Source organism: Scardinius erythrophthalmus (genome assembly GCF_964197995.2).
Source record: "Scardinius erythrophthalmus genome assembly, chromosome: 20".
Lineage (NCBI taxonomy): Eukaryota > Metazoa > Chordata > Actinopteri > Cypriniformes > Leuciscidae > Scardinius > Scardinius erythrophthalmus.
In genome coordinates, this window is record NC_138240.1 from 6,134,642 (window position 1) to 6,245,841 (window position 111,200).

A 111,200-nucleotide genomic window follows, 5' to 3' on the forward strand; every position below is an offset into this window, starting at 1 on the left:
GGTTTGTTGAAAAATTATAGAAATGTACAGAGCTACCACAAAAACGAAAGTGCAAAGACAAAATTGTAACTGCGTGCTTGTCTGTAAAAAGAGCAGCAGAGTCAACATCACAACTACAATGATAACGGCACAGAGAGACCATATCATTGGAATCACTTTCAGGACCATTTTTCCAGTTAATGAATAATAAAAACAATGACAGCAAATCAGAATCCACTAGACTTTAAAGACCATAGCATTGCAAAAACAATGTTTACATGGGCAGGCTGTGTAAACATTTTCTATATTACAGTGGAAAAACCCATTACAGTCTATTTTAAAAGGCTTTTGTATTTTTAATTGTGGTGATAAATATTGTAGATCACATTAGCATGCAAATGAGCCTCTAAAAAAGTAAGTGTGTGTTTTAAGAACTGTGGGAGCGAGTGTTTGCTTCCTGTGTTTCCAGGACTCTCCGGAGCTGCTCGGATAGGAATGCGCCTCTGAGAACGACCCGGACTCTTTTTCTCATCAGAGTCTGTTTCTACCTGTTAAAGTTCTTTCTCCCAAGCCTTTGCGAGCGGGTTCCTTTGGCTTCCCAGCATTCCTTTCTCTGTGACTCACTCAACTCTCATGTCTTTTGAGCTAAAGGTCATCAGCCGAGAACAAACCTCGGCAACATTCCTGTCCATCTACACTGGGAGGACACAGGAATCGATTTCCCGACCTGCAACGGCAAACACACGGTTGTTGACAAACCCCTTGTGATTCATCCTTTGGTAAATAGCTGTGTGGCGGCAGTCAAGTTAGGACAAATATGAGGGCCGGGACGAGCTTGTGCAGTTATGAGGACGGTTCCGTGTGTGTCCTCCTCCCCGACAGAAATTACTCACTGGAGTTTGAGTGACTTGAGAACTCCACTGGAGTCAGTTCCCATGCTGGAGAATGATTTGTGGTGGGTGGGATATGTGCATTCTGGAGAAATGCATTGGAATGAATGGGAATTTGAGAATTGGGACTATCACTTTTTTACGCTTTTGTCTATTTATGACAATTAGTGCCGTTTCTCGTACGGTTAGAAATGAGAAGAAACCCTGCATAACTCGTCCTGCAACATTTGTGCCACAGATTTGAATGATACCTCACAGTCATAAAGGGCAACTTGTGTTATTTCTATTTTATTTCATTTTCTTTCACAAATCAAACACCAGTGACGTATTCTCAGAATTGTTTCATTCACAGAATCATTTTGAAAAATAAATCTTCTATGAACATTAAACAATATAATACCAAAAATGTGTTAAAGTGTAAAAAGAGCTAAATTATTAACATTATTAAATCAAATATTTTTTTCAGGAAGGTGGGAAAATGAAAATGTGCACATTCAAACAGACTCTTCTTACTCTGAACTTTGACCTCTGGAGTAATTTCCCACAACTATATGTTTACAACGATCATTTATTATATAATGCTGTAATAATAATAATAATAATAATAATAATACATTTTTAACAATGATAGCAGCAATGGCAAAAATAAAAGGACAAACATCCTTGCACTAATGCTTAACCCTGGAAACCTAAATAAAAATGTATATATTTTCATGGGCCAGTGAGCAACCACTAGGTGTTTATTTCTTGAAAATAACTCCTATTATCCAGCAACGACACAAATATTGCGAAGTGTTTTAGAATTTCAAACACGTCAGAAATGTTCTAGAGGTTTCATAATGCAACTGAAAAAAAAAAAAAAACACACAACTAGAGTTTACAAACACAAACAGTTTCCCTTTGCTGTCGCAAGACCTCCTACATACCAAGCCTTCCCATCAGCCCCTCCTAGCAAGGTTTCCCGTAAAGCCTAGCATCACTTCCTCATTCCTCGGCCTATGATCAGTCAGATATGGACAAGTGAACACTTGCACTTTCTTCCTCTTTTCTCAGCTCAGTCTCACGTCTCCCTCCCACATCATAGGTGGCTTCTCTATACAAATGATACACTAATTACTTTAATGCAATAGGATTCGATGCTGCACTTTCATTTTCCCAAAAGAAAGGATTAATAGCAGGATTAACCTGTGACACATCAGCAGTTCTACGCTGTTGTGGGTACATGATGATAAAAATGTTTGGCTCTTTGTTTTTGTGTTAAACATTCATGCGTATTGATGCGTGAATATACCGCAGATAGATAGATAGATAGATAGATAGATAGATAGATAGATAGATAGATAGATAGATAGATAGATAGATAGATAGATAGATAGATAGATAGATAGATAGATAGATAGATAGATAGATAGATAGATAGATAGATAGATAGATAGATAGATAGATAGAACATACTCCAATATACTTTATTTACAACATTGATTTTACAGTGTATATAATGTACAGTGTATATAATGCAGTGACATTTAGTATCCAAATAGTGTTCTGAGTCCATGTAGGCCATGCGGGTTTGTGGTTAACAAAGTGCTTATGTAAACACTCAGGTCTGAGGCACGTGATGAGATGTCATGAACTTCTGGCACTGAAGCCTTTGTAACAGAGATGCTCTCAAGAGGCCATAATGAGGCCGTACTTCCCTTACTGGCATTATGAGGCAAAGGGCACTGGGGCACAATTTATACTTCCTGTCACATTGTATTACAACACTACTAGAATATCTGAATCTGCACGAGGAGGATGTGTGGTACTGAATCTTGGTCACTCTTTAACCAGAACATCATAATATTTTTAGGGCTCTTGCGATAAAATCAACAGAACAGTGTCAAAAGGCAGTGGTTGTGATCATGCAGTTGCAATAAATGGCATGATAAAATCACATCCTAAAAAAAAAAAAAAAGTTTGATGTTTGGCAACACTGACAGGCCGCTTCCACATGACTCCAGGACTTTAGACCGCACAGATCTTTGAGGAGACATGACTAAACCATGCACACTATTAAGCCATCAGATCAGCATGTTCTTTTTGTGTGATGGGTGGGTGTGTTTCCACATGGCGCATGAAGGATTTATACACTTGCACAAACTTACATCTGATGAATATTACACCATAATCTACGACAGAAATCGCTCTGCCGAGAATCATTTTAGTTAACACATTTAGAACACTGCAATGTGTGAGGTAACTGTACTCTTCTGACCTACCTCTGTAGCAACACAATGGGATTTTTACATTGGAATGCCCAGAGGGCAATGTATTCATGCACACCACACACACACATATATGAATGTATGTATGTACTGTGCGTGTATGTGTGCTTCAGGTATACCCTACGTTATGAGGACAAAATGGCCCCACAAAGATAGCAATATCTGAAATCCTTTTTTTTTTTTTTTGGTCCCCAATGAGAACAGCTTATAAATCATTCAAAGTTATTATTTTTTTTCAATGTAGCTTTAGTGTTAGACGAGAGAGTATACAGTTTGTACAGTATCAAAATCAGTCTATGGAATGTCCCCATTAAACATGGAAACCCAACTTTTTCCATGTTTTCCGTGTGTGTGTGTGTGTGCGCGCGCGCGTGCGTTTGCGTCGGAATAGGCTACTTTCTCATCAACAGAGAAAGATGCTTTTTGGTTTATTTACTGCATCTATCAGCAGGGTCAAACTGAACCATGTTAACATTTTGTGAGGGGACAAATCTGAGAGGTAAGATAGCCTGCGTCTGAAATCAATAATTCCTAGTATGCGAAATAGCCTACTCTTGTACGACACAAGAGTAGGCTATGTCGGAATACATCGTCCGAAATTGCAGACTCTCTTGAGTAGTTACTTATTTTGAATAGGTAACAACTCCATGACCGATAAAAAGTGTGTCCTATATAGGCTATAAGTGTGTGTGGTATGAATTTGAAGTAGGTCATCCGGGCACTTTTTGTCTTCTCTGTAATGAATACTTTGAATTCAGACACACTTCTTTTGTCACAAACTGATTTTTACCTACTAGGGAAGTATTCGATTTCGGATGCATCCATTGTATTCGAAACAAGTAATAAAAACTCAGTGAGTGTTTTAGCGCAATTTTCTCACCTCATGGGATCAAAACACTAAGAGATAGTAAATCTTTTCCTGGATTTTTTTTGTGCGTTCCCGAGATTAGCCCTTCTTTAACATAATGCCGAAAACCCGAAGTCTCTAGGTGGTCTGGTTGAGGAGTAGATAGAAGTGCAAGATTGGTGCGCACAGACGCACAGAACAGAAATCATGAGTTTACAAGCGCAATTTTGTCCGGTGGAAAATTGCGCTAAAAAGTTATTGAAAAGTCCCTGTTTGAACTATTTCTTCTGACAAGATTCTGAAGTGAGCATTTGATGGACATTTTACTATCCAAGGAGGCGAGGATTTGTGAATGGCAATGAAGTGACACAACTGACACTGGTAGGTCATCAATATAGTGAATATAGCCTAGGCCTACGTCCGAATTTTAAGGTCACAAAGTAAATTCAAATGTACCTCAGACGGTAGCCTATCTGATTTCGGACGCAGCGATAGTCCATTTGCTTTGCATTTAATCACATTGCTGCTTAGAGACAACTGATATACCATATGTTAGTTTTCAGAAAACAGGACGGGTGCGTGGTTGATGGGTGGGGGCTTGGTTGGGTGGTGAATGCATCAAAAAATAGGCCTAGGCCTACTTGACAAATGCATTCACAACCTTGCAACTATGTTATAGTACTTTAATACATAAAGTAATACATCCTTTCCATTCAATGTTTGGCCCGCAACAATAGAATAGCCTACTATTAAAAAAAAAAGTTTGCTTTTAACACCTTTTACATGACACTATTTCTTTTCATGACCATGGCATAGGTTAAAAATGTACTACTAAAATAAAAAATCTACTACACTATTTCAGTAAAAAACAAAAAAACAATTTCAATCCTCCTGATGTTCTCTTGTAGCCTATACTTTCTTTATGTGGGCTTCTAGGTCGCTAGCACCTTTATTTGACACTGACACGTGCGTGCCAGCTTTGCAGTTCATGAATCCCGACCGAAACGAAAACGGGAATTTTCTCTGTAAATCATCTGTGAATTTACATTTGGGCTTTTTTTTTTTTTACGCTGTTAGCTACTTACATCTTATCTCCCATTTGACCATAAACTAAAGCGTCGAGTCACGCTGCTAAAATTCTGTGAACGTAAAGTCCGCCTACTTTGATTTGATTGGTCATTTCAAATATTCTGACATTGACGAGCAGTGACAGACCAATGAGGCTGAGATGAACACACACACACACACACACACACACACACACACACACACACACACACATGTCTGGTTTACTATCTTTGTGGGGACTCTCCATAGACGTAATGGTTTTTATACTGTACACACTGTATATTCTGTCCCCTTACTCTAACCCTACCCCTAAACCTACCCATCACAGAAAACTTTCTGCATTTTTACATTTCCAAAAAAACTAATTCTGCATGATTTATAAGCTTGTTTACCCATGGGGACCTCAATTTAGGTCCCCACTGTGACACGAGTCCCCATGAGTCTGTGTGCATTCAGGTTGAAGTCCCCACCGGGATAGAAAAACAGGTACACACACACACACACAGGCCTCTGTACGTGCTCTCTGCTTGACGCTGCGGATTGAGGAACGCGCTGATTATAACAAGACGGTGGCGAAGCCGAAGCCGGTTTCATATGTTTAGTGTGCAAAGGCAAGCGTGTATTTAAAGTACACGCTTAATGGCCCAATGAAAAATAATGAAAACCAGGACATTTTCATCACTTTATAAAAAACAGCCAGGACGGACAGGACAGAACGTGAAGACATGTCCTGGGAAAACAGGGCGTTTGGTCACCCTATATTAAAGAGATCTCAGTTGTGTTTTTGCTTCCGATGGGATGCAACGAGCCCAGTTTTCTGCTCTAGTGAAGTCCATTCACACATGTATGATCACTTTAAATATAGAACATCTCAGAAGAGGAGGTGGAGTGTGCTTCGGTTTTTCCTCAGTTCCTCTACTCTTCCAGTCAGTGCTCTTGCGACCTACTTCCCCTCTTCCATGACCCACTTCCTGCACTTCCACTCCGACCAACCGCTTGCTTCCGCCGCCGGTGCCAGTCTCAACCAGGCCTCTTGTATAATGAGCTGAGACACACACACACACACACACACACACACACTTACACACTTTGAGCCGGATGGAGTCAGAGACTAACTGTCTCTCTTCAGTCTGTGGGTGGCACAGACGGAGACTACATGTCCTTGGCAGGGAGCTATTGTGTTCACACTCCTTATGGAAGGCGATATTAATGTGTCAGGCCTTGGGGTGGAACAACATGGTACTCATTGAGGAGAAAGAATCTGCTTTAGTTCAGATCCTTTCATTGAGCTGATGAAATGAGCACAATGAAGGTTTTTATTGATTCCAGGCTTGTTGTAGCTTGATTTACTTTGTACCTCAGTTCTGAATAAATTGCAAGGACTGCATAAAAGAAAACACCAAGATTAGTTTGTGTTTATTATATGCCCAGAAGTAATATCATAAATTAAATCTCTTTAAGAGTTGTCACGTTTACAAAAACATGATGTAGGCTATTTAACAGATGCATTTGTCCATATTTGTTTACATTTTATCAGTTTTTTGTTTGTTTGTTTTTTTTGGCAAAAAAAAAACAAAACATTGCAAATAAACCACCAGCATTTCCACTAACACCATGCTCTACTATTTGAGCTGAGGTGTTTATTTCTCCTATAGCGTTGAGATTAAAATGCAATTTTAAATGAGCAAGTACACTGTAAAAACTTATTTTCATGATTTGTTTTCACAACTTTTTATATTTTGTCAAATCAACTTATATAATTAATGTAGTTCAGATAGCATAATATTTTGAGTTTCTATTTATTAAACCAATCTCCTTTGTTGTATTAACTCAAATTTTTAATTTCAATAAACTCAACATTTTTAGGCAACCAGGTAACTTACTTTTTTAAGTTACAATATTGTATCCTGTCAAAAATATCCCAGTAATCACACATGTGGCTATTGTTGACTAACACTTGACAAAAAAATGAACTCTGAAATAAATAAATAAATAAACAAACAAACAAACAAACAAAAAGACAAATATTTTATATATATATATATAATTAAAAAAAAAGTATATTAATTAAAGCTATATAGATATAAATAACAAAAAAGCACATAAAAAAGGCTAAAACTTAAGTTAATATAAAAAACTGAAAAATCTCACAAATAAAAGCTAATTAAAAATATTAATAAATACTGAAGTAGATAACGTCTCAGATACGTCAAAAAAAGTTGGAAATGTAGTCAAACATTTCTCAACAAATGTCCATTGGCAAACGGAACATCAATACGATCTAAGGAAAATGGCTAGTTTTTGATTGACATCAGTTTTCACTATAAGCTTTTCTCCGAATCAGGGCAGAGTTTAGTCAAATTCATCTGTCATAGGCCAGAGTTTTGCATATTTGAGACCAAATTTATGAGTCACTCACAACTCATGTATATTTTACCTTTAAAGGACGGTGTGCTGTATTTATAGCTCAATAATCTCACTTATGTCAACAGTAGTTTAATTTGCATCTTATTTAATTTTTTATATCTCAGTTAAGTCTCGTGACTTATGAAAGAACTACATCAGAGCAATAGCCTTCTCCTCTGGGTGCTTTGAAGTGCTTATGTGGAGTTTTTCCCTGCAATTTCCCTCCGGAGAAGAGTGACACATGCTGCTGAAGCAGGATATTGTCTTTCAAGTCTTCCTGTCTCAGTCTGCTGACCAATGAGACAGAACCGACTGCATGCACTTGATAACCCGACTCTGGGAGTGTGTGGCGCTGAGGAACCAACTGCACACACACACACACACACACACACACACACACACACACACACACACACACACACACACACACACACACACATGCCTTTGAGCTCACTTGATGAAAAAACACAAACACAGGGGAATTAGGAGGAAAATAAGCAGCATTCCACAGATGCCATGGCTTCCTGAAGGACGCAGGCAGCGTGACCTTTCATCTGTTTGTTTCGTGTGTGTGTCACGAGTCTGAATGAACTCAAAGGAAGCACTTTAACGAGGGGGCAACTTTTCAGCAGGGAGGGTCTCAAACACAAACACATCAGGAGCAGAGTGAACTCATTCACAGCATTTAACGCTCATTTCCACATCCATTATGGACACAAACATAATACTTATCAGCGCTGTAAGACATTGTAAATGAACCCCAATGAACTCAGTGCGATGAGAGTACTGTATGAATGTTGAGGAAGTTCTTCTCTTTTAAAGGCCCTTGTTGAACAACAATAGCAAAAGCTATTTGAGTGCTCAGGTTCTAGGAATATAGTTCACAGGAAGCATCATTTCCAACTTTCCACTAAGGATGTTTGCATAATTGCTTTGTCCTGGGCATATTTGCTTTTTTGTGCACGCATCTGCAGCTGTTGTTATTTTTTAACCTTTTTTATTATTAATCATTCTAATAATAGAAACGTTAACCTTGCATGCGACTACTAATCTAATTATAATATAGTACAGTATCATCAATTCATGACATACATGTTTTAATGCACACACATGATTTAACTATTGTTCTTTGACTGAAAAGTAAAAAATACTTAATAGTAAAGTATCAAACTTTTTTATAATAAAGAGAACAAATTTGGCAACGCTTTACAATAAGGTTCCATTTATTAACATTAATTAAATACAATATTTAAAAAAAAAAACTGTGAAAATACTTATCTATTAGTCTTCATTAAAATGATTTGTAACATTTACTAATACGTTATCAAAATCAAGTTTTATCTTTTATTATTATTTAATGGATCTGAGCTGATATGACCTAACTCTATTTTTAGTAAATAACCTTAACAAAGATTAATAATACTGTTACAAGTTGTTGGCTCATTGTTAATGTAAGTTAATGCATTAAATAATGTGACTTTATTGTAAAGTGTTACCACACACACACACACACACACACACACACACACACACACACACACACACACACACACACACACACACAAAAAAAGTACTTTTAGTTTATTAACAATCACCTTTCTAGTAAATGCATGCCATTTTTGTGGTTTAACAGAGTGATAAAGCTTTAGTAATTTTAGTTTTTTCAACATAGTAAAATAATAAAAAGGGGGAAAAATCATGTGTTATTATAAAATTTAGATTTTTTACATGTGGGCTTATACCATAAAGCATAAAGAAAGTCATTGTTGAAAAAACATGATGATATAAAAAGTCTATTAATAGTTCTGCTAATAATAATGTAGTAACATGAATACAGCAATTATAGGCTTTAGTAGAGGAACTTGTAGCAAGTATTTCAGTCAGACTTGAGCAGAGCACCCTGATTTATATGTGACTGCTGCCACCTAGTGTTCAGATTGGGGAACTGCGAAATTACATTTTCATCAATACTTTGTAATGCATAATGGTTAACCTATTATTAATCACATTTATTTTATTATTTTATTTATTACAATTATATTAATTGTGAAGTATTTATACATCATGACAGTATTTGTTTTGGTGATTGAAACCAAATTCAAATAGGATCTAATGAAAATCTATCAGGATAATCATTTGGAATTGGAATTACAAACAAACATCAGGAGGGGCGATACAAAGTTCTGGAACTTTGGTAGCAGGAGATTATGGAACCTTTGGAATGCAGACACCAAGACCCTTCTTTTCCCTCCTGTATTTTCAGTATTGCACTATTGTCCATGTCCACTTTATGTTCTATAATATTGTATTGCTCTGTACATTCTATAGCGTGTAAATTTACAAACATCATTACAAGCAAACATTTGAGAATGTAGGCGTTGCAGAGATCAAAATATAACTAAATACGCGTCTCCATCTAATAAAACTCGAACCCCATTGGTCCGCTCCTCTGCACCTGTCCTTCAATTCAGCCAATCACAGCGCGACCTCACGCACCTCCAAGATGGCGACGTCCATCCAGAACCGCTGTGGGCACATTCTGTGTTGGCAAAATACTCGCGATAACTAATCAAAACAAAGTCAGGCACACGCGGCAATACAACTAATCATATCGTTTTCACCTTTGGATATCTGCACATGTCAGTTGACGGCGTGGTGTTCGGTTTCATGGCTGTTTCAGAGTGAAATTGGGCGTCCTCTCGCCATGGCCACCGACAACAGGATTCATTTCTGGAGGAGAAACCAAAAGGTTCCCGGGAGGTGAATTTAATCATTTATTTCTTTTTATAAAGTAGCTATAAAGTGTGTTATTTTATTAGCAGATGTCATTTTATATTAATATATCGGCTCAGTCCAGCTGGTTTGTTTACTGGACTCTATGGATGTGTGTCAAACCCTAGAGAGCTGTCTATTTTGACAGCATGCTTGGCATCCTAGACGTATTTTGCGTTTTTAGGTCATCAAAATGTTGTAAATATAAATTACTTGTTTAGATCATAATAGATTATTTGGACATGTTATGAAACCACTTATCGTAGCGAAGTCAATGTTGGTTAATGTCAACTATAACAAAAGTTCACCATGGTAAACATAGTTGCCACCAAAATACTATGGTAACTTTGTTTTATTATCCATTGTCATCAAAAACAAAAAGCTTACACTATATGATAGCCAAATAATTTGGTTGTGATGGTAATAATTGTAATAATTACTAAATGTACAATCTATCAATGTACTATACAATGGTTGCAATTGTAATTTATGTAAGGGAAACACAACTTCCTGCCAAGTTTTGGTTGTTTTCTAAACACTATTTAATTAAAAGCTCTTAAAGCTGGCATGTAGGTTTGTCTTTGTCTTTGCTGGGGCTTTTGTTTAGTCTGACTCTGGGCAGAGTTTGCTGAGTGTGCTTCGTTGCAGGTTGTTTGGATTTTCATGGTCACAGACAGAATCAGTTCATCTGACTCCGCGTGAATGTGAGCTTGTGATGACTGGACAGTTTCCTGTAGATCAGATTTTATACTGGGCCATTGCTTAATCTTGATAAAGAGGAACTCTCGTGCAGGAGATTCACTGCTGTTAGTGTACTGTTATAAATATATAAATATTTATATATACTTGGTAATATTTGCATATGGAATTAATTTTTTGAGGCATTTTTTTGCCTTTATGGGAGTTTATTTCTAGCCATGTCCAATAGCCTAATTTCAGTCTTGAAAACAAACATTTATATTCAGATATTTGTATTTGTCTTTAAGACCGCATGAGTTGTTTTCATTGAAATATACAGATAACTTGCTATTATCTCAATATTATGTCGGTATCTGGAAGTTATTGTCAGAAGGTTTTGATTAGGTTGTTAACTTGACATTGACTTTAGTCCTAGATCTTGTTCTTGTCCAGATTCCTGAGCACACACTCTTACAGGATTGAAGGGGGTCAAAATCTATACTACGATCATAGTGAATATTTTTTTATTAAAGTCACCATTAAAAGGAAGTTGCGATAATGTTTTCTTCCCTGTTGTGACGTATATCCGAGTGAAACGGCTTCTCGAACAAGAAACAATGTAGGGTGAGACTTTGTCCATCAGGAATCGATTGGATGGTTGTGGTTTGCTATTGGTGGATTTCATGATGTGAGTGACGGGTTGTCCCGCCCTCCCGCCAGGTTAAACATCAGAGAAGAGAAGAGACGTCGCTGCAAGAGGGAGGGGACAATATTTTGATTCAATATTACGAGGGCACATGAATAAAAAAAAAGATGTGCATGGACAAATAATTTATAATAAATACTGCAATATTCCATAAAAAATAAGAATGGTCCATTTTGATTTCACAGTGACTTTAAATGAAAAAAAAAAAACATTTTAGGGTAAAACCTTTTTTTTTCAGGGGCAAGTTACACAAGATATTAAAATAGCTTTAAAATAATGCCTCCAGATAATGTAACTGATATTTGAGTAATTTGTAGGCTATTATTTTTGTTTTAGTTCTTGCACTACTGTTCAAAAGTTTGGGCTTTTATTTTTGAAAAAGAAGATTCTTACTAAATACTAATCATTTATTTGATCAAAAATACAGTCATGAACAGTTAGCCTATATTGTTAAATATTAGTCATTTAAAATAACAGTTTTGTATTTTTATATATATATATATATATTTAAACTTTATTTAAAAATACAACAGTCATTACTCCAGTCTTCGGTGTCACATGATCCTTCAGAAATGATTCTAATATGCTGATTTGATGCATATTAGAATATGCTGATTATGCTAATATGCTGATTTGTTGCTCAAGAAACATTTCTTATTTTTATCAATGTTGAAAACGCTTGTGCTGCTTAATATTTTTGTCAAAACCCTGATGCATTTTTTTTCCAGGATTTTTTGATGAATAGAAAGTTCAGAAGAACAGTGTTTATTTGAAACAGAAATATTTTGTAACATTGTAATTGTCTTTATGGTCATTTTTGATCAGTTTAATGTGTCCTTGTTGAATAAAAGTACCAATTTCTTAAAAAAAAAAAAAAAAATCATACTGAGCCAAACTAAATGTTGCATATGAAGTTATATGTTATATGGTAATGGTAGTGATGCTCTCTCAATCAGTATGCATTACAGTATATTTTTTATTTTATTTAAAATTAAGTAAAAATTCCTAAACTTTAATTAACTGAGAATCGTTGAGCTGTTTTTCGAAACGGTTCTGTTAAATTTGGTATATAAAAGTTTTACTAAAGTGTTCATGACTTCATCACTTCAGAAAATATAAATTGCTGTATTATGAGCAGATCATAATGAAGATGATGTTAAAAAACAGATGGAGTTGCCCTCTGTGATGGGAAAGATGAAGCTGTTAGTGTTTGGGTGTGGTTGTTATCTAGACGGTTTGAGTTGCTTGTTCAGGGGAATCTGCAGCAGTTGGTGGACTCACAGTGGGTGTTCCTGCTGTAACATGAGTGGACGAGAGGTGTGGCCACTTTCCTCACCTTTTATCTCATTCAACAGAAGGGACAGAGCATGCAAAACTGATACTAGATGCCTCCAGACAAACTTGGTGTCTTCTCGGTCAAATAACATGAGCCACAGTAACAGACATACAGTAACAGCCTACATGTATGGTTACATTCACTATAATTGTTTTCATAGTTCAAAATATACCGACTTTGAGATATGTACCATATATTGCCATTTAGCCAAATAATACAGAGATATGATTTTTTATTTTTTTTTCCCCATATTGCCCAGCCCTACCGCTCGGTCTAAGATAGTCTGAATATAAACACTTATTGTAGGTATACCCTAGGGATTCAGGATAAGACAAAAGCTTGGTTTGGAAGAAAGATTCATGAGGAACTGTACTCACTTAAAGGATGTTCACTTTAAAAAAAAACTTTTGCTGATAATTTACTCACCCCCATGTCATCCAAGATGTCCATGTCTTTCTTTCTTCAGTCGAAAAGAAATTAAGGTTTTTGATGAAAACATTCCAGGATTTTTCCCCATATTATGGACTCCAATGGGACCCAAACGGTTCAAGGTCCAAATGACAGTTTCAGTGCAGCTTCGAAGGGCTTTAAACGATACCAGACGATGAATAAGGGTCTTATCTAGCGCAACGATCGGTCATTTAAAAAATAAATAAAGTTTAAGTTTTATAAGCACAAATGCTCACCTTGCTCTGTTCTGTGATGCGCATTCGTGACAAGGTCACGTTTGACGTGTTTAAAAATGTGCGGGAGGACCATATACACATATTCAAATTTATTTGTGTCAGTTTATTGTTTAAAATGCCCATTTTGTGTGCGTATCCTGGGTGCTTTAATATTAAAAAGCCTAAAAGAAAATTTTTTTCAGGACAGAAATTTTTCAAGCGTGACCTTTTCAACGTAATTGCGTATTACGTGACGTCACGAACGCGCATCACAGAACAGAGCAACTTAAACTTTCACTTAAACTTTTTAATTTATTTTTTAAATGACCGATCGTTTCGCTAGATAAGACCTTTATTCATCGTCTGGTATCGTTTAAAGCCCTTCGAAGCTGCACTGAAACTGTCATTTGGACCTTGAACCGTTTGGGTCCCATTGAAGTCAATAATATGGGGAAAAATCCTGGAATGTTTTCATCAAAAACCTTAATTTCTTTTCGACTGAAGAAAGAAAGACATGGTCATCTTGGATGACATGGGGGTGAGTAAATTATCAGCAAAAGTTTTTTTAAAAGTGAACTAATCCTTTAATTTTTAACAAAAAAGTTACATACTAACTGTACCTTTAAGTACTTAAAAAAAGAAAAGTGTCCGTTTCGTTGGTTATCACTGTCATTCATCGCAGTTTCCGATTCAGTCATGCATTTAAATATGGTTGTCAATCCAGAAACTTTGCAGTGTACCCAGCAGCATGAAAAACTAAACCTGTATTCAGATTGTGAATGGGTAATAAACATAAAGCAAGATATAGGCTAGCCTAAGGCTAAGGCTGTTCATCTCTAAAGAGCAAGCTCACTGCATTTTGCACTCTCCTGAAAACTCCTGTAGTAATAAAACTGTCTTAACTGTACAATGAATCTCTTATTTACATTGTGTTTACACAGTGTGCGGCTCATGTTGAACAAAGCAAAACCTCATTCGTTTTCAGCGGATTCTGACCAACTCACTGACTAGCACCTCTGATAGGCTATTGTGTTCACGCGCTCAACAGATATGATTGTGATTGACTGCAATGCTCAACGCTTTAACAAACACTGTAAATCGAAACGTCTATCAGCGGGCACCGAATATACCCGGTACTTACCGGTACAGCACAGCAGGACTGTCACAGAAAGACACAGAATGCTTCTGTCTGTTGATAGCTGATTTATGGACTTGTTTAATTCACTTTTAGTGAAATTCCCATTAAGGGAAATGAATAATTACATTGATAGCTCTCCCACTATGTTAGCTTTTGTATGTAGATTATAGTGTGGAATAGTTATCTGTGTGTGCATAGCAGAAGGAACACGAGTCTAAGATAACGCTGCCCTCCGGCAAGCTGCTCGTTTATTCAAACACACTCCTTGCTCAGCCTAATATTTAATGCAAATGCAAGCGGCTTGCTTACATATCTGGAAGTAACTTACTTTTTATTTAGTACTCATAAAAATTGATGAGCCATATTTCAGTTGCATTGTGTTTTTGCCAATTATTCTGTGGTCCCATTTGCACATAATGCATTTAGTATTGTGATGATTTCAACAGAAAAGGGCCTTGTAACAACCGTACCGTTAATTTTCCTTTCAACAATATGACCACACCTATTGCCCTGTGTTGCCCATAAAAATTCTGCGTAGCACTGCAGTCTTTGGACTCAGCATTGTGCAGGATATTGCTCAGTAACTCACGATAGCCTGTAATATGGTAGAGATTCATATTTATATGTTGTTGTAATGTGGAGGGCCCAGCAGTGTGCTTGGACTTGTAATTTGAGATGTATTTTTTGCTGTCTCCAAGGACTAGCAGGTCTATCCTCTTGCTCAGGAATTGTTTTAAACTACCTTTACTTCTCCAGATTTTGTTTTTTTGCGGTTTCTGACTAGCGCCGGGGGATGTATTGAATATTCAGAGTCAGGGCACCAGACTAACATTTGAGAGCAGTAGCACCAGTGCCACTGATGCTCAACAGATGGTGGCGGTAGCACTGGGGGAAAATGTATCATAAAAGTTAATTTAATCATAAAATTACTATGGTTTTGCATTAATAAGTGCAGTTACACTAATTGGATTAAATGTTTGTTAATTGGAAATTTTACAGTAATGCACTGAGCTTGAATTGATATGCAGATAAAATTGACTTTTAGTAACAACAGTCACGTGCAAAACCCAAAAACTCATTTTTATTGATGCTATACAATGGTACATTTAACAAGAGTACAATATTTACATTTTCCTCAATAAAAATGAGTAAAAAAGGAAGTCACAAAGTCTCATGAAGAAATGGTTTTGTTTTTCATGAGACTTTGTGACTTCCTTTTTTCCACATATTAGGGAGTGGAAATGTCTAATCTATTGGGTATAGTGGTAATTTCATGTCTTTTTTGTCTTTCATGTTACTTAGTTACTTATGTTACTTACTCTTTGAACTTAGGTTTACAAATCATCACATTAAAAATAACATTAAAATTGGATAATATTTAGAGCTTTGAAGCGCTGGACAAAGCTGTTAACCAAACTTACAATTAAATTTCATATTTGAAATCCAGTGTTGGGGGTAACGAGTTACAAAGTAACGAATTACAGTAACGATATTACTTTTTTGGGTAACGAAATAAAGTAACGCATTACACTAAAAATATCGGTAACTACACTACTTTACTAGACTATAGGAACGCGCTTTCCTGCGTTACCCAAGCCATTTTTGCCTGCGTGTAAAGCTCTGATCTGTTTGTGCTGCGTGCATGTCTGTCTGTGTATGTGTGTGTGCGCGCGCGTGCACCGTTGTCATAGAGATCGATTTGTATGAAGGTAAAACAGTAGCAAAACTCGAGAGCTTGCTAATTTGAATGTGAGAACTTGTAAAATTAATATTTGTATTTGTAAGTTGAAATTTATACTTGCAGCTCTGATGTGAAAAGCTGCATCTATCGATTTGCACACACAGACAATACTCAGAACACCTGTGTTTTGAATTCGAAGTTGCAGATTAATAGTTACAAAAGTGTCATTTACATAAACAAAATGACAGGCACAATTGTGTACTACACATTTATCTTTGTGCTTTAGTTCAGTTTCGTTGTACAACCACAAGTCGGCACTCACAACCTCTCATATCTGGCTGTACAACTTCAAATCCTAGCGCTTTGACTTTTGCTACTCTTTTTGCGATATGCCTGTAGCAAAACTCACTTGTGCACTTGTGAATGCAGACTTGAGAGAGCAGAGTCGGGGGCGGGGCTGGGGTCGGAATGAAGTCATTTTATTGGTCGATGCCTCACCAATGAACAACGCCAGCCACAATGAAAACATTTATGCTTATGTATCAGCTATTTTTTAAAACGCTTGGAAAATATTTTTATGAAATATCATTAGTTTTACTGGAATAGTTTTACAGAATATGAACGCAACGCGTTTAATTGAGACAGTGGTATTAAAAGACCATACAGGAAACACCATATAGCCTATACAGAAAAAAATTGAGCACAGAATATGAACGCAACGCGTTTAATTGTACGTTTTCCTCGAAACCCAAGAAAACGCTTAATGAGGCTTAATGGACCAACAGTTATAAAATAAAAATTAAAAACAATAAAAAAACACATAATTTGTTACTTTATTAATAAAACACTAGGCAGCAAGTTTATTTGCACTGAACACACATTTGCTTATATATATATATATATATATATATATATATATATATATACGAAGAGTTCAGATGCTCGTATATTTAAATTCAATAATTTCACTTAAATGGCAGTGAAGATTACCTATTAATTATCATTTAAGTGAAATTACTGAACTTAAATATACAAGCTTGATAAAAATGATCATTCTATAAGAAAATTTCAAATGGCATTTAGAGGCTTTTGCATCTGAACTCTTCATATAATATATATATATATATATATATATGTGCCAATTCCATTGCAATATGAAAATGCACCTAAATTATCTGATAAGAATGTAAAATGTATACCTTAATATGCAATGTAAGTCGCTTTGGAAAAATGTAAATGTTTTAAATATTCACCCTAGCCTAACTGTTGGACACACAAAAAAAAAAAAAAAACATAAATAAATTATATATATATATATATACGTACGTGTGTGTGTGTGTGTGTCTTTTACCATATATATTTAGGGCATATATATATATGGCATACGTCATATGTTTTACGTCATATTCTGTGCTCATCTGCTTTTCTGTAGTATGCATTAGCATTGTGTCTACTGAGTTTGATAATTTCGTTTATTTATTTTAATATCAGTCTAATGCATTAAGCCATGTTAGTGTTTCAGTGCACGCGGGTTTCGTGACATCATCGAACTCCCATTTCATTGGCTAGGTGCCAACCAATAAAACGGCTCCTTTGACCCCCCCTCCTCCCGCCCCCCTTTCCCTCTCACCGCCTCTGAGTTTCAAGTGCACAAGTTAGTTTTGCACCTGATATATCGCGAAAAGAGTAGCAAAAGTCAAGGCGCGAAATTTGAAATTGCAGTGACAGATTTGAGAAGCTGCAAGTGCTTAATTGAGGAAGTACCGCGAATGTGAACGTAAGATTAAACGCAAAATATATATTACAAGTTTGTGTCTGTCGTTGTATTTCTGTGAATGGCATTTTACACATTTGTGTCTACTTGTCTGCAGCTTCAGATTCAGAATACAGGTTTGTGACTATTGTTTGCGAGTGCAAATTTCAACATTCAACTTCAGATTTTTATTTTACAGGTTTTCACATTGGAGCTGTGAGTGTAAATGTTCATGTACAAGTACGAATATTTATTGTACAAGTTCTCAAATTCACATTTACATGCTCTCGAGTTTTGCTACTGTTTTACCTTCATAGATTTGAGTGACGTAGCTGCTGGTGCGAAGGGGAGCGGGAAATGGAGACGGAGACAGGGGGGTCCGGCCAGTGGCAATATTCACATCACTTTCAGTTTATTGCTCGAAAGGACAAAAATATTCGCGTGAAATGTACTTTGTATGCCCAGGCAGCAAGTTACTGGCCATCGGGACTACCGGGAGATTCCCAGTGGGCGGACGTGCCTTTTGGGTCGACATCTCTTATTTTTTTTTCTTCTTCTTAACGGACCATAAAACTCGTACATCGGCGGCCCATTCGTTTTGCTTAATTGGTGGCGCTGGGTTAAGTAAGTGCGTGCCGGTGTAATGCATTAGTTAAAAAAGTCTGTGTCAGCAGAGAATGTCTAATATGGCGAGAAGTTTCACTCTCAGTACACTTCCGGCTTCTGAACTGGTTGCAGTTCCTCTCTGATTCCATATGAGGGCGCTCACAGGACGAGTGCAGAATGAATGGAGGTCTATGGCGCTATACCAATAAAAATCCACTTTTCTCAGGATATAATTTTTTGTTTAGTAATTTGAATGTTGTATTCGAAAGGAAATGCAAATAAATTACACATTGCTGGGTGTTAGATTTTTTAGAGTCACTTATTTGCTTTAAAAAGTCTTTTAAAGTGTCAATGACGTCATACACATGTACGACCAGAGATACGGCTTTACGGCAATCCTTCAGTCACTTTGGTGCTTTCGCGCTCTGCACTTTCTTTTCACTCGAGGCATCGACAACACAGCTGACACAGGTAAACACACGTGCTAGAAGAGTTTTCGTTTTGTTTGTTTCTGGTCCCGCTTCGGATGACACGATGCCATCAAGCGGTATCTCTGGTCGTAATCAGTCCTTCACTGACCAATCAGCGTTCATTAGCAGAATGCTAGCGTGTTATGGACAACAACAACTCAGCCTGTAAGAAATCAAAAGGACATAAGTACTCGTTCATTCAACTTTCAACCCATAACCCATGTTGAACTTGCAAAATCTACAATCAGATCTGAGATTTCTCAACGGCAATCGGGTGAAAGAGACAAATTTAGCCGTCTAGCCCCATTGACTCCCATTCATTTTGCACTCATGGCGATCGCCCCCAGTGGAACTCTGGTGGTACTACAACCAAAATTCGGTACAACAGGGCTTAATAGGGAGTGAGCAGGCTCTCCGTAGACGGGCTCTGGTGTCAGTTTGTTTTTTTTCCTGATAGCTGACCGGTCCATGAAACACCGTGGCCCATTGGATCTTTTCTTGATTGACACTGGGCTGGTCCAATCACATCTTTAAACACCTCCCCCTTTGGGCTTTGATCGAGCGTGCACGTGTGTCAGTGTGTATCTGTCAAAATAGTCTGAGAGATGGAGAAGAAACGCAAGGAATGTGCAGAGAAATAGCGTGAAAAATAGACACAGGCCCTTCAAGCAGACGCTGTAAAATGTGTCAAAATGTTTTCTGCAGCAGCATGACCTTCATCAGCTCCTGTGGCTGATGATGAGGATAGTGAGGAGGATCAGGACAGAGATGAGAAAGTGTAGAGCCTGCGGTAAGCAGAACTAACAGTTACTTTCAAAACACTTAGGCTATCCCATACACAAAAGATAAATATATTTGAAATATATTTTCAGAGTATATTTTGGAATATATGCAAATATTTGAAATTGGCCCAATAAATATATTTCACACTTAACATCATATATTTTTGTTATATTTCAGAATATATTTCAATGTACTTTTTTTCTGTTTGGATCCCCAAAAGTGTCAAAATATATGTGGCATATATTCCAAATATATTGAAATATATTCTGAAATACAACTAAAATATATGATGTTAAGTGTGAAATATATTTATTGGGCCAATTTGAAATATTTGCATATATTCTAAAATATACTCTGAAAATATATTTCAAATATATTTATCTTTTGTGTATGGAATGTCATGAGTGTAGGAACCCATTACCCAGTAATACATTATTTCCACATCTGCATAGTTGACGATTACCGTAATTTACTATAAATTTAATGAGACGCGTTTGTAAACCATGTTTTCCGTCAAAATAAAAGATTATGTGCTTATATCTCTTTCAAGTATAGAAATTAGTACAAAACTAATTATGAAAGTTTCCTTTATTTTTCAGTGCTTTTGTTTTACAATATATGTATATTAGTGTGCTATTATTATTATTATGGCCAAAATGCCGATTTTTTTTTTTTTTGTCCCAGTCCAGCCCTGATTATGTGTCTACCACCGCAGACATTTGTCCTTTATCCTGTTGTTTGTGGATTTTACAGTGAGGCATATTTCTTTGTGCAGACATGTATATTATTCTTTCATATTTTACATGCCATTTTGTAGGCTACATTTATAAACACTATTTGGACAGGCTAAGTGATGATAGGGCTATGATGTTTGTCGGTATCTACAGGGTAAATTAAGAAATGGGAAAGTAAAGTAATAAGTAGTGAAGTTACTTTTCAAATGCAGTAACTAGTAAAGTAATCTCATTACAATTTACAGAAGTAACTAGTAACTAGTAACTAATTACTTTTTTTGAGTAACTACCCCAACACTGTTGAAATCACCAATAAAATCTGACTTGAACTTGAACAGTTGATCCGTGATCCTTACTGAACCAGGCCCCACGGTTTGGCGCGCATGTGATTCACAGATTAATTGCTTAGTTTAACTATCATAGGGTGAAAGTTTGTGAAAGTGAAAAATGATCCTATCCGTATCTGTGACTCAAAAAACGTAATATGATCTGAACTGTGAGTTTAGTGATCTGTTGCACCACTAATCATAAATCTTGTTTCTTATGCTCAAAAGGCATTAAAAAGTGTATATTTTAGGCACATAATCCGCCATATTGCATGTTGCAGTTTCCCCTCATTCATTCAATTTCACAGTAATAAGAGTGAACCATCTAAAGCCTTTGTTTCTACGCATAGTCTTTGAATATCTATGACATTATCTTCCAAAATGTCCAGAATACAACATAGCACTCACTGCATACTGTATCTCATAATGCAATGTACTTCTGTTACTTGACCTTCAATTTCATTGTAACTGTTGGGATTTGTGATCTGTTTCCTTATTGTCAGCTAGGAGATAAGATAGATAAATAAAAAAAGGGAAATTAAACGTGTTTTATTCTTTTTAGGATTAAACCTAACCCTAACTACCATTCAAAAGTAATATTGTGAAATATGATTGCAATTCAAAATAATTGTTTTGTATGTAAGATATTTTAAAATGTCATTTAATTCATGTGATGCAAAGTTGCATTTTCAGCACCATTACTCCAGTCTTCAGTGTCACATGATCCTTCAGAAATCATTCTGATATGATGATTTGCTGCTCAAGAAACATTTCTTATTGTAATCAATGTTGAAAATGGTTGTGGTGCTTAATGTTTGTGGGAACCATGATATTAGGCCTACTTTTTGAGGAATATTTGATGCAAAAGAACAGCATCTAAAAATTTTTTTTTTTTTTTTTGTAACAATTTTGTCACTTTTGATCAATTTTATGCATCCTTGTGTATAAAAGTATTAATTTCTTTAAAAACAAAACAAAAAAAACTTACTGACCCCAAACTTTTGAATGGTAGTATATATAATGAAGTCATGCGAAAGTAATGTAGCATGCTACTATTTGAAATCGTTGCATAATGCATTCTTTTTTTTTTACATGAAAATTAAAATATTATAATATGTATTCAGTTTATATTGTGTGATATGCAGTAAGCTAGTATTTCATTGACCTAGTTTCACTATCCTTCATTATCTTGTGACTCAGAAGAGGGCAAGTAGCATCACTGATATAAACTTTTATTATTCTTGTATGGTGTTTTGTCTTCTTGGAGCTTGACATTCCCAGTCCTCATTCTCTTTCATTACATAGAATAGTGGACTGGCCAGGATATTCCTCAGAAGTTTGCTTTTTTTCATTCCATGGAAGAAAGAATATCATATGGGTTTGGGACAACATGAGATTGTAAATGCATACATTTTGAGATGTATGTCAGATATTGTCATAAGGCTGAAAGTATTCAGGATCACCCAGACTCTTTATAGCAAATGTCAGCTTTTCTTTCTCTCAGCTTACAGCCAGTATATGGAGCACAACACCCTCCTCTGGACCCACGGAGACACCGTCCGTAAGTGCTGCTAGCTGGCGACTGTCTGCGTGCAAATCAGCCATATCTTTTTCAGTTATTTGTTCCTTTACTCTCCTCATTCATGTTTTTCTTTTTGCATTTCAGTTGTGGTTCAAATCCATCTAACATGTTTATTGAGTGCAAGATTTGCATAGACCTTTTGCAACATTTCATTTTTTATTTTTGTTGTTCATTTGTCATGCATTTTCCTTTCTTACTGTAACCTATCTATATAATATAGAGTGTGTGCAATATAGCCGAGTTAAAAAGCAATTTTTTGTTTTGCTATAGATTAAAAGACACTCCGAAGCCCAGCAGTGTGAACACCAAATCCAAAAAACCTGCAACTTTCCATGAATTTGCCCGGAGCACCAATGATGCGTGGGACCTTGATGATGAAGAGGATGACTGTATGTTCAGTCTCAAACAGTCCTCATTTTCCCCTGTCCAATCACGTTCTACGCCTCAGACGCCCCGCCTCAAACTCTTCAAAGCCCCAGAGGACACAGAGCCACTGCCCCGCCTACCAGACAGGCAGGAACCAATCAGCACAAACCCAGATCAAGATGGACTGGATATTGAAAATGGTCCAGCCAATGGCAGGGTGGTAAAGTCCTGTAGCGACGCCCAGCTGAATGTGAATGCAGGTATGCTCTGGTAGCTGTTGTTTTTAAGCTACACTATTATAAGAAGCTGTAAACTCATTAAGGTGTTTTAAATTCGTTTTTTTCCTGCCTGTATTCTGAAAAGTATCATCATTACCTAATTGCTGTTTGTTATACTGCTGGTACGGCTGTATAAATGACTTTTTGACTGTCCAGTCACAGACTGCTGTAGATACTTTTAACTAAACAGTTTGAGGGCTAAACTCGATAAGGGTTGGAAAAACGGGTAATATTTTGTCCATGCCTAACCTTAAAGAAGCTAGCTTAAGTTTATTAACCTCATCATAATTGAAAAATAACCCTACTTGTTTTTTTTTTTTGCGCTAATTGTGGCAGTTAAATTTGATTCTTTTGAATCGAATCATTTAAAATGATTCAAGTCAGTCTCGTCAACAAGTGTTTTTTTTATCTTTAATTTGACAAAAAAAAACATCATATTGTAAAAAAAATAGTATATATGTGTATATTCTCATGTGTGTATACAGTACATACATATACACATACATGCATGCATACATACACACACATATATATATATATATATATATATATACATATATACATACATACATACATACATATACACAATATACATACACATATATATATATGTATATATGTATGTATGTGTATATATATATATACATACATACATACATATACATACATATATATACACACATACACACACATATATATATATATATATATATACATATATACATACATACATACATACATATACACAATATACATACACATATATATATATGTATATATGTATGTATGTGTATATATATATATATACATACATACATACATACATATACATACATATATATACACACATACACACACATATATATATATATATATATATATATATATATATATATATATATATGTGTATATGTATATATACACATGGGGCATGTGATCCATATAAGCTGAGAATGCTCTGCATACACAAGCCATTCGTGGACTCACTGATTAGTATTAACACTATAAATTGCTATAAATTCCCATACATAAGGTGTACCATACATAACATTTTGGTTAGAGCCCGACCGATATGGATTTTTGGGCGCCGATGCCGATACCGATAAAAAAAAGCCAGATACCGATATATCGGCCGATATTATTTATGTGTATATTATAATACAGTAGCAATATTATTTATGTGTATTATATTACAGTAAGTTTGGACACACTTTACAATTGGTGTGTACAAACTTTTGATGGGTACTAGAGCCCGACTGATAAAGGATTTTGAAGGCTGATACCGGTACAAATATTTGTTGGTTTTAAAATCCGATATTCCGATATATAGGACGATATTTTTTATTTTCTTTTTCAGAAACGCGCATCAAAACATTAACAAATTTCCCTAACATTAGTTATTTGTAGTTATTTATGAGTTTTAACTAAAATAATATGATAATGCATTTTAAAAAGAAACTTGTTTCTTTTATTGTCACAACAGAACAGAGGAACATCAAAATATATTAAAGTTCTGATAAATAAAATGTATAAAAATACAAACTTAAGATTTTTTTTAAGACTAAACGTTTAGTCCTTTGAACAAAAACAACAATTTCACATTCAAATTGACAACAAATTCAAATTGTCATAATTTACTCTCTCAAGTTGTTTTTTTCTTCTGTTGAAAATAAGTTATTTGGATGAATGTGGGTAACCAAACAGTTGATGTACCCCAGTGACTTCTATAGTATATTTTTCTCCTTTGGAAGTCAATGGGGACCAGCTACTGTTTGGTTACCCACATTCTTCAAACTAGTAATATTAGAAAAATATTAGAAGGAAATTAATACAGTTGGAACAACATTAGAGTGCCTGTAAATAATGAGATAATTTTTATTATTGGGTGAACTATCCCTTTAAGGACAAGCGGCAATGTGTTTACAATTGCTACTGTCTGTTTAAGAGCTGAGCATGACACGTCTAATGTACACGCATTTGACAAGCGGACAACCGACATTGTTTATGTAAATCTTGTGTGTATTTAACAGTATTAGCACAATAATACTCGAAAGATAACTTAGTCCAGTATCCAGGCGCTGGTACTAGAAAGGCTTTTAGTGCATGTGAGCTTCACATGTACGCGCTGAGAAACGCACACGTTAGAACAGCGCATCAGCATTTAAAATTAAATGTTTAACCGACAAAGCATTAAAGCACATGCACATTATGAACTTTTGTGAACTGCAGTGTTAACATTTTATGTGAATATAGCCTACGTCGCGTTGTTCCGCTTCACTCTCGGCTTATTTAACCGCAGCAAAACTGGACATGAGTCACGAATTTTGTCATCCTTATTTGAGTTAAGAGAACTGATAGGGATGTTCTTTTAATTGTTATTCAAGCAATGTATGTCTCGTGAGTCATTACCAACTCACCATGAACACACTTCACCGATGATCTCACTCGCGGTTCTCTCTGCCCGACTCGGGCTGGATCAGCAGGTTGCAGAATGTGTGGCGCGTTATACACGAGTGTTGCCAACAGGGATGGTGTAGAGTGCCCTCTGGTGGACAAACTATACAACGGCAACACTCATAACATGGTTGAAGGGTGTTTCGTCCGTTTTTATTTTATTTTTGAAATATTAATTTATCGGCCGTTATAAATGCCGATACCGATAGTTTTGAAAATGCCTAATATCGGCCGATAATATCGGCCTGCCGATATATCGGTCGGGCTCTAATTTTGGTAATACATATGTGACTGTAATTTATTTATTTGCCAAACAATGGTCACTTTCTTCAAATATATGTTTGAAGAATATATATACATGCATACACACACACACACACACACACACACACATATTTTATGACTTTTACCATGCTTAATATTTGTATCTTTCTATCCTGTTTAGCTCGCAATACCCTGCAGAAACAACAGTCACTTCCTGTGCGTCCCATCATTCCATTAGTTGCCCGCATTTCAGACCAAAATGCCTCAGGAGCTCCTCCCATGACAGTGAGAGAGAAGACTCGACTGGATAAATTTAAGCAGCTACTTGCCAGCCCCAACACAGACCTGGGTAAGCTTTAAAACAAACAATTAGTGAATTTTGCTTGCAATAAAAGTAAACAAAAAAGAGAAAGATTAGGGACTGTTTTCAGTAGGATAAAAAAAAAAAACAGGTCACTTGAGGGTTGCTTGTTAACTTAATTTAATATAAGATATTAATGTCCGTCCATCAGGACCATCTCAAAACAGAAAGCCTCAAAACCCTCACGTGTGTTTGCACCTCGTTCTCCTGCATGTTTTTCAGCCTCTAGCTGAATCTCTTTGCCAGGTGAGACAGTGTGGGATGACAGAATGGATGAAAGCCGTCCACGATGTTATCCTACTCTTCCTGAGTTCACGCTGAGAGGCCCTTCTGTTCTCCCCACGTGCTCCAACCAATCGTCTCTTCGAGTGCACCTGCGAGCTGGCGGAACAAAAACAAGTTTTGCGTGCGCCTTCACTCGTTTGTGCTGCTGATGCTGTAATGATGCTTTCAAAGAGAGTCACTCTTCTTTGCTTTATAGTTTCAGCCTCCGCAGGCTCTGAGCTTTCTGAGCGACAGGCTGAAATCACGGGGGAATGAGAACCATCACTCATTGGAGGGAAAAATAATGCTTATGCACGTCTTTCATAGCGCCTTATGAAAAATGTGCTTGTGATATAGTTGGAGGGGGTTCCCTGCACAGTATTCTGGGTTCATAATGGCTTCTGAGATCTTTCATCATTCTGCTGTCATATGACGGTTGGCAGGTGTCCAATTCCATTAGTATTTTAGGAGCGCTTGAATATCGGTTTCATGTTTGTTCTAACTCAAAAACGACCCAGGAGCGACTCACCAGATGTTGCTCAGCAAGTCTTTTAAGTTTTCATAGACGTTATGAAAATCAGTTTTACATTCGCTGATCACGATGACCCAGAGGGCTTGGTGGGAGTTCACAAAAACAATCCTCAAAAAGTAGTGTAGGCTTCAGCGCCTGGACAGATCGATGGTATTTGGTGTAATGGCATCCACCTGCAATGTAATGTTGTCTTTATAACTGTGACAAAATAAGTAATTGAGAATAGTTGAGTTGAAAAGCTCCACTCAGTAAAAGAGAGAATGGCTATGATTCACTATGATTCATCTGGTTTTCATGACTACAGTTATCTTTGCGCTCTATTGTAAGATTTGAAAGTACAAAACCATTTTTCTTTCTTTGATAGTGGTGCTTGCAAAGGCAAGGATATACCAGTCACACTTTAGCATGTAACTACTTGTCCTGAATTGTTTATTGAGGTTTGTTTGTGTAAATTAATTTACGATAGAGCCTTGAGGCTATTTTGCAAACGTCTGAAGAAATTTTGTGACATTGATTATAAACTGGTTTTATTTACTGCATCTAGAGTATTTCTTCAGTAGCTCGGAGCTCCTGAATCTCTGTTTTTTGTTCATAGACATAGAAGAGAAGCAACAGGAAAAACACTAATTAAAACAAAGCAATTCACATGAGAAGCAAAATTTATATAAACCTAATTTAATATACATTATTAAACTACTTTAGTTTATTTTATTCATCCACTTGCTAATAATGTCTTATGAATCGATTATAATTTGAGATTTGTACTTTGACAAGAAACAGCTGATGTGATAAACTTATTTCAGGATATGTTCTCTGAACACTAATGTTAAAGGGTTAGTTTGCCTAAAAATTCAAATTCTTTCATTAATTATTCACCGTTCCAAACCCATAAGCCTTTCGTTCATCTTCAGAACATAAATGAAGATCTTTTTTATTAAATCTTGAGTTTTCTGTCCCTCCATAAAAACAAATTCATAAAGAGATCATAAAACTAATCCATATGATCGCTTTATATGATAAACAGATTGAATTTAGGCTTTTATCCACATATAAACATAGATCAACGAACATAAACAGAAGCTCAACCAAACATGTTGACGCATGAGAACAAACCTCAAATTTGCTGCGTAACACGAAAATGAACCTTACTGGTTCTCACACGTCAAGCGAACTTGCGTGAGCTTCCGTTTGCCTCAACTGATGTGTGAGTTGAATAAATGTTTAAATGTGAGTTGATGAATCTTTAAATGTGAATAAAAGCCTACATTAAAACTTATCATCATATAATCAGAAATCAGAACTGAACTGAGCTAGACGATGACATCATTTTCTGCAGAACTGCTTTATAGATGAAATGAACTAATTTAATAATTGATGATCTTTAAAAGAAAATAGTGGCCTTGTTGATTCAGTTCCGTTGTAGAGTTGCTTTACAGCCGAAATGAACTCTGTTTGCATCATTGAATCTTTTTCCTGTTATGGAATCACTGTAAAGCTGCTTTAAAACAATCTGTATTGAATAAAGCGCTATATAAATAAATAAAGGTGACTTGACTTAAATGTGCTCTTCAAACGTCATGCCAATATACCAAGCCATTGCTCGATCACCTGTGAATCGTGAACTTCCCAGCCATTTCTTTTAAAGTCAATGTGCAGTTAAGTCTTATTGGAGTTGCCATAGATCAAGGTGGCATGGCTGTGAAAACTGTGAATGTTTCACTAATTAAAAATAATTGTTTATTGATTTATGTTGATGGAACTGTAAGTTAAGTGTCACTGGACCTGTGAAGGCAGATTTAGAGTCTGTCAAGCATGATTTTCTATCACAGAATATTAACAAATTCTTGAAGTATGCTTTTAGATGTTGATTAAGGCTGTTCAATTTCTTGGTCCACTTAATCTGATTCCAGCCCCCTCCTCTTGCCCCTGCAGGTCTCTTTTTACATTGTACTTTCGGTTTCGTGTACAATCCGCAGTATGATTGTGTCATCCACTTGAGTATTAGCAGCAAACGTTTACCGCTTTAGCTACAAAACAACTCAGCAGTTTCATTGTGCAATTGAAGTGTTTGTCATTTTGGATTAACTTTACACTTTTTGTTCATACAGAGGAGTTACGGAAACATAGCTGGTCAGGAATCCCTCGTGAGGTTCGGCCAGTCACCTGGAGACTTTTATCGGTAAGTATTTACTTGTCTTGCACTTTTTCCTTTCCATTGCACAATTCTTATTTAAAAAAAAAACAGAGGTGAGAGGACAAGAAAAGTTGTGGAAAAGAATTGGACTGAAATATGTTGTGAGCCATCTTTGAATTCATTTTGCTCACATAATCACCACGACACATGCCCTAACCACTAGGCCACGACTCTGATGCCTTCCAATATTTTTTGTATTATAATTATTAATAATATATCTGACTCTTATCTGTTTTCTTCCTAGGGAAAATCATTTTTGTTAAACATGTTTAAAACGTACCTATCTGAAATGGATATTCAATTCAATGAATACTAGCAAATGATAAATTACTGTTTATTTAATTACAGCATTTAAAATCTTTTTTTTATCTACTGTTAGCCAGCATCCCAAACTTTGCTGTTAAATTGTGTGCGGAAAAGCGTAAAAAATGATTGCACACCCTGTGCAATCATTTTTTACGCTTTTCCGAGGGTATAAAACATCTGTGCCACTTTCAGTTTAATGTGTTATTGATTTGTTTTGCAATATTGGCCTTGCTGAGCACTTAATGTCAGCAGAAATGTGACTGTCATCATAGGAGGGGCAGAGTGGGCTGCTGTGTTCTGGCTGTATGTGCGCAGATGTTTGGAGAATGCTTTACAAGCCTCATTTGCGTTTCTGGTGCAAACTTACACCGTCAATAACACACACCTCTGGGCTAAGCTGTACAAGCAAATCCCCACCCCGGCCCAGCTCCTCCAAGCTTTTGCTGCTTCATGCAATGTTTGCTGGGGGATTAGACTGAATAATTCTAAATGTACAAAGATGCAGAGGTGGATGCGTGCTGAATGAATGGTAGGGTGCCAAATTGAAGCGTTAAGTCTCCGCTTGTAATATTCAAATTATGATTATAAAGAGCAGCGTTTACGTTTTATTTTTGTAAGCCCAAGTCACGTTTGTTATGTCAGAATCGCATTGAAAAGCCGTTTTAAGATGATTTCGATTTTTATCATGGAATTTGAATAGCTGTTACTACCGTTTTGAAGGGCCAATGATGGGGCGAATCCAAACGAGCTGAGTTTGTGCACTTATTATTCGCCTAAAGCTACAGGCGTGAGCTGAATTGAGAGTGCGATTCTGAATGTACGTTATCATTTGTGTTCAAGCGCTCGGCAACTCTGTGTGTGCTCATTAAAACAAGAGTTGAGAAACAATGGGAGGGGAAGACACTTTAAAAACATCATTTTCAGAAACATGATGGAGAGTCGTGACAAACGATCTAACTGACAGTTCCACGCCTCCACTTCTGCTCTACAAATAGCCTGCACTTGTTGTCTGCTCTTTAGGGACTCGTCTGTAGCTACCAAGTATATTCTAGCAAAATTGCATCCTGCCTGTGTGTTAGTTTAGTCACTACATGATTAGAAGTTTCTTCCTGAGTTCTGGATTTTTTTTTTCTTGACTTTTTGAGGTCTGAGGTCTGCTTTCTGTTTTCTCAAATGCGCTTCTTAGTTAGTAGTGTTTGCTAAGGCAAGCATCATTATTATTATTGCTCATACCTAGAGTTAGGGGTTTGATAAAATCCCTAACCCAAAATATTAAAATTAAGCAATTACTCTATGCAATGTGAATTACAAAGTTTACTCTGTGGACAGTATAACAGGCAAAGTTTTGCCCACACAGACAATATAATGGGGTGAACACATAAAAAACCCATAGACTTACATTGAAGGAGGGACCTGAGTCATCAAATGTTTTTTTTAAATAAATTAATACTTTTATTCTGCAAGGATGCATTAAATTGATCAAAAGTGACCCATTCTTTTTAATATTTCAAATAAATGCTATTCTTTAAAAATGTATCACAATTTCCACAAAAATATTTAGCAGCACACCTGTTTATAGCATTAATGACAATAATAAATAATTCTTGAGCACCAAATCAGAATATTAAAATGATTTCTGAAGGATCATGTGACACTAAAGACTGGAGTAATGATGTTGAAACTTCAGCTTTGCATCACAGGAATAATTGACATTTTAAAATATGTTCAAATCGAAGTTTAATTATTTTCTCGTAAACGATCTCGTAAAATCGTAAGTTTTAATTTTGTAATAATATTTTACAATATTACTGTTTTTACTGTGTTTTTGATCGAACATAAGAGCCTTCTTTCAAAAGCGTAAAAAAATGATCACTATAACTTTTGTATATTTTGACTTGTAATCGGTGTGCAATGACCTTGACCTTGCAACCACCCTAGCATCTTGTGGTTCATGCAATTTGTTTAGTAAGGCACTTTGGTAAGAAAGCATCTGAAAAGAACTTGAAAGAAATGAAATGTAACTTGCTTGATTTGCTTCTCTTGTTAGAAGGTGTTTGAAAAGTGTCATTTATATGAGCAGCAGTGCCATTAGCATCAAGTCAGTGAGATATTTTCTGAAAAGCATTTATTAATCATTTGACTTCAGCACAATAAAGCTCATCTCATTGAAATGATCCAATATGTAGATTTAAAAAAAGATGAAAAGCTTTTTTCAATCTAACTTTCTTTTTTTTCACATGGGACTGCAGTATTGCACTGAAGTTACATGTTGCTGGTTTTAATATCTTTAGTTTGCATTATTTATAGGTTAGAATTTGGTATAAGGCAAAATACACTTGGAAGACATGAGAAAGTATGTATACAGCAGTTGTTTTCTCAATACTATTAAATTAGCATTTCCTCTCTCCCTGTGATTCTTTCAGGGCTATCTTCCTGCCAATAGGGAACGCAGGGATCTGGTTCTCCAGAGGAAGAGGGAGGAGTATTTCGGCTTCATCGAGCAGTATTACCACTCCAGAACAGATGATAACCACAGAGACACATACAGACAGGTAAAACTCAATAGAGGGTATGCACGTGACATCACCGCCGGCCGAAGTGACTGCGGTTACGCCCACTGAGTGGCAAAAAGACTGAGTGGCAGCATTGGATTTCAGCGAGAATGCCACGAGAAACACACAAAACACATCTAAAACGGGAAAGAGCTTTGAGATTGACTGCACAAATAGATTTGACAAGAAATCTGAGGTTTATTTTTACAGACTGCCAAAAGCTACAGAAAAGGGAAGCAAATGGATCGCTGCATTTCCCAGAAACAACTAGACTGCGATATACTGTGAGAAATGTGGATTTGCAGATATCATTTTGTCAATATGTTGAATTTTTGGGTAAAATCATACCCTATATATGGTATTGAACTATTTAAACTGATAGTCATTTGTTTTACTCACGTTTTTGCAGTTTCCCCTATTAACTCCAGTCATGCAGCAGCTCTTTTGCCACTCAGTACGGCTGAATAGCATGTTCTAGCAGGAAAGTGATGTCAGTGCATACCCTCAATACACAAAAAATGGGAAGAGTTGGTTGAAATTGACCGTTCTGACTTGTGCACAATTTCCATGATTAATACCTTTATCAATCCACTGGAAAACAGTGTTGCTTACAAAGCAAGGCTTGAGTAACAGAATACTTGAAACAGTGTTACATAATTAAGAGACAATTAACGTAATTCTGTTATTATTCTGAAGAACATTTAAATATTCAAAGATTTAAATGTTTTTCGAGATCTTCACATTAGGTAATGTAGAGTGTTTTGGGGAAAGTTTTGCTGAAACCATTTTGGAGTTCATTGTGTACATTATTATGTTTAATGTCTCTGTACCAGATCATTGTGTCAATTACTACAGACAGTATTTTTACTCATCCCCTGGTGCATTTAAACAGGAAATGCATTGTCTGTGCTAATAGACAGCATGTCAGACATGCCGTCCTCAGACATTTTGTTGAAAGCAACCCAGAATATTTGTTTAAATCCAGATATCATAATACACGGTGTAAGCTGATTTCACCCTTTCCCAAGATGTCCATTTCAGTGGAAAAGGATCTTGTAAAATGAAAACATTTGTTAGATTACAGACATTATTGTATGTCTTTAAATTCCAAAGTTTATTTGTAAAATACAGGTTAATTTTGCTATTAAAGGGATACTCTTTGTGTCCATGCATCCCTCAAAAACACATCTTGTTTGTTTCTTGTGAACGTTGGAGTAAACAAGCTTCATTTTACAGGGCTTCCTTAAAGGGAAGTAAAGTTCACCCAGAAATGAAAATTCTGTCATCATGTACACACCCTCATGTCATTCCAAACCTGTATGACTTTCTGTCTTCTGAGGAACAAAAGAAGATATTTTGAAGAATGTTGGTAACCAAATGGTTTTGGTTCCCATTGACGTCCATTGCATGGACAAACATCCAGTTCAGTTCAATTCAGTTTGGTTACCAACATTCTTCAAAAAATCTTCTATGTTCCACAAAAGAAAGAAAGTCTTACAAGTTTGAAAGAGTAATTGATGACAGAATTTTCATTTTTGGGTGAACTATCCCTTTAAGACAGACTAGTTGATTTTGAAAAACCCTAAAAAACAATTAAAACAATTTAATATTTGTTTTTTTGTATGTTTTTGAAAAGTTTCTTATGCTCACCAACGATGCATTCATTTGATCAAAATGCAGTAAAACAGTAATATTGTGAAATATAACCATTTTCTATTATAATATATATTAATTTGTTGGCAAAGCTGAATTTTCAGCATCATTACTCCAGTCTTCAGTGTCACATGATCCTTCAGAAATCATTCTAATATGATGATTTGCTGCTCAAGAAACATTTCCTATTATCAATGTTGAAAACAGATGCGCTGCCTACTATTTTTTTGTGGAAACTGTGATTTGTTTTTTCTTTTTCAGGATTCTTTGATTAAATAGAAATTTCAAAAGAACAGCATTTATTTGAAATAGAAATCTTTTGTAACATTATAAAAGTATAATGTATACTTGCTGAATCAAAGTATTAATTTCTTTAAAGAAAAAATCTTGGTAACTTGATAATCTTCACTATGAACTAGTTGCTTATTAGCATGCCTATTACTAGGATATTGGCAGTTTATTAGTACTTATAAGCAATTATTAATGTCTTATTCTGCATGACCATATTCAACATCCCTCAATCCTACCCAATACCTAAACTTAACAACTACCTTACTAACTATTAATAAGCAGTAATTAGGAGTTTGAGGCAAAAGTCGTCGTTAATAATAAGTTAATGTAGTGAGAATTGGACCCTAAACTAAAGTGTGACCAAAATCTTTTAAATGGAAGTGTAGATTGACACGTCACGTCACTGCTAATTATTTATCTCTCTCCGTTGGCTTGCGAGCTGGAAAAACCAAACTCTAGTCAGGCCAATCATATCGTGTATTGAGTCGGTGGACGGGCTTAACATAATGACGGCAGAGTTTTGACGGTTCTGCGTGAATTCCCTGCTACTTGAAAACAAAGAAGAGCTGGCGAACAGCGGTCTTTCGAATCGGCTTTGGCCGCGACTCTGGAAGATTTGGAGTTAAGCTTTTCTTTGATGAGAAAAGAACAAAGAACGGCACTGAAGTCATTCTTAAAAAAGGAAGATGTGTTCGGAGTTTTGTCGACCGGATACGGCAAAAGTTTAATCTATCAACTAGCTCTGCTGGTGGGAAAATGCTCTGGGTGGTTGTAGCGCTATCCTATTGCATGCAGAGGGAATTTGAAAGACAACTGTTTATCCCGCCCCTCGGATTGAGCCCTGCCAATGGTGTGTTCCCAGACCCAACATCTTGATGTGGGTCTGGCTTGTCAGGCTAACAATGGTCTTAATTCTCTCATCAATCCTTGCTGAGTTTGAACAAACAACCTTTAAACCTGTAAGCCCAGAGGTTTTGTGTATAATACTTGCATACATTTCATCCTAGAGGCCTGGATGTTACATTAATGAATTGAACAGATCCCATTCTCTTCAAATAGCAGACTCATTTGCAGAGATTAAGATTATCAGTGAATAGTATTGTACATTTTAATCTGTTCCTCACACAAAGCTTTCACATGACTTCAGAAGACTCATAATGTAGTGCACAAGTCATATAAATAATATTTAGGAGACTTTTGCATCTTTTCTTTGAAACTTATACATATTATATTTGATTTTTGGGTGAACTATCCCTTCAACCACTAGGCTACACCAGACGCCACTCTGTTAAGGAACTCTGTCATCTCTTTAGTGAGTCAAGGTTACACTAGCTTACATGAAGTAATACACCCAGATTTTGTGCTGTGTGTTATTAATGGGGGAGGGGGGTTGAGATCAATATTCTTATGGGCTGTAAAACTCAGGTTAATGGTGCAGGACTGGTAGTCGATTGCTATGCGCTGCCTTCTCTCCTCTCTTGTCCGGTTCCTCAGGGCTTGCTGGCTCCCAGCCCCTCATTTCATCTACTGCAATACAAATCGGACACAGACCTTTAAAAGGATTTATGTGGTCGTACAGAACCGTTGGACTGGCCCCTGGCTGTCTGGGCAGAAACACTAAATGACCTTTTAGTGTGGTCACAGTCTGAGAGGGCGAGGAATGGCGGTGAATACGAGCAAACTGGACTTCGGTGGCCTTCGAGTGACCTGCATTACTACAAAGCCATTTCTTCAAACATATGATGGAAGTTGAAATGGAAAGAGGGAAGAAAATAAAAGGGAACCAGATGAAAGAAAAGGGTCGCCACCTGTATGTGCGACTGGACGCAGCGCTGTCCATTTTCAGAGTGAATTCCTGCAGGTTTTGTGTGTAGCTTGTTACAAAACCAGATCAATAGCGTGTGCAGTTTGGACCCTGATGGTTTTCCTCCATTTACTGGAAGGGAAAAAGCACATATAACTCAATTTAGTGCTCATGGGGCATATTGATTTAATCTCTTATTTTTTTCCCAGGTCACCTGTACTTCTGACACTCCAAGTCGGTAACCGGTTTGTGTGGGTGTGCATTGGAGTTTACCTGAATATACCTGTGTGTCTTTCCATAGATTCACATCGATATCCCGAGGACGAACCCTTTGATTCCTTTGTTCCAGCAGCCGCTGGTGCAGGAGGTATGTGATATTCTCTGGCACCAACACCTGAGTCTCGTTGCACACCGCACCTGCGTCAGACCCTCTGATGTCACACAGCAGGCACTACACACTTACTGTAATTGCATAGATAAGAGAGTGAGTCTCACAATCATGACTATGTCATATTTTACCTTGAAATCAAAAGAAAATAAATAAAAGTAAGCCTAATTTTGGGACTATTTACGTTTTTTTTTTTGCTTTGTGGCAATTGTTTGCAAGACAGTTAAGACACATTTCTCCCAATTTACCATTACCATAATGCTCAGTGTTTTGAGCTTTTTCTTTCCTAATTCCCATTTGTCTCTGGTGATTCTCAATACATTCTAATTACTGTAATTTGACAAGCTCTTCTTTAATTGGCATAAATGACAATACATCTTTGTTTAAATGCATTGCAGCAAGCACATTTTCTTCTCATTCTCATGTACAGTAAATAATATCTTGTCGCAGAATATAATTGGTCATATTTCACACCGTCAAAATTTAGACAAAGACATATTCTTGAAAAGCTTCAAGAGATTCACTAAAGAAAAAAGCTTATATTTTTACTTTTTTGGTTTGTTTATATTCAAAGTTTTTGGTTTAGTCCTTAAAATTTGTCTATATTTAATCATGATTTTGATAATTTACTTAAATATTTGAGTAAAAATATACTGTTTTTTTTGTTGTTGTGTTTTTTTTTTTTTTTTTGCAGTTCATTTATTTTGTGAAGCTGTTCAGTTTACCAGTGTTTGGCTCTTTCAGCTCAAACTTTTTGGCCATTATTTTTTTTTTTTTTTTCTGATGCATAATCTGTCTTGTTATAATTGATCAAAAAGACATCTTTAAAAAAACAACAACATTTTATCAGTAAATCCGCTGATGATATTAACTTGATGGGTTGCTTGCAGCCAGCTGAGCTTTGTGTCATTGAATGCTTACCAGCAGGGGGTGCTGTGGTGTTTTTAACTTGTTAGAGGAGTGTACAACACTTGTGTAACCCATAAACAAGGAACAGAGCACTTGAAATGCAGCTGCGTTTGGAAATGCAAGTTTCCAAATGAGTTTACCTGTTGGTCTGTCAAGAGTGAATTAAGCAGCATCAATTGGCAAAAGTCTACACAACAATCACAGTTCTTATGAGAAATTTGTGAGAATCATTGAAAGCAATTATCTTGTTTTTCAGGTGTTTGAGCGGATTCTGTTCATCTGGGCCATCCGTCACCCCGCTAGTGGATACGTGCAGGGCATTAACGACCTGGTCACACCTTTTTTTGTGGTCTTCCTCTCTGAATTCGTAGGTAAGCATTTAATAACCTTCCACATGGATCAGTTGGTCCGCTTGACTGATTCTTCACCTTTCTGAATGTGTCCTTTTGGTTGAGCACATCAGTTCAGTTTGCTCCGCTAATGGCGCGTTGACGTGTGTGATATGTCAGAGTTAGAGAGATGCAGACAGGACAGTATCTGACAGATGATGGTGGAAAATGGTTGTATAAATGTAAACAAACTGACAATATCCTGTTGAAAATGTCAAACACAAAAATACAGAATATCAATTATCTTTGAAAGAAACTCTGAAAGATAGACAGTGGGTGAGTGAGAGAAATGGTGAAAGAGGGAGACGGATGGAGAGAGTGACAGACAGAAAGAAATGGAAATGGGAAGAAGACAGAGAGAGAGAGAGACAGTTTGATAGACAAGTAATTAGACAGAGAGAAAAAACACAGGGACAGACAGATGGGGAGAGAGGAAGACAGGAGAGATGGATAAACAGATAGAACGATCATTCAATCTATCTGTCTGATATTCTTTCTATCGCTCTATGTATCGTTTGACTGTTCTATCTATCACTATCTATCGGTCTAGTTGTTGTCTTGTAGCAGTAGATGATACAGTAGATAGATATGCATTAGATTATATTAGATATAGATAGATAGACAGACACATAGACAAAGGGACAGATGGAGAAAGACAGATAAAGTCATGCAGGGAAATAGACTCTCCAGCTCTTGTCCTCATTGCTATTCTCCCTCCACCCGGCAGCTTTCCCCTCCCTTCCTTATTTATTTCCTGTCCTCTCATGTGAAGGTTAATTACTTATGGATAGTTAAGGATTACAGAAGAACAATAGGAGGCTCATTGATCTCTCTGGTGTGCCGCTGCTGCAATGTCACCAGTGCAAACACCAGGACATACCCACAGATTACCTGGATCACCAATCGATTTCTCTTTTTCTCCCCTGTCTGTCTCTCTCTCTCTGGCTGTCTACCTCGCCCAGCACTCTTTCTGTCTTTTCCTCATCCCTCTGTTTCTCCACAAAGCTCATTTAGCGAAAAGCAGATTTTTCATACGGGCGCTTTCGTGTCATTCTGCTGGGCCTTTCAATCTCTAATTTGTTTGCGGGCCATGTGAATGTGTGTGTGCGTTTGGGATTCACCGTGTGTATGAGCGAGCGACTCGATGCCGCAGGTTGAATGAGCCGCATTGATCGGCTGGATTTAAGTGTTTACAGAGGCTTGTGAGGGTGCCGAGCACACGGTGGGGGGCTCGACCCGCCGATCGATGCATCTGAACGAACTTCATGATCCCAACATGCTGGCAGCGGGAGATAAAAGAGCGGGGTTAGCGCCCTCCCTCTGCCCCAGGTTTCACCCCCGCCGTCGAGACCGGGGGGCAAACGCGTCTGGGTTCACGGGCGCTAACTGCTTCGCTTTCTCTCAAACGCAGCGTTTTGCCAACTTTCGCTGCGCTGTTTCTCTTGGCCGGCACGCCTCAGTGGCTTTCTAGGGCTCCTTTGCGAGCTTTTTAGCTTTCTGCTGAGACCGTCCTCTGAGAAGGCGAGAGAGAGAGAGATGGCATATGAGAATATTGGCGCTTCACATTTAACTCAATATCAGCGAATAGCGTTTTAAAGAGTAGCCGGCAGGAAGGAGAGTCACGGCGCCCTTCGGTTTAAAGTGTTGGTATTGATGCGCCGAAGAATTTGAAGTGGAGGGACGAGACACAAAGAGGAGGGAATATTCTCGAAGGGTAAATCATCACATTTACCCTGACAGACAAAGAGGACAGCGGGGAAATCTCCTCTGTAAACCATCAATGCCCTGACTCCGTCTCTCTCACTCTCCCTCACACACACATTCATTTTTTTATTACTGAAGAGGGTGTGTGATATTCTCACCTTGTTATTTATTGTCTTCCTGGTTGATATTCTCACCTTGTTATTTATTGTCTTCCTGGTTTTATGAACCGTTATTTGCTCCATCACTGTGCATATTTCGGATTAGATGGGTGGTCTGGGTGGGATTTGTGGTTTGGTGGTCGTGTTGCTGAATCTGAGCAACAAGCCACAAGAGGGTAAAGGCTTTTGTGGCTTGAAAATGTTCATCAAAACATTGATAAAATAATCGCAGTAATATAGTTTATAAAATGTAGGCTGTTTATAGTTGTCAAGCAACATGACTCTTCAAAGGTATTGTTCACCCAAAAATGAAAAGTCCAAACCTGTATGACTTGCTTTCTTCTGTTGAAAAAGAATGAATCAATCACTGAATGAATCAGTGAATACTGAATCAGTCGTTTCTTTCCATGCAATTGGCACCTGGAGCTTTTTAAGCTTGAAAAAAGCACCATTAAAGTAGTCCATGACTAATGCATTAAATTCCAAGTAATATGATAGCTTTGTGATTTAAGTTATTCGCAGAAAATCTTCTCCTCCAGTGGTTGTGACCGGATCATTAAATCAGTGAATTGAGATTGGTCTTGATTTGTGATTTTGTGAATGGATCATTCAGACTGAATCAGCTGATTCATCAATTGGTAACAAATCAGACATTGCTACTTCTCTCATTAACATGCCGATTAGAACTAGGGTGGATGTCAAGATTCAATTAAGTATTCAATGAACAATTTTATATGGCTTCAAAGGCTTTAAATATGGTGTCATATTAACCACTTTTATTAATAATAATAATAATAATAATAAATTACATTTATTTAGCGCTTTTCTCAACTCTCAAAGCACTTTACATAGAAGGGGGAATCTCCTCAACCACCACCAATGTGCATCATGATCCACCTGGATGATGCGACGGCAGCCATAGTGCGCCAGAATGCCCACCACACACCAGCTTACTGGTGGAGATGAGACAAAGTAATGACAAAGTCCCAAGTCAGGACCTCGGTTTAATGTCTCATCTGAAGGATGGTGCTCTTTGACAGTATAGTGTCCCCGTCACTTTACTTGGGCGTTAGGACCCACACAGATCACAGGGTGGCCTCACTAACACCTCTTCCAGCAGCAACCTGGTTTTCCCAGAAGGTCTCCCATCCAGGTACTAACCAGGCTCAGCCCTGCTTAGCTTCAGTGGGCAAACAGTCTTGGGCTACAGGGTGATATAGGCTTTGTTGATTAGACTTTTATGTTGATTTTGCATCTTTTTTTTTTTGTTCCAGTCCTGTTGTTTTCCACTGAAAAAAGAAATTCATTCAAGTTTGGAATAAGAAAATGATGGTTTTTGGGTGAACTATTCCTTTCATAAAGAATTCAATTGATGTGCAGTCACCAGGTGTGCGTCTGTCGGCATATTTCATAAGCCGCTTTGAACATGGCTCATCCAATCCGCTTTTAGAGTCTGAGCTACATAATATGGATCATTTAATGCTCAAACTGAGAAATGGAGGAATGACCTGAATGAGCTATGATTTGTTTCCCGAGTTGCAGACTTCACTTATGATTATTGAATGATCTCTCCAGTCTCTCATACTCACACACATTCATACACGGCACAATAACCCCCTTTTTCCCCACAGGGTCAGAGAACAAGGTGGCAAAGCCTCTCTTTGTGCCACAAACAGGATTTCTCCTGCATTCTGTAAAGCCGCTTTATGCAGCAGCACTATGTGTGTGTGTGTGTGTGTCCGAAGCTTTGGAGTGATGTTGAAATGTGGAGGGCTAAATGGATCAGGAATCTCTCCAGTGCTGTGGCCAGTGACATATGGCCAGGCCTATGACCGGCAGGGCACTCCATGCTTCATTTGTGGTCAAAGAGGGCTATTTACTTTGCTTTTCCAGCTTTTTCCCCCCCTGCCAGCTTTTTCCTGTCGTTCTCCATCCGTCTTTTTTTACTCGAATCCCATCCGGGCTCTCACTCGGCCCCCATCAGCTGTTCTTCCTGCTGCAATGCAGAGGTTTCCTGACAGTTTCCTCTCAGAGTTTGAGCAGAGAGGTTTTAGCCATTCCTCTACCTGCGTACCCCTCTGATTCACACATACAGTGGGGAAAATAATTATTTGATCCCCTGCTGATTTTGTAAGTTTGCCCACTTACAAAGAAATTAATCATTTTTATGGTAGGTTTATTTGAATAGATAGAGACAGAATATCAAAAATCCAAAGAAAACACATTGTATGAAGGTTATAAATAGATTTGCGTTTCAGAAAGTGAAATAAGTATTTGATCCCCAAGTAAAACATGACTTGGTGGAGAAACCCTTGTGGGCAAGCACAGAGGTAAGATGTTTTTTTTTGTAGTTGGTCACCAGGTTTGCACATAACTCAGGAGGGATTTTGGTCCACTCCTCTTTACAGATCCTCTCTAAATCCTTAAGTTTTCTTAGCTGTCATTAAGCAACTCAAAGTTTCCGGTCCCTCCACAGATTTTCTATAGGATTAAGGTCTGGAGACTGGCTAGACCACTCAAAGACCTTAATGTGCTTTTTTTTGAGCCACTCTTTTGTTGCCTTGGTGGTATGTTTTGGGTCATTGTCATGCTGGAAGACCCATCCACGACCCATCTTCAGTGTTCTGGCTGAGGGAAGGAGGTTCTCGTCCAAGGTTTTACGGTACATGGCCCCGTCCATCCGCCCCTCAATACGGTGAAGTCGTCCTGTACCCTTAGCAGAGAAACAACCCCAAAGCATAATGTTTCCAGCTCTGTGCTTGACTGTAGGGATGGTGTTCTTGGGGTCATCGTCAGCATTTCGCTCCCTCCAAACACGGCGGATTGAGTTGATGTCAAAGAGCTAAATTTTGGTCTCATCTGACCACAGTACTTTCTCCCAAGCCTTCTCTGAATCATTTAGATGTCCATTGAGCAGGGGCACCTTGTGGGCGCTGCAGGATTTCAATCCAGGGTGTTACCAAACAGCATTTGTTTAAAATCAAAATCTTTTGTAACATTATAAATATCTTCACTGTCCATTTTGATTCAATTTATAGCATCCTTGCTGAATAATTTGTTTTAAAAAAATCTTACCGACCCCAAACTTTTGAACAGTAGTGTACATACTTTTATTGTCTAGTAGATGGGGATGCACCAATATGAGAATAACCGATAACCAATAATTCTTTACATAAGCCGATAACTGATATATTGGCCGATAAATCTAAATCCAAATTTTTATATAATTTTTGAGAGCCTGATTACAAAAACAAAACTCTTACCATTTAAAAGCCTTGTCCCAAGCACACAATTATAATATTCTCATTATAATTTTATGGAGCCGATATGACAAACTTGCTTTGCACATGTTGCACTTAACTGTGTTTTTTCCTTTTTTGAAGTGATTCCAATCATATTTCAATCAATTCAAAATCATGATGGCGAACTGTGCATCTGAAGTGTCTCAGCTAAAGGAAATTATCCATTATTTATCGGCTTTAATGTATAGACCAAATTTGGGCCGATAACATTAAAAATGAACACATAACTACCGATATTGTGGCCGATATATCATGCATCCCTACTAGTAGCAGTATGCAAATAGGGGCTAAGCCTAATGCTGTTCACAGTCAGTTTGATTTTGTCTCTAACAACAGACCTCAGCAGCAGTTGTCCATATGGTCTTCAGCACGTGTTGATTTGCAGCTTCAGTTGAGTATCTACGGTCGTTGGAGAGCATGTATATTTCATTGTGTCTTCGACCTTGGATCTGACCTTCTTCTTATCTATATTTCAGCTCTCATGTACTGCAATAAGTCGCGTGATTGACTGAATTGCTTTGGCGATGCGCAAGCTGCATGCAAACATGCCTAGAGCGCTCTCTCTCTCTCTCTCTCTCTTTTTACTCAGTGCTTCATCAAAATAGATCCTTGTTCTTCCTTCCCCTCCCTTCCTTATTAAGAAAAGAGTAAGAGAGAGAGAGATCAAGAGATGGAGGACTACATTAGTTGGTCGGTGGGTGGGTGAGTGGAGTGGCACACAGAAGTCTTTTCCAGCCAGGTCTGGCTCTCTGGGGCATAATGTGTGTATCAGCATCATTTAGCACATACTGTTTAAAGAGTCGGGAAAGGTCATGGCTGCGAGGGGAAGCCTGCGGAGGGAGGGAGGGAGAGGGGCGAGTTGATGAATGTGTTGAATAAAGAATGCAGTTTGCCGGCTAATGATCTAATGGCTTCGTGGTGTCCGTGCATACGATGCACGACACACCAGAACTGCTTTCGCCCGCAAGAAAACAAAGACTGCTGAGAACACCTGCAGCATGTGTGCTGGTTTGATCTGCTAGTGACCCAACATTAATGTGAGTGTGTGTGTTTTGTGTGTATTCTTTTTCATAGAGGAAGATGTCGAAAATTTTGAAATGGCAAGTTTACCACTGGATACGCAACGAAACATCGAAGCTGACAGCTTTTGGTGCATGAGCAAATTGCTGGATGGGATACAGGTATTTGATCCACTCAAGGTTTATGGTAGATGTCATAACCATCTTTCTCCATCAATGTCTATTCAAAAGTAGCATTAATTCTGTTCACTTATTTGGACATTGGCATTTAAAAATGTTCTGCTTTGCGCAAGCAGTGTATAAATCCTAACCTTTCAAAAATTTCATTTTACCTAGTTTGTCATTTTCTTCTTCCTCCTCTTCTTCCTCTTCTTTTTCTTCCTGGTTTTCTTCATTGTCTTCTTCCTCGTCTTTCTCTTCTTCCTCGTCATCTTCCTCTTCCTTCTCTTCTTTGATTTTGTCTTCCTCATCCTCTTCTTCTTCCTCACCCTCTTCTTCTTCCTCATCCTCTTCTTCTTCCCTGTCCTCTTCTTCATCCTCTTCCTTGTCTTCTTCTTCCTCATCCTCTTCTTCTTCCTTGTCCTCTTCTTCGTCCTCTTCTTCTTCCTCTTCCTTGTCATCCTCTTCTTCCTCTTCTTCTTTTTCCTTCTCTTCTTCTTCTTCTTCTCTGCCCTATTCTTCTTCTTCTTAATAATAATAATAACAATAATAATAATACAACTACTATTAATATATATATATATATTTTTGTTAATGTTTATTTCCTTACATGTTAAAATGTGCAAATTATTTCATTCTTTCTGTCATCATCATCTTTCTTATTCTTTGTTCTTATTCCTCTTATTTCCTAATAATCATATTACTTTAAAATAATAATAATAATAATAATAACAGCCTTTTTACTGTTTTCATTTCACTTTATTCAAAGGAGGCAAACTTCATAATATATCAAATAATTTTATTGTTATTACTGTTAATATTTATTATTAAATTAAATATATAATACGGTTAATAATATATAATTACTGTTAATTTATATTTTTTAAATTAATTTTATATATAAATTTGTTCATTCATATAGCCATTGTCTGTCTTATTCTTATTCCTCTATATTTCTTAAAGTGCCCCTATTATGCTATTTTAAAGTTTCCAAATGTTGTTTGAGTCTCCTACAACAGGTTTACATGCATTAAAGGTAAAAAAACTGTTAATTTTCTCATAGTATATATTTGCACATCACCACATTTTCAATGATTCTCAAACGACTTGTCAGATGAATCAATATCTCTAAGTTCCTCCTTTCCGCGAGCTACTCTCCTGATTGGCCAGACAGCTCAGTCTGTTGTGATTGGTCTACCGTGTACAGAGCGCGTCGAAAACAAAAACGCCCATTGCCATAACGTCAGCTCTTCTTGTTCTGAGGCTTCCTACACCGTAAACTAAACACAGTAGCGAACAATGACATCGATTTTAGGCCATCCTTAAAAATATTCTTGTTTGCCGTAACCCGACCGACCCTGTCAATTTAGTACCGACCCAATTATTTATTTATTTTCCCTTTCAGTCCGACCGACTTGCCGGTTGTAAACTTGCGTTAAGACCGACCGATTTTTTTTAACTCTTCAAACAACTAATACAAATGCAATAAAATAATATTAGTTATTAAGTATTGTGAATATAAATTGCCTAGACCTACATACAAACATAAGCTACGTTCTTTCTTTTAAATAAAAACCCGTGGCGCGTCATCAATGATTATGTTTACACCATTGGTTAACCGTTAACGCATGTCACACTACTGCCTGCAAGCTAAGTTTGCTTCGTTTCATTCACTGTCAATGGTTCGCGCTTGGTAATGATGGCTGCGGCTTTACTCTAAAGATTATTTCATTTTTATATGTTGTTGAATATGGTTTATTAAAAAATAAACATGCGAGAGCGTGTTATAGGCTATATGTCATGTTTTAGTCAGATATGACGACGCTACTGCAACACGCATTGCCGCAGATGAGAAGCTGAGCATCAACGTGCAAACTATCGCAAATCAAAGTGAAAGTAAGTCGCTGACGCTTAACACACAATCATCATCATTAAATGTAAAGAAACGAAATGATCTTACCAGGGCTGTTTCCGCTTTCTCTTATTGCGGGCTTTGATTCAGAAATTTTAGCTGATCAATAAAATAATGTAGTCATAACTGTTGCTTTCGGTGACGTGCACTCCATTAAATCTACATATACTGTAGCAGTAATTGAAGATCGGATTTATATCCGCAAAAAAACAACACACATTTAGCCTATGTAACCAGGTGTAAATGGAATCGTTTTGATAAATCAGATTGCAATCCGATCTGAGAAAACCGAGAAAACGCATGAAGTGGCCTGGTGTAAACCATAGACTGTAAAAAATAGGTGTAAACAGCCCTTAGACATAGGTGAAAAATGTCATCCCCCCCCCCCCACCGACCCTGATTTTTTTTTTTTAAATGAAAAAATATATACTTTTTTATATTATTTTTTTTATATATAAAAAAATATAGACCGACCTACCGACCCTTTTTTCTTTTTTTTTTTGCTGTTACTGCAAACCAAAATATTTTTAAGGATGGCCTTACCATATCAATCTTAGCGCGAGTCTGATGATGAAACATTGAAAGAACTAGTTATTCAACCCGAACTTCCATCGCAAGGACGACTCGAGCAGGACGTTTCTCAGTGATACACTTCTCAGTTTGAGGTACATTATGAGATGTTGCAACTGTAATTCGTCACCATCGGTATTAACAAGTGCATGTCCATCATCAAAACAATTATTTTACTTGTACTAATTTATTTGCAGAGTATTTTTCTAATTTATTGAGGTGAACTTGGAAACTGTAGCAATAACAGTGCATACAATAGCCGAGCTCTAACTTAATCTTTACTCAAAGAAGTGAGAACGACAGACAATCTGCATTAATAGACACAGTTTTAGGCGATAGTGGCCCACAACTGATGAGCAGAAGTATTTCAGTAAGACATTGTCGAGCACAGCTTCTTCTCGACATGATGCTGTCCAGTATCCACAGGAATCAGCTGTTAGTTTGAGGGTTCAAGTTTTCCCTGGTCTCTGCGCGCGCAATAAGTGGGCGGACAATATGCTAATGTTTCGTCTTGACTTCACAACGAAACTGCTTATGACTCGTTTGAAAAACGATTCATTTCATTGACTCAGTCGACTCTTACTTTTGAAAGACAAAACTTTATATACGGTGCACTTTCAGATTTAAAACTTTGCAGGGCTAGACTATTTTATAGTATATTATATTCAAAAATTTACAGCAAAATTCAAATCACATACTTCCATCATGCATCAGCCAAGCTACTGCAATTAAGACAGTTATGGTAATTTCTCCAGGAATTCTTGGTCAATCTGCAGTTCTCTTAGGACAGTATCGCTTCTGTGTCTTTTTATTTAGACTAAACCCTGTAGTGGTCACCCTGTCCTTTTGCTCTTTTCCAAAAGCCAGAGACCAGTGGAATACAATGCAATACAAAAAGATTCTCTGACGGCGAAAAAAAAAGAGTAACAGTCTTTGTTGTGCTTAAGCCCCAGAGGATAAGACACTCACCCGCCTAGGGGAGAGAGACATGAAATACTTGGAGAGGAAGTTGAAGCTAGGACATTTAAGCTAGGGGGATTCAGATCCTTGGCTGGCATTCCCTTGAGAAAGGCCCTCTGTTAGAGAGAGACGAGCGTGTCAGGGCACTCATCTGCAGGCGGGAGCAAGGGTCAGATGCAGGCCACAGTCAGGTTGTCCCGTGGGCCGCTCTGTGTTGTGCTCATTGGCTGAGTGGAGCCGAGCTGAAGGGCAGAACACGCGCCGCAGCACAGCAGATGGCCACTGGCCCTTAATGACCCACAAGGGAAGAGGAACCGAGACTGAGAACTACATTAGTTATAAATAACAATAACTGCTGTAGCACCCTCGTTTCCCTCAGTTAATCAGCCGGTAACAAGCCACAGATCTCTGACAAGACCCTTTGTTATATTATATTATAATATATTATATTACGTTATATTATATTATTTTATATTGTTATATTATATTATCACAATCTGATGTTGACATTATCGCACAATTAGCCTGATTAATATTCTAAATGTTTTTTTCACAAGCCGTTTAAAAATCTTAAATATATCATTTATTATTGTAGATTTATTTTTCTTTTCTTTTTGCTATTTTATCATTTTATTTATTTCTATTAAATTGATAATTTTAAGGGCTTTTAAAAGCATAAAATTAATTTTATATTTAACAGGTTTTTATTAAAAAAGTTAGAATAAAAATTGCCTTTCCATAACACTATCCACACTGATTTTCATGTGTAGGTCAAAGTGGCTCATGATGCTTGCTTTAAGCGATTGAAGCGCTGAGACAAGTCATGTGAAAGAGCCTTAACGAGATAAGAAAATAATTATTCCATGTTCTAAATACTGCCTTTGTTTTTCTCCATCAGGACAACTACACGTTCGCCCAGCCTGGCATTCAGATTAAAGTGAAGGCGCTGGAAGAGCTTGTCAGCAGAATAGATGGTAAGATCATGTTCACAAACACATTATCTACCAATTCCTTTCACTCTGCGTAGAATTAAAGAAATAGTTCACGCAAAAAATCTTTTAAACTAAATCTCAGGAACTACAAAAAAAGCTAAATTATAATTAAATTAATTTAATTTGCCCCGATCACTATTCTTTCATTGTGTGAAAAGAGCTGCATGAACATTCTTTCATATTTCTCATTTTGCATTCCTATGGAAGAAGGAATTTTCAATGACATGAGAATGAGTAAATGATTACAAAATTGTAATGTTTGAGTTAAATGGTTCTTTAGCATTGTTTGAGGCAGTTGGTCCTGGTGTGGTTGTACCTAGGGTTACAAGCAGGTTACCTTTTGAAGCTGCTTGAAAGATAGAAATCACACTTTTTGTTAACTTGTGGCATTAAACTTGCAGTCATCTATTTCGCGCCCAATTGTGGGCTTTTTGAGACAAATGCCCTCACAAGCTTCAGCGCAAATAACATGTCATGACTGCCAGAACAAAATGGCAGTGTCTGGAGTCCCTTAAACGGTCCCATCTATTTTGCCCTTTGCCCTCCAGAACGAGGTGAACTATTTTTTTCCGAACCATAAATAGCAGTGCAAAATGCTCAAAACAACAAGGTGTTGTTTTTCTGCCAGGGTGCGATCTTGTTCATCGCCTTGGAAAAGACTTGTTTTCCCAAGGTGTTGGCCGTTTCTGTTTCTTGGAATCACACGTTTCCGTTATACCACTAGTCCGCCTCTGTTTTTTTTCTGTCAGAGTGTTTATACCATCTGGATGCCTACTCCCCTGTTCAGTGTGTTTGGTGTGATAAGCTGAACAGCCCACACTGAAACTCTTGGTGAGAGCCGCCGCATGCCTCTTTCCCATCAATCAGCTTCCACAAGCACCGTGAGCAATAGCAGACCCCACAGTCTCGCCGGGGAGCACAGGAGAGAAATCAATTCCCCATAAGCCCCTGCGATTAGGGTGTGAAGGCAAATGGAAGTGAGTTGAGATGAGAGACGAATGGAGTGGACTGAGCGAAGGGAAAACAAATAGCACTTTCACATGGCAAGATAGTCAGGGAAATACACTAGCAAGCACTTTGTAGATGTTCACAAGTTTTTTTCTTTACACTGAAATGAGGAAAATGACAAGTAAGCTTAGATTCTGCTCATGACTAGTCATGTGTGAATAATAACTTGCTGGTTCTGAATCAATGGTAACCGTTCGCCTTCCGTCTAACATGTCAAGCAACATATCATTTATCACGTTATTGAAAATATTTAAGGTTGGTATTAAATATGCTTGATAGCTATTAGTTATTTTAAGAAAGCAGAAATTAGTATAAAAATAACTGTCTAACAATTATTATTTTTTTAAATACTATATATATAGGGTACAACGGGGCTAAAGGTGGTAACAGGGTAAAAGGCTCACAAGCATGGGGCAAGAGGCACAAAGTAGTCATGTTTTGAATAATATCTGAATAATATTTGAATAATATAAGTTCATACTCATTCAAAACTTTTCCGTTCATTTTGATGAATAAAATAATTTATTTTTGTTCAATGAATATACTCATTAAAATGTTCATTTTAAAAATATAGAAACAAAAGTAAACATTCTGAAAGCATTGAATGAGATCCCATAATAATTTAATATAGCTTTACAGTATTAACTATGAAAATTAAATTTAATTATATGATATGATTATTATCATATTTTTATTTTTTGATGGTTTCATTTTAAATATGGTGATTATCTCTAAGGTGGACACCCAACATAATATATGATATTGACCTTGTGAATCTAACTATGTCATGTTAACAAATGGAAAAGTTGGATCAGCCAAGTTCCCACGTCCATAGTCAAATGCGGTTGTAAAAAAAAAAGTGCTGAGGTTAATTTTTGTGCAGTGCACTGGTTTAAAGGAGAGAAGTCAGATGCGCGCTACACACACATACAAACTGTGTATGTGTGTATATATATATATATACATACACACACACACACACACACACACACACACACACACACACACACACACACACACACACTCTACCAGTCAAAAGTTTTAGATCGGTAAGATTTTTAAAGTTTTTAAAAGAAGTCTCTTCTGCTCACCAAGGCTGCATTTATTTGATTAAAAATACAAAAACAGTCATATTGTGAAATATTAAAACAGCTTTTTTCTATGTTAATATATAGTAAAGTGTAATTTATTCCTGTGATCAAAGTTGAATTTTCAGCATCACTACTCCAGTCTTCAGTGTCACATGATCCTTCAGAAATCATTCTAATATGATGATTTGATGCTCAAGAAACATTTATGATTATTATCAGTGTTGAAAACAGTTTTTTACATTTTTATTTCATGATGCTATGATGAATAGAAAGTTCAAAAGAACAGCCTTTATTATCTGAAATGGAAAGCTTTTGTAACATTAAACACTACCCTTCAAAAGTTTCAGTAAGAATTTTAATTTTATTTTTGGGGGAAAGAAATGAAATAAATCAATACATCAAGGATGAGTTAAATTGATCAAAAGTTACAGTAAAGACATTTATAATGTTAGAAAATATTCTATTTGAAATAAATGCTGTTCTTTTGAACTTTCTGTTCATCAAAGAATTAAAAAAAGAATTGTACACAACTGTTTTCAACATTGAAAATAATAATGAATGTTTTTTGAGCATAAAATCAGCAAATTAAAATGATTTCTGAAGGATCATGTGACACTGAAGACTTCATCTGAGGAATAAATTACATTTCAGAATATATTAAAATAAAAGTCATTTTGAATTGTGATAATATTCACAATATTACTGTTTTTTTATTGTTTTTTTTTTATCAAATAAATGCAGCTTTGGTGAGCAGAAGAAATATATATATATATATATAAGACACATCAACGGATCAATCTGTGACGGCCCTTTTTTACAGTTGTCTGGAAAAGTATGACTTTGAGGCATAAAAACATTTTTAAAGAGTTTTTCAAAAATTACAAAATCAGTTGGTTTAAATTTTTGTATGCAAAAAATAGTTTGCAAAGGCTTTATACTTACATCTTGTTTACTGGAATCAGATTCATTATGAACAAACCTTTTGTTGGGATTGTAAGAGAAGAGAATTTGTGATAATGTTCAAACCTCACACCAATGACTCACTCCATTAGCTGAATCCATTATGATGCAACCATTATGTAACATTGCAAAAGATCATTCATTATTTAAACCTTTTTTTTTTAAATGATATTTTTTGCTTTTATTCGTGGCAGAAAGGGTTTTCATTTTTCTTCTGACAGGTCCGACTTCAGATCTCTGCACTTTCAGAGAGCTGTCACATTTTCTCCATCAATATCTATCAGGACTCAAGTCAATATGTCCGCTTTCGAAAACCATTCTTATTCTGTTCAAAGGCCGAACGAGAGCTTATCAGAAAAATCCCTCTCTCAATGAGCTAAGCACCCCTCTCTCTCTCTCTCTCTCTCTCTCTCTCTCTCTCTCTCTCTCTCTCTCTCTCTCTCTCTCTCTCTCTCTCTCTCTCTCTCTCTCTCTCTCTCTCTCTCTCTCTCTCTCTCCACATTCAATCGAATATAATTACACACACGTTAGGGGTCTATAATGTTAATTCAGTGAAACAGGTGTGGGGAGAATTCAACAATAGTGGTGATCTTAGTTCAGGGCCAGAGGGCTTCTTTAAACAGTGTGGGTCCATAGATGGGTTACAAAAGCTACTCCCAGTGCATCACTTTGCAGAAACTACCAGCAAATGTATCTAAATCCCCTGTGCTTTCTTTTCTACGCCCACAGAGGATGTCCACATCCACTTTCAGAAGTGTGAGGTTGAGTATCTGCAGTTTGCTTTCCGCTGGATGAATAATCTGCTGATGAGGGAGCTGCCGCTGCGCTGTACCATACGCCTGTGGGACACATACCAGGTACTGTTGCACCAAAACAGCCAGACAATTAGAATGAAAACATGTCAGAAAAGGCTTTACTTGAGCTTTATGTCTATGTGCCTTTTATCTGCTCATTTTATCCAAAGTGACTTGGAGTGGTCTGGGGTTAAGCGTCTTGATCAAAAAGAGTGGTCATAGTTCATGGATCACTTACATACACTGTTAGAAAAATCTGTAGAAATTACAGTATTACTGGCAGCTACTTGCCAGTAACTTACTGTAGATTTAAATTGATGTTATTTACTGGCAACAATTTGTTCAAAATTAAATGAACATTAAAAATTAACGAGTCTTTATCTTTACAGAATAAAACTAAAATAACATCCTCATGCAAAGCATTCTGGGAACCAAAATCTGAAGGAAAAAAAAAACAGAAAAAGGTTGATTTAAGATTTCTGGTTCCCAGAATGCTTTGCATTAGATTGTTATTTTATAATTTTATTCTTTAAAGACAAAGACTTGTTAATGTTTAATGTTCATTTAACTTTGAACAAACTGTTGCCAGTAAATAACATCAATTTAAATCTACAGTAAGTTACTGGCAAGTAGCTGCAAAACTACAGCAAATTTTTTACAGTGTATTTGAACCTACAAATCTTGAACCACTAGTAGGGGTGTACATATTTGTGTTGAGAATTAGTTTTTCAGTTTGGTTACTCTGCTATAGTACCATTTTTGCTTTAGTCTAGAAATGTATAATTTGCCTGAATTTTTTAGGAAAAAATCATTATACAACCTTATTAATATTTATTAAAATGAATTTTACAATACATACTTCAGTGTAGGAATAGAAATGTGAATTATTATAATTAGTAATATTATTTAATTTTAATGTTTCAATATTCATTCCTATTTGTTAAATAATATGAACTAAAATTTGAATTCAAGCCAATACATAATGTAAATTTAGGGCATAGAAATGTGTATTATTATTATTATTATTATTGTGATAAATATTAATGATAATAAATATTCAAGTTCCTACACCCCTAAACTGGAGGGACAGTAGTAGAATATTGACAAAAACAGTACACCATTTTTGTACAGTACTATTGTCAAGTTTGTGTTGTAGTTTTGGATAAAAAAAATAGCATGTCATTTTATTTAAAAAAATAATTTAATTTATTTTTGTAGGAATAAAGATGTGTAAAAAAAACTTTTTTGGCCATTTCAGAAGATGGTTTTATGAAGAAGTTTTATGAATTTTCTTTACACTTGTGTTTTGTTATAGTAATTATAGTCAGTTATTAAATTCCACAACTGATAAATTCAATATCTTTTTACTAGTGCTGTCAATTGATAAAAAAACAAACAAAAAAAACCAAATTAATCGCACATTTTTCTGTAATTTATAGCGATTAATCCCTCCTAACTAAAGATTTTAATGTATTTGTATATAGTAATCTCCAAATTAATGTAGAAACAGCATAAAGACAGTATATTTTAAATATTTGTTTAATGGCATCTTTTTGTGAAAGAAGGCCATTATCACCGAAACCAATTCTGATGTCTCTGAAATAGATTTTTTCTTCCTTCTAAATTTTAGCCATTAATTATAGCCATTCATTGTTACAGTATAATTGAAATCTATCAGTTTTAACATTTATTAGGCTTTAAAAAAATAAAAATAAAAATTATTTAAGTGAACTTAAAACAATCTTCAAATAAACCCATTGTAATAAATGTCACAATTAGCTGTGCCTTCAATATATCAGGGCTCAATTTTTCAATTGGCCCAGTCAGACCAATTTAGATTTTTACCTGCCCTGTCAAAATGCACAAAAAGTTATTGTTTTCATTGTTTTGACCCATGTAACCTTTGTAAACGGTGCTTTAAGATTTTCAGGTAGGTCTAACGCATTATTTAAAATTTAAATAAAGTTATCAAACACTTCAGTCTTCACTGCATAAATTATAAATTAAATGTAGATTAATCCCTATTAAAGCTACAAAAATGATTCAGTCAAGAGCAATGAGTGATTTCTCTTTTGTTCTTTAATTAACATTAATGAAAGACATCACAGCAGCAGGTTTATTAGGCTGCTGTCACTTTAAGACCAGGCCTGATCCTCTCTCATCCTTCACTGTCGTCGCTCCTCCTTTTATGCCCCTGAAGCCCCACATGAGACCTCGAAGCTGGTGCGGAAATTAATCGCATGCACTGACGTGTTCACTTTGACAGCCCTACTTTTTACATCCCTAGTAACCCCTATGTCACCTCCCGTAACAGGGTTTGCGGGAATAATGCAGACTCCCATGAATGATTACTGATCTTCAAGTAATTTTTTTAAACGCTTCAGAGGTTATGGGTGACATGTCCTTGAAGACCATATGCTGCTCATACATTTTTTTTTTTCTTGTTAAAATGTCACAAAGGTGTGAACTACTCATATTCCTGTCATTCATTAATATTCCTTTGAAGAGTTTCCTTCCACTGATTTCCTTTCGTGTCCTGTCTTCATGTCCTCTCTGAGACTTCCTTTTGATATATCTCCTTGCTCATTTCTTTGTCCTTTACGTCTGCCTCCGCCTATCTGCCGTTCCATCTCTCATGCGTGGCTTTTTGACGTAGATCCATTCCCACAAGGTGGGTTTTATTGGATAAAGGGGGAATAGTTGTCAGGTGACAAGTACAATCTAAGAGAGGGAATGGCGAGTGGTGAACCATTTGCATGTCATTTGCTTTTTTACGTTTTGAATCAGCGTTGTTACCAAACATTGTCGATAGCCATGTTTGATCATCAGCCCCTTTAAGCAACCTTAAAGACAACACATACCTTTAAAGAAGTATTATGCCCTTTTACAAAGTCTTGATTTTGTTTTTGGGGTCTAATAGAATAGCTTTTCGTGCTTAAGCTCCAGTCTATTTAACCGATCTTCTATCGCCCTATAATCCATCGCGCTCTTTAAGGTCACTAAATTCGAGGCTTTTGCTCATACCTAGGATATCTAGGTCCACCAAAGGAGGGAGAGCATTTTCACATTTAGCACCAAAACTCTGGAATAGTCTTCCGGATACTGTTCGTTGCTCAGACTCGCTCTCCCAGTTTAAAACTAGATTAAAGACGCATCTCTTCAGCCAGGCATTCATATAATACTTTTAATCCTACAGTTAAATCCGACCTCTAGTTCATAAACGCCAGAGGAGAACTGGCCCCCGACTGAGCCCGGGTTCTCCCAAGGTTTTTTTTTTTTCTCCATTAGGTCACCTGATGGAGTTTTTCGGTTCCTTGCCACTGTTGCCTTTGGCTTGCTCAGTTGGGGATATTTGGGGATATTTAATTAAATTAATCAATCAACGATACTATTGATCAGCATTACCGAACGTAGACGTTCCACTAGAAACAAACATTGATGTATTGTTCTAATTTATTACTGTGAAGCTGCTTTGATACAACCTGTGTTGTGAAAAGCGCTATATAAATAAACTTGACTTGACTTGACTTGACTTAAATGTTTAGAAAACATTTTGCATATATTTTACATTGTTGCAGCATCTCATTTCCCAGTCTGTCAGTAACGCTCTGTTTAGTTCCTCCTTCTGAAAAGATTGGTCGCCTGGACCAGTGTGTTGTGATTGGTCAACCACTTCAAGAATGTTCAGAAATGTAATCTTAACCACAACAGCGAGTTTCAACTCACTACTAACGCAACTCAACCAGGCTTTGCCCCCCTTTTTTGCATATGCCTTGGGTGGGAATTATTTAAATAAGGAATATTGTGACGTGTTCGTTCCTGGAAAAAACCTCAAGACTACAATGAAGGCATTTCAGGAAGTTCAGAAACTGTTTTGAGTGACTTTGTGCTTTGTAACCTTGCAGACATTTTTCATGCTCAAACAGTTGAAAGTTGAAAATGTAAAAAATCATAATAGGAACTCTTTAATATATTTTGACATTTTTCTTAACCGCATGTGTAAAGATTTACAGGGTACCTTTAAGCTCTGCTTGACAAGCAGTTTTCCTCCAGTTATTTTCCATCTGATCTTTCTCAATTCCTGCTTCTTTTTTTCTTTACTTATTTCCACAGGCGTTTTCACTGTGGGGTCAGGGTTGGGGCGAGCAGTAAAGGTGGCATTGACCCACCTCACTGAGGTAGAGAAGGGGAAATGTGTCAGTGAGGCAAGCTTAAAACGCAGAGAGAAACCTAGCCTTGATGCATGTGTTTACAAGGTTAAACTACGCTTAAACCATCACTTGTATCCTGCCCTGCTTCCTTCAAATGTAATGATAGATCAAAGAGAGACATGCAGATCATCTATTTCAAAAATAAATAAAACTGTTAATGTTATAAAAAAAACATAAAATGCTGTAAAAATAAATATTATTACCATCAAGATGTGCATCACTTTTTGGTCAAGATCTTGTATTGAGAATGCAAGAGTCCAGCACTCTGTAAAGTCTCCTCCAGCACAACCCAAAGACTTTTAATGAATTTAAGGTCAGGACTCAATCATGAGTGAAAATGATTCTTCATGCTCCCTCCCAACCATTCTTTCACAATTTGAGCCTGATGAATCTTGACATTGTAATCCTGGAATATGGCCATGATGTGTCTTCCTACATGGTTGTTTGAGAAATGAAAATATACACACAGGGTTTGAAGAACTGTTGCCAAACATATCACCTGCTAGAAACATAAAAATCACTGCTATAATGATCCAATCATACACTCTTAAGCATTTGCCTATTTAAATCCAAACAGTGATTTTTTTTTTTGGCCGGGCAGTGTGAGATCTCCATATCAATATATATTAGAAATTTGTGTTAAAATAGATCTCTAATGTTGAACAAGTGTTAAAAAATCTAATGTTAAAAATGTTGAACAAAATGAAAAAGGTAATGTAAAATATAAAGCAGCTCGATGCCACATTGACAAGGGTTGCCTGTAAAGCAAACTTAAGCGCAACTTTATAGAACTGGCTCATGAATGTTAATGAGATTACATGAGAGGGTAGTCCAGGTTATGTAGCAGCATCTACAAGATTCAATTAATATACATGAGCTCGGCCATCATCTATCGTGACATCACAATGCGTACAACCTGCTTCAACTTTTTTTGGATAACATGGCTTGATGAAAGTAGATTTGGGTACATTTTGATTTCTCTTTGCCATCTAGCATTAATTAGACCTTTCTTTTGTCATTTTGTAATAAACTTCCATTGTTAAAATGGCATTTTGGGCTTTTCCGATAACACTGAATAATATGTTCCTGGTTAATTGTTAATGAATGCTTTCATTGACATTATCCAGTGAGCACAGCAGACACATGTTGCATGTTTGGCGGACCAGAGTAAGTTAATTAGATGAAAGGGTTTTATCCACTCATTCGAGGTTAAAGGCAGAGAAGAGAGGCTCAACTTCTCCTGGGCTCCTTTATCAGGTCCCTCCTGTAATTGCACGTTTGGCACAAAGACTCACTCCTCAAGATCAATTAGAGGTGCACAAAGAGCTCAGGCCAGAAAGAAAGAGATGTGGGCGAACAAAATGAAGAAGGGCTGAGAGAGAAAGAGCTGTGAAGACAAAAAGGAAAGTCATGCTAATGTCTGACTGATGTTCTAAAGCATCTGCATCTCACGGGACCCGGCCCCTCCATTAGTGAGATGGGTTTTGTTGAGAGGTGGAGAGAACACGGATACGTTCCTAGGAAAGAGACTTAATCACGAACGCTGCTTTCTTTTGCTTTTGTTGCTTAGTCTTCACTCATCTTAAGGCTCCTTTTCTCTCCTGTCTCTTTTTGTCTCTTGAGCCATTCTTACTGTCTCTTTCTTTTTCCATACAAACAAACAAGTACAGCAACTGTGTCAATTGGTGATACTATGGTACTTGTAGTACACTTAGTTTTGGTCCACTAATCAGAGTGAAAAAGGAGAAACAATATACTAACTGGCAAATTACGGTTATAAAGTTTGGGGTCAATAGGTTTGGGATCAAAAGTTAAGACATTTATAATGTTACAAAAGATTTCGATATCCAATAAATGCTGTTCTTTTCAACTTTCTATTCATCAAAGAAACAAATATTAAGCAGCGTAACTGTTTTTGACATTGATAATAAGAAATGTTACTCGAGCAGCAAATCAGCATATTAAAATGATTTCTGAAAGATCATGTGACACTGACAAATAATTGTAAAAATATGTTTATATATCTATATCTCTTTTTATAAAAAAAAAAATTTAGATAAGATACACAATTAATCAGTTAATTTCTTGATATTTTCGGACATTTTTTCCCCCCTTTTAGAAACATATAGTGCTACTTTTATTATTTTATTATTATACATTTTATTTATTAAAAAAAAATGTCAACGTGCAAAAGTCCTCTTTATTTGTTGATGTAGTTAAATTTTAGAGAATTAATAATAAAGTGAGATTTGAACCCGGTGATAACTGATAAACTGAATTCCTAGAATCGCTTCTAGTTCTTGCAATTCCTTTGTCTTGATAAAAATCCAACTTTTTCCTCCTTCCTCATTCTCCTCCTCTTTTCCCCATTTCTTCTCACTTCAAGAGGGACCAACAGAAATGAAAGCAAACAAAGCTATTTATAACCGCTCGCTGCCTCTCAAGTAACTGAATGTGCCACACTGTACACAACACAAGTAGAGGGGGATGCTGGGGAGAGAAGAGGATGAATGTGGAGCGGAGAGCCGGAATGGGTGGTGTCTTTAGATATGTTGGGAATAACTAACATGACCTAATTCCCATTCCAATACATTAGATAGATGGTAAAACTACATTAGGAGCTCTGTGTGTAGGCGCTCGACTGTAGCTGAATAATTTTATGAATAATATTTTAAAACTCATATTACTCATTATGGAAGAAAACGGTTCTTTTTATTTCTTCGCTGGAGCAGTAGCTAAGCAGCAGCAAATCCGGTTCAAATGAAGACTGAAAAATCCTCACACAGATCTTGTCTATACATCAACCATTTATATTGACCATGTCTGTCAGTGTCAAAAAATGCAAAAACATCTTAAAAGTGGCTGTTCTTTTAGTGTTATTTATATACTATTATAATATACTATTATTTATTTACCATTTATTAATATTTTAAATTAGCTTTTATTTTTATATTGTCTCTTCATTTTAATTGTATTTATTTTTTTGGCATTTTTATTAGTTTAGCTTTAAAGGGGCATTTCACCCATTTGAACATTGTTTTTTATTTAAAGTGGGTCATATATGTAGTCGAAATGTAAATAATTTTTGAATTTGGTCCCTTTGTGACCGAGAAAAGACAAAAAATAACTTCAGGACGCATTTGTATGAAAGACAACAACTCCCACAATGCACCACATTGCACAGCTCCGCAAGCCATTCCCACTAATCCAGAAAGCGCATATCTGCCTATAAGAGAAATCACTATTCCGTCTACAAGGCTAGCTACCACCAGAGCTTGAAATTAATTTCACATTCACACAAAATGTCTAGTTAGTTGGCGAACTCATTAGTGCATTACTCCTCGTTTGTATTTCTTTCGAAAAGGTGAATTATTGCATGGTACCTGGATGTTCAGTCAGAACATATGCGGTGCGAAACTAGAAACTAGTTCACAACACAAACGTCCGTGTCCTCGTCTGATTCAGAGATTTCGTCCAGGAGAAATTGTCATCGTTGAAATTCTTTGCCGCAGACGGACTCTATCTTTGTGTTCGTAGCGGTTCGTGGTTGCATAGTGAGATCACCGGCGCCACCAGTCCGCCCTAACTCGAGCCAGTCCGGGCTCCTCGTCCGCGGCAGGCAGGGCTTCTGCCTCGGCTGCTCTTCGCTATAATGCGGCTTGTAAAGGTAGCCACAAACACCTGATTCAAGCATCTGACTTACGAAATCCTCTTCCTCTAGTCTATATCATATTGAGCACTCTCCTCCGCTATTGTCATAACTTTACATCTGTCTCCACAGCGCCTGTTAGCTTAGCTTCAAACAAGATGGAGGATATTGCTTTCAGTTTCAGAGAGTAAAGTCCCACCCACTGATCTGTAATAGGTCTGTAGCGTGAGCGGGTCCCGCCCCCTGGGAGAGATGAGGAACGAGTGCTTGTAGTCTCAACAGAAATCCCCCCCTCTTACACTTCCTCCTACAATGACGCAAAATGACGATTTTTGCGTCATTGTAGGAGGAAGTGTAAAAGGTAAATAACAGATTTCTCCCGTATCAGGGGAAAATGAAAGAGTGTTGCACGACCATTCAATAGTATGACTGGGTTTCTAACAATGCAAAGCTTAATGCAAATGGGTGAAGTGTCCCTTTAAAGGGGCCATATAATGGTACATGCACTTTTACAAGTTGATTGTACTGAAATGTGTGTTGGCAGTGCCTGTACACAACCATCATATAATGATAAAAATCCATCCAGTGTTTTTTTTTTTATCTCCTTATGTTTTCCCCTGTCTCAAATCGAGCCGTCTGACGTCACACGGTCGGACGCCCCTCCCACGATTGTTGATTGACAGCAGCGTTTCAACACAGACCCGCCCTCACTCCTGAGCGAGCTGTCATCATAGTCCGCCGTTGTTGATACGCTGGAGCACTGTCTATGAGCAGAATGGCGTCTAAGGCCCCGTCCACACTACTGCGTTTTAGTTTAAAAACGGAGACCTTTTGCAACGTTTGCACCTCCCGTCCACACTAAAACGGCAAAAACGGAGACCCAAAACGGAGAAGTTTAGAAACGCTGCCGACCCGTTTTTCGTTTTGAATCTCCGGAGGGCGTTTTAGTGTGGACGGGTCAAAACGGAGGACTTTAGAAACGATGACGCAGATGCTCACACTCGGCTCTATGATTGGGTGTCATCAGTCATGGAGTACACAGGTAATATTCAGTAAACTTCACCCGCTGGAACAGTTTCTTACAGTAATAAACTGCCGCGTCTCAGGCGCGGCTCGCGCGGTAAACGCGTGCATATGTTATAAATAGAACCGACGCCTATTTTTTATGCGACACGTGTTGGAAGCGTTTCCAGGCAAAATAGAATAGGAAAATATGTAATTTTGACACAAATACATATTAATAAATGACATCTTGATGTTTGAAAGCATTTTTTTACAGTCTATGTCTGAAAGTCTCTATGTTTACACCGGCACGCGCATGCCCAGTGTTGGTGAATAGTCACGTGATCCGCGTTTTCAGTCGTTTTAATGTGGACGGAGATCAATTCTAATACGCAGCTAAAACGCTGGTGTGGACGGAGATCGTATTCGTTTTAATTCTCCGTTTCTAAACGAAAACGCAGTAGTGTGGACGGGGCCTAAGCGATTGTGGTGTTCTGTTCTTGGGTGCAATAAGGAACACAGCAGTCATATTGATGTTCCTAAATCCAAACCGCTGAAGACGCAGTGGCTGAGTTTTGTTTTTCGAAGGGAATATTCCCCACAATCAACGTCAATGCTTTCATGTTTGCGCGAATCATTTCACACACCAGACTGCTTTACAAACGAGGATCAGTATAAAGCTGGTTTTGCTAAGAAGCTGCTCCTGAAAAAAGGATCGGTACCAACTATTCGTGTTCCTGCTGCACCTCCAGAAGAACTGAAGTGTGTGTAATGTTTTATTAACCTTTATATTAATCTTTATATTAATCTTTGCAAATCGCTTGCACGCTTCACGATGAATGCGGCTATTTTTACACTCAGGTACATTACGGCATGTTTTCTATGTACGACTTTCTCAATATAATTCATAATCCCACGTTTATAATGAACAACGCGTTATGGTTATTGTGTTTTTATTACAAACGGTGTAATCGCAGAACAGTGGGGCGGGGTGAGCAAAGCTCATTATCATTTAAAGATACAAAATGAGTGTTTTCTTACAATACTAATGAGAATTTTTAATTAAAGTATATTACAAACTTTTAATTTAGACCCTAAAGAATCATATTAGCTTGTACAAAAATGGCATTATATGACACCTTTAATTTATTCCATTTTAGTTTTAGTAATTTTAGTACTTACATTTATTTCTGTTTTTGTTTCCGTTTTTTTTTTTTTTCATCTAATATTTATATTTATAATAGTAGTAATAGTTCTAGCTAACAATAACGCTGGTGAGGTACAGACTAAATTCACGAATAATTTTTTGTTGAAAATCTTCCTCTTCATAGCTTTCAAATCTCTTTTACGTTCATGTTTAGAAATGGCCTGGTTTGATATCATTGGTTCTCAAACTATGGTGAAGAATTACTTAAATTTCAGTCTTAGAGGCACTGGTGCTGCATCAGTCTGGAGCCCTGTATAATATGACTTCAAAGGCTCTAAATATAGCACATACTTTTGTGGCACTTTCATGTTTTTTTGTTTGTTTGTTTGTTTGTTTTGTTTTTTTCCATAAACTGCTGTTGTAAGGGGGAAAAAAACTTGTAAAGATTTAATAAAGTCCATTTAGTTTTTCAAAGCAGCTTTGTGAAGTCATAAATCCCACAGCCAGCAAGCCAAAGACCTCGAGGAAAAACTCCTTAAGATGTTCAGGTATGAAGACAAAAAGCCTTAAAAGGAACCAACACAAGGGTGAATAAATGATGACAGAATTTTTAATTTTGGATGAACTATTGCTTTAAAGCTCAAGGCTGGTAACTGAAAGGTTGCTGGTTCAATCCCTGCAAGGAGCAAACCTCGAACAATCATTATTTTGCCCTTTGGGAAAGCCACTTAACCCCAGGGGTTGTCTCTCTAATAAGTGTGCTGTATGTCACTTTGGATAATCATCTGCTTAATGACTGCTTACTTATGCAAGCATGTGCATTCTGCTCTGTATCTGCTCTTGATCCTCAGGCGGAGTCAGAGGGATTCTCACATTTCCACCTCTACGTGTGCGCCGCCTTCCTCATCAAATGGCGTAAAGAGATCCTCTCCATGCTGGACTTTCAGGTACCGATATGTTTCCGTGTTTCGTGCATGTCACGGCCGCTGGGCTCCTTGAATAAGCTTAGGTCGTTTACATGTGACTGTCTGCATGTCTTCCCACACATGCATGCATCACTTGAAAGCGTCCCGTCCGTCACTTATCCCAAGACTATCGGAATAATTGGCCCTCCAGTGGAGAGGCCTCTGCTGAAACCGAATTTCACAGACCAGCGGATTCACCACACCTCAGCGCCCGCGAAAAGAGAACGTTCTGTTATTTGCCCTCATTCTCTCTCTTTCACGCTTTCTTTCGAAGGATCTCCACGCCTCGGCTCCGTCTCTGCTTCTCTCGTTTATTATTTGCCTCATTGTCAGGTCGGGTAGAGAAGGGTTTGATAAACATCTCTTTGAGCTGGCGTTTATACTCGGGCTGTCAGTGGTTTAAAATAATCACATTTAATCATCTATGGACTGATGATCGTGTTCACACGATCGCTTTCACAAATTTGCTTATTTGATTTTTAAAAACTTCTATAAATATTAATAATAATATTTATATTTATTGTTGTTGTTGAGAAAATCTGTGATGCGATCATATGAAAAATCTTAAAATATTTAAGACGAAAATTATTCATCTTAATTAAAATAAAATATAGTGATGACAATGGTAACAATAAATGATTCATATAGTTTATTAAGATACATAGTTTAGTCTATGATATTTTAAGAATTTCCCCATGATCGCTATCACAGATTTCCTTACTTGATTTTAAATAATGATATATAAATAACATAAATATTCACATTAATATTTTATTCTAAAATATTATTATTATTATTATCATTATAGTTATTATTAATAAGAATCTTTTATACCAATATTTTATTCAATATTTTAATGTTTATTATTAAATATTTACATTTTTATAGTAATTTTTTAAATAATACTTTTAGTTATTTTTTTTTAAATTAGATTCTGGATCCCAAATTTTCGTTTTAGTCTTAGATTTTTTCAAAAAACATTTTTCTTACCAAACATCAAAGACGTTGATGTTTGCTATAGTCTTTTGGTGCTTTAACCGTACATAAGATTGCACATTGAGGGCGACTTTCACTTGTAGGTGATATTTCAGACTTGTTGAGCTTTGATGGTTATTAGTTTACTCCTCAAAGACCGCAAATGTCCCATCTGGATTTGATTTATAAATAAATGACTCAAGTGTTTCTCCACTGATAAATGAGCTTCTGTTTACAGGATTGTTGTGCCTGAGAATTGAACTAAGACATCTGTGTTTTTGCAAATCGCAAAAAAAAAGAAAGAAAAAAAAAAAGAAACCATTGTTGGTTAATGCCGTAATGGTTTTAAGTCAATTTAACCATGTCAAACATCTTTGATCAATCTTTTAAGTTAACTTAGTTTATATTGATGCTGGACTATTTGGTATATATATATATATATAGGCTGTTATGATGAGCACCATTATTTTTTTATTTTTTTTATCCCAAAGCTCAAAGGCAGTTAGCAACTTTAAAATCAATGATTTTCAGCTTGTATGCTACTCCGCTAAAATTACCAGACCGAAGAACCCGAGATCTGATCTTACACAGAGTGAAGCTGATTATGATAGATCTGTTCTTGTGCACTTACAGCAGCTGTAGGTGGTGGAATACCCACACACACACACACACACACACACACACACACACGCTAAACACACAAGCAGTGACCTAAGAGCAGCACCAATCATGACTCACGTCATCCTAACATTGTAATCATGCCGTGATTACAAGTATTTCCAGTTGAGAACAGTAAAAATGCATTTCTAAGAATAGGTAATAGCCAGGAAACAGTATTTTTTTGAGGTGGAAGGCTGCTACCAGCAGATTGACGGAGCTCTTTAAATGATCCAGTTTTATAGAATGTGTTTTTATGTCTTTTCAGAGCCTGCTAATTCTCCTGCAGAACCTTCCCACAATACACTGGGGCAACGAAGAGGTGGGTTTACTACTGGCAGAGGCCTACAGACTCAAATACATGTTCGCTGACGCTCCGAGCCACTACAAGAGATGAGAACCCGTAACCGGACCACAACGAGTCTCCGCAAACCCAGACGATGATCTGACCTAACAACGAACAGTGAAGTTAGAGCTCACCAATTTTCGCCAATGACGTCAAATTTGTGTCATCGTCTGTTACAATTCACAATAAAGAATGAGACGGCGTAAACAACCACGAACAAAACAGATATTTTGGGAAAAAACTGCCATCTTGATGGCTGACAGTTCAATTTGCCTGCAGATGACTTCAGAAGATAACTGACAACGAGATGCCAAGCGCTGAGGAAAAGAAAGCGCTTATGTGAGCGTATCAGAGTAAAAACAGAAGGACATGACATACTAGCATTGTTTCTCCGAAGGCTTCCTCCATTTGTTACCTCAGATGTGAAGAAACCATCTCTCTCGGTTTTATTTTGTGGCAGATCTTTTTTTCCCCCTATGATGTTCTCTTGCTTTGTGTTATTAGAGCATAATGTGATCTCCTCTGACCTTTTGCTCATTGCGACATTGATTGTACCACACGCAGGTACACGGGTCGATTCCTGTTGAAATCACTCGGAGACGGCGTTATTGAAGCTCTGCAATACGTGAAACTATGGCAGCCGTAAAGGGTCATTTCTCAAGCATTACGGATTCGAAGAATCAATATGCAACCTCCAGAGGATGTGTTTGGGTTTTGTTTTGGGTTTTTATGTTTTATTAGAATCGTAAGACTGTGTATATTAACAATCAAACATGAGAATCTAATCTTTTAAAGTGGCTTTGTATTCGTATGAAGCTCTTGCACAATTATTTCTTAGAAAATTGGTACTTTTAGAGCTTTAGTATAAGCGTTCGAAGGCCACTACTGAGGTAACGTTTCACTGAAGACGGCTGAATCAAACTGCAGTGAAATATTAATGTGGCTTTATAAAGAATGAATCAGTGTGATGTGAGGTCAGCATATGAGACCACAGGACTGGAGTCGTGTTGAAAGAAACCTACTGACTTCGAGACGGACTGAAGGGTTTTGGTATTCTCTGTGTGATACTGAAGGGTGGCTGGGTAATACCTGGCAGACACGCTTCAAGCTGCACAAATCATAATCTTAAATACTGTTGGAGAACAGTAAATGAAGTCTCAAAGCACTGTGAAAAGGCATCTACCATTCGCACGTACATTTAATCTCCCCGGGCAACCAAATTATGCAGATGCTTATGCTAATCAGATGTAGATGATCTGATTATCTCCCTTTTCCCTTTGAACCCTTGTTTCACCTCTCGGTATATTTATTAACTCCAGCTGATTCGTTTTGATTGGTTATTAATTGTTCAAGTTCTGAATCTTTCCAAAGTAGATGTGTGATCTTTAAAAACCGGCGTGTAATGCGAAATGATTTTCTCTGACTTATCAAAAGCAAATATTTTCATTAAAAACCTCTAATCATTTCGTATAACTTGGACCAACACCCTGCATGGATAATCTGAATAATAAATTAAATGAGTGTCTTTCTGCTTTAATTATTGAAGCGAATGGATTGTATTGATTAGAGGAAGGTGTCAGAATCAGTTAAAAGTGATGCTGTTGAACTTCTGGCTCAGCGCTGTGGAGGATTTTGAGTTTGCTGATGTTAAACGCTTGAATAATGTACATTTTGTCGGCTCGCTGTCCTTGTTCATCCGTCAGTGACATTTGAAACCACCTGCGCCGTACGGTCTTGCTGTTACAATCTATTTTTGATGAAGCATTTGCAGTGCTGCACTCTTATTTTGAAGTGAACTGGAATGTATTTTTTTTTATTTCAGTGTATGTCTTTAGGTTTATGTCTTTGCATACTGTAATAAGCTGATACTCACTCCAGAGATAATTAGTTTGCTCGTCACCCCTTCAAAGTGCGCTAATGAAAGGGTGACTTATTGTCAAGGTTTGGTATTGCTGACCCTGGTGAGGAGATGAGGCGGTAATTAGAGTGAATTTACAGATTAGCTCCCATTTTTAGTCTTTTGAATGTTATGAAAGTCTGAAGATTTAAGTCAACATGAAATCAAAATGGACACCATTTACTTCCTAATCCATTTTATTACACATTTAATACACTTCCTTAATACATATTGCTGGTCGTATTGCCTGCGATTCATTAGTGCACGTTGTGATTTGGCCTTCATAATCTTCATCACTGCCTCTGAAACACGTTTTCTTTTCTGCTGATGTCACTTAGTCTGATGGAGAAAGTTAACCAATAACCGTATGACCATGTCTGGCTCTTGTACAGAGACTTGTCACCCTTTCTCAATGCCTTATCCAAAGTGTAACATGTTATGTCTTGTTCTAGCTAATCAAAAAAAAAAAGAAGCTTTTCTTAATCAGTTATTGCTGTGGTTTGTACTGTACACTGCAGTTCAAAGGTTTTGGGGTTGGTAAGATTTGTTTTTAATGTTTTTGAAAGAAGTCTTTTATGCTTAGCCAGGCTGCATTTATTTGATCAGAAACATAGTAAAAACTATATATATCACAATTTACAAACTGTTTGTTTGTCATTCCTGTGATGCAAAGCTGAGTCTTCAGTGTCACATGATCCTTTAGAAATCATTCTAATATGCTGATCGGGTGATCAAGAAACATTTATTATTATTATTATTATCTTTGTTGAAAACGGTTGTGCTGCTTAATTTTGTGAAAGCCATGATACATTTTTTTCAGGATTAGTCAATGAATAGAAAGTTCAATAGATTAGCATTTATTTGAAATAGAAGTCTTTGTAACTTTAAAAATGTCTTTACTGTCATTTCTGATTAATTTAATTAATCCTTGCTGCATAAAAGTATGAATGCCCTTTTGAACAGTAGTGTACACTGTAAAAGCAATTTTCTTTCATATCCATTAGAGAACCCATACAGCTGTCTCAGCCAATACAATGGCTTTATTTAAGGAGGAGGATATGATTCTGCAGCAGTTTAGGATCTCGTATGATGATGCAGATGATGTTTCACAGTACACTGCAAACTCGCTTTCAGCTTCATTCTGGTACAGTATGTAACGCTCACTTTCTATCATCCAATCAATTCCTGATGGATAAAATATTAATGTCCAGCCTGCATTTTGTTCTTGAATATTATGTTCCACTTAAATTGGTTGCCATTTTGGTTTTGAAATGCCATTTCATGTTGACTTTTACACTTCTGGCCATCTTTCATCATGAATGTTTTAAACGGTTTCTCAGACACATCTTGATTGTATTACATCTATTGCCTTTTCCTGCATGTGCATTCGTACCTTGTTTTTGCAAGTACACATTAAACCACTGTTTTTTGATGATTCCATCTGCTTATGGTACAAATGATGAGTATTATTTTATTGTGAATCTTAGGCCCTGTTTACACCTGGTATTAAGAAGTGTTTTCGTCAATCCGATCACAAGTGGACGAAGCTAAATACAATACAGGAGGAAACGGAGATTCGGAAACTTCCAGAGATAGTCGAGAACGCATTCGACAGGATTGCTTTCGTAGTGTAAATGCTCATGTGTTCGAACAGCCACAAAAGACTGTCCACTCTACGCCTACTGAACTTATGTTTAAACATTATTGGAAGCGCGCTAGCCGGATGGGATTTAAACTTTTGGCTGAAGACCCAAGTTTGGTTTGAAGATGAAAAATGTACCAAGCACAATGTTTTCTCACCATTCCTGATATCTAACACACGCAGTGTTTGACGTGGTCTTTCAGCTGTCAGAGCAGAAACGAAAGCTACTGCTCTCCATGTTTTTCCGTCATCTCCGGTCGCATTCATATGTAAATTTCTCAGCTTATTTCGTCCATTAGATCAAAAGATCTGAAAAAGCCCATACGTTTACGCACCCATAGACCCTCCCCTCAAAGAAATCAGGACAGAAGTGGTGGAAAGTGGACAAAAGAGACGAATTAAAACACCAGGTGTAAACGGGAATGTGTGTCCCTCGTTTAATTTTGATCCGATAGATCGATTTGATCTTAATACCAGGTGTAAACGGTCTTACTCGTGTTGGTCATGTATTCATATTTGTTGTTTTGTTTTTACTTATTTCTGGCCTTTTGATTTTGAGCGAGTCGACTGTGGTTAATAGAATTGATGTTTTTTCCTTTGTTTTCATAGCTTTCCCTTTCTTTTATAGAAGAAAAGAATAGAAAACGTGTGTGCCCTGCCGGTACGTCCACCATGTCTATTTATAGACATGTCCTCTACGTCTTAAGTTATTTGTCTCCTTCCAATGCTTTTCCCATCTCTCCATTTTGGGCTCTCCGCTTGGCATCATTCCTCCTTTCATTTATCCGTTCCATCCATCGGGGCTGTGTTTGAAAGATATGCTTTCGTTCTTTTTTGATTTATTCAAAATGTACTCTATAATTTTAGGATCAAATATTTGCCTTTGGTCTGCAAATAGAAATGGTGCTTCTCCTTGTATTAGTCATTCTACTTGTGGAGTGAGTGATTTTTGTTTTATTTATTTTTTTGCAGTTTTATGATAATGTAGATGTGGAAGAACAGTATACTGTGGTTTATGCAGCTCATAGCGTCATGATTGTTTTCACAATTTGCAATGCAAATGAGTCTCTGTAGCAGCTTCATGGTGCGTCCCGATGCCAGATCTCTGTTGTTCTTTTATTTGTGTTGTTTTCCCCTCCGCGTTTAATGCCAAAATCCTCGAGTCAATGGGTTCTTATTGCTTAATCAGTGCTTTTGTAGTCCACCACTCTGCTTTTAGCCTTAAAGAAAAGAGGAAATGTGGGAGTTTTCTGTTGTATGTTTGATTTTTGGATTCTATTAAACTGTTGGTACTCTGTTTTAATTTCGTTATTGTGTGTGTGTGTGTGTGTGTGTGTGTGTGTGTGTGCGCGTGTGTGTGTGTGAAGAATGACCGTGTCCTCTTGATGAGTCCAGGCAGCTGACGCTCGGAAGCGCCCTGTGGAAATGTCAGCTGTAATTAGCGCTTGTTAAGCAAATGGCAGGGTTAATGACCTCGTCGTCTCCCTGCCCACAGCCACAGTCTGTTGACTGTTGACTGACTGCGACCAAACCGCCATTAAACATTTATTATTCAATTTGACCGTTCCGTCCAAGGTGTTGATGGCCATTCCAGGATGCTGCGAATTTCGGGGGGAATTATGGGACATTAGAACAGCTAATTGTGCAGTTCGCCATTTATTTTTAGCCGTCCTGTCGAAAGGACAAAAGGTGATTTCACAGACATGCCGTAAGTAAGTCCATAGAGAGAGTGTACTGAGAGAGTGTGCTGACGGACTAGCAGGGAAAGTGTTTTGGGCCTCTGCGGTACGCTGTCCTTATGAGAAATGACGAGGGAAGATTTTTAAATTAGTCATTTTGAATTATGTAAAATGTTTGGCCTTTACATGTCAGCAGCTTTCTGCTTTAGGGGGATCTATGTTGGAGCAAACCGAAGGTAACGGCACGCAACCAACTGCACACACTTGACAGAACAACGCAAGATTTGGTTAAAGGGTTGGCTTTTTAGGCATTAAAGGGATAGTTCACCCAAAAATCTAAATTCTGTCATCATTTACTCACCCTCAAGTTGTTCCAAACTAGAATGAATTTCTGCACTGAACTTTTTCTTTTTCAGTAACTTTTGAAGATTAATAGTATTTATATAATGATAGTATTAATTAGTATCTAATTAATGGTATATAATAACAATAATATTTTAATAAAAATCTAATATTGTAATTTTATTGTCCCTAGTCCAATTGTTTTTCAAGACTGTTCTTGATCACCCTGTTTATTTTGTGATAATGACCAGCTGACTTTACATTACCCTATGGCACCGCTACTTACTAAGCAGAATAAAAAAATGGACATGAAATATTAATTTGAGTTGAAATTTTCTTTCTCTTGATAGTATGCTGGGATAGTAGCAGGGTAATATAAATGTTTAAAAAATGCGTAAAATTACCTAATAAAAAAAAAATCCATTTACGTAAAATTACATTCAAATGAATTCCCCTAAAAATAGCTTTAAAATTGAAATGTCCTTTTAATATTTTTAGTATATGCAATAACCTTAGTAAGTGGTAATTTATCTTCTGTTATAATGCACCCTGTTTTGCTTCCTTTATTCGTGACCATATTAACAATATAACAAAGCCTCTCGCTTCATTTTAGATTCCAGCTCCAATCCCCCCCCCCCCCCCCCCCGCGCGCACTTCCTGTCACTCTCCATCTTTTGGTCTTTCCGCTTGGTTTGCTCTCATGCACAACCCTATTTGCAGGTGGACCATTGTGATCTGTCTAAATATTACTTCTCCATCGTCCCCGGTGCTCCACGGCCCCCGGAGCTCCCATCCGTCAGGGCTGATGGAGGCGCGAGGCGGGAACCGCTCTCCCATGCAGAAGGCCTCCGTCGACGCCTGAAATATTGATCACAGCAACTCATGGAAGAGCTGCCACCCAAAGCCCGTGACAGCACTCGGGTCACTGTGACAAAGACAGAGGTGAGTGATTCCATGTGATTAGGTATAGCCAGAGGCACTTGTGGCATTTTCAGTCTCAAGTGTGCTGAAAGGGATGGAAACGAAGAGGGAGAAGAAAGAGAGTGAGAGACAGAGGAAGTGAACCTACTTCTAGGTCCTTTTTGCCGGAGTGCCATTATTCAGGGCAGCTGATTCAGGAATTCAATAATGGATGGAGTGAGCTCTCTCTTTCTCTGTGGAAGAGTAAAAGCTGCAGCTGAAAGGTCATTGATGCTTCTCTTCCAGTCTCACTTTATCCTCATTTCCTCCCAGTTCCCATCCAGTAGCTAATCAGTGACTGACAGCTCAACCCACTCATCTCTCTCTCTCTCTCTCTCTCTCTCTCTCTCTCTCTCTCTCTCTCTCTCTCTCTCTCTCTCTCTCTCTCTCTCTCTCTACACACCTGTGTTTGTCTCTTATCTGCAGATGGAGCGATAATGGTTTGATTGTTGCCTTTGAGTAGTCACTGAACATGTCTGAAGGAACAGAACATTAAGACGCTGTGCCATTAACGGAATAATGTCCTCTGTTCTTTACACAACCTGAACAGAAGGTCAAGAAGTCGGAGCCGTCATGTTCCACATGACCGTGTTCTAGCTTGTGCTTGGGAACATTCGGGAGGTTTAAAGAGAGCTGGTTTCTCATAAAAATGGCAAGTGCTGGCTGAAATCAGCAGTTGCAATCTGATTGGTTGACACCGGTTTCCTTCAGGAATTGGTACGGCTGCCTATCCTACTTCACAATAGGCCTATAGCATAAAACATTTGCTAATAAAGACATGTTTCCATTCCATGTGTTCAAGAGAACAACCAGTTCCTGGGAAACTGGCGCAAAATAAAAATGGAATTTTTTGTTTTGTTTTGAATAGCTGCATTTCCGTTACAGATTTGCACAAAACGTTTGCAATATTTTCTAAATGTCGATAAAAAACGATTGTGAAATTACGGCGTTTACATTAACCTATCTTATGCGACTAAAACTTATTTTTTTTACTCTCGCGATAAGTCATTCCTAAAACCATGAATAAATGATATGAGTTTTTGAGAAATTGATGTGTTTCCATTGGGCGTATTTTCAATTTACCCAATTTGAAGGGTAATGGGAACACGGCTTCAGAGCGAGCAGCCGAAACGCAAAAAAACGCTGTTATGTTGCATTTCGCGTTCAGAGGCGGATTCCTGGTGTTTAAGAACGCAATCATGTGAGACGCTTATGTGAGGTCATTATACCCAATCATTTTGATGACTGACTTTTGCTCAGGCATTTCAGAATGATCAAACCAACATTTGAGATGCTCTGCAATGAAAATTGTCTGCTGGTTAATCAAGTTATCCAGTCACATCAACTGAGGCAAAGTCACATGAGTTTTTTGTTGTTGTTGTTATGCATCGAGGGATTAGGTGTTTCTCAAAACCAAGAATGCAAAGAACGGACTTGTGTTCTTGGGGAGAACACTCTTGCTAGTTGTTCTTGGAAGAATGAACTCATAAGGTGACGAGCACACAGAACGCTGCTGACAGTTTGAGACGATATGTTCTTGCTGGTATTGCGCAATAGTACCTCCGCACAGACGCCGTCTGCAGTACCCAAACATATGAGAATTATTGACGATAACAGCCAGGCTTTATCTCCCAAGCCTACCCTCAGCTCAAGGGATTACTCTACAACTGTACACTACAATGTATATATATTCATCATAACAATAAAGCAACGCTTATGGAGATTCTCACTTCCGAAAACGTTTGAGCACATTTTCGATTCTCGTAAAAATACCAATATTTGAAAACTACACAGTTGATTTCTCGCATCAAATGTTCTCAGAAGTGAATTTAGTGATGAAATAGCGTACGAAATTCTAGAAAAACGACTTACTGTATTGACCCGGCCTGGGACTCATAAATTTTGGGGCATCTCGCCCGGGGGGCGGGGTTACGTTCTGCGTCACATCTCTAATGCGGGTTCTCGTCGACCAGGGTCAGCGCGCACACAGGCAGGCACAGAACTAGCTAGCGAACCTAGATCATAAATCTAATAAGTTATGTTTTTACAACACGTTTTTGATGGAAAAGTGATGTTTAATTTCCATAGTCTTTGTTTAGTGAACGAAAGCGAAATCAGGAATCGCGGTCTTTCAGTTTGTTTATCGTTGCCTAGCTACCAAGGGTTGTACAAGATGTTTTTTTTTTATTGCATTACAATATAAATCAATACAATGGAAATAACACAAAACAATGAACATGAACATGTGGGGATAGCCTACAGAGAAAATGAAAGTAAATAATAACAGTAAATAAAATACAATTACAATTTACATAAAACTTGTTCTATAATACATGATGTTTTCAAACCTTTTTTATTGGAGGGGATTTTTTGAAGTGAAGACAATAATAACTAAATCATAAGCAAAAATTTTGCAACTAGGTTTGAATTTAAGGTATCTTGCTTTGTGAATGTGGTATTTTCCCAAAAGTTTAATATATCATCTAGCTTTTTATTTTCAGAGACATCAGAGTGAAAAATAACCTTACTGACAGAAATATTACATAACTGATGAAATGCAAGAAATATGGAAGCTGAAATTTGAAGCCAAAATTGTTTAGTATAAGAACATAAGTAAAATAAGTGTAAAATAGATTCTTCTTCCTCTTGGCAAAAAGAGCATAGTGGGGAAATATTACTGTAAAATTTACTTAGATATTTATTACAAGGGTAATAACGGTGAATATTTTTAAAGTGGATTTCTTCTATTTTATTATGAAACAAAAATGTGTTTGGCACTGTCCATACCTTATGAAAAGTGATATTTGGGAAAAGCGCTAACCATTTCGGTTGCACAAGATGTGCTGTAGCCTTAATTACAATGGCCAAGTCGTGTTTCATATTAACAGATGAATAGGCTTCGCTCAGTTTATTAAATACATCCAACCTGAAATGTCTCTTACAAACTATGATGGGACAATGAATAAATACACTGACATGGCAATGCTAGACAGATAGTCTACTTTGTTTGCACAGTCCTACCGTGATTTTCAGGTTGGATGTATTTAATAAACTGAGCGAAGCCTATTCATCTGTTAACCCATTTAAGCCCACCGGCAACTATAGTTGCCGCAGTACATAGTTGTCATTTTCCTTTTGTAAATATTTTTCTAGATGTTGTCCATGTTTTATTTCTCAATGAAATGCAAGCAAACAACCAAATAAAGGATTTCAAGAGAAAAAAAAAGGTATTCACTTCCTCCCTGTCACATGAGGCTGTCAACTTCCTACCCCTATTTCCAGGAAGCAGGGCGAAGGCAAACGCTCCCAAAGAAAGGTCATTTTCATGTTACTAATAAGTATTTTTTGTTGACATATATATAATCATGAAGGTCTCTAGAATCAGCCAAACAAAACAAATCTTACAAGAGATATATAGTTTTTTGTATACTTAGTCAAAAGTCCAAGCGGCAACTATAGTTGCCGGTGGGCAAATGCCTTGTAAGTACATATATCATGGGAAAATGGGGTATACTGTGTTAATAGGTTAATAAATCAAGTTTATTGGTCTTGTTTAGTGCATAAACATAACTTAAGCCTTTAAATGACATCTCTATATGGATATATTTTTTTCTTCATTCTATTTATTTGTATTTATTTATTTTCATTTACCTTTTTGATACACAATGCCCTGTTATGGCTGCACTTTGTTCTGCACTATGTTCCACAACTTTAACCCTTGTGCGCTGTTCGTTTTAGGTTTACAGTCAGGCTGTTTGGGGTCTGAGAGACCCCAGGCAACAAAATGTTATTTTGTAATAATATATATATTTTAAACAAATGGAATTTTACTCAGTTTATTAATGTTTTTACTCTTCGTTTGGACATTTTTACTCCACAAAATGTTCAAAAAAAGAAAAGAAAAAAAAAAATTGCCTTATAAAATACCCACATTTCTAACTTTCATTCATGGGGATAACATGGATAATTTGACATGGTTTAGTGTAAGATGTTTGGCCAAATCTTGGAAAATGCAGTTTTAAAAGTAAAAAAAAAAAAAAAAAATCACTTTAACCAGTAGATGGCTGCAGAGCTCTAAAAGTACTAAAAGACATCTTTTCACAAGTTTTTCCAGTTAGATTCATATCTACATATAATGAAATCACAACTATAACAATAAAAGTTACTTTTTGTCAAAGTTTGGCAGTTTTTGTACTGAAAAAAATCTTGAAGGTTTTTCAATAATGTTCCATTATGATTAGAATCAAACCTGATCAGGATGTTACAAAGAGAAAAGTTGGAGTTTTTAGAGTTTATCATTTATTTCAAACATCTGTTTTTCATATAATTCTAAAAATTTAAAGTGTGCCACTTCATTTCTGTCTGTGTGTTCTGTGTTGTTTCTGATTTTGAGGATGAATTTTGTCCATTGATCAAATTCATTTGATTCTAATCATAATATAACATTTTTTTTTTCAGTACAAAAAGTGCCTAAACTTTGACAAAAAGTAACTTTTATTATTATAATTGTGATTTCATTATATGTAGATATGAGTACAACTAGAAAAACTTGTGAAAAGATGTCTTTCAGTTAGTCAAAAAGCAAATAGCAAATAGTGGTGCTCTGCAGCCATCTACTGGTTAAAGTGATAAATTGTTACTTTTAGAACAGCATTTTCCAAAAGATGGGCAAAAATCTTTTAAAAACACTTAACCATGTCAAATTATCCATGTTATCCCCATGAATGAAAGTCAGAAATGTGGGTCAAAAAGACCCTGAACAGCGCACAATGGTTAAGGCAAATGGATTTGTTGTTTGTTGTGTTTTCATATTCAAGAGATTATACGCTAGATGCAGTTTTTTTGGGGTCTGCATCAAATGTTCTTCGACTTTTATACATAATAAATTTGTTTATGAATAAAGATTGATCTGTTGAAAGCAGTTATTTTGAGATAAATGCCAAATGTTCTCCTCCTATTCATATTTTACATTGAAGGGGTGCATACAACATATTTGCCCACCGGCAACTATAGTTAAAAAAAAAACCTGGGGAAAATAAATGCAGAACATGTTCACATAGGGCACTATTAACAGGATTATATGCATGAAACCATTCAGAAAAAATTGGGCACAAATGGGTTAATATGAAACGCGACTTGGCCATTGTAATTAAGGCTACAGCACATCTTGTACAACCCTTGGTAGCTAGGCAACGATAAACAAACTGAAAGACCGCAATTCCTGATTTCGCTTTCGTTCACTAAACAAAGACTATGGAAATTAAACATCACTTTTCCATCAAAAAACGTGTTGTAAAAAACATAACTTATTAGATTTATGACCTAGGTTCGCTAGCTAGTTCTGTGCCTGCCTGTGTGCGCGCTGACCCTGGTGAGAACCCGCATTAGAGATGTGACGCAGAACGTAACCCCGCCCCCGAAATGAATGCTGGGATATTTTTGCCGTCAAGTTCACACAAGTTACCAACCGATGCATCCTCGGTAAAATGGGCGTGTCAAGAACACTTCCGGGATTTTTAACCGTTCTTGCCAAAATGCAAACTTGTGTATTGGGACAGTAGCCTACTTGGACAGCGACTGATGCCATTTCACAAGTCCACAAGAACACAAGTACAGACAAGAACGCATATTGAGAAACGGCCATTGATTCGGTAGGCCTAAATGTGTTTCCGTTGTAGTTTATCTGCAAGTTTTCTTATCGGATAAAACAATTATTTAATTCAATTGAGTAAATATGTTTTATGTGCATTTTTAGAATTGATCCACATCATGCCTTTTCCATCAAGCGTCTTTTTTATCCCAAAATTCGCATAAAATGGATGGAAACGTGACACGTTAGTAGAAAATCACGAGGACTAAAAGACATCAGTAAATACAGACTATAGTACCACAAGGTACACAGAGTAAAAACAGAATTGACAGTGGGTAACATATACCTCGTGTAACGTGGGATATGATTGATTTGTAAGTAATAAGTGAATATGTATTATATATCAGATATTACTATTGTTATGTGTACAGTAATTTGCACGGAAGTGATGTAATAGAAAATTATGTTTTTAAAAGAGGTAAAGCGATTTTATTATAAGAGCCAACAATATTTGCTGTGCACAATGGCAAGTTTATGATATCCCTATATAATAATAGCACAGTCCACTTTTTAATCCTGAAGAGTGAAAGAAAATTATCAGTTCCACTCAAAGGAACGTCTCTGAAATTGACTATGGGTTTTTACAGTGGCAGTTGATTTAGAAGTATAATTAGATCTTTAATTCATAGATAGATTGTCTTACAAAAAGTGTTCAGAAATTGTGAATGTGGAAGAAATGAGTTTGTGCTTTTCTGTTGATCTTAATATAGATCTTACATAATACATGCAGATAATGTCTCTAAATTGACTCGGACAACAAAGCAGAATTAGCTAAATCTCAATCATATATATTAGTCGTATATCGAGTTTGCTTTATCGAACGTGTGTCTTAAACTGGCAATTAGTCATTAGATCTTTGTCAAAAGTATTTGGTGTATCAACCTAATAAATTGTTAATGCAACTCATTGTGTCTCTTAAATGTGTCTGACAGTTGTATAAAGCCAGGCAGTCTTATTGAATTTGTCGATTTCAACCTGCTCTTGCCATTGTTGCGCTCAATCTGCATCAGACAGTCAGTAAATGGGTCCATGGCCAATTTTTTTTAACAAAAAAAATGCTATTCTTTTGAACTTTATTCATCAAAGAATCATGAAAAAAAATACTCAGCATCACAGTTTCCACCAAAATATTAAAATATTAAGCAACACAACTTTTTCCAAACATTGATGATAGAAAGAAATGTCTTGACGAGCAAATCAGCATATTTGAATGATTTCTGAAGGATCATGTGACACTGAAGACTGGAGTAATGATGCTTTGCCGTCACAGGAATAAATTACATTTTAAAATATATTCAAAAAGCAAACTCATTTTAAATTGTAATAATATTTCATAATATTACTGTTTTTACTGTATTCTTGATCAAATAAATGCAGCCTTGGTGAGCATATAAGAGACTTATTTCAAAAATATTAAATATCAGATTCCAATTTTCTTTGAACAGTATTCTGTATGTACAGTCAAAAGTCTGCTTATACATATCATGTAGAATGCCTCCACCCACACCCGTTTAATGACTCTGAGTCACCTTTGAGACTCATGTAAGTCCTGTGTTGATTAGAAGTGTTATGAATTAAAAATAAAATAATGTTTGCTTCTTTAACTCTGCAGATCTCATATCTCCTGAAGTCTCTGAGGCTGTGCCATTTGGAGGGTGTTATGCAATGCACAACTCAACCAACAAACATCAGACACACATTAGGCTTGAATAAATATCACGAACACAACTTCATATTCACGAGCTCTGTGACAGTCGGGACACGTGAAAGGTTAGTTGGGTGTTCGTGCAATATATAAATATACACTGAAACTGACAACTTTCTGCCAGGTTCTTATGGATTCAGGATCATTCTGGAAGCATTATATGGATATTTCTGTAAGCTTTTCTTTACTTTGTTCCCACAGATGGATTGAGATATTTCATGCTTATACCTCCTACACAATTCTCAGTTTATAATCAGCATATGTTGTGCACACCTTCAAAGAGGTGCTAGTTTGCACATAATAGTCAAACAACAAAAATTGGTGAATGTGTGCCAAACAATGTAGCAGACAAAGATGGAACGAAATGGTCTCATTTGCATTAGCATGTACGTGGTTCTTTTTATCAGGAGATTCAGTACTCTTTCAGAAGATATGTCATAGCACTTCCTACCATATAACAGTGAAAACACGGACAGCCGGAAAGTGTCTTTGATTGGATCATTATTGCAGTGATTATTATGTCTCTATCTTGTTATATGTTTGGTAACAGTTCTTCAAACCCTAATTGATGGAGGGTGTATATTTTCATTTCTTAATCAACCATGTAGGAAGACACATCATGGCCGTATTCCAGGGTGACAATGCCCAGATTCAACAGGCTCAAATTGTGAAAGAATGGTTGGGAGGGAGCATGAAGAAATATTTTCACTCATGATTGAGTCCTGACCTTAAACTCACTGGAAGTCTTTGGGATGTGCTGGAGGAGACTTTACAGAGTGCTGGACTCTTGCATTCTTGAACAAAAATGTATGCATCTTGATGGATAAATGTTGTGATGTTATTTCCATCAAGAGGTGCATACATTTTTGTTCAAGATCTTGTATTGAGAATGCTAGAGTCCAGCACTCTGTAAAGTCTACTCTATCTTTTTGTTTATTATATACTATAATACTATTTACTATTTACATTACTATACTTATACTATTACGTTTTTTAGTTTAAGTCTTAACTTACATTTCACTTTAAGTCATTTTTATTTCAGTTAGTTGCTAAAGCAACATTTATAGGTTCTGTTTTTATTTGATTTAATTTCAGCTTCATTTCAATTAAAAAAAAATCATTTTTAATATTTTTAGTTAATAAAAACAGTTTGGACTAAATGTAAATGTATAGTTGGATGATTTGAATTATGAGTAGCTAAAGTTGTTTCCCAAAACACTGCAAGAAAGTAACAAGGACTGGATTGCAGCAATATGTGGGTGTGATAAATGACATGATTTTCATTTTTCTTTTAGCATAGTCCCATTTATTTGCATTCATGCATTGAAAAAGTGCAGAACTGTTTTCCGATTCTCCCATGCTAATAAGTATCTCTCTGATGATCTATGACAGGTGCCAAACAGGCTTTATGAATGTGTAGTGAGGTTATGAATGCAGCCTGAAGTCATGATGAAGGGATTTAGATGGGTTTACAGCTTTAAACTTAATCCTAAATTGGAGGGTTTCCTTCCAAACCCCCACATGGCCCAAATCTCTCAATAAAACAGAGAGAGGCAGCAAAGGAGCCTGAATACATATTTAAACAGGCTACTGAATTTAGAGAGAATGTGTCTTTGTGTTTAAATTTGTGTTTTAACAAGTGTGCGTGCGTGCGTTCGTTTAGCAGCCTCATTGTCGAGGCACTTCCTATGATTTCTGTGTCCTGTGTTCTTTCCCGGCTTGCTCGAGTTTTAAACGCGGCCTGATTCAAATACTCCCTTTTTCTTCTTCGAAAACCCATAAAGTGCTGATAAATGGTTTGAAGAGAGAGGCACTAAAAGGATGAAACTCCAGAGAAGAGACAGAACGGAGTGAGTGCGGTATCAGGTGTGTAAATATGTGTGTGTGTGTGAGAGAGAGAGAGGACAGCCCTGTCAGTTGTGTTGGATAAATGATGTGACGGGTGAAAGTGTGCTGGAGTGTTTGAGAGGTGGATGAGTCTGTCACACTGATTGATTTTCTTTCTTCGAGCGGCGCAGGCGTCGATGGGGAATGCAAACAAGTGGCCATCTCACTCTCCACCATCTGCGCTCTGAAGACAGCTTTTCAGCGGCAACAAGCATTCTTCAAACGCTCTTTGGAGACCAGTTTGGAAAGTTTGTGCAGCTGATATCTCTTTGTTTTAAACTCTAAAGGCTAAACTTTAAAGTCAAAACTTTTTTTCAAAGGTTTTTAGAAATTTGATCTCTTGCGCTTTTGTGAACTAAGGCCATATTCTATGCAAGTATGCAAACATGGACGCCAGTTTTTTGGCCCAGTTCATTGCTAGTGCTCGTACTTGACTTCACTGTAGTCGTGATGTTACTCCAGTACTCAAGGGGGCACTAGAGTTACTTTCAAAAGTCTGTGCCATCAAACTAGATGAGTTATTTACATCAAAGACTTTAGATATAGAGACGGTGCTGTCATATTAATATGAATGAGAGAAAGTGCAGTGCGCAATATGACGGAATAAGTCCCGCCTTCTAAATTAAAGAGCCAGTCGCTACTTGGTAAAGTCATTGTGTCACTGCAGATGCCGTTAGAAGTTCCAGTTGCAATAGAAAGAGGCTGAATCTGAAATCGCCCCCCTATACCCTCAAAAAGGGCAATATTTTAGGGGACAGCCATTTGCAGTGGTGTCCGAAATCATAATGGATATTTAGTGCACTCATTCTATCCCACATTGCACCGTTATAACGAGTTTACAGCCGATGTCCAAATTCATTCACTCGTTTTTATTAATTTCTTCAAGTGAACTGTATTAGTGAACTAACATAGGGAATAGTGAGGGTTTAGGGTGCGATTTCGGATTCAAAATTAGCGCTAGATGTATTGATATAAACAGACATGGCATTTGAGGACTATTTCTCAGTTATTTTGCTTTATTTCCAGATTCAATCATAGGCTCGTTCTAACATAGTTGAGCACGCTCGCACATGCGCAGTCTTCAAAAACGGTGCTTTAAATCTGCGGCCATGTTCATGTTAGCCTGCTCCTACCAGAATCTCGTACATTTCATTTGTATAGAGAGTGGCCATTGAGAAGCGTTAACTTCCTTGAAGACGGATACTCTGTTGAAGTTTAAAACTATTGGATCTGCCCAGAGCCACTCTGGATCTGCCATAACCAATCGCTAACATTTGGTCATGACGTAACCCTACAACTCAAACTAGCGCACGACCTCATCATCATCGTTCTCAGCTACTCCCTCTGTTCGCTGATTGGACCGGTAAAAATTTGGCCGGAGAAAACCCACGAATATACCGAAAACCCAGACGGAGTACTGAAGGAAAGTGAAAATTGAGTGGAAGTAACATAGCCAGGCTATGTTCATGTGCCTTTATACACCTGAAACTTAAGAGGTCTAGAAGGACTGAAAGTCTGACTTCCGATGCTTTTCTGTTGCACTTTCTAATAGGGTGCACTTTTCTAAAATTGTACTTTTATTATTTGTGGATATTTGTTTAGGCTGTGAAATTCAGAAATATTGAATGTTGAATTGAACTTTGAATTACAGTGCACTGCAACATATGGCAGTGCAGAATCCATAACAGTGCTTTTTCTGTATTGTTCCTAGGAGATCTTGGATGGCATGCTTATGGATGTTCCTCGCTGCCGTTTGCCGGATAATAACCTCGGTACGGTGGCCGCCAGCATCCTCCTGCCTTCCGGGCCACACGGCTCTCTCTACAGCTGGAGGTGGTACCCGCAAACATGCCTCTCTCTGACAGGCCTCTCACCAAGATGAATTCATCGCCAGCACGGGTTGAAATACTCTGGCCAAAACAAGTAATTTGATTGCCCCGACCGCAAATTAAGTTAGTGTGATTCAATTTTCGATTTGGAGCTATCCAGCAGTCATACATCACAGCAGACATATTTCATTACCCAGCTAAAGCAGGTGGGGGGCGGGGCCAGGGGTTCACCGTGCAGGTCTCCACAGGAAGACATCATAGTAGCATTGTTATGGCACACATTCACATCGCTTACACTCCTTTCCTCCCAGCTACAACGTGGCTATTTATAACACGCAGACACATAGGGCTGTCACCGCACACGCTCATGGGCACATCAGATATATCCATTGTGATCGTCTTGGTGAGAGATGATGTAAACAGCATTATCGCCACTGTTTCAGAAAGGAAAAGTGTGTGTGTGTGTGTGTAAGAAAAATTACACGCTAACACAGGGTGATGCAAAACGCACTTCTTGCAGTTTGTCTCTGAGAATTGTTGTCCGTTTCCTTGGTGACCGGCCGTCACTGATTGCACTGACATGAATAATATTCCGAGTGCTGTTCGTAGTCTGGTGATGGTTCTGTGAAGAAATGAACTTTTTATGTGCCTCGTTTCTGTCCTGGTTGGTTATTATTTTATCATTGCCAGTATTTTTTTTTTAAATATTGTTTTATATGATTGAAGTATTCATTAATATTTTGAATTAGCTTTTTTTATTTTAGTTGTAGTAATTTTGGTGCATCCCAATTTGCATACTTGTGCACTATTATGTGTCGTTTTGTAGTATAAATAGTGTGAGAAGTGTGTTTACTGAAAACTACAAATAGAAAAAGTGCACTTTAAATCCCTGGATGATGCACTTAATTAACCGAAAAACGAAGCATGGAATGTTGCACATTTTATGCACTTGACTGTTGCAGAGGGGCGGGGCTTTCGGACTCCAACGTTGAATTACAAAATAACCTTATAAAATGCATACATTACACAGTTGAGTACATATTTGGGACACAACTTTAAAAATTTTATTTAAGTTTTTTTTTTAAGTGAAATTTTTTCATCTAATGTATATATTTTATTTTATTTCAGCTTAATTTCAATGACTGAACACTTTTTTATACATTTTTGCACACAAAAAGTATTTCATGACATTACAGTTGAACCACTGGAGTCACATGGACTATTTTAACGATGTCTTCTTGACTACCTTTCTGGGCCTTGAAAGTAGTAATGACGTTGTTGCCTATGGAGAGATCAGAAAGGTCTCGGATTTCATCAAAAATATCTTAATTTGTGTTCCGAAAATGAATGAAGGTCTTACGGGTTTTTGGAATGACATGAGGACAGAATTTTCATTTTTGGGTGAACTAACCCTTTAATAATAACAACATTGATCATTAACTATGAATCCAAGTGGCATCTGCAAACAAATCAATAATTCATTTTATTTCAGTTTTACTTGTAGTAATTTTAGTACTTCAACTTATTTATTTAATTTAGTTGCCAAGGCAGCATTTCTAATTTGCATAGACGTTTTTTTTTTTTTTTTTCATCTAATGTTTGCTTTTATTTCAGCTTTATTTCATTCAGAGCCCTGCACATTTATCCTCCTGGGACCCAGAAAAAAAAAAGTTTTTTTAATGTATTTTTTTTTCCATGTCATCACACTGTTTAGAGCACAATAAACAAATGTCCTCTGTAGTGGACGCCAGGACTAAGTTGTTTAAAAAATAAAATGAAATGAAATTATATGTATAGGCAAAAACAATGACATTTTTTATTTCAATCACCAATAAATTTGGGGGTTTCAGGATTTTTTCAACCAAAATTTGTATAAAGATTATTCTCAACTATGTTATGAAAGAAATAACGGAATGAATTGATACACCATTTTACTTTATGCAATATGTGGGTAAAATGTCCATAAATTAATATTCCCATTCAATGCAATGTGTATATATAAACTGCATCTAATTTGCACCTTAATGTGTTCTTGGAGCAACATTTAATGAAAAAAGAAGTGTAATAATTGGAGTAATAATTGGCAACATTTTAATAATAATTTCTAATATTTCATAGGAATATTGATGTATAATTTATTCATATTCACTTGTTGTGTCTCACAAAATGCCTGATAAACATGATTTAAGTCCTGATGTCCTCTACAGTGGACATGTATGAAATCAATGCCCTGTTCTGTAACAGAAAATATTTTTTTTATTTGAAACCCCTTAACATTTTCCTGAGATGTTGTTTTATGAAATACAATTTGAAAGTAGTTCAATTTAAATTATAATTGCAATATATTATCATATTTCCATAAGAATGCTACATTTGATCACTAAATTAATGTCAGACATTTTTAAAGACCAAGGAGAAGTTGTTTTCATGGTGAAACCTCCAAACATTTGGTATCTCTGAAAAGTCCTGAATGTGCTCTTTACAGGACACCCAGGTGTTGTGTCATGTGACATGTATGATGTCAGAGAAATTCACTAAAATATAATGTCCACTACAGTGGACAAAAGTCTATTCTTGGGTCCCAGGAGGATATGAAAAAAAATGTTTATCGTTCCCATGACTTACTAATACGTCAACACGTTTTACTAAATATTGCACACAATGTGATTTGTTCCCTCGTTTTACTAAATCATGTGCATGATATAATTAATTCCCTCGATTTGCAAAATGGTGTGCACAATATAATAATTTGTTCCTACGTTTTTCTAAATCGTGTGCACGATATAATTCGTTCCCTCGTTTTTATAAATCATATCCATGATACAATGATTCGTTCCCTCGATTGACTAAATTGTGTGCATATTTGTTCTCACGTTTTCCTAAATTGTGTCTACGATAGCCTATTATTCGTTCCCTCGATTTACTAAATTGTGTGCTCGATATAATAATTCGTTCCCTCGATTTACTAAATCGTGTGCATATAATTTGTTCTCACGTTTTCCTAAATCGTGTCCACGATAGCCTATTATTCGTTCCCTCGATTTACTAAATCGTGCGCAAAATATAATTCACTCCCTCATTTTTCTAAATCGTGCAGTGCACGATATAACATTACATTTCCTCGATTTACTAAATCGTGTGCATGATACAATTCATATTTTTATATAGTTTTAGTTAACAATAACACTGATCATTGGCTATCATTCTGAGTGGCATCTGCAAACAAAGGCAACATTTCTAATTTGCATTTACCTTTTTAAGTTTATATTTTATTTTACGTTTGCTTTATTTCAATTACCGAAACAATTTGTAACATCAGTATCTATCAATCCAAGTGGCATCTGCAAGCCAATATTCCAATGTTTGCTTGTGTTCTGGCAAAATGGTTGTGGAGTCGTGCCATGTGACGAATACACCCTGCCTGTGTTCTTATTCAGCATGTACGCTGACTTTTGAATAGTCGCTTATTGAGGGATTTGTAAACAGAATATGGTGTTTAAGTTTGTTGCCCCTTAAGCCGAATGTGGCAATCTATGTGGCGAGATTGGGCTGTTGAAGTAAACCGACTGCGCTATATTTCATTATCCTGATCATTTCCCACAGATGTAGGCTATCTGAAAACATTGATTAAAGTGCGTATAAAGAATTTTTATAGCTCCGGGGAGGAAAAAAAGTGGTGTTTGGATCACAGCTGAGGCCGTATTGAATCTGCGGTCAATTAGGGAGATGAAAACACATTTTCTGAGCACATTAAAATAAGAAGAACCCAGTAAGGGGGAGAGCTGTTTCCATGTTTTTAGTTTGTTAGGCTCGAGGGGAGTCTAGTGGAGAACTCTCGCGGCAGTCCATGCTGCTAACCCGTTTAAATACAGCACGAATTTCCTGCGGATCTCGGGCGGTGTAATTGGAAAGGCGTGTTATTGATTGCATTGGAGACTATGGCTAATGAATAGATTTAGCTTGAGTTCCCGCTCCTGTTTTTTCAGCTCTCAGTCGATGACAGTGGCGCCGCAGAGCAACAGGCCGAGATTACTGTAACAATCCTGTTATTCTCTCCTCTAATTAGGACGGGTCACTCTATTTACCGATATGATGCAATTCATGTTGCGAATGGAACTCGGCCCATTTGTGCTCAGTCATTATTTTCCGGTTTAATGGGGGTGTCGCGACAGGGTGGTTTTGTGAGACCGTGAGGCGGTGAGCTCTTTAAAGACAATTGGACTTGTAATAGACAGAGAAATGCTTGGCTGATTCATTGCAGCTGTTGTCAATTATATGGAACACCTAAACATGTTAAACATCAGTACTTCCGTCTCTCTACCGACACATCATTATTATTACTATTATTATTATTATTATCAAACGTCTCTGTTGGCATGATATTGTGTATTAAAGCTGCTTTAAGTGTTTTTAGTACACCTTGCATCTCTGCCTGTCAATTATTTTTAATTCTTTGATTTGCTGACGTCAGATTGGCTGACATGTCTTTAGAGGGTGGGGTTTTTGAGAGAGAGTGGTATGGTTGAAGCTAAACCAAAATGGAAATTATAAAACCTTTGTAGTTTCCACAGTAGTATAATTTCATTTATTTTTTTATATGTAAATGCAATTATTGAATTTGTGATGGCCTCAGCCTGGCTTGTTGAGTACAATTGGAACACAAGCACTGCTAGCCAAGCAAACTTGTAGATGCAGATCACATAGATGAATCAATATGTATCAGATTCAAATCCATTGAGTTGTTTATCATCTGAGCAGAAGAACAACACATGAAATCTGACTTCTACAATCCTGATCCAAACAATGTGACTTGGATCTGTTTAGATTCATCCAACCAGATTTGTAATTTTTGGTTTGTTTATTTATTTATGTTTCTATTTATTTATTTGTGTTTTAATTGATTTATTTAGGGTTAAGATTTTATTTATTTATTCATGTTTATTCGTTTATTAATTAGTGTTGGTTTGTTTATGCATATTTATTTATTTATTCAGTTTAGTTTGTTTATTTATTTATATGCTGTATAAACCATGAACAACTAAAATATGTCAAATTGTTTGTAGTGTGAGCAGCAAAAAAAATCTGGATCTGTTTCAATGAATCCATGTGGTTTTTAGGATTCTGATTGCATCCTGTTGTTTGTGTTCTGAGCAATGAAAAACAACAACAAAAACATGAAATATGATGCAAACCTTATCCAAACCACATTCTGATCCAACTCTCATCTTGTTTGCAGTCTGATTAGTAAAATTTCACATAGTAGTTTCAAAGTAGAAACCTTTTGTTTTTTCACTTAGATGCGTCAGAAACGCGTTTCTGCTGTGTGTCTGAGATCATGATTGATGCATTTGAGCAGCAGTGATCTAAAGGAACTCTCGGCACATTCTCCTGCAAATGATGATTGCTTTGCCTCACTGCTGATGCAGAAGCCCTTGCTGGAATACCAAATTATATCTGTACGTTTTGTAGATTGTATTCACGCCTGATTATGTCTTATCTGCTCTTTCTCTCCCTGTATCGTCTCACCTCTCCCTCTCCTCTCGCTCGTCTAGTTCCTCGCACTCTTTAAAGCAGTTAGATTAGTTCTACTGTTCTTGTCTTGTCTCATTATTTAGTGAGTGCCGGAGCCGAGGAGCTTGTGCTGTAACCTCGAGAGACGGGGGACACTTATTTAAGTCGGCCCTCGTCTTACGTCTTCCTCAGAACGATTGGCTCTCATCTCTTCAGTTTCTCAAACTGTCCATTTAGGTGCATTAGCCTTAACGTAAGATTAAGACATGTTTTGCAGGAAGCCTGTATGCAAAACAGAGGCATCATATCAGTATGCATGAGGTTGTCACATCTTTCTGAAAAATTCATCGGAGCAAATGGAGCTACAATGCAAATAGTTCCCCCGCTGTGCAATGATGTCTGTGCCGTGCCAGGTGCCCTGTTCAAACAAATGTAAATGGAAAGAAAGCAAAGGTTCCATTATGGCGTGGAAAACAGTGAGACATACTCGGGTCGGTGGGCCGCGGCTCGGCGTGTTGCGCGTGTGTGCGCCGGGGAGGATCGTGGGACGTTCTCTGCGGTGAAATTTCATTGCACATTTACATATCATCCTTCCTTCTCTGTCACCAATGGAATTTTGATGGGGAAATTATTTAAATGTTAAACCAAAAACTGTCACCTAGAGCATTAGATGCATTAGTCAGAGGGAGAAAACAATATGACTTATTTACTTCCTCTCTCGCTCTACTTTTCACTTTTTCGCTTCTTTTTCTCTCTTTTTCCTGCTCTGAATTTTGGAAGGCATCTAATGATCAAAACGTTGACTATTTGAAGTGCATGAAACAGACAGTAATTGCATTTTAAGGATTTCTCTGAAATGTTACAGCAGAGAGCTTTCTGTGATCAAACTCTCAGGTCTGATAACCGCAGTGATCTGATAAAGGTTTGATTATGTGTTTGACAGCAGTTACAGTAGGTGCTTATGGGACAGAGTGTTCTGGCATCCTTACTTGCGGGTACTGGGCTCTAGGAGGTTAAATTGGGCATTTGGACGTGCCAATTCTGGTGTCCTATGCAAGATATAACATGAACCCCCATAATGCATAAAGCACAATGCTTAATGTATAATTCACTTTTATTGTTTTACAATGCAAAATCATTTTTCCTTTCCACAGTGCCTGGTCAAAAACATAGTTATCTTGTAGTTAATCAAAATAGCTGTTTTTAACCAGTCAACACTGTGCTGAAAGCTAAACTGACCATTTAGGTGAACTAATGTGATACTGTCATTTAAATGATATTAATATGCGTTTATGATTAAGTAAGAATGCACTCTAAAGTGATTTTCTATTACTATTTCAAATCACTAAATAGAGTAGGCTACCCATAAAGTTGTCTCAGCCAATGGAAATGCTCTGTTGAGTGGTTGAATGGGATCTGCATGACAATGGAATTTTGCTATTTGTAAACAGATCCGACATGAATTCATTTTGTTGCTTCTAATCTGAACAGAGATCCATTTTGATGATATATGTATATTGTTCAAAGATTTTTTTTTTTTTAAAGTCTCTTATGCTCACCAAGATTGCATTTATTTGATGAAAACTACAGTAAAACAGAAATATTGTGAAATATTAGTACAATTTAAAATAACTGTTTTCTATTTGAATATATTTTAAAATGTAATTTATTCCTTTAATGCAAAGCTGAATTTTCAGCATCATTACTCCAGTCTTCAGTGTCACATGGTCCTTCAGAAATCATTCTAATATGCAGACTTTTTTGTAACATCATAAATGTCTTTAGTTATTTGATCAATTTAAAGCATCCTTGCTTAATAAAAGTATCAATTTCTCAAAAACGTTTTTGAACGCTAGTGTATATATATATTTCGTATAGAATATTTGTATCTTTGTTTAGTGATCTTTTGTTAGTAGTAGCCTACACTAAAAAAAATAAAAATAAAGCCTACACTTTTCAGTTGTGACTATATTCATAATAGCATGCCCACTCAGTGTATTTACTGTGCACTGGGTCATTGAGGACTGTGAGAGTCGTACCAGCTCATTGACTTGGGCTTGTGGGTTTGTGGGTTTGTGATGCTTATTACTTACAGTCAGGATTCCCTACTAGGAAGATACTAGGCTCTGAAAGCAACTTACTAATGGTACAGTTTTGCACTCTCAGAATTCAGTGAGCTGTGCTAAAGCTGGTAGTGGATGAATACTGTATGATAAATCTATTTTGTAGCAGCCAAAACGCTAGACGCATGAATGAAAACGTGAATCAGAGACTGGAGTCGCAAAATGATTCATGCATACACGAGTCAAACTCTGAGATATGCACGAACAGGCAACAGGCTCTTAGTGCAATTTCTTTTTTGTTTACTCCGTTACGTTAGTGGATGTTTGCACCCTCAAGTTGTTCTAAACCTATATGAATGTCTTTGTTCCGCTGAACACAATGGAAGATATTTTGAAGAAAGATCTCTGGCTCCATTGACTAGTAGGGGGAAAAAAATACTATGGTAGTCAATGGCCCCCGAGATCTTTTTTAACATTATCTAGATTAATAAATGCTGTAAACACTTTGTTACAGTACTTGATGCATTAAAGGCCTATAGGAAATGCACATTCTGTCATCATTTACTCAATATTTTGAAGAACGTATTGGTTCAAACGGCCAGTGTTGGTGGTAACGCGGGTTATGTAATCAGATTACTTTTTTCAAATAGCGAGTAAAGTAACACATTACTTTTAAATTTACAAAATATCCGGGTTACTTTTTCAATTAAGTAATGCAAGTTACTTTGTTTTGCCATTTATTGACTGACACCTGAGAGAAATCGCCTCAGGCTCATTCATTTCATTTTTTTGTGTGAAAGAGCCATTACATTTGCCAAAAATATAAGTAAAAAAAGTGCTATTCAAAAACAATCAAACAAGCAAGTTTGAAAAAAAAAAAAAAAAACAGCTGTGAAAAATGCAAAAGTAACATAATGCATTACTTTCTATAAAAAGTAACTAAGTAATGCAATTGGTTACTTCTTTAGGAAGAAATATTGTAACTCATTACTTTTAAAAGTAACTTTGCCCAGCACTGCAAATTTACCCATTGACTTTCATAGTATGAACAAAAAAACGAGATATTTTTGTCAGTTTATCATTGAAAAATATATATTTTATATTGACAGAGATATTATTGTCAGTTTATCTTTTTTTTTCGTGTTCCATAGAAGAAATGACAGTTGTACAGTTTTGAAACCACATAAATCATGACAGAAGTTTCATTTTTGGGGTAAACTATCCCTTTAAGTAATGTAAAAAAATGCTGAAATCAACTTACTAATGTAAGTTTCCCATTCCCAGAATTCTGTTATACTTCAGATTACGTTACATTATATATTATACAAAAATGTAAAAAACGAAAAAAAAAAAAAAAAATTCCCAACCATAGATTTAATTTATTTGAAGAACGTTAGGGCCCAAAAATATAAATATAATTATACAAATTTATATCATATTACATTGTTATATTGAACCTAATTGAACAAAAATATGAATGTAATTTTAATAATGTTAATTTAATAGAACTATTTAATAAAATATACATTATATTTTATATTGAACCTTATTGTAAAGTGTTAACAAACCCATTCCTGTTCAAAACATACACACAAAATATTCACGACTGGTAGGAACGCAGTTTGACAGGACCAATTACCAAAATCACAGCCACCCTCTGATACATTGAGCGTTGGTGCCAAAAGTTTGAATCTGGCTCGCAACTTCAAATCTTCCACCAAGTGGCAAAAAGGCCAAAATAATTAATAGTAAGGATTTAAGGTGTCTGATTCTGACCTATTAGACCGTAAACTGAATATTTATCCTCACAATGCTCCTTTTGTGGTTTTTCTGCTCTATGTAATTTCCAGCTGCTTTAAGTGGCCAATCAGTATGCGGCATCCAGCGAGCAAAACCTTGCTGACAAACACGAATATTTCAAATCTGTCGTAAGGCTCCTGTCAACATAATTTAGTAGTCGATAGCAGCACTTTATGATTTTGTGCTCGGTCACAGTCATGTGATCAGACTTCAGGTTCTCTCTTCATGTTACAGTACGTGGTTACTGGTTATCGTCAGAATCTGCACGTTGCTTAGCAACCCCACACTATTCATTTTGTGAGCTGGTATTCGCCCTGTCAGTGCAGGATAATGGTGAGATTTGATCATAGACTCCTTTTTCATTTCTCTGCAACTCGATTTAGTTTTTTTTTTAAGACCGTTAGGCTTGGAATAATAGAAAGGAAAAATAAAACAGTAGAATAAAAGTCTCAGGAAAGCATAAAAATCACACGGTAGTCGCTAATCACTCCTCGCTGTCGTTGCAGGGACATGTTCGGGTCTGTTGCAACCGAGGGCGTCTCGCAGTGCTATCACTCACAAGCCCGATGTGAATGCGAAGAACTTTCCAGAACAAAAGAAGCACGAGCCCAGAGAGCAGACAAAGGGGAAGGGTGCCTCGAAAACTATTGCGAAACCAAAGTCTGTACAGGTAGCACTTCTCAAAACACAGTTTCTGTCTCTTCCCAATGAGGCAGCGTTCCCCAGAGAGCAACACATGAGGGGAATGCAACTTAATGAGAGAGTTGTTAAATACAGTCTAAAGTTAAATGATTTTAAATGTTAAAAAGACTGTAAACATGCTACAATTCAATTTTTTTAATGCCAAGTTCCCTAGCTATATATGGTGAAAAACTAATAAATCTAACTGGACATGTTAAATGTACAGTTTTTGGAAGAGAAAAAGAACGTCATCTTATATTTATTACAGTGAAAAAACATAATTTGCCATTCGCAGAACGTGTGACACTTCAGATTACATGACATTATACTGGATATATTATACAAAAAATTGATTGATAGATTTACAGTCATTTATTAGACCTATTTGAAGAATCTTAGGCCCCAAAAATATGAATATAAATTTAATCATTTATATTTCATTACATTACATTATATATTATAAACAAATGTAAGAAAAACGTTCCCAAAAGTATATTTTTTATATTTGACTTATTTGAAGAATGTTAGGCCCCAAAAAATATTAATATAATTTTAATAATTTATATTACATTGCATTATATTGTATAACATTATATTATATTATATATTATACAATGATGTAATTTGAATTATTTGACCTATTTTAAGACATTTAGGCCCAAAAATATTAATATAATTTAAAAAATATATATATTAAATTATATTAGATTAAAATGTAAAGGTGACATGCCACTAGTGGCACCAAACACTGTGATTGATTTGACAAGCTCATAGTCCTGTCCCAGATGATGTTCAGAGTTTTTCTCGGGATCAACCTATGAAGTGAACATGTGGCTTTCTCATTACCAGCTGTGTTTTTGTTGTTTGTCAGTGTATTATAAAGGTACAAAACAGATTTTAGTACTATACATCAGTAGGTTGCTAGCCTATTAACATTATTTCAGTCATTGATACAATGTATACTTTTGAAGTTAAATTCGTTTAACCTAAAAATGTTTTTTTACAGTAGTTCTGGCAATAGATGTCTTTTTTCCCCCACAGTTCTCCAAAGCTCTAGGCACCGGGGTGATAATCTGCTTTATACTGGATTGAGATGAACAATATTTGGAGGAGGGTTTGATGTGTGTGGTTAGGGCTTTGGCTTGTGTGCGCAGAGCTTGGAGAACCGAGTACATGTGAGGTTCTGATGGTGTGTATTCATCATTCACGGAGAGCGGCGTGATAGCCATCTCTTATCGGCATTGCTCTAACAGAGCCAAAGCTTTACCTAAAACAGTATCTCAAAGGCAGCAATGTATCACACCGCAGGACGCTCCCAGGAGCGCGACGTTCACCATAAGTGCAGAGGTTCCAGGCTAACAGCTTTAGCTAAATACGAGACGACGTCTGAAAGCTAGTCCGAGTGCATTTATAGTGGATGAAAATTGCTCTGAGACCAACCTCTGTCTTTTGTCACACTTTTTATCTACCCTCAGAACTGCTGTCTGTCCGAAACCAAAATCAATTTGTATTCAAATTTTATTCTGTCTGCGCAGGCCACTCGCAAAACGCACGTTTTCCCGGCAGGGGCAGATTTTTTAAAGAGCATCTTCTGGCTTCCTGGGAAAACATTCCAATGAAAAATTGATGTTTTTCCCCGTGCTACCTGCGCTTTGAGTTGGCCGTGAGCCGGGGAACATTCCTTCCGCTGTCAGGGTGAAGCTGCATTAGTGAAAACGACAGAGACAGCCGAGCGTTCTCTCGCTCGCTCCACCGCCTGACAATCTGACAATTCTACACAAGCTCTGCGCTGCGTCTTATATGTGCTCTGCTCTCCAGACTGGCCTACAGTTTTTAGGGGGAATGGTTTGGATGCTCTGACGTGACAGGCCTGACTGTGTGAGGGTAGATCCTTCAGCTGTGGTGGCACAGATTCAGCGTTAATCTTTGTCCAAAAGATGGATGTTTGTAAATTCTCCTGGTACAGAGCGATGTTGAGGTGTCACTCAGGGGAGCGTTCACTGCAAACAACAACACGGCAAATGCATGAGATTATTGGACTGCATTATGCAAGAACTGTGTCTGTTTCTGTACTGTGAATCACTCCAAACATGAAACGTCTGTCCCAGGGCTTGAGACAACAAAGTTAATAACACACATCATGAAAACCCTTTTTTGCCTATATTTTTACATCATGGTGGAGATTGAACGCTGTCTGTTCAAGAATATAGCATTTTTGTGTGCATTTAAGTACTGTTATAAATTACCGTTATGAATGAATTTTCATGTTGAATTATTATTATTAATTGTCTATTATTCTTTTATGACGTTATTTTAATGGCAGTCGTGCTATGAATCAGGGCATTTTTTATATATATATATATATATATACAGTGAGGAAAATAAGTATTTGAACACCCTGCTATTTTGCAAGTTCTCCCACTTGGAAATCATGGAGGGGTCTGAAATTGTCATCGTTGGTGCATGTCCACTGTGAGAGACATAATCTAAAAAAAAATCCAGAAATCACAATGTATGATTTTTTAACTATTTATTTGTATGATACAGCTGCAAATAAGTATTTGAACACCTGAGAAAATCAATGTTAATATTTGGTACAGTAGTCTTTGTTTGCAATTACAGAGGTCAAACGTTTCCTGTAGTTTTTCACCAGGTTTGCACACACTGCAGGAGGGATTTTGGCCCACTCCTCCACACAGATCTTCTCTAGATCAGTCAGGTTTCTGGGCTGTCGCTGAGAAACACGGAGTTTGAGCTCCCTCCAAAGATTCTCTATTGGGTTTAGGTCTGGAGACTGGCTAGGCCACGCCAGAACCTTGATATGCTTCTTACAGAGCCACTTCTTGGTTATCCTGGCTGTGTGCTTCGGGTCATTTTCATGTTGGAAGCCCCAGCCTCGACCCATCTTCAATGCTCTAACTGAGGGAAGGATGTAGTTCCCCAAAATCTCGCAATACATGGCCCCGGTCATCCTCTCCTTAATACAGTGCAGTCGCCCTGTCCCATGTGCAGAAAAACACCCCCAAAGCATGATGCTACCACCCCCATGCTTCACAGTAGGGATGGTGTTCTTGGGATGGTACTCATCATTCTTCTTCCTCCAAACACGGTTAGTGGAATTATGACCAAAAAGTTCTATTTTGGTCTCATCTGACCACATGACTTTCTCCCATGACTCCTCTGGATCATCCAAATGGTCATTGGCAAACTTAAGACGGGCCTTGACATGTGCTGGTTTAAGCAGGGGAACCTTCCGTGCCATGCATGATTTCAAACCATGACGTCTTAGTGTATTACCAACAGTAACCTTGGAAACGGTGGTCCCAGCTCTTTTCAGGTCATTGACCAGCTCCTCCCGTGTAGTTCTGGGCTGATTTCTCACCTTTCTTAGGATCATTGAGACCCCACGAGGTGAGATCTGCATGGAGCCCCAGTCCGAGGGAGATTGACAGTCATGTTTATCTTCTTCCATTTTCTAATGATTGCTCCAACAGTGGACCTTTTTTCACCAAGCTGCTTGGCTATTTCCCCGTAGCCCTTTCCAGCCTTGTGGAGGTGTACAATTTTGTCTCTAGTGTCTTTTGACAGCTCTTTGGCCATGTTAGTAGTTGGATTCTTACTGATTGTATGGGGTGGACAGGTGTCTTTATGCAGCTAACGACCTCAAACAGGTGCATCTAATTTAGGATAATAAATGGAGTGGAGGTGGACATTTTAAAGGCAGACTAACAGGTCTTTAAGCGTCAGAATTCTAGCTGATAGACAGGTGTTCAAATACTTATTTGCAGCTGTATCATACAAATAAATAGTTAAAAAATAATATATTTTGATTTCTGGATTTTTTTTTTTTAGATTATGTCTCTCACAGTGGACATGCACCTACGATGACAATTTCAGACCCCTCCATGATTTCCAAGTGGGAGAACTTGCAAAATAGCAGGGTGATCAAACACTTATTTTCCTCACTGTATAATATATATATATATTATTAATTGCTATGTTTCTTGAGTATTCTCTTTGGGTTCTTACCACTGTAATTCTGTATTTTTACTGTATTACAGTAAAATACTGTAATAGTTAGTTATTTTCTCAAAATCAGCATAAATGAAAGACGGTAAAACAAAAATATTATTAATAATATTAACAACAATAGGCTATTAGCAATTGTTTGCCTTGTGACAAGTGTGATTAATGAAAGGAAATTAATGAAAGAAGAAAAATATAATACTGAATCATTTTTATGATCACATAAATCACATATATATATATATATATATGTGTGTGTGTATATGTTAAAATTAATTTATATTAATTACTTTATTAATATTATATATACTTATTATACTTATCAATATTATACTTATCATTATTGTTCTTTGCATTAGGGTAATGTGCCATTGTTGAATTCACAATGCAAACAAATGTTAAAATTATTTATTTTAATAATATGAATAAAGTAATTTATTGCAATTAATAATATTATATATTTACAAATTATTTCGAATATTTGGAATAATTATATTTTTTCTTTGCAATAGGGTAATGATCGTAAAGAAAGCAGATTTTTTTTTTTTTTTTTTTTTGGTTTTGTGAGAATCTTCCCACAATTTTTTTACATTTACAAAGTATAATTTGAGCAAAACCACTAGCAGCACACGATGGCAAACACGTGGGTGATTTTTCCTCTGTTAGTATCGTGCATGATGATCTGTAGGTGAAGCGAGGACAGTATGTGCTTTTCTCTGCAGATCAGAGCACGCTTGAACTCCTTCCATGAGCAGCACTAAACAATTTTAAGGCTGTCTGTGTGTGTTAGACGCTGAGACCAAACCGTTTACTTTGGGGGGTATCCACAGAGACCAGTCTGTGTGTGTGTGTGTGTGTGTGTGTGTGTGTGTGCGCACATGTTTAAGAGAGAGAAAAATAGACTGTTTGTGTCTTCTGGGATCAGCGCTGAGACCACACGTGACATGTTATGATGTTTAAAGGGTTAGTTCACCCAAAAATGTAATTAATTACTCATCCTCATGTCGTTCCAAACCCGTAAGATCTTCGTTCATCTTTGGAACACAAATTAAGATATTTTTGTTGAAATCCGAGAGGTTTCTGAACCAGCCATAGGCAGCAACATCATTGCAACTTTTAAGGTATAAAGACCAAAAATAATGATTTTATTCAACAATCTCTTCTCTTCAATGTCATTCTCTTGCTGTTCATGTTGTTTGAACCGCTGTAGTCACATGGTCTATTTTGACGATGTCTTTACTACCTTTCTAGGCCTTGAAAGTTGCAATGACGTTGCAAATGCCTATGGCTGGTTCAGAAACCTCTCGGATTTCATCAAAAATATCTTCATACATGAGGATGAGAAATTAATGACAGAATTTTTGGGTGAACTAACGCTTTAAATTTTTTTTTTTTTTTTTTATGCACCCCTTGATGGAAATAACATCACAACATTTATTTTCATCAAGAGGTTTTTGGTCAAGTTCGTGTATTGACAGTGCAAGAGTCCAGCACTCTGTAAAGTCTCCCCCAGCACATCCCAAAGACTTTCAATGAATTTTATGAATTGGACTCAAGGTTTGTACCGTATAAAAACCATTACAACTGGAGAGTCTCTGTAAACCACATATATACTGTAAGTGTGTGTGGTTCACATGTACCCTATGTTATGAGTGCAAAATAGCAAAGATAGCAAAATCTGAAATCTTTTTCCTTGCTGGGACATTTTTGTTGTCCCCAAGAGTAAAACGGCTTATAAATCATACTAAGTGATGTTTTTTGAAAATGTAAAAATGCTGAAAGTTTTCTCTGATGGGTAGGTTTAGGGGTTTAGAAGATACAGTTTGTACAGTAGCCTATAAAAATCATGATGTCTATGGAACGTCCCTATAAAACATTGAAACCCAGTGCGTGTGTGTGTATTGAATCTACTCTTGTCTTTTGTTCATTGTTGCCGGTCTCATGATAAATGTTTGCTCCAAAATTTTCCTCTAGTTACTTTGTTCCCTTTTCCACAGATGAGCAGCAATAAACCTTTGATTTGACACCTTTGAAACCTTGATTTACCTTTTATCATGACAGAATCTCCCCTTCCACCCAATGTGAAAAAGGATCAAATATACTTTTAAACTTTTGTGGGAAAGTTTTAGTATAGATTAAATGACTATTAGAGACCATGATGATAATTTAAACAGTATGCTTAAATTTCTGGATGCATGTGAAAATGTAGTAAAATGGACACAGTTAAGTGAACTTGGTCGACAATGCATATTGATATTGAGGTTAAAAAGTTTAATGTCACATCACATGTGATTAGCTATTGTTGCTGTATTTTTGAGCTCCTCTCCAGCGCTTTTTAGCCATCACGTTATTCATGTCTTCCGTTTCCTAATATCCACTCTCTGTTTAGTTGGGTTCACAGGAAGTTGAAAGTTAAAACCCATTTTTCTCTCCGGGAAGCAGTGACAGACAATTTTTTAAAGTATTCAGTGACTCAGTTAAGAGTCCAATTGTTGCGTTAATCTCACCAGCACAAATATTAAAATCACTTGTGCAAAATGTTTTATTGCTTTTTCATAATGTTTCAGAGACATCAGCACTTGGTGCTACATGATCTTGGGTGAACTTTAGAGCTGTTTTAAGGCTGGATTGCGGATAGAATACAGTATATTTTAATTTTAATACAAATTATGTATTAAAAAATCTTGAAAAGTGGGGTTTCCATAACCGAAGAGAGGCGATCTGTGAGTGTGTGATAAAATGTTGTCTAAATACACAGCCGTACAAAAGTTTGGGGTCAGTAAGAATTATATATACATGTATATTTTTAAAGAAAGTAATACTTTTATTCAACAAAAGACAAAAGTTACAATATAAACATTTATAATGTTACAGAATTCATATATTTTGAATAAACACCGTTCTTTTGAACTTTCTATTCATCAAAGAATCCTGAAAAAAAGTATCACAGTTTCCACAAAAATATGAAGCAGCACAACTGTTTTCAACATTGATAATAATAATAAATGTTTCTTGAGCAGCAAATCATCATATTAGAATGATTTCTGAAGGATCATGTGACACTGGAGTAATGATGCTGACAATTCAGCTATGATCACAGGAATAAATTACATTTTAAAATATATTCAAAAAGAAAACAGTTATTTTAAATTGTAATAATATTTCACAATATGAATGTTGTCACTGCACTTTTGATCAAATTAATGCAGCCTTGGAGAGCATGAGATATATTTTTTAAAACATAAAAAATCTTACCAACCCCCAAACTTTTGAAGGATAGTGTAGCTATTTGTCTATTAGTAAACATTCATCAGCTGAACAGGAAAGTTTAATCATAGGTAGAGACAGCTACGAAGTTTTTTTTCTGATGAATTGTTCATGATAAAACCAGGAATGTCAATAGGGTGAAACTGATTTCATGATTCATTGGTCTCACTTTGAGAGAGTTAGATACATGCTGCCAAGTGTATTTAGTATGAAGCACACAATAACCTTTTCTATTTTACAAAAAACTTTTGTGGAACAGTAATGTATTATTTTCAGAAATGCGTTGCATAGAAGAATACAAAGATCTCAAAGCAGAGTTGATTAAGAGCTCTTTTAATTTCCTGTCTGGCCGCACATGTACCTGAATATCTCAGTGCAAACGCTCTGTATTTTCTGCTTTTGTCTTTCTCTTTCATAGATGCTCAGCACACGTGCGAGTAGAGTTGATGTTCATTTATTCCCGTTTTTTGCTGTATGTCTTTAACTGTAGGATCTAGGAACTGACTGCTGACTGCTAAACCCTACCTTATGTTGACAGAATGTCCCCGGAAAGATGGTTATATCTAAAATCTTGTCCTTTTTTTTTTTGGTCCCCATGAGGAAAAGTGCTTATAAATCATGCTAAGTGATGTTTTTTGAAAAAGTAAACATGCACACAGTTTTCTGTGATGGGCTACGGTTAGAATTTTTACAGTGTTTTACATTTTGTATGCAGAAAATAGTGGGGTTCAAAAAGACGCTAAAACCGCATTGAAAATCTGGGATTAAAAATATCAAAAAACTTTTGGCTTCCAAAGTTTTGGATTTTTAAATATTTATGTTCAAGTATATGTTTATAGACTCTTAAAAATAAATGTTCTTTATTGGCATTGATGATTTCATGAAGAACATCCACTGAATATTGGACATCCACTGAACTTTTCCATTGCTCAAAAGGTTCTTTGTTGTGGAAAACTTTTAGATTATTAAAATGTTCTTCGCACTAAGAAAAACGCTTCTTTTAAGAACTGATCACTGAAAGATTCTTTGGGGAACCAAAAAACATTTCTGCCATGGCATCTCTGTGAAACCCCCCTTTTTGAACCTTTATTTTCAAGAGTGAAAATTCTAATACAAAATTTTGATATTGATTATGGGAAATAAGATTTCCTTGCTTCCATTGAAGCACAAGATGTTTTTTTTTTTGAATATCTCAGATCATTGCTGAGCCATTTCATTGCTTATTTTCAGTTCCAATTTTTCTTTGTCACACTGAAAATATAGATATATAAAAAAGATTATTACATCATAGAATAGAAGCTTGGTCTTATGCTTTGGACTTGCTAATCACCAGCAGCATTTATCACCAATGATAACTGTTGCTCAGAGCAGTAACAGATTGCAAGCAGCATTAGCATTTCTGCGTTGCATATTTTCAGCTGCATATGTTTTTCATTCGAGGTAAAATCTAGAGAAGATGAAATGTGGGTTTGATGTCATCTGGAGGCAGCTAGCTCTTGTTTCCCCTACAAAGACCCTCGATGCTATTTCAGTGGCCACGTTGGAATAGAAATACCACAGGATCACACAGAACATTTGTGCAGGGCTGACATTGGATGCTCCACGGTGTGTAGGAGTGTAGATCTGGATCCGTTTGTTTTGTAACATTTAAAACATAAAGATGTAAGGAAATAGACGCGGAGGGAGAGAGAGTGGAAACAGTTTTACCTGAAATACATTAGCATAAATGTGTGTGGTCTCACACAGAAATCATTTTGGCTACTGTTGTATTCATGGTTTTCCTCATAGGTGGAACATTGTGTTTATAATGTTTGAGTTGCTAAACTCCCAATTCATTTGAAGGTTTTTTGTTGTTGTTGTTGTTGTTGTTGTTGTTATTGTTTGTGGAATAACCTTCATCTAAAATCTGTTGTTCCAGCAGATTCCGGAAAGCAATGCAGTCAGTGTGCCGCTTCAGGCCTTAAAACCATTAAAGCAAAGTAAACAAGAGGTGCCTACAACCAGACCTTCTGATAACAACAATTCAATTTAAAACAAAGACACAGAAACCTGTTGTGCTGTTTTGGAGGTGGCTGTGGAATCAGCAGGTATATGCATCAGAAGTGGAAAATGTATTTACAAGGTTGTTTTTGCGATAATAAATATTGTGTATTTTTCTTTAGAACATTTACTTCCTCAAGAGAAGAACTTTTGCTGTATTGCATTTTCAACATTATAATCGAGGCAGAAGCAGGTGAGTCCTGTTTGAAAAAGCAATTAAGGCAAGATGTTAAAAAATAACTACAAAATTGCTCAAAAGTTGATTTCCTTTGCTCAGTTGTATTTAATTTGATCTATTTGAAGAATTTTAGGCTACAAAAATGTATTCATATTTTATTATGCCCTTTAATTTGACCTATTTGAAGAATTTATGTTAAAAAAAAAATTTGTTTTATTATTTAATTTTTTTATTGCGTTATGTTATGTTGTGATGTGCAAAATGTGAAGAAAATATTTAATTTAATTTTTGTGACCAATTTGAAGAATGTTATGCACCAAAAAATATTAATATAATTTAAACAATATTACACATCCCAGACTCACTTCATTACATTTCCGAGCCCATGTAAATCTTCATGTACACTTGGCTGCTATTTTCCAGTTTAAATTGTATTCTTCATTCGGCTTTGAGCTCTCCCCATGGTTGTACTGAAGAAGAAAAAACTGTATATTTTTCATTGTTTGGGACAATAAGTATTCTTCGGAGCTTGACAGTAGAGTTTAGTAAATATAAGGCCTGGTCATTGAGGTGTATCACAATAATGGCTTTTTTATCATTTCATTACCTATATATAAACAGGTTTTTTTTCCAGACTAGACTAGATGAAACTTAATCTCAACTCCAGTAGCACCATGTGACCTTGAGAGCCGACCACACGGTTCTTTTCACCCCCTGTGATTTCGAGAAAATAAGGCCGTGTATCAGTTATCAGTTATTATCACAGACGACTGAATCGCCACATTTTAATGAGCAGATCTCGCCACGTTCCGGAGCGTTTGATGAGCATACGGTCGAGTGTTTCTTTCTTCTGTAAAGAACTTCCTATTTACTGCTATTAATGCAGCTGTAATTATTCACTCCCAGATTATTCACTCCCAATACTTCCGCAATAACGAGCTCAAGAAGATTAATGATTGGTCGGCCATTGTCTGCAAAGTACGTTCACTAATCATTGGAAGTGTAAGAAGGGGAAAAAAAGCTATTAAACAATGCAAATCAAACCACATTCCTCAAACCAGCTCGGTTCCACTGTTCGGGCTGATAGCGGAGAAATTGCAGATAACTCCATTAGAGGGAAGAATTGAAAATACGATAAAGCAGAGAGGCTGATGTATGATGTTTCCTCTGGCTGCAGGTTCCGATAAAGAGCTCATTTCCAATGAAAGAAGCACTTGACAGAGGCAATTTTGCTGTTTTAACGAACACTGTCATTAACAGGCGTGAGATAAGAAACACAAGTGATTGCCCATAATGCCATCCTCAAAACGCACGCTATTATGCTGTGTCATTAACAAAAATCTCATCTGATAGAATAGCGTGATAGAATAAAGATGTAAAGCATAACGTTTTTTTAACATCTGAAATTTGTTATACTGGCTGCGTTCCTTTTGGCTCTTAAAACGGACCTTGTCACTTTATTTCTATTTATTGTGCACTTAGTTTTCCAGCATTTCTGTTTGTTTTTATTCTTCTCAACATTAATTGTAAGGAGGAAGACCACAGAAGTTATTCCACTGTAAGTCACAGCTTCATCCAAATGAGGAAGTGACTGCAGTAAAACATTTTTTCTGTGTGTCTAAATGTGATGGCATGCAGGTCAGTTGCTTATTAAAAAAATATATATATATTATTGATGACTTTATAACAACATCCAGTCATTTGAGTTTTATTTGATCATATTGATTTGACCTTGGAAGCTTTTGTTTGTCAGCACTAACAGTCTGGACGCCTCCTATTACAGATCATGATCCTGTTGTCATATTATCATCCCTTAATGAAAGTAATAATTCTAAGTCACAGACCTCTCGCATAAAGTAATATGAATGTGTTATAAATCCTAAATTGTCATTCTTATAATTACAAACACAGATGGCCAATACAGAATCTCACTAATCAAAACCAATTTGCATCTCATTCTCAACCTATTTTTGTGCTGGGCTGATGACAAGTTTCATAGATTTCACCCTATAGTTTGTTTGTTTCTCAAATATGAGAGGAATGAACGTTCAGCATAAGCACACAATGAGTAAATTAAACAATTTTGTTGCTCATTGTTTCCTAATTTTGTTTGTCTTATGTATCCACACAGCTTTATCAGTAAAGCTATTATATTATATTTAAATCATTGCTGTCAAATTGATTAATCGCATCTAACATAAATGTTTGTTTATATTTATACATAGACATATATGTACCGTTTGTGTGTGTGTGTATGTATGTGTATGTGTATGTATATATGTATATGTGTGTGTGTGTGTGTATACACATATTTTATATAAACACAAACTTTTATGTTAGATGCAATTAATCGTTTTGACAGCCTATTTAAGTAATTCATATTTATATTCACAATATATATATATAGCGCTTTTACGCATCTCTCATTAAGTTGAAATGTGGTTTATCACATATGTATTATATAATATTTATTTATAATAAATATGAATAATATATTTTAATAGTAATATTTATTAATTTATTATTATTAATAATATATAGGTAGATAAATAAATAAAGAAAAATAAAGAAAATGTATCTGTGGTAATTGGTAAACCATTTTTTCATGCATTTCTTTAAAACATATTAATACTACTTTGCATTTTCCCCTAAAAAATTCAACTGAACATATTAAGCAATTAATTGCAAAGAGATTAATAGTGCTTACTACTTTTGACAGCCCTAATATTTTTACTTTAAAGCCCTAATTTTTGTTTTATAGGTTTAACAAAAGTGAAAGTACTCTCCAAGTACCCACAGGGAACACGAACCCCTTGTTGAGAATCACTAGTGTGGCTGACATTAACATATACTATATTCATATATTCATTGCAGAAGAGACTAATAGCACCCATTATGCGCTTTACATAATTGTTTTTTATACAGTAATTGGATTGCATTTATTCCCACTTCTTTCAAATTGGCAGAAAATTTCAGCATACAGATTGTGTTGTGGCAGCACAGTTCTGCAAAACCATAACTGAGGACCAGACCGGCAGAAAGTGATAAAACTGAAACAATAGATGCAAAGGCACGGCCACAGTTGTAAATATTGATTGCCGTAGAGTTGGGTCTGTTCTTACCGCACTCTTGCAAGAATAATGATGTTCCACGGACGGCCAAATTGTAGTATTTCTTTCAAGGCGCGAGGTAGAGGATGCTAATAATGAAAAGCAAAGTTAACCGCACAAACACTAACCATATGCTGCCTCTGCATGGATGAAATGCTGTGATTCCATTTGGATGGGTATCCAGACATCTGCCAAAGAGACACCGGATCGGCTCAGTTCTCTCCGAGCGACAGAGCGGTGACATAGCTAAAGAAGGCACTTCAACTCTCAGACCATTAAAATGAAGGATGAACGGCCCGGGGGCTGATGACAGAGGGTCTTTTTTAATAGACTTTGGTGCCAAAGGTCTTCCTGTGCTGTCACGCTCTCTCGTCCTGAAGAATAACCCGCGTCACCTTTGTGAGATCATTGGTAAAGTTGTCATCAACATCAGATAATTACGTCCGCGTTCACTGTGAACATTTTCCATGGGACCCTGATGGCGTGAGCGTGTCCCCTCAGCCCGCAAATGAGGCTGGTGGTTGTAGGGTCTGGGTCTGAATTATTGATATGGTTCTGTATGAGTGGGGAGTTTTTAACGACGGTCATTTAGAAGATGGAGAGGCATCAGCAGGGCGCTAAATCTGACAGCGTGCTCCACAAACAGCGACTTTATTGGCCGCACAGATGGCCCGTGTGCACTGACTTCAGAGCGCCAGACACACACACACGCACATACAGAGGGCTAGAATACAATAAATGAAATTAGATTTGTGTTGATGTGTGATAATGCATTTAGATATATTTGCACGATATGTTTCAAGGTTTGGGTCAAAAGAGAGCATCGTGTTTTCTTTTCTGAGAGGATGTGAGTGGTGCTGGTTTAAGATTATTGCTTTTTAAGGGCTGCTAGTCACGTTTCTGAGCTCAGATGCTCTCTAAAATATAGCTTGGGTGTCATCTGTTGTTTACTGTTCTGTAGCCCATCCTAAAGAAGCCTGTAGAAGAGGGCAAAGTGATGCAGAAATGACTTCTGAAAAAGGTTTAATGGACATTTAAGATGCTTGATTAGTAAGTTTTTCAGTGTACTTGAAGGGATTGTTCACCCAGTTGCCAGGGATTGCCATCCCCAATGTATATGACTTTCTTTCTTCCGATAAACACAGATTTTTTTTATTTTATCTCCATATAATGCAAGTGAATGGCTGCTGCTTGGTTGACACTTGAAAAACCAAACACAGCTATCGTGACCGTAATCCATACATCCCCAGTGGGTGAATCAATGTCCCACAAGAAGTATCGCAGAAGCACAGAGTGCCACCACTTCTCTCACAAGCTTCGCACTGCAATTGTGTCACCACAGCCCTCTTGTGAATACTCGCATGGCAGTAGACTGGAATCAATGATTTATAGTTTAAAAAGTTAAAAATATATAGATAATTTTCTTACACAAAGGTATAGTTTGCCTTCAGAAGACATTAATTCATCCACTGCAGTCGTATAGATTACCGTCATGATTGTTCTCAAGCGTCAACCGAGCGCCACCCATTCAGTGGCATTCATATGGACTCACAGAGATGGATTTTTGTCCTAAATTTTTTTGTTTGTGTGCATCTGAAGAAAGAAAGTCATAAACTTCGGGGATAGCATGAGAGTGAGCAAATTATGAGAGAATACATTTTTTGGTGAACTATCCCTTTAAAGAATAGTTTACCGAAAGATAAAGATTTTGTTACGTTCTCACTATTGTAAAGCTATAAAAGATAATGTTTTGACTCATGTTAAAAACTGCTTTTTTTTCCACACGAAAACAATGTTTGTTCCACTTCCAAAAACCTTCAGGTGTGGAGCCCCTAATAGTGGAGCGGCTAAGTGCTTATGTTTGGCAGAATCGTTCAGTTTATGATACAAGCATGAAAATTGGCATGAGCAGTCTCCATGGGTCACTTGACAAGAAAATTGTCCAAGCCACGTGAAATTTCAAGATGGCGGCCATTTTTCAAGATGGCCGACACCTTAGTGGAGCCGCCATCTTGAAATTTCAAGTAGCTGTAGGTGGCTTATTGTCAAGTGACCCACAGAGACTGTTCATGCCAATTTTCATGCTTGTATCACCAAATAAACCACTATATCTCTTAACTGCTCCACAGTTAAGTTTTGCGTTCTACAGTCGCCATTCATCATTGTTTACTGTGGCGAGCAGGACGAGGCTGACGGCCGCGGGAGAACGGCGCAAGGCTGGTGGCGTCATCACTGAGACGCGCCGGGTCTCGCATCTCTCACGGAGGAGCGGGAATTTTCTTAGCCATGTTAAAACGCACATCAACCGATCACTTGTTTAGCGTTCATGTAAACACTACATTCAGATTCACCAATCGGAATGAATTCAGTTAGATTGTAACAAGAGGTGTGCATGTAAACAATGAATGGCGACCGCAGAAAGCAAAAGCCGAATCCCGGACATTTTGAACGATCTAGCCCGCCGGACAAGTCCGGGAAAAGGAGGATGTAACCCCTACTTACTCAGCTTTCTCCTACTATTCAGCTTTCTCCACAGAACAAGAGCCTGCTAGCTTAGCTTCCAAAGAAAGACGGCTGACACTGTGTGTACATTCTTTGAGTGAGATCCCACCCTCTATGGGCGGGCTGAAAACATGCGGAACAGCTCCTTCTACTGGCTGTAGTCTTTAGCCTCTGGCCAGAAAATCCTCCAATGACGCAAAATGACGATTTTTGCGTCATCGGAGGATTTTTTACAGACAAAAAATACATAAATCTCTCCTCTCAGGGGGACATGAGGGTGGAAAGCATGGTAATTCGAAAATACTACAGGTTTTCTACTAATACAAAGCTTAATGCTAAATCCTGAAGTATCCCTTTAAGGGGCTCCGTATACAGATACCAGGGGCCGCCAAGCTCCAAAAAGGAAACAGAAGCATAACAAAAGAGTCCAAAAGAGGAGACAATGTACAGTAGGCCTACTGTGCAAAATTCTTAGGCATGTTAATCACCCCCCCCCCCCCCCCCCACACACACACACACACACAAATGCTCTCCAAGGTGCTTGAAGAAACCTTCCTGCAAAGCTACCTGAAAAACTATTAACATGCCTAAGACTTTTGACTTTTTCATATATTTACTTATATGGTGTCTTTTCATCCTATTGTCATTCTTTGAAAGGAAAAGAGCAACATTTTTCAAGATATCATCTTATGATCCATGAAAGGAAGTCAGTCAAAGCACCTTTATTTATTTGTATAGCGCTTTTTACAATACAGATTGTATCAAAGCAGCTTCACAGTGATAACATGAAAATAATTCAACAACGTTTGTTTCTAGAATAAAATTGCGTCATCGTCCACCTTAAGTAAGGCAGATCAATAATATTGTTAAATATTAAATGTCCCCAACTAGCAAGCCAAAAGTCAAGGCAACAGTGGCAAGGAACTAAAACTCCATTAGGTGAGAGAATGGAGAAAAAACCTTGGTAGAAACCAGGCTCAGTCGGGGCCAGTTCTCCTCTGGCCAACGAGCAAACAGTGTATGATTATGATTCAGGCAGCATTACAGGTCAGAAGTCAGATTGGATCAGAACATTCAGAATATTTATCCAGTTCCATCTGGTTGGAAGTCGGAGTCATCACGCCGGTATGGAGACGAGTTTGTTGAGGATCAGTGCCAATGGCTGTCGTGTCGATGAGGTCTTCACAGGGCTAATGAGGCTGGCACTTCAGGGATGCGTTGTGAATGGGTCCAGGCGCAGGTCCACCATCTGATCTGGATCCGTCCCGGATCCGGCTGACTTCAGTAAACCTCGGAATAAACAGAAAAACTAACATTAGCGTAGATGCCATTCTTCTCATGATGTAACGAGTATGATGCAACTGACCTAATCTATGCAGCCTAATAATCATTTAACTGATTTGAATAATAGAAATGTATAATGTTCTATATGAATGCCAGGTAAAAGAGATGCGTTTTTAGTCTAGATTTAAACTGACAGAGTGTGTCTGCTTCCCAGACAATGTTAGGAAGACTGTTCCAAAGTTTAGGTGTTAAATAGGAGAGGGATTTACCGCCTGCAGTTGATTTTGATATTCTAGGTATTATCAACTGGCCAGAATTTTGAGATTGCAATAGACATGAAGGACTATAATGCATTAAAAGCTCAAGTACTGGGGAGCTAAACCATTTAGTGCTTTGTAAGTAGTCAGCAATGTTTTAAAATTTATGTTGATACAGTGGGGCTAATACGGTCATACTTTCTGGTTCTAGTGAGAACTCGAGCTGCTGCGTTTTGGACCAGCTGTAGTTTGTTTATTAAGCGTGCAGGGCAACCACCCATAATAGCATTACAATAATCTAGCCTTGGGATCATGAACGCATGAACTAACTGTTTCGCATTTTTCATTGAAAGCATATGTTGTAATTTAGATAGATTTTTAAGATGGAAGAATGCGGTTTTACAGATGCTAGAAACGTGGCTTTCAAATGAAAGATTGGTATCAAAGTCAGTCATACTGGTTCGGAAAGACAGGGTGAGTAAATGAATCATTTTTGTTTCATTTTCTTTCACATTGCTGGCTAAGGATGGGTATTTGTTTTTTCTTCATACCATTAGCAAAAGGAGAAAAAAAATGTCTGATGGTGGTTTGGCGTGAATGTTGAAAGATGCGAGTGGATTGTACACCAGCACAGTGCAGTACAGAATACCAAAATATGGAGATGAAGCACTGTACCTGGTCTTATCTCCCAGGGAATGACGTGCAGATTTTGGGAGGGAGAGAGTGAGAGGGAAAAACAACACACTGAGAGCACGGTAGAATTTGCATTGAAAAAAAGAACTTGACTCCATTTGACTTTTTTTTTTTGTGGTGTGTTTTGTGCAGCATTCTCATGTCAATCACTCCAGCTTGTAGAATATTGCTATGAATCTGAGGTATGTGTCTGTTAATCTCTTTATATGATGTATGATCTTTCCTTAGTAATGCTTATTTGTGGGATGGTTGTATATAACACCATTTTTTATACCCGTATTACATAATCGTATACTTATTCCTTTTTTATTCTGAAAAGTTTGATGGATTGTGATCCTGTTTAATAAAGCCAATGGAAATGCTGTTGTTTAAATCATCCTGTTTGGTTAATGCTCACTACTCTATGCATATTGCATTAGAAGATTTTTTATGGGCTGATATTTTATGCATATATTCACTAATATAAAATAAGTCATTCCATTTATTTATTTTTGTATCTAATCTTGTATAGTATTCATATACATATGTATTTCATATTAGACTCTTATGTGGTTCCAATTCCAGTCACTACCCTGTGTTACAAGATTTTGTAATACTTTGCAAATATTGCTGGGTCATTCCACAAAAGGCGTGTTTTGTGTAAGCAATGACTATGGAAAAAAAAGTGCTATTGTAATTTATTTTATTAACAATTAATTGAAAGTTAAGTGTCTTCTCTTTTGTATGCATTGTTAGTTTGTTTTTGTCAGTAGGAGATGATCTGAAGGTCAACCTGTTACCATGAACACTAAACAACTGATATATGAAGAGTGTAGAAATATCAGCATAAAATGATATTCCTTGTAGTAGGACGGCTGTGACTAAATCAACTGTCAACTTGTTGTTGTTTTTTTTAAAGGCACGGTTATGTAAATATATTAACCT

General features: G+C 36.8%; 1 protein-coding gene across 2 annotated transcripts; it reads left to right on the forward strand.

The window, feature by feature from the left end:
* Nucleotides 1-9,937: 9,937 nt before the first annotated feature.
* tbc1d22b (TBC1 domain family, member 22B) lies at nt 9,938-68,617 on the forward strand. 2 transcript variants are annotated; one of them, XM_081349913.1, is made up of 13 exons: nt 9,958-10,217; nt 22,610-22,666; nt 22,958-23,313; nt 26,231-26,398; nt 29,315-29,385; nt 32,130-32,258; nt 36,308-36,373; nt 37,560-37,674; nt 43,931-44,037; nt 48,375-48,450; nt 52,257-52,384; nt 63,182-63,277; nt 65,196-68,617. In XM_081349913.1, exons 1-13 carry the CDS (start codon nt 10,162-10,164, stop codon nt 65,322-65,324), a joined length of 1,554 nt encoding a protein of 517 aa, XP_081206039.1. In that variant the 5' UTR covers nt 9,958-10,161; the 3' UTR covers nt 65,325-68,617. The 2 variants fall into 2 exon arrangements, with proteins under 2 accessions (XP_081206040.1, XP_081206039.1); XM_081349914.1 differs by lacking the exon at nt 22,610-22,666 and having other exon boundaries at nt 9,938-10,217.
* Nucleotides 68,618-111,200: the final 42,583 nt, after the last annotated feature.

What these genes read in the sequence shown, in the direction of transcription:
- tbc1d22b (XM_081349913.1), top strand. Translation starts at nt 10,162, where the DNA reads ATGGCCACCGACAACAGGATTCATTTCTGGAGGAGAAACCAAAAGGTT. An exon ending in CTTCCTCTCTGAATTCGTAG is followed by an intron (nt 37,675 to 43,930) that starts GTAAGCATTTAA and finishes TCTTTTTCATAG; the next exon opens with AGGAAGATGTCGAAAATTTT. An exon ending in GCCTGTGGGACACATACCAG is followed by an intron (nt 52,385 to 63,181) that starts GTACTGTTGCAC and finishes CTTGATCCTCAG; the next exon opens with GCGGAGTCAGAGGGATTCTC.